Source organism: Biomphalaria glabrata, chromosome 18 (assembly GCF_947242115.1).
Source record: "Biomphalaria glabrata chromosome 18, xgBioGlab47.1, whole genome shotgun sequence".
Taxonomy (NCBI): domain Eukaryota; kingdom Metazoa; phylum Mollusca; class Gastropoda; family Planorbidae; genus Biomphalaria; species Biomphalaria glabrata.
The window spans coordinates 8,524,388-8,668,566 of record NC_074728.1 but is presented as its reverse complement, the minus strand read 5'-3'; the positions used below and the strand labels follow the sequence as shown (position 1 = coordinate 8,668,566).

At 35.4% G+C, this 144,179-nt stretch overlaps 4 protein-coding genes across 7 annotated transcripts in view; 1 reads left to right on the top strand and 3 right to left on the bottom strand.

Moving 5' to 3' along the window:
* Nucleotides 1–72,064, top strand: part of LOC106077982 (potassium voltage-gated channel subfamily H member 6-like) — a 383,405-nt gene extending 311,341 nt beyond the window's left edge. The window contains exons 10-21 of the mRNA XM_056016650.1: nucleotides 785–1,019; nucleotides 31,487–31,689; nucleotides 32,695–32,891; nucleotides 46,081–46,280; nucleotides 51,750–51,849; nucleotides 53,745–53,897; nucleotides 62,183–62,379; nucleotides 64,018–64,129; nucleotides 65,146–65,241; nucleotides 66,110–66,199; nucleotides 69,919–70,162; nucleotides 70,376–72,064. Of these exons, the coding sequence (XP_055872625.1) occupies nucleotides 785–1,019; nucleotides 31,487–31,689; nucleotides 32,695–32,891; nucleotides 46,081–46,280; nucleotides 51,750–51,849; nucleotides 53,745–53,897; nucleotides 62,183–62,379; nucleotides 64,018–64,129; nucleotides 65,146–65,241; nucleotides 66,110–66,199; nucleotides 69,919–70,162; nucleotides 70,376–70,559 (2,011 nt within the window). The 3' untranslated portion in view covers nucleotides 70,560–72,064. The remainder of the gene's footprint in view (nucleotides 1–784; nucleotides 1,020–31,486; nucleotides 31,690–32,694; nucleotides 32,892–46,080; nucleotides 46,281–51,749; nucleotides 51,850–53,744; nucleotides 53,898–62,182; nucleotides 62,380–64,017; nucleotides 64,130–65,145; nucleotides 65,242–66,109; nucleotides 66,200–69,918; nucleotides 70,163–70,375) is intronic.
* Nucleotides 72,065–79,976: 7,912 nt separating this feature from the next.
* Nucleotides 79,977–86,425, bottom strand: LOC106077995 (AP-3 complex subunit sigma-1-like). 3 transcript variants are annotated; one of them, XM_056017436.1, is made up of 7 exons: nucleotides 86,176–86,425; nucleotides 84,974–85,065; nucleotides 84,532–84,643; nucleotides 84,274–84,345; nucleotides 83,723–83,830; nucleotides 82,088–82,263; nucleotides 79,977–80,901 (listed from the first exon to the last, which is right to left on the bottom strand). In XM_056017436.1, exons 1-6 carry the CDS (start codon nucleotides 86,242–86,244, stop codon nucleotides 82,120–82,122), a joined length of 597 nt encoding a protein of 198 aa, XP_055873411.1. In that variant the 5' UTR covers nucleotides 86,245–86,425; the 3' UTR covers nucleotides 79,977–80,901; nucleotides 82,088–82,119. The 3 variants fall into 3 exon arrangements, with proteins under 3 accessions (XP_055873411.1, XP_013094171.2, XP_013094172.1); XM_013238717.2 differs by having other exon boundaries at nucleotides 82,093–82,263; XM_013238718.2 differs by lacking the exon at nucleotides 82,088–82,263 and having other exon boundaries at nucleotides 86,176–86,421.
* A 1,025-nt stretch (nucleotides 86,426–87,450) lies between these two features.
* Nucleotides 87,451–115,866, bottom strand: LOC106077989 (cytoplasmic aconitate hydratase-like). 2 transcript variants are annotated; one of them, XM_013238704.2, is made up of 23 exons: nucleotides 115,792–115,866; nucleotides 111,541–111,597; nucleotides 107,243–107,335; nucleotides 106,004–106,172; nucleotides 105,333–105,470; nucleotides 101,113–101,388; nucleotides 99,983–100,052; nucleotides 99,679–99,862; nucleotides 99,035–99,174; nucleotides 98,215–98,386; nucleotides 97,685–97,785; nucleotides 96,748–96,876; nucleotides 96,352–96,499; nucleotides 95,234–95,369; nucleotides 94,762–94,846; nucleotides 94,222–94,378; nucleotides 92,257–92,381; nucleotides 92,026–92,130; nucleotides 90,874–91,016; nucleotides 90,293–90,440; nucleotides 89,690–89,812; nucleotides 89,271–89,456; nucleotides 87,451–88,840 (listed from the first exon to the last, which is right to left on the bottom strand). In XM_013238704.2, the coding sequence occupies exons 2-23, from the start codon at nucleotides 111,554–111,556 to the stop codon at nucleotides 88,730–88,732; spliced, it is 2,955 nt and encodes a 984-aa protein (XP_013094158.2). In that variant the 5' UTR covers nucleotides 111,557–111,597; nucleotides 115,792–115,866; the 3' UTR covers nucleotides 87,451–88,729. The 2 variants fall into 2 exon arrangements, with proteins under 2 accessions (XP_013094158.2, XP_013094160.2); XM_013238706.2 differs by lacking the exon at nucleotides 101,113–101,388 and having other exon boundaries at nucleotides 115,792–115,863.
* A 13,733-nt stretch (nucleotides 115,867–129,599) lies between these two features.
* Nucleotides 129,600–143,772, bottom strand: LOC106051305 (ras-related protein Rab-8A-like). The gene is made up of 7 exons (XM_013206462.2): nucleotides 143,551–143,772; nucleotides 139,010–139,070; nucleotides 138,823–138,883; nucleotides 138,598–138,675; nucleotides 138,039–138,128; nucleotides 137,141–137,257; nucleotides 129,600–135,448 (listed from the first exon to the last, which is right to left on the bottom strand). The coding sequence occupies exons 1-7, from the start codon at nucleotides 143,672–143,674 to the stop codon at nucleotides 135,347–135,349; spliced, it is 633 nt and encodes a 210-aa protein (XP_013061916.1). The 5' UTR covers nucleotides 143,675–143,772; the 3' UTR covers nucleotides 129,600–135,346.
* Between the last annotated feature and the right edge of the window lie 407 nt (nucleotides 143,773–144,179).

The window sequence follows — 144,179 nt, the reverse complement described above, 5'->3', positions numbered from 1 at the left end:
CCGAACTACAATGAATGCTGGTTGCCCTTGCTTGAGACAGAACTACAATGAATACTGGTTGCCCTTGCTTGAGACCGAACTACAAGGAATGCTGGTTGCCCTTGCTTGAGACAGAACTATAATGAATGCTGGTTGCCCTTGCTTGAGACCGAACTACAAGGAATGCTGGTTGCCCTTGCTTGAGACAGAACTACAAGGAATGCTGGTTGCCCTTGCTTGAGACCGAACTACAAGGAATGCTGGTTGCCCTTGCTTGAGACAGAACTACAAGGAATGCTGGTTGCCCTTGCTTGAGACAGAACTACAAGGAATGCTGGTTGCCCTTGCTTGAGACAGAACTACAAGGGATGCTGGTTGCCCTTGCTTGAGACCGAACTACAAGGAATGCTGGTTGCCCTTGCTTGAGACAGAACTATAATGAATGCTGGTTGCCCTTGCTTGAGACAGAACTACAAGGAATGTTGGTTGCCCTTGCTTGAGACCGAACTACAAGGAATGCTGGTTGCCCTTGCTTGAGACAGAACTATAATGAATGCTGGTTGCCCTTGCTTGAGACAGAACTATAATGAATGCTGGTTGCCCTTGCTTGAGACAGAACTATAATGATTGCTGGTTGCCCTTGCTTGAGACATTACTATAATGAATGCTGGTTGCCCTTGATTGAGACAGAACTATAATGAATGATGGTAGCAATTTGACGTTTAGCGCGAAACGGACTTAATAATTATTTATATAAGAGTAAAGATTTTTTTTTCTAATTTCTAATGTATATTTTACGTTTCAGGAACACCAACGCCGACACCATACGCATTGACCCGCTTGTCATCGTGGACCTGATGGTGGACCTGATGTTCATCGCAGACATTCTCATCAACTTCCGCACCACCTACGTAGAGAACGGGGAGGTGGTCAGCGACCAGCAGAAGATCGCCATCAACTACGTTAAAGGCTGGTTTGTCATTGACGCCATCGCAGCCATCCCATTTGATCTGCTCCTCTTCGGCTCAGGCACGAGTGATGTAAGTAGCTCACTGATCTTTCTTTTTGGTGTCAGAAATTATCTGCGAGGAAAAACTTAGGCATTCTGATTTTACTACGTAGCCTCGCTGTGCATCGGTAGTAGGGCGTATGTTTTTAGAGGAAGGGGGTTAAAAGAAGAATTCCTTGTTTATAATTACCTTCACACTTTTTGTTACAAAAAAGTAACAACTCCCTCACCCATCTTTTTTTTTTGTTTCGTTTAACTAAATTATTCCGTTTTTTTAAACAGACTGCTTATTTTATATTTCCTTTTTTTTTGTTTCCATATTATTATTTTCTACATTCGCCATAAGTATTAGTAAATCTGGTCATATTAATGAGTGTTTAAGATATTTTAAAGAGAAAGACAGAAAAGAGAGAGATACGGAGAAATACAGAGAGAAAGAGAGAGAATGATAGAAATAAATACAGTGAGGTACAAAGAGTGTTTAATGAGTGTTTAAGATATTTTAAAGAGAAAGACAGAAAAGAGAGAGATACGGAGAAATACAGAGAGAAAGAGAGAGAATGATAGAAATAAATACAGTGAGGTACAAAGAGTGTTTAATGAGTGTTTAAGATATTTTAAAGAGAAAGACAGAAAAGAGAGAGATACGGAGAAATACAGAGAGAAAGAGAGAGAATGATAGAAATAAATACAGTGAGGTACAAAGATACAAGAAAGGGAGAGAAAAAGACAGAGAGAGAGAGAGAGAGAGAGACGGGGACGTAATAAGGGGACTAAATCCATATATATCCACATCTTTCATTAAGTAGCATTTATTGATCCGAGAATTGGATATGAGAGGAAAAAAAAAACATGTTCAAACTTTTTCTATACAGACAGATAAACAGATAGGCTGACAGACAGACAGAAAGACAGAGTGAGTTGATATATGCTTTGTGAAGAAAAATTTTACCTGACCTTAACTCTACCAACTAAAGGTCACGTGACATCTAACATCTTTAATCTGTGACATATAATTAGATTTATAATGAGAGCATCTGCTGACATCTGTTTCATTAGAAAATGGTAATACAGTCATCTACAGTCATCTGATTGCAGGGTTCTGTTTCCCTATATTTTTTCCCTACCAACTTTCATATGATACTATTATTAGATAAATGCGCTTCGATTTTAATAAATTAGCATTCTGATCCAGTGGATCAATGTTCGTAGATTTCTCTTCCAATCAGACATTTCCTATGTTATTATATTATTAGCATTCGATCTAAACTCCCTATTCGTTTTTATCTCCCCTTAAAAAAAACGTAACTATTTATGACGTCATATCGTTGAGGTCTGTTTATTGGCTGTTTCATACCACAAGCATATTTCAGTCTTCTGACCTGATCGTCTGATCAATGGTTTTATTCTTGTCGCAGCTGTCAACCCAAAAGCACTGAGCCAAGCGAAGCATTTTTTTTTAGTTTAAGGAGCGATACTTGTATTAAAATTAAAAACTTAGAAATTAAAAACAAATATCTTTAATTGAAGAAGTTGAACTAAAACTGAAATGATCAGGAGTCTTTGTTGGGTTAATTACAAAGCTTATATTAACTCACTTTTTCAGGCTGTCTGGTCAAAAGCTTGTACACGTTATTTCTCCCACATCCAAATTTTTGATTAAGCTGAAACTTTGCACTATTATTTCTTTTACCTGACAACATAAGAATCAATTTTTAAAACTTAACCAACTAATTAATTAACTATTGGTAATTAATTATTAGTTTTGTATCTCGAACAAGGGAAAGACATTGTACTTGACTAAAGTGGTGCTATAAGCTAAGTTAGTCCCCTTTGTAGGTCGCCGCTCTAAATTGAAACAAACAACATATAAATATACAATCTTCTCTTGTCATAAGTATCTCACTAGCAGAGTGGTTAGCATGTAGGCCCACGGAGCGTTAGTTACGAGTTCAAAATTTGGTCGTTCCCGCTTTTTAAAAATGCTTTTTAAATCCAATTACGATAAAAAAAACATCCAGATATCCCTATTTTTCTCTCCCCCCCCCCCCCCCAAATTTTTCCAACTGGTCCAGACAAGTGATAGGATCATAGCGTATTGAGAAAGCTAAAAGCATGAAATAACGCTAAACAAAGTGATGGCCTCCTTCATCTCCCTAATCAAATGTAAAACACTTTTTCCCGTGACTGTGGAGCTCTATTTTGGAGAGACATTCCCGTCCACATATATCGCAGGTTAAGGTGGCTTTCGCTTTGGTGGGTAGAGGAGACAGACATTTTTCGTTTGTCACTCTTTTCTCTCAGAGCTGAGGCTCATGTTTTCTCGCTGTCTATAGCTTTCTTGGTCACCATTCCTCTCTGCGGTCTAGTACCAGGGGCGGACTGGATGTCCAAATCGGCCCAGGCATTTTTCTATACAGTACAGTACATAAATTGTATAGCATATCCAATTATAGGCCTATCGGTTCTCAGAATCATCATGTAATTATTTATAATGTATCGATAACTGTATGCATGGTCTATATCTTTATAAGAAATATAGGCCTTATGTTGCTTGTTAATAGATATGTTTATAGGCCCTAAAAGGATGAAGCCTACTAATAGCACTGTCTACGGATGTAGTCTATTACATTATTTTTGATAATGTGTTAGATTAAATTAGTATTACACTATAGTCTGTAAAAGATGTTTTTAATATGAAGGTCATATGACGCTTATATATGTGTGAGAATATTATAAAACCTTTAACAATTTTATACGTGCCATAGTGGCATTCATGAGGCTTTTAGGCCTATTTGAGTGCCGGCCCACCGGGCATTTGCCCAAAAGCCCATATAGCCAGTCCGCCCCTGTCTAGGACTATGTCTTCCCAATGCCATCCCCCGTTGTCCAGCGGGAAGCTTTGGTTAGAATGTCATCATCTTCTAATCTGAAGAGACACCCGAAACACGTAAAACAAACAAAAATGAAAGGCGTATTCTTTGGTAGAGGAGGAGGGAAGAGCTCTGGTAGTTAACGGCAGTGCCACTCTTTGGCCAGATATCTAGATCTAGCTACACCTTACTAAACAGTTCTAAAATGGTAGACAAGACGTTCTCCCACAAGTGAAATCAAATGAGAAGAAACAATTCTCCAATATTGTCAGATCCCGCAAGTGAAATCAAACGAGAAGAAACTTTCTAAGATATTCGATCTCCCTCAAGTGAAATCAAATGAGAAGAAACACTATTCTGCAATATTCGGACTCCCACAAGTGAAATCAAAGAACAAGAAACATTTGTCTAACATATGTGATACTCCGCAACTGAAATCAAAAGAGACGAACAAAATTCTCTAACATATTCGATATTCCACAACGACAGCTACAAAAATTTCATTACCGAGGCCTACATCACGTGACGTGAGTACTTAATGCCCTGTCCCACCGCTTGGGGAGGTCGACGTGACATGTCAATAGGACATGCCACGCGCTAACTATCTGTAAGCTCGTCAACACGCCTCACTCGATAAGTCAACGCAATCCAATAGTTCTATCACCCCCTGGTGGGTTACGTATACTTAAGAAGCAAGGGAGGCGTCGTAATAACGAACAGCGATATCCCAATTACAAAATTGGCGCATGAATAAGAAAAAAGTGCAGATGACACAACCTCACGTGACCTCAAGATTTAAATCTACTCGCTGTTTGAGACTTTGTAAGCCTACACGTAATCACGTGATCACCTGATGTAGAAACCATCTTACAAATTGTTATCAAAAGCCTTACAAATGTGGACATCTATCAACGCGTGACACTTAAGTCCAGCGAATCTCAACCTGTGAACCAAATGCATCTCAGATTTCAGAAAGCTGGAAATTCTTGTGTCCCTGACTCTTCTAGCGGGGAAGGAGACACAAGTTTAGTTGAAAGTTGTTGTGTTTTTTTACAAAACTTATATCAACTTACTATCTGTCTGTCTGATAAAATAATTATACACACATTCTCGGATCAAGTTGAAATTTTGCACACATATTCATTGGCATAGACAAGACATGAGCAATGAAAAAAAAAACAATTAGTCAATAAACTAACGGTAATTAATTATCTTGTTTGATACCGACAAGGAAAATAATCTTTCAGTATTCGGGAGTACCACATATATATAGGGATCAAGATGAAATTTTAAACAATTATTTATTGTAACTTTCAAAAAACAACAACATGATTCAAACATAAAATTAACCAATAAGTCAATTAATTTTTTTGGCAATTAACTATTTTATTAGATATCAAATAATGGAAATAACTTCTAAATTATTAAGAGATATAGATGAGAGTGCGGATTTCTTCCCCTTAGATTATCTTTGTTTTCTTTTATGATTTTTTTTTATGTAAGAAGAATCAATATTTGAAATCCTAAGCATGAGTTGTCCAGTGATGCTTTAAGTTGAGACTTGGGCCAGTTGTGTAATCAAATACACTGACCGCAAACAATACTCCAAGGTGTATTCAAAAAAGGGTCAAGAGTCAGAGTAGTTAGAAAGCATTAAACGTCAATCATCTTAACACCGCTATTGTCTCACTTAAGTGTAGTATTAAGCATATCCGCGTGAGTATTGTTTTACGAGACAAGAATATCTCAAATGATTCAAATAAACCAAACCAAAAACATAACGCGCAAGCCTATGTATATCTCCAACAATTTAAGTCATATTTAAACATGTACGAAGCCATATCAGTCATGTAATTAAATTTGCAATAGATCTAGAGTCTAACAATAAAAAAGAATTTATAAAAATAAAAAAGGGGGATCGACTTAAATTCTTACTCTTGGGCTAAAGCCTTCTCAGGTTTCTCAAGCTAACACTCTGTAAGTGAATAGTTATCTATTGTTTCCATAGTCTTGTCCTATTTTATGTTTAGTTTTCACTAAGACTCAAACGTCTACCCATAAAGGGGAATAATTCAGCTTATATCAACAATTCAGTCAAGTACAATTTCTTTCCTTTGTTCGAGAATCCAAGCAAAATAATTAATTATCAATATTTTATGAACTAATCGGTTAACTTTAATTTTTTTATTGATTCCTTTGACGTCAGGTGAAAGCAAGAGTTAAGTTGTGTAAAGTTTCAGCTTGATCCGAGATTGGGTGTGAAAGAAATAAGCGTAGACAGACTGACAAACAGACAGAGTGAGTTGATATAAGCTTTGTAAAAAAATGTGTGTTTTTATTTACAAATGCTCACTAAGCAATAAGCTACTGAACTAGAATACTAGAAAATATGCTATTGATTTCTTTGGCTTCATTTAAAATAAATAAATAAATAAATAAAATGAAACCACTTTCTTCCTAGTGAAATAGAGGCTCTGCATAATTGATGAGAAACTTCCAAGCGATGTCTCAATAGAACGCGTCTCTCTTTACCGCTTGCTCCGCTCGTTCCTCTAACTGCCTTCACGCACGCGCGCACACACATACATACACGCGCACTCAATTAATTAACGTTTGAGCAGTCAGTGCTATGCAAGGCCTTAAGCAATTATGGATTAACTTTGGGGCTGCAAGGTAGGACTCTACCAGGCCGAGTCTACGATTGCTAATCATGGATCTTTTTTTTTTTTTTTACGCGTTTCAAAGTTCTAACAAATCAGTTGTAATTCGAATGAGATCACTATGTCTGTGTGTGTTTGTATGTGTGTTTAACTGAATGTATGTGTATGTGAGAGCTAGTGTGTGCTAGCGTTGATTCCTTTCACAGCTGCTCCTCATCACGTGACATCAAGGTCAGACCGAACATAAAGGAAGCAATATTGAGATTGATCGGTGCACACTTTCTATACAAGCAATATATACAAAGACGTTTAAAAAAAAAAAAAAGAAAGCTTATACATGGGAATGAACTGCATATTTACAACAATCTCTCTCAAAACTGTAAAATTTATATCCCTTTTCTACATCAAACAAAATTAATTAACTATCTTAAATTAATTATTTAATATGTTAATTTTTTGTTTGATTCATATTTTGTTAATGGCAATGAATAATTGTGCAAAAGTTTCAACTTGACCCAAGAATAGGAAGTCGGAGAAATAACATGTACAAAATGTGTACCAGACAGACAGGAGAGGGTTGATATAAGCTTTGTAAAAACCATCTCTTCTACCCTAACCATATCCCTATCCCTAAAAATAAAAAGGCGTGGACACATAGATTGACCTAAAGTTTCTGAATTTCTTACTGTGAAACCATTTTTTAAATCGCACAAGTAATAACAATGGGTATCAAGTGGTACAGATAACATTGTAGTTATTTAGCTACATAGATGGTCATAGATCTAGCCACTGAAAAGAAATGTACATTGTATATATTACAAAAGTTCTTGAAGAAAAGACAATAGCACTGAACACGTATCTTTGTAATAAGTACTACTAGCCATGCTGATTAGAGACTTAAGCTCTACCAAGTCTAAGCACTAATGGCACGTTGGAAGAAATAGAGCTTGGTAGAATTCGTCCTAGCATATGGAATAAGAAATGTCACTTTATGCATTTTCCAAGTGTACATTCTCCAAGGGTGTACATGTCTTCATTGTATCAAGTTTATTCTGTGCAAGGAAGACATTATCTCTATTACAGAGTGATGTACATTCCTCTGTGTACATGCTGTGTACATGGCTTTGTGTACATGGACTTGTGTACATGGACCTGTGTACATGGACCTGTGTACATGGTTCTGTGTGCATGGACCTGTGTGCATGGACCTGTGTACATGGCTCTGTGTACATGGCTCTGTGTACATGGCCTTTTTTTGTTTTCAGAGGTAAACGAAATCAGACTGTATTTGTTGTTTTGACACGTTTCGGGTATTCCCTCAGTAATGAAGATCATTTAGACTATTTTAGACCAAGCCCAAATCTATTTTAGGGCTGCAGGGTATGGGTTCAAACCATCGTGTCGCTATTGTGAAGCGCATGCCTCACGACCAGGCAGCAAACCGGAAGGTGTACAAATAGCTTTTGATGAGCCAATTTGTTTTTTAATAAATAGTAAGAGGTGAACACGTGGGAGGAGTGGTTTACATACTATTTCTACTTTTAGTCTTTATTACACCCAATTTTTTTTTTAAAGTGTTAGATTATAGAGTATTGAAGATGAACATGTGCTATGAATAGAGATGAAAGATGCTGATCAAATGGCTATAACTAAACATGCCTTCTATTCAGTATCACAAGTATTTGAACTATTTTAGTACAGTCCAATAAAAAAAAATACAACATGCATTTTAATTATTCTCAAAAAAGGATCAATATTGCGTGCTAGATTGACCTCGTCAAGGAGTAAAAAAAAAAGGACGCGGTCACGGATGACCTAGTTCTGTAAGTTGTACTACGAAGGGTAGATAATCCATATATATTTGTTTTAGAAGCAGTGCAAGCAGGGGACAACTCTCTTGCTTTTCCTTGCCTTTATTGATATCTTTATATCGATATCCTTATCAAAACTATAGTTGTTGATGTCGATGTCAATGTATTCAATAGGGTAACACCATCAATCAATTATGTGTTTGACTCTTGAAATTCTTTCACCGGAGGCCTATAGAAACGGATTATGAGGAGGCATTACTTTGAGGCTGAGAGGCGTTGCCAGTCCAAATTTCAATTGTGAAAGTACACGGCGATGCACATATTAATTTTTTGTCGTAAATGTTTCGCCATCTGCGTGGAGATCTAGCTCAATGTAACCCAAACTTTCCTGGCTTGGGGACTAGCTTAGGTCGCATCACTGCTAAAAAGAATACTTAAAAAACACCAAGGCTTTTTTTTTAATAAGCATATTTTTTCGATGGTCCGGATATAGACAGAGGGCCGTAGATTGGGAAACACTGATCAAGTTGAATCTCGGCTTTATTTATTTTTCTTTAATATAAGGATGGCTTGCGTTCATTTAACACCTGGCAGGTTCCTGGCGAAAACTTTCATCCCTGAATTATAGTTGTGCCCTACTTCTTTGTACAACGTTCTTTCATTAATCGACAGGGGGGCGGTGGCTAATTGGCAAAGTGGCTTCTGAACTGAGGGATCTCGGTTTCGAAACTCGGCGAAGACTGAAAGTTTTAATTTAGGGATTGTTAGGGCGCCCAACTCTAATGAAACTTCAGTTGGAAAAAGTAAAAAGGCTGGTCGCTGAGTTTGCCACAAGACACCCTCGTTAACCGTAAGCCATATAAACAGATGACCTTTACATCATCAGCACTATAGATCACAACGGATGTTGGCTCTAGATCTAAGTCTAATTCTCAAGCCAAATTTACATTTTTTTTTATTTTTTACTTTGAAAAATGACAACGGTCAAACTACAGATTTACCCATGTGGCCAACGAGCCAGTAATTCTTTTCTCGGCGATATACATCAACTGTTACATTTTTTTGAAAAATCGTTAGAGCCGTTTTTTAGATCAGCATTCATTCAGGTTCCAGGTTTGTGGTTCCTGGTTCCAGGTTCCTTGAAGTTCTGACCGGAAGAGAGGTATTGTAACAAATGAAATGTAAATTCTTCTTCTACAATGTATTCAAATAAAGTGTTAAACTAATACAACTTTTCAAGTCACTGGACAGAAAGGAAAACAAATATCTTGATTTACAATGTTTTTTTTTTTGTTTAAGTTTTGTTTTGTGCCGCTGGTTCAACTCTGCAGTCACTTTAACTCTTTCTCTCCTAACTGACGATACCAGCGTTGATTCCACCAGAATGTGGTAAACAATTACGGAGAGAGAGAGTTAAGAAACATTTTGGTAGTTTCGATGTACAATATAGGCAAGTGCGTTGAAAGTGAAAGCTTCCTGAAATATTCCAGGTAGAGACAAAGGACATGTGAAATCACTGATACGGGAAAGTCCGAAATTGATTTCCGTTGCATGACACTTCGCTGTTTTAAATTTCTTATATTTAGTTTTGTTCTGTTTGTTTGATTTGTTTGTTTTTTTTATTTATTTTTTTTGTTTTTTTATTTATTTTAATTTATTGATTTTTTTGTTTCTGTTTTATTCTTCATTCAGCTCCATATTGAGGTACGTGTTATATAACAATGTCATGTTTTTATTGTCAAAACCTTTTTTACGACATGAAATCCAAAAATAAACAATAAACTAAGTTAAGAGTTTATTTCATTGGCTAAATTGTACCACTCTAACATCACCCTATTAGTTGATGATAATAATATTCTTCAACTATCTCTCTCGCATTAGCGGAAATTTGTTAATTTTGAAGAGGATTTTTTATGTTAAAGGCATAAACACAAAAGTAATCGTACTAATGTTTTTTTTTTTGGAAAATATTATATATACATTGAATTCGTAGTTGAGATTCTTGATCTGAGTATATCCATTCAGTTCGTTGTTCGTTTAAATCTTGTGACATTACCATAAAAGATGTAGACTAGACCTTAATCATTTACGAACTATTGATTTTGTTTTAAAATGAACATTTTATTGATCTTTTTGTTTATAATACATTTTCATTTGACGTTCGACATTATGAAACATGCAGGAATATAAGGTTTGTGGACTATCCTTGTGAAAGTGGTCGCTTCAGTAGCCTTTAATATTTCTACCAGATGTTTTTGCACAGGTCCATTATAGCCATGTTGATCATAACAGTAGCGATAATATATACACATAGTTGCGTATAAACTGCATATACCCCTAGATTGCACTAATTACGCTTTCTGAGCCTTGTGAACCCCAAACCCACATATAATTGTATTCGGTGTGAGGTGATCCCAGCTGTGAGGTGATCCCAGCTGTGAGGCGCCATGTTATGACCGATGTTGTAGCACTGAAGCACAAGTTCGTACCGTCTTAACTGGCAGCAACGCTATGGCTTAACATCGGAGCTGGCCAGTTTTTTGTTGTTGTTGTTGTTTTCTGTTTCTGCTCATCACGTGCCCTTGTGGCCTTGTCCAGATTATATGTACACCTCATACCACCCTCACACTCACACACACACTACACATACACCACACACATCACACACACCACACACACACCACACACAAACACATCACACACACCACTCACGCACACCACACTCACCCACACACACCACACTCACGCACACACACCACGCACACACTACACACACACACAACACACACCACACTCACGCACACACACTAGTATCCAGTGTTGTCTTCATCTCGTGTCATCACACGTCGTCTCAAGCCATCACCGTTGTTTTGTTGTAGTGACCATCACAGCGTTAAACATCAGTGGTTCTTGCAATGACGTCCAGCAGTGTCCTTGGTTGGTTCATACCCATAACATACACAGTATTGTCCATGCCTGTTTTGTTTTGTCCACCACGTCTCTACGAAGAAATATGTATTATCTGTATCTATTGTATTCTCAAACATTGAGATGGTGTACCCCTAGCTTGCTCCTACAACGTTGTTTGTATACAGTATCTACAGCGATGTTCGGTGTACTCGTGTCCATCGCATTAACATACAATATAGTCCAGTGACTGTGGTCAGCTCACATCCACGTCTACTTCGTCTCCAAGGTATAACCACCAATACCCTGTGTTATTATGCTTGTATACGTATCCATATAGAAATGACAATGTTTCTTGTAAGTTCATCAATGTACTGTTCAGTAGAATTCTACCTGAGGGAAATTACTTTGGTCTCATCACACAGCATTGCCCATTATAAATGGATCTTTCAATAATGGTGTCTGGAAATTTAGGCACTGGAAATTTAGGCACCGGTAATTTAGGCACCCGGAAATTTAAGCACTCGGTAATTTAAGCACCCAAAATTTAGGTTCAGGTAAATTGGTCACTTTTTGACAAGGCGGAAAATTAGGCACCGCGAAATTAGGCACTCATTAATAATTATTTTGAACATAATTTTAAAAATGTTAAGTTATATTTTATCCTAAGGCTGTAGCTATTGGTGGCTTTATCAAAAATAACAACTTTAACCATTTCCAACCATTTTCATGATACAAAAGAAAAGCTGACAAAATGGAAAAAATGGCAATCAGGACAGTGGGGGGGGGGGGGGGGTAATGGCTCTGGATTAAGAGTCAATATATAATATAGACATCCCTGGATTCAGGGCAGGGATGGTAAAAATGATTTCACCTCCGATTTGTCTAAATAATTAGTTACTAATATAAATGCTTTAAATTAATTGTTAATTTTTTTTTCTTAGATTTTTCAATAATAGCCGAACCGAAAGCTTCAACATTTTCTATCCAGATATATAAATATCCATTTTTAAGGTCCATACACGTTTATACAGCACTGTCCAATAGAATTATTTCCATTCTAGTTTCCCTAATTCGATGTCTGATACTTTGGGGCCATCACACTCTCCGTACAGCATTGGTCCATCATCACTGGATCTTTCAACAATACTCACACCTAAATGTCCAATATTTTGTGTCAAGATTGACTATGCCCTTGGAGTTGAGTCTTTCTCTGTGCTCTCTAGACTAGTCTATCCATTCTTGTCTATCTCTCTTGTTAAACAGCATACCCCTATATACATATCTCCATATAAGATAAGAGAAGATAATTGTATTGCTCCAAACAAATCGAAATTCAGTTTGACTACAATTGTCCACCTCAGCATTAGAACTAAAATATAAATGATATAAGTGCAAACACGAACATATATACACAATTAACACACGCAACTATCTTTTGGGTATAATACTATACTTCATGCAAACTTCTATATTTCCTATCTTTCTTATGTTCAATATCCAAGACAAAGTCCAGCTTAACACCAGTATATAGTAGGATCTTATAAGTATGCATAATTTTCATTCATGTTGGTTAAAATTAAGTTATATTTACATACTCTATATCTCGTGATTGTATTTTTGAGTATTCCTTGACCTTGCCAAATGTTTGTTTCGCAATATTGTATACTTAATAATTACTTCGCATTATTCCTCTAATGCTGGAGAGTTACAAAGAAAAGATAGACTCCCAGAGAGATATAAACAGCTTATTCATGAAATACATAACTCTACAGAAAAAAATTTGGAGCATCAACTAAAGCGTAAAATATTATATAGATAAATATATATAAATATATAAATACAAGTATATAATTATATAAACAAAAAGTATATAAATATATAAATACAAGTATATAAATATATTAACACTAGTATATAAATATATAAGTACAAGTATATAAATATATAAATACAAGTCTATCATGGGCGTAGCCGGGGGAAGGGGGGTTCTTGGGGTTCAAACCCCCCCCCCGAAATGAAATCCTGCGGGGGGGGGACGGAATTAAGTGACTGATTTTTGCTTTCATTTTGTTTATTTTAGGTGAGATTTTAATAATAAATCATCACTTACCACAGCACAGCCGAGGCAGTTTTGAGTTAAAAACCCTCTACCAGGGGGTTTTGAGTTTAAATCCCCCTACCAGGGGGTTTTGAGATTTAAAAAAACCCTATCAAGGAGTTTTGAGATACAAATCCCTCTACCAGGGGGCTTTGAGTTTAAAAACCACCTACAGAGGGTTTTGAATTTTAAACCCCCTACCAGAGGTTTTTACAGTTAAATCCCCCTCTTCTATTTAACAAAACAAAAAAAATGCAAACAACAATCCCCAAATTCCAACAACACAGTTGAGGAAGATTTTGATTTTAAACCCCCCTCCAAAATTTACGATAAACCCCATCTTCAATATAAAAAAAGCAAATTACACACTCAAAATTCTATGAGCGTAGCCAAAGGAGTTTTGAGTTTAAATCCCCCTCCTCCAGATGGCTTTTTCTTTAAAGTTTAAAACCCTCCAGATGGTTTTGAGTTTAAAATTCCCATACAGAGCGTTTAGAGTTGAAAACCTCTCTCTTCAATATTATTTTAAAGCAAACTACAATCACCAAATTCTAAGATTGTAGCTAAATGGGGTTTTTAAATTAAAAACAAAACAAAAAAACTCCAGAGATTTCTTAGTTTAAAACCGCTCAACAGATGATTTGACGAAAAAACTTTCCTTTTCGATATAAAATCTAAAGCGAAATACAGGCATGTAATTCCAAGAGCGTAGTCAAGAAAGGTTACAAATTTCTACCAGTGGTTTGGGCTCCATTAATAAAGTGTGAATAGTCTTCTGCCGAAATTGAAAATCATTAAATGTGTCTCAACAAAGATGGCTAAGACAGATTTTAGGAGTCAGTCATAGAGTTCGGGTCTAAATCAAAGAAAGCATAAGCCGAACTGGGAGTCGAATCCTTAGTAAGGTTGTGACAGAGCGTCGCATGAGGTTTTGCGGGACATGTTCTCCGACAAAATGAATTACGCAAAATAAGAGTTGCGGAAACAGCTTGCCGGAAAATGCGCCGAACGGCGCGAGAGGGTCTAAGTCAGTAAGAATAGCACATTAGGTTTTTGAAATAAAACTTTTTAATAGCAAGATAATGCACTGTAGATACCTCAGAATATGCATTTTGTTGGCTTTCAATACCAGAAATAGTGCTCGGCGGCGGGGCTCCCCCAGACCCCCTTGCTAGTAAGGGCGGGGAGTCTACAATAAACAATAAACGTCTTCCGAAAGGGTCAGAATGTAATAAAGATTAATTATGTACACACACACACATATATTTTTTTTTCCGCGGGAATCCCCCCCCCCCAAAACCCTCCCCGAAAAAAAATCCTGGCTACGCCCATGAAGTCTATAAATATATAAATACAAGTATATAAATATATTAACATAAGTATATAAATATATTAACATAAGTATATAAATATATGAATATAAGTCTATAAATACATAAATACAATTATACAAATATATAAACACAAGTATATAAATATAAAAATACAAAAAGTGAGTGAAATAATATTTTGTTCTTCTGTCTTTCAACCCAAACGCAACACGTAAAACATGTCCCTATTCAAACAATCAATAGTTGTATCTAAAGCAATGACGTAATTTAATCTCTCTCTCTCTCTCTCTCTCTCTATCTATCTATCTATCAATCTGTCTCTCTCTCACACACATACACACAAAATGCAAAAGATGTAACGTTGCCTAGCCTCCATCAGATGTAGGTATGGGCACGTCCGCGCGCCGTTGCGACAGTCTCCTCCGAAATTGAACGTCTGCTTCCAATAATTATTTAGATTACTGTCAAACTGTCTGTGACGGCGATGGATAGATAAAAATGGCTGTGGGCTATTTTTAGAATTGTGCGTCCTAGGTTTTAAATTCAAAATCGTGACAGACTGTTTTAAACGAAGCAAAAATGAATAAATAGAATTCCCGTTCTGGTAAGAAATAGTTAAGGCCCAACAACAGTTTAGTATGACAGATTCATACCGGTTGAGTTATCTTTCATTAAAATTTTTAAAAAGCTAATTTTATCAAAGGAGTTTACGATTTCAGGGGAAAACACTTAATCGTCAGTTGATGTTTCTGCGTGCTTTGTAATACTTGTGTATTTAAAAAGAAAGACAGTCGTGACAATATATCTCCTTCTTTGTGATTGTCTTAAGAGTTGAGTCAGAAGACTGTAAGAACTAGGAACATGGAAGTCTCCCTTCCGCAATCTGTCTGAACTACTATTTTGTCCGGGAGGGATTCAACTCCAATAATACCAATGGCTCGTATCCCAAGACGCTAGGGTGAGAGGCGAAGCCGAAGGCAGAGATTATTTGTAGAATCCCCAATAATTTTTTCTCTGTACCTCATCTGCCGTGCCGGTGACGCCATAAGATGGCCCTTGAGGAGCGGTGTGTAGATAGTGACATGGTTGTGGTTTGTGCAACGGTCTTGGTTTTTAAACATTCCCTTTGGGTTCTGTTTAGCTTCCCTATTGGCATAACCGCCTCATCTAATGACAACTTCCAACCGGGGGGGGGAGGGGGGAGGGGCAACGTTGGGGCTGAAAAGCATTGCCTAAGAAAGAAAGCATACAGAAAACTTAACTAAGAGGCTTTCCTGACAGTAGCAGAGATCTAGCCTGAAACAATCAAACACATTCAACGTGTTGTCATCCTACAATCAACGCGTCGACGGTTTTGTCTGGGGAAAAGAATTTGACACGAGCAATAGAAAAAAAAAGAACACTTTTTAAAAAACAAAGCTTATCTAAGGGAAAAAAACGCGAATTAAAGCAATTGACCAGAAAATTACATTGTTTATCTTCTTTTCTGCTAAATAAAACAAAATTAATTAATTTATACTATACTATTTATACATATTAAACCGGCTAAAACCGATAGCAGACAACATCATATCAGAAGAACAAGCTGGTTTTAGACAAGGTCGCAGCACAACAGAGCAAATCCTAAACCTCAGAATACTCTGTGAGAAATATCTCCAACACCAAGAGAATCTTTTCCATGTCTTTATTGATTTCAAGAAAGCTTTCGATCGAGTATGGCATGGAGCACTCTGGGCGACAATGGAAAAGTACAACAATAATAAAAACATAATCAAAGTTATCCAGAACCTCTACAAGGAGGCCGCCAGTGCGGTGTACTTCAACAATAATATTGGGGACTGGTTCAAAACCACAGTTGGAGTAAGACAAGGCTGCCTACTGTCACCAACACTCTTCAATATCTTCCTTGAAAGGATAATGGAAGATGCCCTCGAGGGCTATGAAGGTACTGTTAGCATTGGAGGAAGAAGAATTACTAACTTGCGCTTCGCAGATGACATTGACGGCCTAGCAGGGACAGAAGAAGAACTAGCTGACCTGGTGATGCGCATTGACAAGACTTCCGCAGCATATGGCATGCAAATAAATGCCGAAAAAACTCAAATTATGACCAATAGCCATCAGGGCTTTAAAAGAGGCATCAGTATTGGAGGTGAAAAGCTAACTAGTGTTAACAGCTTCAAATACCTCGGAGCTATTGTCTCAGATGAGGGAACAAAACCCGAATTATTGGCCCGAATAGCACAGTCCACAGCAGCCCTTTCAAAACTTAAAATAATATGGAAAGATAAGGGCTTAGCCCTCGGCACCAAAATTAGACTGATGCGCTCTCTGGTCATGGCCACATTTTTATATGCTTGTGAGTCGTGGACGTTGAATGCAGAGCTTGAGAGGAGGATCCTAGCAATGGAATTGAGATGCTACAGAAGGATCCTAGGCATCACATTCAAAGACCGCATCACAAACCAAGAAATCAGAGACAGGGTTACTGTAGCAATCGGAGCTCATGACGACCTGCTTACTATTGTGAAAAAACGAAAGCTTAAAACCTTTGGCCACATTACGAGATCTACGGGGCTCGCAAAGACCTTTCTTCAGGGAACAGTGCCAGGGAAAAGAAGAAGAGGCAGACAGAAAAAGCGATGGGAGGACAACATTAAAGAATGGACAGGCCTGCCATTGAGAGAGGTTCTGAACAAGGCAAAAAAAAGGGAGGAATGGAGAAAGACGGTCGACAAATCTTGCCTGGTGCCCCAACGGTCCAACAGACTAAGGGATAGGTAAAGGTAAAATGATTAAGTAATGGTTAACTAATAGATTATTTTTTTTATTGATTCGAGTATTGCCATCGGCTATGAATAATTCTGCAAATGTTTAACTTGATCCGAGAATGGGAAGTGGGAGAAAAAAAGTGTCAAAACGTAATAAGGGGATTAAATTTATATATACATCCAAATCTCTCATTAAGTAGCATTTATCCCCCTTACTTCGATATAAAACAGAATAATTAGTCACCAACAATTAATTACCTAATTGGTTAATATTTTTATACCGATTCATGTCTTGCCAGGTTCAATAGAGCAAAATGTAACTTGATCCGTGAATGGCAAATGGGAGAAAAGACATGTTCAAACTTTTTACCAGACAGACAGACAGACAGATTGAGTTGGTATAAGCTTTGTAAAATTATTTTACAAGTATTAGACGGTTGACTTATACTGTACAAATACCTTTGTTTATGAACCCTGGACCATCGAGAGTGTGTAATTAGATTCCAGTGCGCAAAGTCCAGGGTTCATAAACAAAGATATTATGTAATTAATTGTTGGTTCCTCAAGGGACCGTTACACTAATGGCGAGTTCTGCACGGTTATCTTGGTACAACATAGGAAAATGGCGGAGGTTCCCGGTGTACTCGGCCTTCGGCCTTGCATTCTAGTCCATGCTGCCGGAGTGCCAAATATATCGGAAATAGCAATGTTTTACATAGGCATTGACTTGGACATCTTCCAGGCAGAACGGTTTGTTCAAGCAGGCTTACACGCTTAGAGCTTGAAGAGCCTTCGGCTCATCTCTTTTGACAATCACACGGTTTCGAAACCTTCTACAGCTGCCTACAAATTTGACAACTTTTTAACTAAAAAGTCTGAACGAACAGACTAGTTACATAAAAGTATGAAATATATGCTAATTTGTCGTCACCTATTATGAACAGTAGAAATCCACATTTATCTTCTCAGTGACCTATAGCTTCTTAATGGCACAGCGGGACGTATACTCTCCATAATGTCATCTACAGTGGAAAAGTAATCGCTGTACTATGAAACATGGATAATTAAGGCTTTTTTGATTCTATACTGAGGAGTTCTGAGTACAACATTTGATATGAACAGAAGTAAATTAAAGAACAACACAATTAGAACTATTAAAGAATAAACAGATGGACTTTTATGAAGAAAAAAAATAACATTCAAAGTCTGCAACGATAGTTCTTAATTATCATTATTGCTTTATTCTATTACTATTTAAAACTATCAATTATAAATGATTTAGTGGCTTTTGCATAAAGCATCTTTGTGTTAGCTACAGAATATCCTAGTCAACAGTAGGGAAGTTCTCATGTAAACCTTCATTAGCGTTCATTTGCTATTCCGAAAGAGACGGTCGGACAGGTTACAGAGGTTGACATACTTTGTATTTTAATCTTTATTATTATTTTTTTTAAGCTACCGTTGAAAAAAAAAGGCGCAAAAGACAAGATAATATAATCTTTCCGGTTATTCCCCTTATAATGGTATGTGTCAGTATTATCAGATGTTGCAAAAAAAAAAAAGATTAACTTGTATTCACTTAAAATACTGCAATGTTTTCTGTCTGCAATAAATTGCCATTTTACTTCACTAGTGAATCTATTCACATTTCTCATATAGATTGAGTATCATAGGATTACTTCATTAGTGCGTTTAAATATCATAGAATTACTTTGCTAGTGAATATTCACTATTCTCCCAGCAATTAAAATATCTTAGGATTGCTTTCACTTGTGCGTTGAAATATCATAGGATTATTTTTCTAGTGAATATTCACTATTCTCACAGCGTTTAAATATCTTAGGATTACTTTCACTAGTTCGGATTACTTTAACAGTGAATGTTCGCGTAGCGTTTTAATATCAAATGATTACTTCACTAGTGAACCTATTGACTAACTTCTTATTGGTACTTAGACATGTCATATCATGTGTAGAGCGTTTCTTTGTTATCCTTTTCTAATGCGGTAGTAAAGGAATGAACGATGACATTCGTGTCAAGGAAGCTTTCTTTATTACATTTGTCCACGATGTCTTCAAAAGGGCTAAGCGGATTGCACAGTTAGCTGTGACAGTGTCCCCCAGTGTGGGTATGTGTGTGTACCACTCGTTGGCTTAAGAGACTCGAGTGTGCTGTCACTGTGGTCATTGTCAGTGCCTCTGTCAGTGTCACCTTCCCTGATCCAGACATGGACGGCTCTGTGTCAACAACGGAGACAAATTAGGGAAATAAATGGAAAGCGTATGTCAGTTTGTCAACATTGAGCCTCATGTTCCGTGGAGCTCCTTACGGCTCTCTCTTTTGTTTATCCCCTTGTGTCATGTCAGTGCTGTCAGCTCAGTGAATTTTATGACATATCAGGCGAAGGGTTGGGGTGGAGGGGGGCATGTATCTCTGGCTTAAATAGGTTCTTGATAGCTAGAACACTGGCTTTATTATGACGCTAGGGTCAACTCTTTCACGGGTCTTACATGACCCACATTCGTATGTTGGCATCACCGCTAACTTTATCGAGCTCAGTTTCGAGTGCCAGCTGCGACTTTCAATTCTCAAACTTCTAACCATTAGTATTAAAAAATAAGTTCATTTCGGTCATGACACCGCCGTTAACCGTTGGTGACCACTACAATAAAAAAAACAAACAGCTGAGATTTGTATCTTTTTCTTCATGGCCAGGTCTTGAAATCAACCGAAAACATTCATATTGTGACTAAAACTGGTGCAGTCAATACCTATGTCTGTATAGTGCCTTTGTGGTTCACATCTTTGCTTTATGTTTCATAGCGATGCTCAATCTTTATCGTACGTATATCTTCCCACCACAACTACGGATGTTGTGTAACCACATATTTCTCTACACACATAAACTAATTGTCTGAGAACGCATCCACACAGATACGTGCCCGTTTGTGTTGTGAAATGTAGAATAGTATTCATCTAGGTCCTAAGCGATTTCTTTTCCTTAAATCCATTGTTAAAGTTGTATCAAATAACTGATTAGATGTACAATACACAAATCTATTAATTTGTTTATTATATTTTTTTCTACTTATATGCATTTAAGGAATCATTTAAAACTTCCAAATATACGACAAAGTACAAAATAATTGGTAGCTTTGTTTTGATCGATTTATATGTACTCTTTTTTTTTATTTGCTTCCATCTCTCCAAGAAACGTTACGTAAGTATGACTTCGGGTTGGGTTTTTGTGTGTTTTCTGATCGTAAACATAGAATGTATGTTAGAACTCTTGTGTCGAGATAGTCTCTGTATTGGAAGCTCCTTTGTTCAGTTTATAGATTTTTATAGATCATGGATTGTACTAAAATGGGTTGTGTTCTAGGGCACTTCTAATGGGCATACTATCGTACCTTTAAATGTTTATTGCGTGGCACTTCTTGTGAGACTCTTTTCGAATGTGAGATGTGTAACACAGTGTTACATAGCGCTTAGATGCCTGAACGAGAGAACTCGAGTTTGAATTCCAATGTAGATTATGATTTTTTTTTTCTTTTAAATTGGAGACTTGACCTGAGTTGTGTTAGCTGAGCGCCTAAAGGCAACACTAAAACCTTCTCCGACATACCCCCTTCCCGACATGTCCAAGAGTTTGACCCAGAGCGCACAGCATGCTATCTGAGCATCGAAACTGCATTTTACTATGTTGATAGTAAAACATAATTTAAGCCTACAATAAAGAGGCACTTGTTCAAAGCCTACTAACAATTCAGAAATCATTTATAACGTGAGGTCCTTCTAATGAATTTACTAGTTAATTGTTATCTTAGGTTTCTATGAAATAAATTAACTGAATCTGTTTAAATCTTCATTCTTGTTCAGTGATTTTAATGCTATTTTACGCTGATATATAAACATATTTAAGAGATATAACTTCATAATATATAACGTTAACTGAAATCTTTTCGTTGGCCGACTACCATGTAAATCTGAACAGAATTTGTTTGTGAACGCATTGAGGTTTTGTATTCCGAGTCTAGTACTAGCCAATCAGACCCGTCAGAATAACGGGCTAAATTTTTTTTTAAATTATAAAGTTTAAATAAAACTAAGGTATGTTTGGTTTCAATATATTTACTGTTTGTAATGTTGTTTGTAACTGTAAAGCTGTTTGTCATTTCTGTAAGATTGTGTTGTTGTTGTTTTGGGTCATTATGAAAATTTTGCAGAACACAAAGAAAAATAATTTCTGTCACTTTTGGCCACACTCCTTTGCACCGGAATTAATAGTTTTATTTGATATCTACACATATGTCTTGCAATGTTTACACATTAAATTTATAGTTTCCCCTGGAAGTGATTCCATCACTAGTTGAAACAAATGTTTCATGTATCTTGGAGCTTTATGTTATTTTAAGCTGAAAGTTCTTGTCTTTTGTGGTCAATTACTGTTTTGATTTTGTATAAATGCAAATAATAATAATAATAACAGTTCCAGTGGCGTCGCTTGGGTTGGTGCTAATTAAACTGTGAGGTTAGCTTATAGTGTCACCCGCCTCCATTATCACTTCCCAAAATATTTCTTGCGATTAAGAAAAAATGTCCTACTTAGGTAAATAAATAGGTGTCATCCAGTGAGGTCTGCATCCCTCAAAACCTCCAAATGGCGGCACGGCTAAATTCCACGATCTTCAATTAGTACAAGACATAAGACATTCACATTTGTTAAGGCTCCTATTTATCTCTAAAGATGATAAAACAAAATAGTGCATCAGCTAACCTCGATTTATTCCCACAAAATTAAAACAAAATGGCTCCCTAAAAGGTCTTTTTATTTTGCAGACGATCAGATGCTCATTAGAACCATAGTGAAACTTAACAAAGCATAAGATAGAAATATTAAAAACTATTCTCACTGTCATCTTGCCATTTTCAAAATTCATTCTATTTGTTGTTGTTTCGTTCATTTACCTTTTCAAAGAGGTCATCATCTTTCATTGTTAGTGTTTAGAACACATTGGCACTATCTAGTCATTTTGTTTTCTCAGCCGTGCGTTGCATTCAGTAAATTTAGACCCTCAAAAAAATATATATAAAGAAACTTATCTCTTCGATTCGTTCTGTGTAAATATTTATTTCACATAATTATTTAAGGGAAGTAAATCAATAACATATTCCTACAAGATGGTAGTGACATGAGTAATGAGATGAGAATACACATTTAAATGAGCCTGGAGAGTCAGGAAGTACCGGTACATGAGATTAGGTTAAAAATATATTATAACTGGTAAATGAGATTAGGTTAAAAATATATTATTACTGGTAAATGAGATTAGGTTAAAAATATATTATTACTGGTAAATGAGATTAGGTTAAAAATATATTATTACTGGTAAATGAGATTAGGTTAAAAATATATTATTACTGGTAAATGAGATTAGGTTAAAAATATATTATTACTGGTAAATGAGATTAGGTTAAAAATATATTATTACTGGTAAATGAGATTAGGTTAAAAATATATTATTACTGGTAAACAACGCACGTCTTGCTACCTTAGGCTTTTACGAAATACAATTCTGCTAGAGGAAAAAAAAAAACTAAACCATTCTGTTTTCTCATCGGGATTCGAACTCAAGCGTTGAAAGTTAGCCGAGTGGTTTGTGACTCTCAGCCACATGCTTCAATTCGGTCCTATTAATCTAACGGTTAAAAAAAAAAAAGGTCTCGAGCAGTGCTGGGGGATTTCCTCGCTTTCCTGCCAGATCCCTAGCTGCTACGGTAGGCCTCTCTTAATTTATAATAACAAGGCTTTTAAATTTTTTGAATTCAGGGTTATCCTATATATATCAATATGTGTTGTTGTTTTTTAATCCTAATATTACATGGTATTTTTTAAAAACGTACTTATAACGGTATTTTAAAATGTATAGCACAAACACTTTAAAACAATGTCAGAGAAGAATTTTGTCCTTTCAAATAACGACGTAACATTCGCTTGTCTTATAGTGGAGTTAAATCCATGAGTCTTCTTGGCATGGCACATTTTTACCAGCGCATATTTCCAACGCTGGCCTATATACTGGGTATCTTTAGTCAGTGAGTCAGTTATTCTCGAAAAGAAACCATTAGAATGGAATCACTGCTTAATGAAACACGACTAATCGAATATCATAGATGGCGGAAGTCTGGTCACGGTGAATAAGAGAAAGAGAATGTAAATAAAAATTCTGAATTCTTGTCAGATTTCTTTCGTCTAGTCTTTCTCAGAGCACTGACCTGTAAAATGAAGATATTTTTTTTTCTCTTCTGACTCATTTCTGAAAGTAAATTTTAAATTATTTTTACTTCTGAACTCTCTCAGTACTACGCTAGCAAAAGATTTTAAAACGATTCTCTTTGAGCCGGTCGCTGAGGCGTACGGAGATAGGATTCAAATGCGATTCAGTGACTATTGATGTTCGGATTTGTTGGGTTGTGGCTCCAGACAGCTAGTCCAACTAAACTTTTGTTGGTTTATAGCTACATACAATTAGTCCAAATAGGCTTTTGTTGATATGTAGCTTCAGACCAGCTAATCAAACTAAACTTTTGTTGGGTTATAGCTCCAGACCAGCGAGTCCTAATACACTTTTGTTGTTTGTAGCTTCAGACCAGCTAGTCCAACTAAACTTTTGTTGGGTTATAGCTTCAGACCAGCTAGTCCAACTAAACTTTTGTTGGGTTATAGCTTCAGACCAGCTAGTCCGATTAAACTTTTGTTGGTTTATAGCTTCAGACCAGCTAGTCCAACTTAACTTCATTGTTCATGTATGTAGAAATACTTATGTAATAATAAGACCTTGATCAGCTTAAACAAACTGCGACTCACTTTAAAAACTGCAAACACAGACCTGTCTCTTAGTCTCTGGCCGTTCTCTGACCTAATGGTCTAACTTGTTCTTACATCAGTAACTATTCAGCCAATCTTTAAAAAAAAAAAAACACACACACACACACACACGCACAAGCAAGCGCGGAATAGTCTTCTGTTAGTGGTTTACGTGTTTCGGTTGTTCCTATAGAACTGAAGATATACTACAGGACGGCGAGCAGTGTTCGAACCCCGGACGATCGAGACAACGGTCCAGAGCGCTGACCAAGCCACCAGGCAGTCGGAGAAGTAGTAACAACAGAAAGACCCAATGAAATAGAACTCTCATTCGATTTAAACCCACTGCGTCTGTTCTCTCGGAGTCTCGGAAGTGCTTTTCATAGTTTTTATTTGTTGTTGTTAATTAAGTTTCTCATTCTTGTCGCACTGAACTTGGCAATCAAAGTTTGTGTCCAAGTTTCCGAGAATTAACGCCTGCGAAATTGCAAATGAAAATCGATAGAATTGTGAAAGAAATTTCAATGAATTGTGTGTGTTTGTGTGCTTTTTGGATAGATAGGTTTCTATAGCGACTAAGATGTTCACGTATTTGGGAAACGTGGTCGAGAGGTTAAGTGCGCTTGAACTTGGCTTGTCTTGGCTACCTTGAAGGGGGCTCGAGGTTCGACACCCGACTCGGGCAGAGTTGCGTTTACTGAGCGCCTAAAGGCAGCAAGGAAAACCAACTCCTAGATACTCCTTCCCCCACATCAAATGTCCCGTTTGATTTCATCTACATATCGAAGGTGGGGACGACCGACTTTTCTTGAGCCACAAATGAGATTGGACCAAAGCGCTCTGAGTATGAAGCATGAAAGTAGCGCTATATAAAAGCTATAATAATAATAGTTAGGGTTAAAGGCTACATTTAAGGTTTGGATTACTCTGAAAATAACACTGTAGTTTTTATACTTTGAAATTATACACTGTTGTTGGCCTCCATCAGTCGTAACAATTTAAGTTCATCTCGTAGAACACTTTTTCATGTGACTGTGTGCAGCCCTATTTTGGAGAGAGACATTCACGTCCGCATATATCGCAGTTAAGGTTGCTTTCGCTTTTGTGGTAGAGGAGACAGCCATTTTTCGTTTGGCGCGCTTTTCTTCCAGAGCAGACGTCAATGCTTTTTCGCTGTGCAAAGCTTTCTTTGGTCACCATCTCTCTCCACATTGCACGGTTTAGGGCTTTGTCTTTCCAGTAGTCAACATTCAACATTCACCGCTTTTCTGCCCCAGACTTGTTGAAACCACAGATTCTCCACCTGTATGGTGGCATGTTTGCATGTATGCACTAAGCAAAACAAGCAGGGTTTCTGTCCAGAGCTTAGAGCCTCTCAAGCCCTCACTCAGATGGAGTTTGATGATGATTATGACTGCTTTGAGGTCCCGTTTGATTTCATCTACATATCGAAGGTGGGGACGACCGATTTTTCTTGAGCCAGTCTCGAGTTGTCCATAACGATGACTGTCTGGATACGATTGTCCTCCGTCCGGCGGACATGACCAAGCCAGCGCACATGGCGTTGTCTGAGGATTTTAGTCTGTATACTTTGAAATTATACATTATATATCTAATTATAACCTATTGTATATTATAATTAGTAGGGGTATATCAATAGGGATTTAGCAATAACGTTAATCAGAGTAGTCTGCTCTTATATTTAAATTGTTAATATCCGATTTCATTTAATAAGCAATATAATAAAAAACTAAGAAACTAAAAAGACAGGGGCGTCTTGCAGGGAGTATTGGGTGATGTAATGAAACCTAAAGAAAAACAAAAGAAAATGATTTTGTTTTTTTTTTAACCATTTTTTTTTTCTAAAAAAAAGTCTTTGTACTACAAGGGATTGAGCTTAAAAATTTGATTAAATTACTAAAAAGTACATAAGAATCATTGTATCTAGGGTCTATATGATTTTACAAATAAATAGATTATCAATACATCTGTACACAGGTTAACCAAAGACACCATTTATGGCAATCCCCCATACAAAGCTATCTTGTACATCTTTGTGTTTAAAGGAAAGCTCCCCTTTCAGATCTTGCGATCTATAGGGCAGATGATATGAAGGTCATCTGTGTCTGAGGCCGACTGTTAACGAGGATGTCATGTGGCCAGCACAACGACCAACTGCCTTTACTTTTCCCCAACTAATGTCAGGTACCCATTATAGCTGGTTGGACTCAGAGGCGCCCAAAGATCCCGAAGTTCAAAAACCCAGTCTTCACCGGGATTCGAACCCGGGACCTCGGTTCGGAAGACAAACGCTTTACCGCTCAGCCAACGCGCCTCCGTTTTTGTGTTTTTTTAGGAAGTTTATTATGCATATTCATGTCAAACCAAACAATTTTAAGAACACTCAATCCAATTAAGTTTTAAAAAAAAAAAATAGGTTTCAAACCAAAGATCATATAAAATTTGATTCTGCAGTTCTAAAAAGTGCAAAAACATCATTTCTAACTTTAAAAAAAAAAGAGCTTTCTTGTTACTCTGCACACCGGATACACCAAACAGCTAGCTATTTATAGTTATAACCCTAACCATAGATGAAAATCTCTAATAGATCTCCAAAGTTCTAAAAGAGAAACAATTTTCGAACTTCCTTTGGACTCTAGCGAAACAAAACAAAGAGAACAAAAAATGTCGTTTAACTAAAAGGAAGTGGCACTAGCATTTTGCTCTTTCCATCACGGCCAGTTTCTATCGACATAACACTTCACCTTACGTCTGGTTGAAGTCTTTTCTTCTGTCTTTCTTTCTTTTTTTTTTCTTCCTATTCTTGTCTTCCATTTTATTTTTCTCTTTCTTTAGGCAATGTGACAAATCGATTTACTTTCAACATTCTAACCTGATAGTATAGCTACATGTCATTTGGTTTCAAGGACTTACAAAAAAATTAATTCTTTGATTGAAAAAACAAAAAAAGATTGGTCTTTAAAAAAAATAAAAAATATACAGAGTTGTCGGTATTGATGGACAAAGGGAAGTAACCTGCGGCGAAGAAAATGGATGATTGACAGTGTTGGTAGGACCTTTGTTGAATACTGGACTCTAATACTGTAGTCTTGAGTGATGTAGCCTGGTCACGTGACAAGACCATGTGATTTGGATAAAAAAAAATTGAGAGAGATGTTTGTCAATTAAGTGCAGGACACGAGTTAGGTCCTGGTAATTATATGCTCTCGTTTCACTTTCTATCTAGTTTATCATTGTTAATGTAACACTATCAGGGTCGTGTTTACCTATAGAGAACACGACCTAGTACCCAGGGCACCTAAGAAATAATATTTAGGACTGCTAATTATATCGAGACGTTTAAAGAGCACCAGAACCCCCCATATCTCAAAAAGCTTAGGGCCTTTTCAAGTCTAAATACGGTCCTTAACAATGTAGAAATAAAGCATGACTTGAGCTAAAATGTTGAAGTCTTCTTGAAGACATTTAGTTGTAAGTGTCTTTGTCTTATCTCCGGGGCAGTGTGCGTTTATAAGTCTCAGTTCTGTAAGTTCCGGTTTTCCTTAGGTTAAGTCATTATTTACACAGAAAATGCAAACAAACGAAACCGACTTTAAAACTATGATGTGGAGTCTGAAAACACTAAAGTAATGATCGTGAATTATAATTCCAAATAACAATCTATAGGGCAGATGATGTTCAGATCATCTGCTTCTGTGGACTACGGTTAACGGGGGTGTCATGTGGCAAGCACAACGACCAACCACCTTTACTTTTCCCTAAATAATGTCAGGTACCCATCAGAGCTGGGTGGACTCAGAGGCGCCCAAAGATCCCGAAATTTAAAAAATCCAAGTCCTCACCAGGATTCGATCCTGAGACCCCCGATTTGAAAGCCAAGCGCTCTACCGCCCAGCCACCGCGCCCGTATGGCGGATAGTTATAATCCAGTTAAGCACAATAGTCTATTCTTTGCTCATATTTTGATGTTTGATATCCTGTTTACTTTATTAATATATGAAATAAAATACTAAAGAACAAGTAAACGATATGGCGATATATAGCGGCGATGTAATGGAACCTGAAGAAAAGCATAGGAAAAATGAGAAGATGAAGAAGAGATGTGTGCATAACAAAGGTCCAAACTAAACATCATCAAGATCATTGTTGCCACCTAAAGATTACAAAATTTTTTGGTGCGACAAGAGGAAGCACTTGGACATTTTATTCTTCCGTAATAGAAAGTGTACCTGAAATTTTAGATCCAAAATGCATAGCTTACCGACACTTCCGTTTTACTGCACATAGTATACACCAAAAACACCAGTCGTCAAAACCATCCCATCTAGAATTTTTTTTTCTTTACGCTTTGACCTGAGTCTCTGTGTATAGCAGTAAACATGAAAGAACCCAAGACCTGGACACAGTGGCTTTTTGCTTTTTGATGCTCGCGCTAACTCATCCCGAAGTGTGAGTCGTCCTGGAGCTGGTCATGCGTGCACCGGCCAGGATGCGAGTGATGGATGAGAGAAATGTCTCAGACAAGTAATTGGGCTCTTCTGTAGTCCATCAGTGGACAGACAACTCGCTCCCCCCTCCCCCTCTTATCACTCAATGTGTTAGTCTGACGTCGTAAATCAGGCAGGAGTTAACACCCTTGATTTTTAACATCAAAGTAAGACACCGGAAAAAAAAAAAGATTTTTTTTTTATGGAAAGCCGTTTGGATCACTTTTTTTCGTTGACAGATTTATTGACTAAGCACACTGTTACGAATTATCTGACCATGTGAACTGTTCTTTATATAAAAGCTTTTATAACATAGCAAGTTAAATAGATTTATTATACTGTTGTAATTTATTGTTATATTGGCCTCCTTCAGTCATAAGACGACTTTGGCTCATTTCGTGCAAGATTAGATGACAGCCTGTTTACATTAGTTATTTAGTTATAGTCGTAACGTTGTCGACCCCACGCAGTCCCCCACCTCTCTTTTTTTTACAGTTGTTGGGTCCTAAGGAATGACAATAGCCCTCTAAAGTTTAGGGTCAGCAGCGTCGAAGGATCTGATGAGTGTAACTTGTGACAGATTACACAACGAAATCCTCCACGTTTTTCCGGTAAGCAGCTGTTTTCAGGAGGATATCAAAAGACAGGCCTGTTCATTCCTTCACGTTGTCCAGCCGACTTTTCTTCGGACGACCCTTTCTTCTTGCTCCCTCCCTCCACTGCGTACATTGATGATGACTTCTGAAAGTATGTCGTCTCTAACAATATGACCCAACCAGCTCAGCTTTCGTCTCATCACAGTATTCAGATTCTCATTTTTTTTTTGTTACCACCCCAAGTGTTGACTTGTGAAAGTACGAACTCATTTGTTTTCTTGTTCTGGTATCTGCTTCCAGTTTTGAAGTAATATCTTGTGCATGGTCTGCACTTCCTCCAATGGAGATCAAGATCATCTGCAAGCCTGAGACAGGAAATAGGCCTCACCCCACTCCCCCGGTTTATGGTCAAGCTATGAGAAAATCCTTCTAGAGTTTCCATCTTGATACGCTCCAAAAATTTGTTAAAAAGTGAAAGTTGTTGAAGATTGTTTTAAGAATGAAAAACACTTTTAACACTTTGTTATGGCTGTGTTTTTGTAACAAAACAGCTGCTTGAAGAGAACGGGACTGATGTGGGTTGACATTCGTGAGATGATCCATAGTCGCTTTGCAACTGAAGGAGGCAGTATACACCTCGTGGCGCCCTGGAAATAAACTTAACTATCCTTCTACCAGCATACCCATTTCATTGGCTTAGCGCCCACTCCCTTAGGCGCCACTGTACAAGGGACACTATTCTCTTCGCCACTAGATATTAAATTCACATAATATAGATCCCATCTTCTACAAATAATGTCGAACAAAGATTTCTTCTCTTGCTATGTTTAATCACAGATTAAAAAGCATTATTGAAATAGCTTCAACTGACGTCATTCAACTTGGAAGTTTAAAAAAAAAGAGGTTATGACAGGCTTTAAAAAAAAAGATAGCTATAACAAAATGTCAGATCACAAATTGAATTGAAACTTGCCCTAAGCACAAGATGAAAGATATTTTCCAGGCTGTAATTTCTAATTTCTCGTGGAATGTGGAAATGCTTGAAATGCTACAAGTCCTAGAGACAACACAGATGTTCGCTGAAAGAATAGAGTTCAATGTTTGTTTAGTTTCATTTATTTATTTTTAAAGTTGGCACTTAAGAACTTTTTTTTTTAAATCTCAAGACGCCATTTTTTTTTATTCCTTGGTAAGCGAGATATATTAGCCTAATGGCTGCTTTACTGTCACATTGTTTTCGTTTGGTTTACAACAGACTAATGTTTCTTCAGAAATGAAGATGATGGATTTAGGTCCCAACCAAATGTCCCCATAAATTATTGGTAATGATGATGGACAGGGTTTGAACCCGAGACCATCTTGAAGATCGGCTGAAGTGCATACCACACAATCTGGAAAAAGGCCACTCTATATCCATGGTGTGTTATTTTCTGAGCTAAGGGAGAACAATAGCCGCATTAGAATACTACTAACTTAGTTTTCTGTACTTCCGTCAGAATAGTGTTGTTTTCTTGAATGGGGTAAGGGGTTTGATATAGGATTAGGATTAGTGGTGCAAGCGGTCCAGTATGTTATTAAGGTATGTACTTAGAACAACGAGGCAGCCTTCGTTGTGTACTCTGGATATAGTTGGGTTTCTTTTTTTTCCTAAGTATTGTTATAGTTTGTTAAATGAGTTGTTTTTTTGTTTGAAACTTGTTAACGTTCAATTATACAAATTATTGTCTTATTCATCTATGTATTTATCTATGTACGTGTACCTCTAAGAAATGTGAAGACATATAATAGTGTAAATGTTTTCCACTATATCAATATTATGTGTTGTGTTCCCTTATTACACCCATCAATTATAAATATGTATATATTTATCCACGCCTTTTTGTGATTCGTGACCACGCCTCTAACGCCTTTGACCACACCTTTAATGCCATCGACCACACCTCTTTAGTCAATGACCACACCCATAGTGTCAGTTACCACGACTACATTGTCAGTAACCACGCCTATTTAAAAAACATTTTTTTAATGCCTTTATTTATTTATTTTTTTTTTACTTTTATTTTATTTTCCAGACCATGACAGTCACGGGTGTTTTGAAGACAGCACGTTTGCTCCGCCTACTGCGTGTGATTCGGCGAATTGAAGCATTCGCCGAATACGGTTCGGCTGTGCTGCTGCTCCTCATGGTCACCTTCACCTTGATTGGTCATTGGTTGGCGTGCATATTTTATGCCATAGCAACCATGGAACGCCCTCAATTGCACGCTCCGATCAGGTAAGAACGACTATGTTTCCAGTAAGTGAAGGTTGGTGTGGTCGGAAAGGCAGGACGTCGTAATTGAGTCGAAGTTGTGTCTAAGACTCCTGGGACGCTTGGGAACTCGCCTCCATTGGCCTGTCTGAACAGCTGTTTTTTTTTGTCCGGGAAATGATTCAAACAGATATAAATGAGTTACATCCCTTTAACCTATGGATCGTATCCCAAGGCGCTCAGGTCAAACACATTGAAGAGACTCCTCAGAATTTCTGCTCTGTACCACATCAACCGTACTTGCCTTAAAACGGCCAATCGAGAAACGGTTGCAATGGACTCGTTCCTTAGGCACCCAAAAGGGAGTTCTGTTTTGCTTCCACCCAGGCGCCAATTTGAGTTGGGGTAAGGCAGGACTTGACTGGCCCGAGGTTATCAGATCGATATATCTTACAGAACAGACATGCTAGAAGAAAACTATTTGGACTGATATGATATACAAAATAAATAAATAAAATCGAAATCAAACCGGGATAATCCCATCGTTAGAAGTTATTACTGGTGTAGGCAAATAATTAATATGCCCTTTTAACCAACTCACACGTGTAACAGTACTGGTGACAGATGAAAAACTATCTTGGAATCGCCATATTGATGAAATTATTTAAAAAATCAAGCAAAATATTTGTGGTTATTAAAATAAATTTTTACAAATCAAACAAAATCATAAAACTAAAATGTTATATAACCTTGGCTAGGCCAATAATAGAATATGTATCCTCTGTCTTAAACCCCTCAACTCAAGAAAACATTAAGAAACTGGAACAAACACAAAATAAAGGAGTGAGATTCATAACAAACGAATAGTCACATTTCAGGCGTATAGTTTATTGATAAAGTTAGTTGCAGTCACAATGAGTTGAAGCTGCTCCATGACGTTGCTGTTGTGGTCAGATGGTCAAAGAAAAAACAACAACACGTAAACCATTAGTACGCACCCCTCACCAATCTCTTGTCTTATGTTTTCAGTTGGCTGGACACGCTGGCTAACCAGACCGAGATGTATTTCTACCCCAACGACTCCATGTCCGGCCCGCCCATCAAGTCCAAGTACATCACGGCCCTGTATTTCACCTTCACCAGTTTGACCAGCATCGGTTTTGGGAACATCGCTCCGAACACCAACATGGAGAAGATCTTCTCTATATTCGCCATGATGCTCGGGTGTAAGTATCAACCTGCTTGACCGGAACTTGACAAACTCAAAACGAGGCACATCGTGCATTTGCCATTTGTAATTGACTATTTGGAACTTCTAGCTGGAAATTATGATTCTTTCAGCAATATTTGTTAATATTTGTTTTCCTCAAACTTGGTTTGTGTACGAAATCGCCTCGTTTTGTGAATTTATAAAGTAAAGAAGACGCGTGAATGAAGTTAATCGTATTTGATGTTTTCTAGGTAAGAACAAATTAATAAACTTGATTGTTTTAATTTTAACATTAATAATTACACTGTTAATGCTATTTGATGGTATTAAAAGGAGCTGTTGTTTTTGTTTGTTAATGTGTTATGCTATTGTAGTTTTTGTTTGTTATTGTTTTGTGAAACTGTTTTATAGTTAGGTTGTTTTTTTTTTTTTTTTTGTTTTTTAAGGTACTGCTGTTTTTGTTTGTTATTGTTTTATGGTACTTTTGATTTTGTTTGGTCCTGTGATGTTGTTTGGTGCTTCTGGTTTCGTTCTGAACATGTTGTATGGTACTTTTGTGTTTGGTACTCTTGAAGTTGTATCATAGTGTCTTATGGTTGCCCTGCTAGCTGGTTCTTCCGAGTCTGATTTCTGGGATTCATGCCCTGGTTGAGACATTGGTTTCCTCATATTTTCCATTTTCTGAGATTTAAATATGATTTTTTAGTTCTGTCTTTATATTAGTAAAACGTACTCATAGTGAAATATATAAAATCCTAAAAATTGCATTTATCAGTGTAAGATGTTTTATTTTATTGCCTTTTCCTACTTGATTCACTTCATAATTAATAGCCTCCCTTTACTGAATGTGAACCATAAAACCCCAATTCCTATCTCTATAAATAGAAACTATTTTATCAGCAGAACTCTCTTTTACTTTGGGTGCAGCCTTTCGTCTCTGTCGCTTCAGCTTCATAATGTTGAATCCACAGAGCATCAACTCAGCAAGCTCGCCACATTAAATCATGGTCCACCATCTCTGCACTAAAGTTGCCAATTGAACACTTCCCATTTAGAGAGCTCTATTTAGCTAGCCAAAGCAAAGCTTCGCAAACAATTGCGTCCGCTATGATTTCATTGCTCGAGCTTTTCAAAAGAACTATGAGGGGGGGGTGCAGGATCATATTTATGTGAAATGGAAATGAGGTGCACAGACAACGCCCATAAATTACAGACATTCGCTTCCGGTCAGAGGGTTAAAAAAAAAAGAGTAAAAATAGATAAATAAAAGGCACAGAAATCTAGAAGATCTCTCTTTCTCTCTCTCTCTCTCTATCTCTCTCTCTCTCTCTCTGTCTCTTTCACACACACACACACACGCACGCGCGCACACACACACACAGCAGAAGCCAAAATTTGTCTTAGTTTTAATCGATTGAGAAAATGTCTTGGACCAGTCTTCATGATCTGTACAGAACCTAACGTTCGGTCCCCGTGATCTATACAGGACCTGGCGTTCGGTCGGTTCCTCTGTAATTTCCCCTGACGGCCATTTTGTCTGCGGCTGACTTCCTAGGGATAATTTGGTCTATGGACATCAAACATATTGCGGTTGAACATGGCGATTAACTGACCTGTTACGTGGGAGGGAACCGGAGATTGGGGGGAGGGGAGTGTGAGGTGGAGGGTGATGATGGTCAAAGTAAATATCGGGGCTGAGATTTGTAGATTTACAAAAACAAAATAACGTTGGTAGGATGTGATTGGTTTGGACTTGTTAAAAAAGATGTAGGAACGATACAAAATAGTTTATCTAAACTTGATCAGCAATGCATTTTATATTAAAAACATCTTTAAAATACAAAAAAAAAAAACTATTTTTGAAACATCCTTTTACTTAAACTCGAGATGGGGTGGTCGAGTTGAAACCTCATCTTCCAAAGTCTTGGGTTTGTGACTCTTTTTTTTCCACGCGTTCATTGAGCTTAGCCAACTTCTCTATTATCTCCCCCATTTTCCATTCTCAGACCGAGTTGAAACTTTTTCACTATTTGTCATTGTCCCTAATGAAAAATAAATCAAACGAAAAACTAAACAATTAATTATTTAGTGGTAATTAATTAATTTTGTTTCATATAAAGAGCGGAAATAAATCTATCAGTATTAATATACATGGATGTAAATGTACAGTTCTTTCCCTTTTATAAGCTTTGTTTGTTTTTTTTTTAACCTTTTTCGTTTTATATTTTGATTATTTTTACATGTATTTATTTATTTATTTCAAGTATTACATTGCCAGAAAATACAAAATAGACAAGCAAAATAGAATAAATCCTTTAAGAAAAAAACAAAGCTTATCTAAAGGTGAAGAACTCCGCCCTTAAAACTATATCCTTCGATAATGTACAAGTTATTTCCCTTATTCGATATTAAACAAAATAATTAATTACCAATAATTAATTGACTAATTGGTTGTTGTTTTTTTATTGATTCATGTCTTGTCTATTCCGTCGGCCAATGAATAATTGTGATCCTAGAATGGGTGTGGGAGAAATAATGTGTACACACTTTTTATAGACAGACAGACAGACAGACAGAGTGAGTTGAAATAGGCTTTATTGGTTTTTAAATTTTCTGTTAAATAGGGTATGCACTGGCTGAAAGGTCCAAAAGCTTTATTATTATAAACTAGCCGACCCGCGGCGTAGCATACGCCACAATTTAGTGACGGGTGAACACCTTCTTGAAAGACACAGTTGTCCAAATGGGGTGGGTTTGGGCAAACGACTGCGTGCGCATGCCTGGAAAGCGGGGAAGGGGCGGCTGCGGGCGGGAGGAGGGTTAGAGAGTGCGTGAGTGGTATCCCGCATGGTTGGGCGACGTAGAGAATTATATATACAAAGATGTTTATTCTGCATCTTAAATATAGGAACATCGTTACGTTGACGAATTAAGCTGTTTTCAAAAAGTCTTGTCATCAATTCCTCAAGATTACAAACAGAACATGTGAAATGCGGGGACAATAATTTTTTGTATTCTATATTTAACAAATTAGTTCATTATTAAAGATGTTTAACAATAGCTTCAGGGCAGTAAAGATACCTTTATTTATTATGATGATATACCTTTTTTTCATGTACAATATTTGGGATGTAAAATAACCATAAAACGATAATTTAAAAAGAAAATATACAGCATCTATGTAAATTTTGGAACGTGAACAATTCAATGAAAGTCTACAACTGATTGTTGTTTTTCTTTAATTGAATTATATAGTGATATATGAAAGTATAAATTAAAAATTACAAAACAGAGAACTGTTCTAGTAAATCTGACTCCAATCTTGTAATTAATTACCATACTTGAATCCTATTTTAGCTTTTCTGGTATCATTGAAAACAAGGTTACAGAACAAGGGAATACAACATATGTTGTATTATTATTTTTATTATTGACTTATTTCCTCCCGTTTCCACATATTGTTTCAAATTGGATACACTAATGAAATACTATAACATATTGCAAGATAAAGACTACGTCTAGTGAAAGGATCAGCTATTAGTGCCGGTCTTAGGCATAAGGCCTCCGACTGGTTTGGGGGGGGGGGGGGAGGAGCTCGCACAGGACAGAAAAAAAAAAAATTTTACAGAAGAAATAGCTAAATTCGTCATCAATTTTTATTTTTTAGTAAATTGCGTAATTTGCCTAGTATTTTTCGCTGTCTATTTTTATTTTTCATTTGGGGCCACCTAATTCACTTCGCCTAGGGCCTCCAAATATATAAGCCCGGCCTTGCAGCTAAGAAAAAAAACGTTGGCCTATTAATTCTTTCTCCAGTTGAAATATCCGCATTTCAAAAGATGTTTTGTGTATACTATTGAGTATTTATACCAATTTGTATGTAACTATTATTCTTCATTTGTGGAAGAGTGGGGTTGTTTTTTTACGACTAAATAAATAAAAAAAATAAAGTTCCCCTTTCAGACCTTGTGGTCTATAGGGCAGATGATGTAAAGGTCATCTGTTTCTGTGGCCTACGGTTAACTAGGGTGTCATGTGGCCAGCACAACGACCAACCGCCTTTACTTTCCCTAACTAATGTCAGGGACCCATTAGAGCTGGGTGGACTCAGAGGCGCCCAAAGATCCCGAAATTAAAAATCCCAGTCTTCACCAGGATTCGAACCCCGGTCCCCGGTTCGGAAACCAAGCGCTTTACCGCTCAGCCACAATAATCAATATTAAATAATATTTGGAACTAATGTAGACATATGACAATTGAACACATCAGCTCAATACTGTAGTCAATGATTTTTAAACTTGGTCATTGGTTTGTAGCTTCAAACAGCCAGCACAGCTGATGAAGGCGTATTACATTCTTATGCAGAGCTTTAAAAAAAAAAAATCTAATAAGCAATTGAAAAAAAGAATACTTTAAAAAAAAAAAAAAAAAAAGCTATCTAAGGGAAAGAACCGCTAATTAGTGCCATTTATCTGAAAATTACAGGGTTTAGCTCCCTTCCTGTTATATAAAACAACAAAAAATAATTAATTTGTATTAAAAGATTAACTAATTGGTTCATTTTTGGATTGATTCGTGTATTGTAATCGGCTATGAGCAATTATGCAGAATATTAGCTTGATCCGAGAATGGGAAGTGGGAAAAAAAAAACATCTTAGAACGTAGAAAAGGGGATTAAATCCAAATATATATAAACATCTCTCATTAAGTAGGATTTATTCTCCTTATTTTGATGTCAAACAAAATAATTAATCACCAACAATTAATTAACTAATTGGTTTATTTTTTAATGATTCATGTCTTGTCAGGTTCAATGAATAACTATGCAATATTTTAATCCTAGAATGGGTAAAGGGAGACAAAAATGTTCAAACTTTTTACCAGACAGACAAACACACAGACATTATGGGGTGATAAAATCTTTGTAAAAACAAGCTTCTTTTATAACATATTTGAATATATTTTTAACTAAAGCTTTACAATTAGAAAAACCAAACCTAATGAAATACTAAGAAGGACACGAAGATAGAGGCAGCTTTCTTATTCCATATGCTAGAACAAATTTGTTCAAGTGCTCCTTCTTTGTTAGTGCCATTAGAGAATGGAATGGGTTGCCTGAAAAAAAAAAAACAGGAAAACCAACGACTTAGCAGAGTTTAAGTCATTGATTAACATTCATGACTAGATTGACTCAAATACGTAGGAATTAATTATCTTCTTTTTTTATAATATATAAGATAATATCCACGGATTCAACTTGAAAGTGGACGTAGGTAGCAATATAAGTTAAATGAACATTTAAACAAGGGATATAACTCACGAAAAATACACGTCTTCTCTGTCTTACTGCTCTTGGTAGTCTTTCCTTTCGATCTACTTTCACACCCGTCTTAATTACGACAAACAACCTCGAGGTTTCATCGGAAACCCTTCAGCGTACACAACCAGAAACATCCGCTCTCCTTTCCTCATGATTACATTAGAAACGTGTGCATACTCTTCATAACAACTGTTAACTGCTTTTACCTATCCCATAGTCTGTTGGACCGTTGGGGCACCATGCAAGATTTGGCAACCGTCTTTCTCCGTTCCACTCTGTCTTTTGCCTTAGTTAGAACCTCTTTCAATGGCAGGCCCGTCCATTCTTTTATGTAGTCCTCATTTTAACTAAAAACTTGTTTCTATGTCAAGAGAGTTAAAATATGCAACTTTTAATATTCCTATATCTTCACATATCAAGTCTTCCTTTAAAGATTATCAAGGTTGTATAAGATAAAGTTTTTTGCAAGCTCGTCAACCTACAAGCGTTATCAATGTATCTTTCTATCTCTAGAAGCACCATAGATTATACTTCCTGATCGAAGATTGCTCCAACATTTTCAGTAGTTTAAAAAAAGGGAGAAAATCCAAGGAAGCGAACAGGATGTATCCCTGATCTGGTTTGGGTGTCAGTGGGGCGGGCAGCATTTTTATCTGTTGACCAATCTTGGCGTTTCCAGACTTCGGGAAAACCCGAAATGAGACAGGGTCAGGGGATGAATCGGGGTCAAATATTTACTCTTTTGACTCCGGGTTGGAAGAGCTCTCCCCTTAAAGTAAGAAAAGAGAGATTGCACGCGCTTCAGCGGGAGCCAATATTTGCTGGGACTCATATTTTTTTTTTTGTAGACTGACCGTCTCCTTGGGGCCGGACACGACGGGTCAGTCAATTAGTTGATCCTGAGAATAAAAGGGGGTTGTTGGTCGTTGGGGGCCGGAGAACGAAGCGGATGATGCGTGATGTAGGCAGAACTAAGTTTAAGTGACACAAACAATGTTCTTATTGTTATTGGTGGTTGATTAGTTTGGAATGTCTTCCATTAGTGAAGACAGAAGTATGCATCTGTCGAGACCAAGAACAGTGTTGCCCTGAACACATAAATCTGCAAAAACGTCCGCCGCTTTACAAAGTCATAGATTAATTATTTGTTTGAATATCTGTGCAGGACTCACACCATCCTTCATCTCACAAACGACCTTGGCTTACACATGCCTCTTCTTTCTACTCATTGTAACGCGCTTTGGTTAGTTCTTGCTATAGACAAATAGCTCGATGTACTAAGGGAAGATTCTCCAATGCTGGTCCTTAAAACGTACAAGTATTATACAATAGACTCGACGAAGGAGTATAGAATTAGTATTTATATACAGCCAACAATAGGTTACACATATAATATTGAATACATAATCTTCAATAACTAAAAGTACTAAATGTACCCAAATTAAATACTACAGGGCGCTTAGACTAGATTCAATTAACATAGGCCATCAGTGCCACAACATAGTATTACCCCTAATAGCCAGTTTACACAATGCGGAAATAATATCTCTTAATACAACAGACAACAATCAACAACACCCTACTCAGACCAGGTCATCTCTCCAACTGCTAGACTGACCACAGGAAGCCTTATTGTCCCCCACCCCCTTTTGAAAACCCGGTGCTAAAACACTTCACCATTCACAACTAGTAAAATAAACAAACACTCACACAATCTCACATCTTACACACCCCCGCTCTTGACACTCATCACTCAAGCCATACATCCCAAACATGACTTATCATCCAACATATGACTCTTCATTCCACACATGATTATGACTTATGATTCCACACATGACTTTATCTCATATCCAAAAAATAATTATTCTTCCCAAACATGACTCATCAACCCACATATGACTTTATCCCATACGTGGCTCTTTCTTCATCCCACACATGATTCTTTATCTCATTTATGAATCATTATGACACTTCAATTAACACTACTTTTCACAAATGCATAACTTTTTAACCCTCACAGGACACTTCAGCCCACACAGGACACTTCAGCCCACACACGACTCCTCGCCACTGCGTAGGTCTGATATGTCCCTGTGATTCACTTCATGAAAGAAGATTCACGTGTGAAGTTTCGTATTTAGGAATGGTCATAGAACTTTGTTTAAAATTATAAATGCTAATCAGATTAAAGGACCTTTCTCATTTCTCTTGCTAGGACAAGCACATACAAAACCTATTTCTTTGCAAGCGTCATTCTAGTATAGGACTTAACACACAGAAAATTTTACCATTATCATTTACAACCCACTTCCGAATTTTTTTGTTTAGAGCTATGTATAATAATTCTGTAACAAAACAAAGCAAAAACATGCCTATTGAACAAAATGTATCACTTACAAATGAGCTTTTTTTTTAAAGTATTATTTTTCGAATATTATTTTTCGACCGCGATCCTGAAAGTCTTAATCTAAATATGTGGGGTATCTTATCTTTCAAGGAACAAATCGATTATATGTAGAAAGGGCCTATAAATTCATATTAGAATATTTTTCTAGTAAAACATTATTCAAAAGGTCCTTTTTGAATAGGATGAATATTGAGCTGAAGCTGTCAGGAGAGTGCGTTTCTGCAGTGAAGAATGCAATAAAACGCTTTTGGCGTAGGGGCTTTACCCCGGACCCCACTGGGAAAGCTTTCAGAGCTCCCCCAGGCCCCCTAGCTGTCAAGAGACATTTTTACATTTGTTTTCGAATAATTTTTTTTTCGGCGGCGATCCTCAAAGCCTTATTCTAAACATCTTATCTTTTCAAGGAACAAATCGGTTGTATTAGCTATGTAGAAAGGCCCTGTAAATTCAAATTAGAATATTTTTCAAGAAATACATTTTCAAAAAGTCCTTTTTGAATAGGATGAATAATGAGCTGTAGATGTAAGGAGAATGCGTTTCTGCTGTAAAGAATGCAAGAAAACTCTTACAGCGCTCCCCCAGACCTCCTAGCTGTCAAGAGACAGGGCTTAACATGACTGGATTTTTTTTCGCCAAAGGTTAAGAAACACTGTGTTTTTATTTTAATTCTATTTGTATATATATACTTTACGCGTTTATGCTTAGGGTTAGGGTTTACTGGGCATTAGGGTTAGGGTTTGGAAAAAAATCGCACCCCCTCCAAAGTTCTGGATCCGCTAGTGGCTCGGACATATAACATGAGATATGAGCTTTACTAATAAAAGGAATTACACATAAGAATATCCTATGTCATCATTAAAAAAAAAGAATGAAAGTAGTGTCATTTTGTTGAGATCGATCAATGGCCTACTAAAGTGGGCCAGACTGATGGCTGAAGAGCATTAAGGCCGCCAACAAAACACATTCCAGCACAAATAAACATTTCCCCGAGACGAAATCTTCCCAGGAATCAATGAACCGGAAATGACGCTAACCATGAAAAGCCGCTCGTTTCCCGCCTTGGCCAGACGTGGCCTGAAGTAGACTCCGTTTTATCTTGATGAGCTATCGTCTGCTGGGTAGCCACTCAACTCTAAACTCGATGTTACGTGTGTGATGAAGTAATGCTGCTTTCTTCGACCTGTTGCTGCTACCTCGTTGAAAGAAAAGGGTACCACAAAAAAAAAAGTATTAAGCCCATGGCCGGATTTACCTATAGACAAAACAAGATGTAGTGTAGGGCCCACTAGAAATATTCAGCACTGGCATAATATCTGGACTTATAAAAGAACCCCAAAAATGGTCTAATATCTCAAATGGCGTAGAGACTTTTCAAGTCTAAATAAGGCACAGAGCCACTAAACTCGCAGCTTACATGTGAGAATGTCCTCAAATCATCTGAATCTCTGACTCAGTTAGTTCCACTACATATTTGATGTTATAACCCATTGGTAATGAAAAAAACAATTTAAAAAAAAAAACGAATACATTTAGTAGGAATAACTGATAACATTCGTCTACACAAGTCTGAACGACGTAATACGCAACATAATGATAATAGCTCTTTTGCCAAGGGGATTAACTGCCCGTTGTTACTAAATACGAACGAGACAGCGGTGGTGGTGGTGTTGTTTCAACTGGGCTGTTTTCCTCTAAATGTCGAAACATACACACATTTTGTATTTGCTATTGACTTCAGGAGTAGACACAAATATCTAAGTGATAGAATGATTTATTTTTACACTAAGTTCCATAACTCGATGAATATAGTTTTTTTTAGACTGAATGATCTAAAAACTATTTGTTCTTTTAAAGAAGAGACTTGTACAATCCATATCATGGTCTTTAAAATAATGGGAGCGCGGTATTTGTGGTTAAGCTATTGACTCACATACTTAGAATCCTGGGTTCGAATCTTGGTGAAGACTGGGATCTTGTATTTCTGGTTCTTTAGCACTCCCCTGAGTCCACCCAGCTCTAATGGGTACCTTTAGTTAGGAAAAGCAACGACGTTTGGTCATTGTGCTGGCCACATACTACCTGCTCGTAAACCGTTGACCAAAGAAACGTAACGACATTACTCTTACTTATCATAAATCAAAACTAGTATCCCTGATAATTATATATAATGTACACTTGCAACAATCTCTTTCACCCTCTATGAATACAATAATTTTTCTACTGTGTGGTTCGTTAAATGTTTCGGATATTTCTTCAGAGTTGTAGATAATCTACTTCCTAGTCGAAACCTCCCCAGAACGATGCGGGAAATGACAGCGGGAGGATAATGAACTGGGGACCATCAAGACGACCTAGCGACAGTCCAGCTAACATACCACACGACCAGGCAGCCATTGTCGGCACTTCTTCTACGAATGAAACTTTGCTACCTCCAGTAGAACTTAACCTCGAAGTTTTCTTGGCGCTTGTATTAGGACATAACCCTATCATTCTTCAAGACTCACTGTTTCTGCTGGATCTAGATCTTGATCAATACTCTAGTACGCTAGCAAGTTGTCTTTATGACTTCAGTACCACGGGGGTGACTTTTATGTTTCCCGAGAATCAAAGCAAAACAACGACAAAAAGAAATCTTGGAATGGGATGACCACTCGGACTTTAGTGGTCAAAGTTTGGTTTGTATACGTTGATGACCGAGTCGCTAATGGATGAAGAACAATAACTTTGTGGCAGTAACAATTTTATGCTCTCCGTACCAGAGTAGCCACTAGAAAGCCCGTATGTTTATGTTACACCAGTGGTCGTGGTCAGCGGAATGTCCAAAATCGAATTTCAAATATATAGTAGTTTGCAGTGTGTAGGTTTGTGTTTATATGTGTCTGTCTGGAAGGAGGCAATTAAGGCGTTTATGGGGGGAATGGGGGGTTTCGTCGTTTACTCTTATTTATGGATAATTGTTGCGCCAAATAAAAATCCATTATCGGATTCGGTACAAACGTATGTCACAGTAGTCATTGATGGAACAGATTTAAATTGGGATAAAACATTGAACTGTCAGCTTGGTTCAGTGACAGACCACTCCACTCACTCAATGTTTGATAGGTTTTGGTAAGTAACAGTACTTCAATCATTCGCATGTCATCGTGGGAAACAGCACCGGATTTAGAATTGATGAGACCCTAAGCTATCCGAGGTATGGGGCCCTTTAGTAGTCTAGATAATTATATGATTTTTTGGATCTCTAGACCGTTTAACTAATATACATTTATGAAGAATTTAGAAAGGGAAATAACTTAGAATGTCATTTTTATTTATAAGAAATTAACTCGGTCAAATTTAGGGGCCTACCTAATAAGTGGGGTCCCTAAGCTATAGAGTGTGTATAATCTAAGCCCTGTACTGGTGGGAAGAGAGACAAGTGGGGCTTACATCTGTGAAGTTAACTTTATGAGACTTCAGTAAATGGTTGTGTCTAATATGAATGCTAGTAGATGTGGTCGCTCCAGATAATTAACTTAAGTACGGAGAACATGAAGCTCTCTTGGACTACAAGTTAAAAATATAAAGAAGAGCTCTTTTGTAATGAAAGATAGGTTTTGGAAATGAAAAAAAATTAACTTTTCTATATTGGCAAAGCAAGCGTATTTTATTTTTAGTTCGGATATTAGGATTAGGTTTAGTGTTGGGATTACGGTTTTAGTTAGGATTAGGGTTAGAGGTCGTTTTAAGGTTAGGTTCTGTGGTAGTATCTTAATAATCGTTACTTATAGGTCTGTGCTATATTGTCTCGATTACTTTAAGGTAACAAATTATACATTCCTATGATATCAAATTGACAGCACCTGACTATATGTATATGTATGTACATTTTAGCTTTAGATTTCAGGGCCGGTCTTAGGGCTCTGCAACCAATGCGGCCGCAGTGGGCCCCGCACTTTCTTAGGCCCCGCGCTAACTCTAGTTGTAAATTATTAAATAAAACCATTTTAACTTATAACAGGGTTTCCGCTGTCTCCTGATTTTCCTGGAGCTCCTGGAACTCTCATGAAATTGCAAAGTATACGAAAAAAAAAAAGTCATGAAAATCTCCTGACATTATTAAAATATCCTGAAAACTCAAAAAATGTTCTGAAAAATACACAAAATTGTAATTCAATATGGGAAATGCCAATCCTACTCGCGATTAAAAAAAAAAAAGGCATTGTCAGCTTTCATTTAATTAAAATAATAGAGCGAATTTTAACCAAAAAAGTACGTTCCAAAAATAAATTTACTGTAATAGTCAATGGCAGTTAAATCTATTTCGATCTTTTAAAAAAAATCAAAAGATATATTTTGCTAGTTGATAGTAAAATGTGTTTGTAAAATGTTTTACATAATTCGGATGTTCCTTCAGAGTTGAAGATAGTTTACTTCCTAGTCCAAACCTCCCGCAGGACGACGGGGGATGGGAGCGAGCAGGGTTTGAACCCTCGACCGTCGATAAATCCGAACGACAGTCCAGCGCGCAAACCGCACGACCAGGCAGCCATCCTGGTAGTAAATCTCAAAGGCAGATCTGAATGTTTATCGGATTTATGTTGGAAATCTACCTTCTATTGTAGATGGCTCGTAAAGTTAATTTAAATTAATAAAATACAAAGACGAATTTTTTTCTAACAAAAATCTTAATTTTCATATTATCCCATTCCAGACTAGACCCTGCGCAATCCGTTTCGCATAGGGCCCCGCAATCTGTAGGACCGGCCCTGTTAGAATTAGTTTAGGAAAGGATGCATAAAATTATATGTTCACATAATGTACCTAGCTAGAACATTTGCATTTGGATCAGAAACATTTTAAAACCTTTTTGTACTTTGTAGATGATGAAAGACATTTTTAGAGAATTAATAAGAGCAAATTCATTCAATCGTCAAACAAAACGTGTACGTATTAGTCCTGGCGTACAACCTATGGCCCGCGAGCTTTATTCTGCTCGTGACCTGGTGCTACAGAGGCGCGGTGGCTGAGCGTTTAAGCACTTCCAGACCGAGGTCCCGGGTTCGAATCCCGTTAAAGACTGGAATTTTTAATTTCGGGATCTTTGGCTGCCTCTGAGTCCACCCATCTCTAATGTGTATTTGACATTAGTAGGAGAAAGTAAAACAGGTGACAATTACATCATTTGCCCTGTAGATCGCGAGGTCTGAAAGGGGACTATTTCTTTTTACCTGGTGCTATACGGTCCGTTGAAACATTTGCTGAGGTAACATAATGAAAAAGCAAAGAATCGATTCCGTTATTCTCTAGCCTTTTTTTTTTTCATAATTATTTTTATTTTATTTTATTTTATTTTATTTTATATTACTTCAACGTGGCCTTCGACCCAAGGGACCAGGTTAAAAAAACATTGGACACTTGTGACTTAGAGCAAAGACCTCGTGTTTCAAGGACTAGGCATTTCTACATATTTTTTTTTTGTGTGTTTCTCTACAGCCCTTCTGAGTGCCGCCATCTTTGGTAACGTCTCGTCCATCATGCTGCGCGTGTACCAGGGCTCCGACGAGTACCACGAGAAGGTCCAGAGTGTCAAGGAGTTCGTCAACTTCCACCACATCCCCAAGACGCTGGCCAGCAGGCTCCAGGAGTCCTTTCAGCATACCTGGTCTTACACCAACGGCATTGATATGAACAATGTGAGTACAAGAGGATAACTTTTGTTTTTATTGAGCCAACCTTTCCCCCCCCCCACCACCCCTCCTACCCCTACTTGTTGAGATGGACCGCTGCGTTCATGTTCCTTCGTTGAAAATACGTGTTTTGCAAAGGGTGATAATAAAATGAATAACTAATGTTTTTTTTATGTATAGAGGGGCGGTGTGTACAGGGCATTCGGAAGCATCATTAACTAATTTAGTAATTAATAATTAATTAATTAATAATTTGGTGTTTAGAAAAATTCCAGGTGACGCCCCAACCAAGGCAAAGCTTCTCAACCTAAACGTGATTCCCGGCTGGGAAGGCTAATTGGCCAATAGGAAATTATAACAGAAACTCTGTTTGTGTGCCATCGGAAAGGAGTTCATTGCATCTGCGGGGATGGAAGAGAACTCCAACAGTCTGTCATAAAATCGAAGGGCCGTTTCCAAGGCGTACGCCTTTCGGCAGTTAGTAAAGAGAATGGTTGGTGGGTCTCCGTGAAGTACTAGGCCATCAGTCTCTAGCCCTGGACAAAAAAATGGGAAACTTTTTCAGATAAAGATAGAGGCACACTTCTTATTCCATAAGCTAGAACAAATTCGTACAAGTGCTCCTTCTTCCTTAGTGCCATTAGAGAATGGAATGGGTTGCCTGAATCAGCCAGGAAAACCAACGACTTAGCAGAGTTTAAGTCATTGATTAACAAGCATGACTAGATTGACGCATGAAATGCGAAGAACGTAATTATCTTCTTTTTGGAAGTAACGTCTGTAAAATATAAGATAAGACCAAAAAAAAAATTATTTCCCCCGTTTCAGGACCTTGCAAAGTATAGAGCAGATATGTCAGGTACCAATTAGAGCTAGGTGTCCTAAAGATCCCAAAATTTTAAATCCCAGTCTTCGCCAGGATTCGAACCCGGAACCCCGCCTCGAAAGCCAAGTGCATTACCACTCAGCGATCTCACCTCCTCCGACAGAAATACTTCTTTTATTTTAGACCGGTGTTCTAATGGCTTAGAGGTAGTCTCAACTCTGTGAGAATAGCACTCAAAGTTCACAAAGCTTTCTTTAATTCCCCATGTCAATGTCTCCGATCATACTTGGTGAGATGGAGGCTTGTAGATGTTTTCAAAATTTCTACAAGTAAAATCTAGAATTGAATTCTAACTTAAACTTACCAAAAAATTTTTATATTGTTAACAAGTTGTTATTAAATGAGCGCCTTTCAAAAAAATAGATGTATCTGTATTTCGATACCTCAATTATTTCACGATTCAATCGAATAAAATTTTAAAACAATAAGTATTCTTGTAATTCAATTGTAAACCTCATTTCTTTAATGTCTTCCTTACTTCCTTACATCCCCATCCCCTTTACAGATCCTCCCCGACGTCTTCCCTTATATCAAGGGCCCCCAGTGTACTTGCTTGTTTTAAAAAAAAACAACATTGATTTAAAACTAAATCTCTTTTGATGCGTTGGGTGTAATTTGAAAATGCATGTGAATTACGGTAAAACTGTTTTGACCCTAATGTTACGGCCTCTGTCTCCCCCCCCCACCCCCCACCCTGGCAACTTTATTGTCATGATGTCCCTCCTTTAAAGTCACTAATGACGTCATCTAAATGCACTGACATATATACCCCGCGGGCGCGGAACTGTTTTTCCTCCTTTACAATTATCATCGCCATCTTACGTTCCCGTCATGCTCAATGACCGGAAGTCCTGTCTCCCCAATGAGTCTATCGCGCGCCCTTCCCCCAACGCTCCCCTCTCCCCCTCCTTTTTCTCAGCCCTCACCAGGACGCCATGAATAGAAACGAACTATTTTGTGTTTCCTCGCACGCTCGTATTTCTCCGCTGCTTAGCGGAGTAATTTCCGCTCTACAGAGTAGAAAATTAAGTCGGTTCTTTCCATGGGATGACCCCAAGTTCTTCTCTCCAGCTGTGCCTCCCCGTCTATTCCGACCATGAAAATAAGTAAAGAGGGAAAAAAATAGGGTTGCATTATAACTGGCATCTGATGAGTTTTTTCGGTGACAAGGCCGGCTTAAGCTAACTTTGTGCCTCAAACATATGTTAAGGTAATGAATGTGTGTTAAGGTCACAGAAATCTCAGAGCAAAAAAACAACAACAAAAAAAAAACTGCCCCATATAGAATATGGTCACTTAAGCCTAAATTGGTTGACTCAGTTTTCATCTGCATAGTTATCTAGAATGTAAATAAGAAAAACAAAGAAAAATACTTTTTAAAAAAATAAAAGCTTATCTTAAACGTAGTTGTATCCATTAGTTTGGATCTTGATATGTCATTCAATTTGTAATAGATCTAGACCAGCAACAACAAATCTGTGCGATTAGAAATAGTTTTACCAATTGTTTTTTTTTGTTGTTGTTGTTTAGCGCTATTTCACGCTTTAGGCTTTCTCAATAAGTTATGATCCTATCACTTCTCTGGACCAATTAGAAAGTAGTGGAGAAGAAAGAGGGAATGTCTGGGTGATCGCTTTTTAAAATGCATGTATTAAAAAAAAGTGAATGATCTGTATTGGACCATGTGAGTTCAAGCCTCCTCAGCTCCTTTTAGGCCAGTACATTATGCCATAGAAGCGCTTATGATAATAGAAGGTTTTATAGTTATCTATTGTTAGTTACAAACTTAAAAGAGCCGACCTACAAAGTACAAATGGGGATAATTATATCACATTATCAATCAAGTGCTATATCTTTCCCTTGTTCGTGATGACAAACAAAGTAATAATTTACCAGTAGGTAATTGACTAATTTGTTAATTTTTTTGTTGATTCCTGTTTAGTCAAGTAAAATAAATATTTGTGCAAAATTTCATCTTGATCCGAGGTTGGGTGTGCACAAACTTTTTACCCGACAGACAGACATAGTCAGTTGATAAAAGCTTTGTAAAAATGAGATAGATAGATAGATAGGTAGATAGATAGATAGATAGATAGATAGATAGATAGATAGATAGATAGATAGATAGATAGATAGATAGATAGATAGATAGATAGATAGATAGATAGATAGATAGATACCTTTTGGGCTTATTGAGATACTTAGGGGGCGTAGTGGTCAAGTGGTAAATAGCTTTGCCTGGAATTTAGAACTTTGGAATCTTTAGGATGTTCTTGATTGAGTTCATCAAACCTAATGTTAAATAATTTTAGCTCTTAAATATTCAAATCTTACATCCCATAATTGTAACATAAATTCTCTTCATATCTAAAACTTGTGAAGATTGCTGGTGAAGCCTATTAGCGTCATTTTCCAACAACAAAAAATCATTCGTTTCATGCAATCGCCCTCTAAAAAAAAAAACGCGCGAACACGGTCAGAAGATAAATGATCGTTGACTCGACCTTTCAAGTTTAAAAATAAACCTTACTTGCCAACTGCAAATACATCTTACTTTGAGTTTCAGTGGCTGTGACATAACAGATTCTTAGTTCAATCGTTTTAACTGAACGTAACAACTTTTTTTTTTTTTTTTGCTTCTTTTCTTTCGCTAAAGTTCATGATAGGCTGACATAACCGATAGACTTAATTTGTGGTGAATCGATTATAGCTGGGAGAAATCAATCTCAAGTGTACATAGTACATACCCGCTCAGCTGATCTAGGAATGGGATCGATGGTATCTCTGGATATCGACTGACAGATAAATAAAGCAAATGAAACAAAAAAAAATACTTGGGTCTAAGTCTTTAAACGTGGTGTAGTTTGGGTTTCTTCTCAGATCCAATTAGCTTTTGAGGTTTTTTCTGGGATATCGAGTTTGAGGATATTGAGATTGTATTGGGATAATGAGATTATATTTGGGATCTTGAGGATATTGACATTATTTTTGGGATCCGGAGTATGTATGGAGATATTGAGATTATATTTGGGGATCCTGAGTGTGTATGGAGATATTGCGATTATATTTGGCATTGAGGATATTGAGATTATGTTTGTGATCTTGAGAGTGTATTGTGAAATTGAGATTGCGTTTGAAATCTAGAGATCATGATGGGATAATGAGATTATATTATGTTGAATGTTGATGGCACTGAGGATTTGTTTTCGTAAATATAAGAAAACTGAAAACATTGATATGTAAATATGTGAACTTTGTTAACAACACAGTGCCATAGTCTTTCGTGCTTTTATTAAAGTGAACATCATGGAAGTGTGCCAACTGATAATACTGATAAATTATAAAACCTTAATAGAGATAAAGCCATCTTTAATCCTTTTTAATTTGTGTAACTACATGTGTGTAAAAATGTAGAAGTCGTTATTGTACTAAGATTCTTGTTCTGTGTGCTACGACGTTATGTTTGACTTGATACGAGACGTTATGTTTGACTTGATACGAGACGTTATGGTTTACTTGATATGAGACGTTATGGTTTGACTTGATATGAGACGTTATGGTTTGACCTGATACGAGACGTTATGGTTTGACTTGATATGAGACGTTATGGTTTGACTTGATATGAGACGTTATGGTTTGACTTGATACGAGACGGTATGGTTTGACTTGATATGAGACGTTATGGTTTGACTTGATACGAGACGTTATGGTTTGACTTGATATGAGACGTTATGGTTTGACTTGATACGAGACGTTATGGTTTGACTTGATACGAGACGTTATGGTTTGACTTGATACGAGACGTTATGGTTTGACTTGATATGAGACGTTATGGTTTGACTTGATATGAGACGTTATGGTTTGACTTGATATGAGACGGTATGGTTTGACTTGATATGAGACGGTATGTTTTGACTTGATATGAGACGTTATGGTTTGACTTGATATGAGACGTTATGGTTTGACTTGATACGAGACGTTATGGTTTGACTTGATATGAGACGTTATGGTTTGACTTGATATGAGACGTTATGGTTTGACTTGATACGAGACGGTATGGTTTGACTTGATACGAGACGTTATGGTTTGACTTGATATGAGACGTTATGGTTTGACTTGATACGAGACGGTATGGTTTGACTTGATACGAGACGTTATGGTTTGACTTGATATGAGACGTTATGGTTTGACTTGATATGAGACGATATGTTTTGACTTGATACGAGACGTTATGGTTTGACTTGATACGAGACGGTATGGTTTGACTTGATACGAGACGGTATGGTTTGACTTGATACGAGACGGTATGGTTTGACTTGATACAAGACGGTATGGTTTGACTTGATACGAGACGTTATGGTTTGACTTGATACTTAACACTCAATTTTTTATTTTATAAAGAATATGTTTAACCTTATACCATAAAGAGTAGAGATAAAAAGATAACTATGATCTCAAACTAATCCAGATATAGTCTCAAGTTGTATGAATAGATGATGTTTCACTAGATTCTTATAGAACGAGTTTCCATGCCTTAAGTTTTTGTTTTTATTCTGCTTATTTCATACCACCTTTGTGTATTTCATCAGGTTCTCAAAGGTTTTCCAGAATGTCTACAGGCTGACATTTGTCTCCATCTCAATAGAAATTTGTTACAGAATTGTAACGCGTTCAAAGGAGCAAGTCCAGGTAAATGACTGTTAGGCAAAACTCAAAAAAAAAATTGTTTTCTCTTAATCACCACCACAACTAACACCCAACGAACAAGGCCCGCCCCCTGCCATCTAAGTGCCATGACAGAGCGGCTTGCACCCTATCGCTCCAAGTATTTATTTATTTATTTCTGCCCTTGCTGGTATTTTATCCTAGATAGTCCATCATTCGTGTCGTACATCAGACAGGCAGGTCTACAAACATGCTTCAGGTGTTGTCATAAGTAGTTCTAGAAATAGTTGATAAGAAGAGATGTTGGAGGAGGGGGGGCACAAAAACAAATGTGCCACGCTCTCTATGACAACAGCCCAACGCTTACGTCACATTTGGAAAACTTGAGCTGATGACGTCCTTAGTTTCAAAAACGAATTCTGGCGTGGCATACAAATGTTTTCTGAAAAAAAAAAAAAACTCTCTTATAGTGTGTGTGTGTTTGCAAACATGGTAACTCTCGTGCGGGTGTGGGTGTGTTTTTGCAAACACGGAAACTCTCGTGTGCGTGTGTGTTTACAAACATGGAAACTACCGGCATGTCATGAGTTCAAATAATAATATAATTATAGTAACAGGAGAGAACATCAATGCTTTGGTATCATATCTTTTAAAATGAAATCGATACTAGTACAAGATTCGCTCGGGTGATCCTGTAGTGGGAATGGGATCGTGTCAATGATATTTGTATTCGTCAACAGTATCGATCCGCATTTCTTGACACCATCAATTTGTGCTGTTTCTTTTTATGATTGTTATTTTGTATCTTTATCTTGTTTGTTGTTGTTTTTGTTGAGTGTTGATGAATGGATGCCATTCACGTAATATATTGCAACCTGTCATTGAGCGTCTGTTTGTTGCAAGTTGCAAGCCCTTTGGGAGGGGGGGGGGATGTTGACGTGAGATTCTTCTTATTTACCATCATTAAGTAATTTGTTTTCCTAATATTTTGAATCCTTGTTATGTCTCTGCCCGACTTGCACAAACGACCTTACTTCTGACACCAAATTGAGCACTGTTGTTTTTTCTTTGTCATGGCAACCATTTGTTGTTTTTTTTATTTATTTATTTGTTCTTTTTCTTATTTATATGAGTTGTTGTTTTCAATGGCGCCAATTAACAGTTATTTGTACAAATACTTGAGCTTTCAACGAAACAAAATAAAAAGTTTTGGAAAAGCTTCTAACCTAGAATTGGATGGAAATTGTATAATGTGAGCCTAAGTTCAGAACGAGGCTGGGATGTCCTTCCGCAGCCTCAACAGTTTAACCCACAGAAAGTAAATTTTTTATTAGATATGCAATAATGCTTCACAAACATAGCTATGTCCCAATTTCCATTCACAAAATGGCAGCATAAAAAATGCAGCAGTTATTTTTAGTGCATAAAGCGAATGTGTTACTTTATACTCTGTAAGTATTTTTTTCCTTTAAACGCGCGTAGTTATTGTGTTTATTGCAAAGCTTATATCAACTCTGTCTGGTACACATTCTGGACACGCTATTTCTCCCACTTCCCATTCTCGGATCAAGCAGAGACTGTGCGCAATTTATTCACTGTTCCTGACTAAACATGAATCAATTTTAAAAAATTAACCATTCAGTTAATTAAATAGTGGTAATTTTTCAGATTCGTTTGATAGAGAAAAAATCTAATCTTATATTATTGAGAGATTTGCTATAAATAGGGAGTTCTTTTCCCTAGATGATCTCTTTTGGGAGGGGTATATTTTTCATATACTTTGCTTGTTTGTGTGCGTGTGTGTGTGTGCGCTATTCCTCTCCATGTTTTGGCCTTGTTTTGTAAACGAGTCTTACGTAAAACTCATTATAAACTTGTTTGTTTAGTTAACAGCTGTGTCTTATTTCTCCGTCTCTAAGGATGCCTTCGAGTATTATCGACTAAGTTTAAGTCTACGCACGCTCCACCTGGCGATACACTGGTCCATCCAGGTGACATCCTGACAGCTCTCTACTTCATCGCCAGAGGTTCTATAGAGATTCTCAAAGATGATACAGTCATGGCGATATTAGGTACGTTTTAATGAAACAAACTCACTGCTCTCTCTCTATCTCTCTCTCACTCTCTCTATCTCTATAAGTCTTGTTATCTCTCTTTCTCCCTTTGGTCTATCCTCTCACTCTCTCTCTCTCTCTTACTCCCTCTCTCACACTCTCACTCGCACTCTCTCTCTCTCTGTCTCTATAACTCTTGTTATCTCTCTTTCTCCCTTTTGTATCTCCTCTCACTCACTCACTCACTCACTCACTCGCTCTCTCTCTCTCTCTCACTCTCTCTCTCTCTCTATCTCTATAACTCTTGTTATCTCTCTTTCTCCCTTTTGTATCTCCTCTCTCTCACTCACTCACTCACTCTCTCTCTCTCTCTCTCTCTCTCTCTCTCTCTCTCTCTCACTCTCTCTCTCTCTCTCTCTATCTCTATAATTCTTGTTATCTCTCTCTCTCCCTTTTGTCTCTCCTTTCATTTGTTTTCTTTATTATTCTTGTTGTTTCTTCTGGTGGCTTTCCACCCCCCCCCCCCAAAGTTGTTTTTTTTTTGGTATGGACTTTGTGTTTGTGTTTCTATGGTGACGGTGTGAAAAGGCTAGCTATGCAGTGTAAATGATGCAAGATAAGCGGCATTGTCGTCAGCTGTCTTGGATAGGACAGACGACTACAGATTGCCAGAGTGAGAAGACGTGTTTTTGTAATGAGCTAGATTTCGTTCAGAATACCATTTTATAGTATTACTTAGGTCTAATACATCAGACTACATGTATTTCATTTCATCTGTATTGTAATAAATGTTCTATTTAATATTGTTCACCAAGAAGTGATTCAAGTTATTTCAAATTTTACAAGTTAAAATCTAATACGTCTACAGTGGTTTAGTTGTCTGCCAGCAGTTAGGTGCTATAAGTCAATGACCGTCAATAAAATTTCTAATATATCTATATATCTTTAATCTATATATATATATATGTGTATATATCTATATCTATCTATTTATCTATCTATCTATCTCTCTTTCTCTCTCTCTCCCTCTCTCTCTCTGTATATATATATATATATATATATATATATATATATATATATATATATATATATATATATATATATATATATATATATACGTGTGTATGTATGCATTTTCTATGTATTTATGTAGTGTGTATTTTTGTGTGTCTGTGTTTTTGTATGTTTGTGTATGTGTGTGTGTTTATAAATTTATTTATGTGTGTGTGTGTGTGTTTGGTGTGTTTTCCCCCATCCAATTTCACTCTAGTCAAGGGAAGTAACCAATGCAAGGCAAACTTTTAAAAAGGGGGGAGGAAACTCTCCTGTCCGGCTGAAAAGGGCCAGAAAATAACTACGGAGACGTGGCCGATAGCCACTTGACCTTTTAACTGACTGTTGAAAGTGAGCGTCTAAAGAGGAAAGCGCCCCCAGGACATTGCTAGTGAGGAGAATATTTTATCCGATACTAGTCTGGAGTAGACCTCTCCCTCTTTCCTCTTAGCTTTTCCTCGACTCGGTGTTTCATTTGATTCAGGGGCGGGGCGCCAAGGGTTCGTAGGAGAAGTCCTTAGGCAAGCTACGTGCCCGTGTATGTATTGGTGTTTTATAAATACATAAATTCTTACAACTCATCCGTCATCCTGATGTAATACCGATTTGCTTGTTTGTTTCTTTGTTTTGATCTTCTTGTTTTTTTAGTTTGTTTGTTAGGTATTTATTTTTGCATTTTTTTTAAGGACAAACAAATATAATTTTGCTTTAGACAGTGAAATACTTTTTATAGATTCTTGTCTTACTTTATAAGTTACAGACGTTACTTCGAAAAAGAAAATAAGTTACGTCCTAAGCATTTCACGTGTCAATTTAGTCATGCATGTTAATTAATGACTTTAGCTCTGGTAAGTCGTTGATTTTCCTGTCTGATTCAGGCAACGCATTCCATTCTCTAATAGCGCTACGGAAGGAGGAGCACTTGTACAAATTTGTTCTAACCATAGACTTAGACATATATAAATATAGACTGGCCGAAGGAAGTAACTTCATGTAACTTGAAAACATGTATATCTATTGTATTCGGATTTCCGAATTATAAAAAGTTGCATGATCTTCATTCTTAGAGATTAAACAAAACACTAGTGAATACTTATATAGGTTATGGCTGAAATAGATATGAATACTTAACTTTTATACTGCTCATAAATGCTGTATAATAAAGTACACAAAATTGCAAGTCACAAATTTTCGTTTCATAAAACTCTTTAATCGGCCAGTCTATATTTATTTATGACTATGGTTCTAACGTATGGAATAAGAAATGTGCATCTATATTTGTGTCTTTATGAACATTTCATTAGGTTTTGTTTTTCTATTTGTAAATAAATTTTGGTTCAATGTTTTATGTATTAGGCTATAGCTACTGTACTTTTTATTCTTCTGTCCCGAAGTTTAGTGATTTTACTAATGGTGCTACTCTAATCAAATTTGAATATAGTTTAAGACCTCCAATAAAACAGGGGCCCCATTTTTTTTTATTATTAACAATGATTTTTTAAAATTTGTTATTTCACTATATATATACTTAATTGTATATATTAACTATAGGCTATAATTCCATACCAGTTTAACCCTTTAGAGTCAAGATACTTACAAATCAACTTTAGCAATGACATAATGTTTTCAGGGCCCTATATTTCAAATAACTTTGGGCCTTTTCAAGTCTAAATTCGGCCCCGCCTGCTTTACCTGTTTATGCTGGAAACAAGAACAAAAACTGGCGGATTTCAACTCCCATCATTTCCAGGTCATTGACACTGCTCTTCTTCCCACTTTCGTAGCGTCCTTGAACTTCGGCTCGCTAACATAACGAGGTCAACAGCAAAACAATTTTTAACACAACTATTGACAGACTAACAGTCACGTGATGTTCAAGAAAAATATTTGAGAGCAAACTGTTTCGTTTTGTTTTGTTTTTTACACTATTTTAAAATTTGCGATTTCCTAATTTAGGTAAGAAAACTGAAAGTGAAGCATAAAATCTTTCGCTAATCAACGGTGATTTTTTAACAAAACAAAACATTAAATTTAATATCCATTTTTATGAAAGGCAATCCAATATTTCGTTTCGTTGCAAGATAAGGTCTTCCACGCCAACGAAATTCACAATTTTAAAATGCTAGCAAAGTTGCTCGTCTTGTAGCGCACTACTAGGTTTGGATAGTTGAAAAGTTCGCCTTTCAGACCTTGCGACTTATGATGTAAAGGTCATCTGTTTCTGCTGCCCACCGTTAACTATGAGGTCATATGAACAGCACTACGACCAACCGCCTTTACTTTTCCCCAACTAATGTTAGGTACCCCCTTCGGGATGGGCTGACTCAGAGACGCCCAAATAATCCGAAATTTAAAAATCCCAGTCTTCGACATGATTCAAACCCAGAAAACCCTGTGTTCGGAAGCCAAGCGCTTTACCTCCTCTGCCACCGCGAATCCTGTTTTTGAACGTATACAGTAAAAAAAAAGGAATGATTTTAGCATTGAGTGTAATTGTATAATGACATATCTAGATAGTCCATATACTCTATTATTTTTATTTTTGCGAGTGTTTTACGAGTGTCTCGTAAGATGAATAGTAAAAAAAAAGACATTTTGTGATTGGTTCCTCTTTGGTGTCCGTACGACTAAAAGTAATATCCGTCTAGTGTGATAGCATCCGTTTTGTCAAGTAGACCAGAAAGTCTAGTTTTAATTGGAATTACTGTTTCCCCATTTAACCTTTTACTACGTATTACCTCCCTCCTCCAAAAATTAGAAGCGAGAATTCATTGTTTAAATCTTGCTTATAATATTTTTAGATTGGGTGACTTCTATTTGATATATATCTCTGGCTTTAGCTTTATATCAATCATTGGCTGCAGCATCATATCAATCACTTGCTCCCGCTTAATATAAATCACTGGCTCCACCTACACACGGTGTCTCCAACTTCATATCAACCACTGACTCCTGCTTCCAATGCGAACACATTGTCTGTATTTGTAATTCATGTATCTAACTTACTTTGACCAAAAAAAAATGGATTAGGCTCCAGTGACGTAGCTAGGAATTAGCCATCATTTGGGAGCGGGGGAATGGGCTTGACCTCTTTGGGAGCCCTTGTATTTTGCGTAATATTTAATATTTAATGTAAAAAAACACTCATTTTGGGGCCCCCTCGAGTGGGGCTCCGGGGGAATTTCAAAGTCTCCGCCTCCCTCCCCCACCCTAGCTACGCCTCTGTTAGGCTGTGATTTAAAATGCAAGATGCATCTAATTGAGGACAATAAGAAATTTGCCAAATGACGTAACTGTTTGACATTGAAGAAAACAAAACGGAGCATGAGATTTTTCCAACTATTTTAAGACATTCTAAAGAGCACATTACTGACGAGCACCTTAAAAAGACGCAATCAAAAACATCTCGGAAAGAAAATGTACAACTTCTGTTGCTCCCAGGAAAATGTTTTCTGGATGAAACGAGTTAATGTGCTGGCTCCGCGGCTCTGCTGAAACTTTGCATCAGTGTGAAATGGAACGTGAAATTAAAAGAATATGGCTTAATCAGGCAGTGTCCAACTTTATTTTTTTTTTAAATTGGCTGTTTCTGGGCTTCATGTGGAATGGGCAAAATGGCGGTTACAGCTGAGATTGGAGTTATGTAGCTTATTTTAGCAGACGAGAGAGTGAAGAGTGGATGATTATGATTATAATGGATAAGTGCAATTAGAACAACGATATTCCTTATACATTAATTTGACCAAAAGTATCCACTATAGAATCAATCAAAGGGCATTAATGATTCTGTGACATTTTTGTTTCTTATCTTATCTTATATAATACAGACGTTACTTCAAAACAGAAGATGATTACGTCCTACGCGTCATGCATTTAGTCATGCATATTAACCAATGACCTATATTCTGCCAAGTCACTGGTTTTCCTGGCTAGCTCAGGCAACCCATTCCATGCTCTAATAGCACTAGGAAAGAAGGAATATTTGTACAAATTTGTCCTAGCATATGGGACGAGGAATGTGCCTTTATCTTTGTGTCTTTCTGAATATTTTATTAAATTTTGTATTTGAAGATTATGGTTCAGTGTTTTATGTATAATTGCTGCTTTACTTTTAAGTCTTCTATCCTGAAGGCTTTTTTAAATTCAGTGATTTTAATAAAGGTGTTACTCTAGTCAAATGTGAATATTCGTTTGTTATGAATCTCACTGCTCTATTTTGTGTCTGTTCCAGTTTCTTAATGTTTTCTTGAGTTCCAGTTTCCCATGTATCGGAAGTTCCTTCAGAATTGAAGATTATTCTATCCTAGCCCAAACATAGTTGGATCCGGAGAAGGGAATGGTTTGAACCGAGACCATCAATACGACTGTCCAGAGTGCATACCACACGATGTACCTTATAATAAGCAAAATCAAAGTTCCCCATTCAGACCATGCAGTCTATAGGTCAGATGATGAATAGGTTATCTGTAGCCCACGGTTAACGAGAATGTCATGGTACCAGCACAACGACCAATCGCCTTTACTTTTGTTTGTAAAATGTTTTACATATTTCGGATGTTCCTTCAGAGTTGAAGATAATTACTTCCTAGTCCAAACCTCCCTCAGGACGACGGGGGATGGTAGCGGGCAGGGTTTGAACCCGGGACCATCGATAAATCTGAACGACAGTCCAGCGTGCAAACCGCACGATCAGGCAGCTATCCTTTAACCAACTAATGTCAGGTACCCATTAAAGTTGGGTGGACTCAGAGGTGCCCTAAAAATCCCGAAATTAAAAATCCCAGTCTTCACCAGGATTCAAACCCAAGCGCTTTGTCACTTAGCCACCTCGCCTCCTATGTACCATATGGTTGACTTTTATTCCTCACACAAACCACTAGGACTTGAACCAAACTCTTCGAACAGCGATCTTGAAATAGTCAGACCTGCAAAATAAATTCTTAAATTGTATATGGTAAGTCTTTATTGTTCATTCAAAATGATATTGAGTTAACTTTCTAAATCAACGAAAATAATAAAACTTTTGGGTCCCTAAGAAATGTGAAGATTCCAATCAATATGAAAAATAATCTTTTAACTTATTAGCTAACGGGCATCGCTACAGACACAGTTAAGCTTTCAAAATATTATTTAACACCATTTTTAAACAAATTAATTCATTAATTATTGTGAAATTAACACCAGTCCCTTGATACGACCTGGGGATTGATTACACCTCTCAAAAGCAGGTTAAAACATTCGCTACCAAAAGCAGGTTTTAAATTGTACATTCAAAAGTAGGTTAAAACATTATCTAAATAAGATTGAAACATTATCAAAAATAGGTTAAAACATTATTATTATTATGTTAGAAATGAACGAGTAGTCATTCTCTGGCGCTGCCAGGGTCGAGTTTCGCTAAAGAGAAACAAAATTCATCGTAGTCCCTTTAACAGTTTCCACTGAGGAATTTTCTGGTGATGTGGCAGGTCTGCAGCAGTACCGCCCTCTGACAGGCAACGAAGATGTTCCTAGGAATGTTAAGGGCCTTGAAGGTGTCTGTGGGGTCAGTTGTTATTATCCCCTCGGTTGATATAACAATGGGGTATATTGTTATTTTGGACAATTTCCATAGACGCTTAATCTCCAAGCCTAGGTTCCCATATTTTCTTTGTTTTTCTATCTCAGTTTTTCTTAAATTATGAGACAGTGGTACGGCGATATCGATAATGGTAGCGGTTTTTTCTTTTTTATCGATGAACAGCAGATCCGGGCGATTGAAATCTACCGTTTTGTCGGTCAGAATAGGCCCATCCCAGTACAGCAGATGTTCAGTAGACTCGAGAACCTCTTGTGGAGAGTATTTATAATAAGGAGGAGTGTCCTTACCGATCAGATTGTTATTATTATTATTATTATTAAATTACCAAAGAGGGCAACACAAATTACGATTTCTAAGAAAATTGACCTTTTTTACTGTTGGCGCTGGCAATGTTTTACCTTGCTCACATCTGCACTAAGGCCTATTTTAAGTTTCAATATCGCTGCCAGGTATGGTAATCTAAACATTAAAACAAGCAAAAAAATAAATAATAAAAATCCTCACTTGCAACTATATCACTCAAGAATGTAGAAGTTATTGCCTTTTTTCGATATCAAAACAAAATAATTAATTACTAGTAATTATTGACTAATTGGTTATTTTTTTAATTGATTCATGTTTTGTTATGTACAATAAATAAAACGTTTCAACTTGATTCGCGAATGGGTGTGGGAAAAATAACGTCTACAAATATTTCAGGGGACAAAACCCGACACATTTAGTCATATCTGTGAAAACTAACGGATTAGTTTTCCTCGTTGGTATCAAACAAAATAATCAATAACCAATAATTAAATGACTTATATGTTGTTTTTTATTTATTCTTGTAACGTCTACGCTAATGAAAAATTGTTTAAAGCTTCAATTTGATCCGTGAATGGGTGTGGGAGAAACTACGCAATCAGACTTTTTACCAGACAGACAAAGTGAGTTGAAATAAGTTTTTCCATAGAAAATCTTAAAGCCTGCTAGTAAAGTTATTGGTAGCAAACAAACTCAGTTCGGACAGCTGTTCGAGAGAAACATTCGTAAGAAGGTAAAACGATTTTTAAAATAGTAAATAAAATACACCTTCTGGGTCAGGGCTGTGAGATGTTACCAATCACAAAAACAGACACTGGTAATTGAATAGAATTGTTCGATCTGATGTCAACATTTCCCATGTTACGTTTGAGGGAAACTAGTGTGAATGTATATTTGTTTCTAGAGTTATAATGTATTTTTAATGCACACATTGTAAGACAAATTTCCTCATTGATAATAAAGATTACTATTATTATGTTAGAAACGAACGAGTAGTCATTCTCTGGCGCTGCCAGGGTCGAGTTCCGTTAAAGAGAAATAAAACTCATTGTAGTCCTTTTATTAGTTTCTACTGAGGAATTTTCTGATGATGTGGCAGGTCTGCAGCAGTAACGCCCTCTGACAGGCAACGACAATGTTCCTATGGGCCTTGAAGGTACCTGTGAGATCAGGTGTTATTCTCCCCTCGGTTAATATAACAATAAGGTATATTGTTATTTTAGATAACAAACGCTTAATCTCCAAGCCTAGTTTTCCATATTTTTCTTTGTTTTTCTATTTCATTTCTTTTTAAATTATGAGACAGTGGTACGGCGATGTTAGTATTATTATTATTATCATTATTATTATTATTATTACTCGTCAGGTAAGGACGACATTTTCGGCGAGGACATCAAAGAGAACAACTCACTCCAAGGTCAGTCCATGTACTGTGTCCGGGCCCTGTCGTACTGTGACATCAACAAGATCGACCTCCTCGACCTCAGGGAGATACTGCACACGTACCCGGAGTTTGAGGACTCGTTTCTCTCCAAATTTCAAGTGACCTTTAACCTCAGGAAGGTAAACATCGGGGCATTGTTTTGTAGTTTTTGTAGTTTCAGGGACGGGAAAGAAGTTTTTATTAACCATGACACTCATAATCATGAACATCACCTCAGAGCTCGCAAAAACCTTCCGAGGAACAATACCAGGAAAAAGAAGAAGAGGCAGACAGAAAAGTGATTGGAAGACAACATGAGAAAATAGACAGGCCTGTCATTGAATGAAATTCAACCCAATGCAAAAGATGGAGAGGAAAGGAGAAAAACGATTGATAGATCTTGTATGGTGCCCCATCGGTTCAACAGACTAAGGGATAGGTGAATGTGAGGATGATACTAAAACAGACTCAATGTATTAGCTTTAGTTACCTCAATAGAGAGAGCCTAGAGAGTGTCGTAAAAAGTCCACTAGAATGTCTATTAAATGCATAATAGAGTGCACTAAACAGTGCCTTGATGCTAGCAAGTACTTTTGAGCCTACAAAATGCACAAGAGGTAGCACTAGATAGGGCTTATAGACTGCAATAGAGATTACTTTAAAATTTAGCCTGAGAAAGACAGGAAAGTGCATTAGAGAGTGTCTATGCAATGCACAAGAGAGTTCCTAGAAAGCAAGTACTTTTGAGCCTACAAAATGCACAAGAGGTAGCACTTAATAGGGCTTATAGACTGTAATAGAGATTACTTTAAAATTTAGCCTGAGAAAGACAGGAAAGTGCATTAGAGAGTGTCTATGCTGTGCACAAGAGAGTTCCTAGAAAGTGTGCATGAGAGTGCCAGAAACTGCACATGATAGTGCCTAGAAAGTCCATTAAAGAATGCTTAGGGCACTAGACACTACTTTGAAATTGCACTTTAGAGTGTCCATAAAATGCACTAGAAAGTGTGATTGGGTAATTGCCAAAAATTCTACAAAGTTATATCTAGAGTTAGCTGATAAGACATAATACCCATTGTAATGTTTGTTATCGGGGACTCACCGAGCATGACACAAAGGTTGCGTCTGTAGTAAAGTTATATATATATATATATAATATATATATGTATATATATATATATATCAACTGTGTTTGACAAAGCTATGGCTACAGCATTTATTATACAAGCGTAATGCCAGTGCATTAAGTTTCAAATGTCATTTGTATTGCTTCATATGTCATATGTGGGAATAACCCTCGATGTCTATTTCGTTACCCATTCATTTCGACTCGATCCCGACCAGGATGTCACGCTGACTTTTTTTTTTCAGTTTCTTACACACGGTGGCATTTTGCCGAGTTCCTTCATCTAGCCGTGTACACAAGATGAACTCGATTCTGCAGAGTTGATTTTCACTGCAATAACGTGAGTTTATATGCGTAAACATCAAAGGCTCACGCAAGTGCGTAAAAACATACAATTATTATCGATCTTTCTCGGCTCATGTCTGATTAGCAAAACGTCTTCTGTAAAATCGTAAGCACTTTATTAAACTTCCACTGTTAAAACGTAAATATTATTTTCTAGTAATAGTGGAGTTTGATTTTGCCTTTCCCCTTAATGCCCTAATCACGTGCTTAGCATACGGAAAGATCACTTCAGAGCTGCACTCTTTTATTTTGAAGGCTTAGTTTCTGTTCTATGTGATGTGCACTTGTAAACGTGTCTATTTTTCAGGGAACTCTCTTGCAAATAAGGGCTAAAATGAAGATGGACGATGAGACGCTGAGGTTCATCCGACAGCGAAGACCGAGGCTTCAGTGCAAGAGGCGTACGTTTGACAGTGAGAGTAAGTAGGTCATGCTTGTGGACAGTAAAAGTAAATAGGTCGTACGTTTGTCAGTGAAAGTAGGTCATGCATCTGACAGCTAAGGCAGTTCGTAATTTTGACTGTGAGAAAAAGTAGATCGTACGTAAGTACGTTTGACAGGGAGAAAACAAGTAGGTCGTACGTTTGACATGGAGAAAATGTAGGTCGTACGTTTGACAGGAAGAAAAAAAGTAGGTCGTAAGTTTGACAAGGAGAAAAAGTAGGTCGTACGTTTGACATGGAGAAAAAGAAAGTTGTAAGTAGCCAATGATAAAATATGGGGCAAGTCATCTTAAAACCAATGATGAATTAGCACAAGTTCTCTAGAGTTTCCCAATTAAACATTTTTTTAGAGAGACTGTTACCTAATTTTCAAAATCAACTTTCAATGGCTAAACCTAGGGCATTAGTGTCTCACTTCATTGGCTAGAAAACTATGCAATATAATTGGTATAGGGGAAAAAAATAAAAATAAATGCAGAAGAAAAATGCTAAGTGTGTAAAAAAAAGAGTGAGAGAGTTAGAGAGAGTCAGAGAAAGATAGGGTCAGAGAGAGAATCAGAGTCAGAGAGAGTTATAGTAAGAGACAGAGAAAGACGGAGTCGGAATTAAAGAAAGAGACTCAGAGAGAGCCAGAATCAAGAGAGTCGGAGAAAGAAAGTGTCAGAAGCAGAAAAATAGAGAGTCAGAGAAAGAGTCAGAGACAGACAAATTGAAAGTCAGTGAGAAGAGAGGCACAAAATGCGAAAATTCGACAAAGATGGGGGGGGGGCATAGAAGGGCACAGAAGAGGTTCAAATGAACATTGAGCTCGCGGAAGAGGCAGAGAAAGACATAGGCTGAAAGATATGGGTAGGTGTATGTTAACAAAAAAAAGTTTTGAGCTTTTCTTGGGGATCAAAGATTTAAAAATTTAAAAAAAAAAACATTTATGCTGACCATTATTGGTCAGACTTAGTTTTTCATTTATCACGTGACTTCCTCCCCATCTTCAGGCAGTCGGACGTCGGCAACGAGAAGACGTATGGGAAGTGTCCAGGCGGGTTCAGAGGTCAGGAGGCCATCCCGAGATGCTCTGGATCTGCTGTCAGGTAAATTCCCATTTTAAACCATTTACTACATAACAAAGAACATAAAGCAAAAATACACCTTGGATTCGAACTATGTAAAGTCATTCTGTTGTCATGCTCATTATCATTGGTGTGTTTTTATATTTATTGTTTTTTGTATGTTAATTTCACAAATTCCATTTGAAAATAGTGTCCCTAGCACCCAGACGTTTTCGGCCTAACACTAAAAGACGAGTTCGCTAGAAACAAAACACCACAGGAAAACAAAATGAAGCTTGCCAGATAGATTTGTACAAATATCGTGAAACATTGGTTAAATTAATTGAGATAACACGTACTAAAAAGTCAAGGTCAATGCCTCATTACTGATGGACACTGGGATGGATTAATGAAGTGAGCAGAACCAGGTCTTCCACATGGGAGGGAGCATAAGGAATGAGCTAGATAGGTTATAAACAGTTTGTTAGTAACGCCCCCATGCCCTTTATATAGAGCAGATGATGTAAAGGCCATTTGTTTCTGTGCCCAGCGGTCAACGAGTGTGTCATGTGGGCTACACAACGACCAAACGCCTTTACTTTCACTAGCTGTCCGCTACCCATTAGAGTTGGTTGAACTCAGAGGCTTCCTAAAAAATCCTAAATTTCAAATCCCAGTATTCACTGTGATTTGTAAATAGGTTGCAGATATGTTGTAAATGGGTTGTCAATAGGTTGTGGATATGTTGTGGATAAGTTATAAATTGGTTGTCCACAGGTTATAAAAAGGTCATCAATAGGTTGTAAATAGGGTGTGGATAGGTTTTAAAAAGGGTGTAGATAGGTTGTAAATAGGTTGTAGATTGTGAATGTGTGTCGTAATACTCTTGCATCCATATTTACTTCTACAGACAATGACGAGCCCAGAGTCGGGATTGTGGAGCTGAGTGTTGAGAGGACCGCGGAGGACGACAGTCTTCTCAAGACATCAGACAAAGAAGGTAAGCGCAGATCCATCTAGTGACATCTAGTCTCTCCATTCGTGATCGAAGGTGCCGCTCCATTACCTTCCCGAAAAAACCCGGTTGAAATTTCACCATTTTTCGAGGCGATGCGGCCAGTGATACCCCCCTAAGTAAAAAAAAAAAGTTCCCCTATCAGATCTTGTGGTCTATGGGGCAGATGATGAAAAGGTCATCTATTTCTGTGGCTTACGGTTAACGTGTGCGTCATGTGGCCAGCACAACGACCAACCGCCTTTACTTTTTCCCAACTAATGTCAGGTACCCTTTAGAGCTGAGTGGACTCAGAGGCGCCCAAAGATCCCGAAATTAAAAATCTCAGTCTTCACCAAGATTCGAATCCCGGTCCACGGTTTGCAAGCCTAGCGCTTTACCGCTCAGCCAGCCCGTCCCCTGATACGCCCTTGGTTTGAGTACCACTGATATACATATAATTATTCATCCAACTTTCGTCCCGGATTAGCAACTCGTTCTCTCCTAGTTAAGTCATGACATGAGTTCAATGATCTTGACGTTCAAATATTTAACTTCATTTCGGCTATTTTTTCCGACCTGAATTTTTAAATTTTAATTTGACGTATCACATTCTCAGAGACTGAGAGGAAGAAAGAGATAATCTTGTAGTTTGCAGTTCACGCGCTGTTAAGACCGTCCTGTGTGCTAGCCTGAGCGGTATACGCAATAATTAGACCAATTTAGCCTGTTCTGTGTATTTAGCATTCAGTTCGATAACTTCATGGAAGTCTACGTCACGGGAGAGCTATTTTTAACTTCGCTTGTTGAAACGGAGAGAGGGACTAGGCTACGAAAAAAAAACACAAATATGGAAGGAGAAAATATGGAGAAAGAGAAAAGAGAGCAGTAGATTAAGGAAGTTGCATCAATAAACCAAGATGGAACGAATAGAGAACAAGAAAATATAAAAAGAAAATATTTTTAAACAAAAATAAAAGGTCATATTAAGCGTGCTTGTATCAATTAGTTTGGATCAGTCGTGTAATTAAGTTTGTAATAGATCTAGACTTACAACATAAAAGCGTTCTAAAAATGTTTAAAAGGGGAAACGACCTGAAATCGAGCTCATGGCTGAAGCTTTTTAAGGCTTCTTAAGCCAACATGGTAGCCACTCTGTTGGTGGAGTGCTTACGAACATGGAAGATTGTAGAATTATCTATTGTTTCTATAGTCTCGTCCTAATTTTCAGGTTGGTGTTCACTAAGACTAAGACTATAAAGGAGACTAATTCAGCTTATACCACCTCTTCAATCAATTACAATTTCTTTCCCTTGTTCCAGATACCAAACAAAATTACTTTTTGCCAATAGTTAATTAACTAATTTGTTAATTTTGTATTGTTTTATGTGTTGTCAGGTAAAAGAAATGATTGTGCAAAATTTCAGCTTGATCCGAGATAGGGTGGGGGAGAAATAACGTGTACAAACTTTTTACCAAACAGACAGAGTGATTTGATATAAGCTTTTTAAAAAGAGAAAGAAATGGTAAGTATGACAGAGCAACGAAAACGCAGAAGGAAGAGTACAAAAACATATTTTTGTTTTGTTTTACATGTTTTGGATTTGACGATTATTAGGCCTACATCCTAGTCCAAACCTCCCCCAGGACGCTGGTATATGACTAAAAGCAGTGGTTTGAAGTTCAGTTTGAACCCGGGACCACCGAGACGATAGTCCAGAGCGCATACCCCACGACCAGGCAGCTGTATAAAAAAAAAGGCCTCTAGAAAGAGAAAGCAAACAGGAAAGAAAGAAAAAGAAAATGTGTATAACATAGAAATGCTTTGAAAGAAACAACACTGATAATTTTAAAAATCCCGTAAAGAAAGAAGTTTAAACCGGGTAAAAAAAAGAAGTGAAGCCTCTTAAAGAAGTGAAGAAAAGAGAGATGATTGAAACAAAGAAAAAAAAATAAAATAAAGTTCTCTACAAAGAAATCAAATAGAGAACTACACGTTAGCCTGGCCTCAAGAGAAATTATTCAATTAAAGTTCAGTGTTCATCTTGTGACGTCATCTATTGATTCACTTCTGCAAGTCTCTGCGTTGTAGTTATGTCCCTTGTCACGGAGATATCTTGATCGCACAGTAACATCACATGTATTGCTCTACAAGTAAATCTACCTCGACGTTGTAGTTTGTTGGAGTTGTGGGGAAAGGTGTGGTAGATTACTATTTGCTACATAGGTCAGAGCTCCATTTCCCACCCCTCCCCCACGTGGGCACTAGCATATGTCCTCGAGGTCCGTTTTTGTAAGAAAAGGAATTAAATGCGTTAAAATAAATTGTTCTTTCTCAAGTGAATCAGACTCGTATGGGTTGCTGGTTATGTCAAAACGATGAGTTTAAAAAGCGGGACTTTAAAAAAAAAAAGACATTGATTTTTCAAAGAAAGATGAGATCTCTGTAACGTAAACCACAAGACCAGACATTGATTGCACTCAAGGCTGTACTTAAACAAGAGGAAGCCCTGGATAGGATATTTATTGTGGCCCATACCATTTACAAAATATATGTACTTAAAATGCACCTAATTAAATCTTATAAGTATATCCACAAGATTGCCATATTTACGAAGAAATAGAGTACATGTATATTAAATATAATTACCTTACTTTCCCCTACTGTCTGAAAGTTTAAGTACATTTCAGTTACAGCATTCTGAATATGATGGTTGCAAAATAGTAATTACTGTGTATTTATATTTTTAATTTCCTTCCAAGGTTTAAACAGTGTAGGGATTTTAGTCTATGGAATAGTGTTTAATTGATAACATAAATAAAGGTGAGAATCCTTTTTGCGATCAGACGAACACTATTAAACTTAATTTGTATAAAAAACAATCATTGATACAAGGTTAGAAGAACTCTATGATTTGCATATGCTACGCCAATAATAACATTTATCTCTTCGTTTTAAATAGCGACACATAGACTTAGCCTATATATTATTCTAGACTGGAAACCGGAAATAAATTCTTATCTGCGATAGATCGATTCACAGACCTATACATATATAGATTTTTATGTACGCAAACTCTTTTTTTTTCAGGCTCTAAGGGGAGTCCCCGCCCCCCAAATCAATCTTTTCTGTCATAGAAAATTAAAGATCTTTAGTTTTCAAAGTTTTTCGGATTTTCACGCAAATATATGAAACAAAAAAAAGCTATTTTCTGTTTGTTTCCATTGAGATAATGTTTCAAAAATCCTAGATGGAAATAATTCATGTTGATTTAAATCATCTTATTTACGTTTAAATAGATTGATAACCTAGATCTTTCTAGATTATGTATCTAAAAATTGCAAAATAATAATTATGAGACGAGAGTACTCTTATTTTTGATGTTCAATTACTAGATCTAGATCTAAAAATGAAATTATATGTTTCATATGTTAGGGTTGAAAAAAAACAACAACTCTTCTTTTAACTACTTTACAAAACAACGCCTTGATCCAACTTTCTAATAAAAATTTACATTTTTTGTAACGTTTGGATATCCCGGTGTCCAGTCTGGAGTACTATATATAGCCTATATAAGTCTATGTAGCGACATTTCAACATCTTAAAATAGGTCAACAAATCTTACGTATCAAATGTTCCATGTTTTGTTATTATTTGTATTCTAATTTAATACTATGAGTGAAATATTTTTGTTTCCAAAATTCCGTTTTTGTCTCTTTACCAGCAGTCAAAGATCTAAGCGAGGTAACCGGGAAAATACCGCCTGCTAAAACTAACTTCCAAGCAATGAGTTCAGCTTCTTACTTGACCAAATCTTCAGCTGGTGCAAGCGGGAGCCAGCCCAGGAAGCAACCGGCCATGACCGCCGCTCAGATTATAGACAAACCCCCCTCGCTGTCGTCTCCGCAGGGGCCCAGTAGTATGCAGTCCTACCATGACATCGACAACAAACTAGTGACTCTACACGAGTAAGTATTGCTAAGTAGTCTGTGTTCAACTATGATTCCAGGGCTTCTCAACTTTTGGTAGCCACTCCCCTTCCAGGTATCCCCCTTTTGATTCGAGAATGAGTGTGGGAGAAATAACGTGTACACACCTTTTACCAGACAGACAGACAGACAGATAAACAGAGTTGATATAAACTTTGCAATAAAGTGATTTTGTTGTTGAATTTTTTTCAGGAGAATGCAAAACTTTGAAAGCGAACTCTGTACAACAGTGGATGCAATTCTGAATATACTTGGCCACAAACCTCGGATGACCAAAGACGCTCTAGACCAAATCGCCCCTGTCTCACCTGTTCGCAAAGGTCAAAGATCGTTTCGATCCCGGAGTTCAAAGTTGAAGTGCTCTTCAGAGTTTTGATGTTGGCTATTTTATTATTCGTTACTATCAAACAGAGGAGGGGGGAAAAGACAATTATTTGTAATCTAGAAATATAAAGCCAATTGGTCTCTCAAACGGCTGGTTATTTATCTTTCGCAATAACAAACTGTTCTCCTGTATACATTGTGTGGTTTTATCAACCAAATCTTATAACAATCAGTATCATGCCCTATTTATTACAAGTCATACAAATTGTATTATTTTTAGAATGTTATTGTATTATTTTTAGAATGTATTCTTAAGCGACGAATAGAATGTTATATTGTTATGATATTATAAGACGCTCTGCTAAATCTATTTATAATATGATGTTTTATATTGTGATGTTATATGAGCATATTCACTAAGGATGTTATTCATGTAATTCAAGTTTACAAACCATCTCTTTGGTAACTGTAGATGTTTTATACGCTATACTTTCAAATAATGTTGCTTAGTTAATTTCGTTGTTTTGGTTTTATTTGGCATTATTATTTAAATAGTTATTTTCAATCTTTGCGTTGGCATAAATCTGCTACAACATCAGTTGCAAATAGCTCTTTTTTTTTTCATTTTAAAACACCAATTACATTAAATTTCAGCTAGTTTGACAAAGATAATAACAACTCACTCTGTCTGCCTGGTAAAAAGTTTGAATACATTATTTCTCCCACACCCATTCTCGGATCAAGTTGAAACTTTGCACAATTATTTATCAGCGAAGACATTACACGAATCAATGAAAAAAGATCAATCAATTAATTACTGGTAATTAATTAATTTGTTTGATACCGACAAGGAAAATTAATTCTTCAGTATTCAGAGATATGGCTAAATATGTGGAGTTCTTTCCCTTAGATAAGCTGTTCATTTTCAAAAGTATTTTTCTATTTTGCTTGTTCTCGCTCTTGCTAGTGAATGTTAGCCCCGACGTATTGTTGAGGTTCTCTACAGGGCTCTTACAAGGATTGCTGTAAGAATGGATGTCTGGTCAGAAAGTATCGTCATATGAAATCGTAGTGACATAGCTGAGGTGCGAGATCTCGTAGGTGTACGACTGGAAATACATGCGGTGTAAGAAAGAGTCTTGTTGTTTTCTTAGTAATAATAAATTTAAATTAGATTTAAATTTGGTTGCGCTGTAATTAAATAAAAAGAGAGTTCAATTGACAAGCAAATGTTAATATGTTTAAGTCAGGAGAAAAACCATGCGCTAAAAACAAACGAACTTAATTATAACTTTTGAGGGTAAAAAGCAGCACAGCTAGTGCTCCGGGTTCTCAGCGCAAAACACAGTAAAGCGATATAAGCGCCAATAACGAGGTCCTCATTAAGACCGCATTCATGAATCCAACATTCCATAGTTCTGTTCGTTGGCTGTTAAACTTACAGGCATCTGTTTCTTCAGTACCGCAATGGTAATGAACTGATGACTAGATAACATTTCATGTATGTTAGAACAGAAGCATGTTTCAGTATATTTATTTACACACACACACATATATATATATATATATATATATATATATATATATATATATATATATATATATATATATATATATATATATCATATTCGTTGTTTTTGGTTTATTTATTTATTCACTTACTAGGATAAAGTTACAAGATTTTAAAACTTTTTCTGTAGGGAATAAGTTACATTCCGGGACTCTGAATGTATAATCTGTCTATTGTAACCCATTTTAAGTGGCTGTAATCTTAACCAAACCCATGGTCTGTAGCGATTGAGAGTTTGCAGGCTGGAGTCGCAAGTCCCATGCCCGATCAATCTTCTTTATCATCCGGACTTGGCACCGGCCATGGCGGAGTTTTATGTTGTATTGGTAGGCTTTTGTTTGATTTATTTATCATTAAATTTAAAACCGTTAAGATTCGCAATACATTTGTTGTTGCTATTATATTTGTGTACATATTATCATGAGGAATGGTAAACATTCTTATCTTAGCTTTGTAAATAATTGCATTTGTTCAAACAAGCACAAGATGTTGTTATTGATGCATTGACATGTAAACTATGGTTGACTGTTAAAAAATGGTTGGCTTACAACCAATGGTTGACTTGTTAACGCTGTTTGACTAAATATTTTCTTCATTGCTGGTAGGAACCAAATATTCTTTGCTTCTTAGTGCCGTGCCATAGTTGCTCGTGTTGCGTTCTTGACTTGTAGAGTTTTTTTTAACAATGCTACGAATTGTATTCCAATCCACTATAAATTGATTTACGTAAATAACTTTACCAAATGAAATGTTGTGTTGTACCCAGTGATTGTAGGCCTATATATGTCAGTGACATGTGATCAAATGATGCATTATATCCTATTTAATGTTCATGTTTATTGTATGTTTGGCTCTGAAATAAGTGTCCATGTTTGCACATAACTTTGATAACATTAAAACAAAGTGTTGCTGTTAAATCTACTGTGAGAGGTGATCATTCATTCATTCCAACAAAACAAAAAACGATCCTTCAAGATACAGTTACAGTTATTACAGTTGCGGGTTATTTTCATTCACCCTAGTCTTTTCTGGACACGCCTGACGCCAGAAGCACAGTTTTCCCTTTATTAGGCCTACAAAGTAGGCTACCACGAATGCGATGGACTGACGATGTAGAGGCGTATCTACAACAGCTTGGGTTCGGGCGGGAAGACGATAGCCTTAGGGAGAGATAGGAATGGAGGGATGTGTTGAGACGGACCGGAGCCCTCCACGCCACTGGGATGGATCACAGTAGATTATTTCCCTTTTTTTTTTTTGGCTCCTGTATTGCTCTGTGACATATTTACCTACAGTCAGCCTCATGCAGGATCATCTTGTTGATACCACACGGTCATGCCTGCGTGGCGAGAAACGTTGGCTGATTTCTCTGTCATGACAACGCTTGCCCGATGAAATTATGGTGATTTTTTTTTTTTTTTTTTTGGGGGGGTCGTCCTCCCGGCACTTTCTTTATGAGTAAATGACGTTAGATGGGTAAAGTAAAGGCGGTTGGTCGTTGTACTGGTCACATGACACCCTGCTCGTTAACCGTTGGCCAAAGAAACAGATGACCTTAACCTCATCTGCCCTTTAGATCGCAAGGTCTGAAAGGGGAACTTGACTTTTATAATATATCTAACGACTAACGTACATTGATTAAAACCTGTAGTATAACCAGAAATCATCAAACCAGGCCTATTAGCCTTTTCAGTGCTGGAAACTATTACATTTTTGACAAATCACCACCATACATCGTCTGCTATTTCTATCGTCATTAATATGATTCCTGTTATTTCTAGTATCACTGCTCAATAGACCTGTTATAACATAGATCAATGAATAGGATCTTTTATAACTTCTGCCAGGGCCGGCCTTACGAATTACGGGGCCCAATTGAATGGATGCTTGCGAGGCCCCTCTTCTAATTTTTTTAAAAATGTTCAATAACAACTATTACTATTAATTAAATCATTATACCAACATTTGTTATACAACATGCATAAGTAACAACTCAATTTCAATAGGCGCCATTGGTTTAATTAAATTTCCGGGGCCACCTGCCACAAGCGGGGTTTAATTGAAGCAATTGTTCAAATCAGCCTAAGGCCGGCCCTGACTTCTGCATTTCACTATTTCTGTTTAGAGAGTAATTTGGGTTAGCTGTGTGCGTGAGGTCTAATCTATCAGGTTGTAAATGTTGATAGAATCCAGAGCTTTGAATACATAGCAATCTTTTACATTCAGCAATCTAACATACTGATATGACTTTGCCATGCGCACCACCATCTAGGCTAGTGCAGAGATGCGCACTTCTAGTAACCAAACTAGAACAGGATGTTGACATGTTGAGACTAACGATTTCCGCCCAAGTAGAGAGCCAATATGGAGAAGCTATGCTCAAGGCAGATGCCCCTTTGTGTTTGTCATGTCTCTATGTAAATAAACGTCTATGTCCTCGTTGAGTTGCCTCACTTAAGTTATTACAATACATAACAGTATTGCCACTAGTCTGTACGAATTAGTGTTCCGTAACAATATACATTGTATTCTATCAGAAGTGTTTTGTGAATAATCTTCTTCTTCTTCTTCGTTCTCATGTTTATGTTGGAGCTTTCAGATGACTAAACCAATATATGGGATGAACTGCGCATGGGTTTCCAAATCAGGGAGCTCTCCATATAGTTTTCTTTCTGTTAGGGTGTTTTGGGGCCAGTGTCGTGTACGGGCTTCTTGGTAAAGAGAGCAGTTTTGAACGACGTGGTCAGCATTCTCTGGTGACACTCCACATGGTCAGATATATAAGAGGAATCAGAGTTTTCCAAGCTTTGGAGGGTTGTTTTCGCATCGGTTAGAAAGACAATCTGACTGTGTGGGGTACTTGGATTATTTGCTAGCATGGTAGCAGCTAGTTCTAGTGCTTCTAGTGAATAATGAAATACTGAATAGTTTCAGAAGTAATTTTCCAGTACCGTTACCTCCATCTAATGTATCATTTCTGAGTCAGTTGACAGTGCTCTAGCCAATGGATCCAAATCTATATGGAACCATAGAGTGAAATCCTTCCCCAGTCCTGGTAGCATTTTGTTTAGATTGCCTTAATTTCAATGTATTTCCTACCTTGAAATAATTTTTTTTTTGGGGGGGGGGGGGGTTTACACGTTTAATATATTTAATTATGGAACTTTCCATTATTTCCATACCACTGTCACATATGACGTAATCATCTGCCCTTTAGAAGTAACGTCTGTAATATTAAAGGTAAGATAGCTTCTGCATAATGTGGTTGTTGAATAAATGTTTGCATTATTCTCTAAGCACACCGCATGGTAGTAAAAAGTGTCGCGTTTTTAACTTTTATTTTTGGGCGGAAGTGAGATCGTTCTACGTACCGGAAATTACTTTTTTTCCCTACAGTATGTTCTGTACTTTAGACGATTGGAAGTTGGAAGAGTAGGTTCAAGTTAGAAGGAATAACTTTCATTCATTTTTTCATCTTTTTCTTTTTTCTTGTTACCAAACACGTGACCTGGGCACAATATTGGAAGCAATAAGTGATTTGTAAGATGTTTAGATAGAACCGCAATAAGCAAGTTCGATTTTTTTTTTTTTTTGTAAATAAAAAAAGCAATAGAAATTTGTGTCTTTGACTAATTATTTCTTTAACTCTTCGGATCCACATAACGATTGTTTAGTGTTTGTGATAATATTTCTCTGTTATGTTGTCGAGGACCAGTTTCGGCCCAATTAATTATTTTATAAATTGTTTGTAAATGTGGATGTACAGTTATGCGTTAATTAATTGTTAAGATCAGTACAATGTATTCTATAAATTAATGTCAATACACTGTTGTGTATAAAAAGATATTAATACCAGTGTATTTGTTGACGTGATAGTCAATTATTATATTGCGTGATAACTCAATATTGCGCTGATATTGTACTGTTCTAAACCTGTATCCATGTTATAATACATTTATTGTCACGGCACAGTGCCAACAGTGGAATCCGGTTAATTTGAAAGGGTAGGTGATAGTAGGGTGGCTTCGAATGATCTGGATGCCAATGTGCATTGTTCGCGATGATTATAATTATGTTCGCCTTGCGCGGATGTTCATTCTAATTGCATTAAGATCTTTCTAACTAGTAGTAGCCTAAGTTAGAGTTTGATTAAAATGCTGTTTTGAAGTTCGTCTATTTAAAGTTATGTATACTTGATAATGTTTTCTTCTCACCAAACGTTTGTTGAGCTGCATGTCTCGAATTGTATGTTTGACGAATGTTTTCTGTAAGGTAACTTTCACTTTTCTTTGGATATAGCAAAACACAGATTACTATAACTCTAAACCAGATCACCACACGAAACTCGGTAACAAGTGAGTTGATAAGGCTGAATATGATTTCAACAAATCTAATGCACCAAAGAAAAGCGATCTGTCATCTGTCATCGCTGTTGATACAAAAATACACGCAAGTCCAATTACTGCCTAATAACATTAGACATTATAGCAGGGGTGGGCAAAATACTACCCGCCGGAGTGTTTTATGCGGCCCGCTGACACCTGCAATTATTAGATGTGCCCATTGATTATATCTATATAACAAGCAAAATACGATAAAATGCTTTAATAAAAAAGCTTATATTAAGAGTAGTTGTATCAATTAGTTTGGATCAGTAATGTAATTAAATTTTTATAATAGATCTAGACTAAGTCTGTGCGATTAGAAATTTTTTTACCAATTGTTTTTGTTTAGCGCAATTTCATGCTTTTAGCTTTCAATACGCTATGGCCCTATCAGAAGAAATGGGGTATCTGGGTGGTCGCTTTTTAAATGTAGGCCTATTAATAAAAAAAAAAGTGAGCGACCTGAACTCGAGGACTAAGGCCTCCTCAAGCCAATATGATAACCACTTTTTCAGGGACCTACTCATGAAAATAGGTTTTATAGTTATTTACAAACTTTTCTGCCTACAAACAATAAAGAGAAATAATTCAAATTATACAACCTTATTTGTCAAGTAAAGTTTCTTTCCCTTGTTCGAGATACCTGACAAAATCTAGCTCATAACACATTACCATTGCTAGTAGATGTTTGATATATGTTAAATGCTGCTAAAACAAATTAGCAACGCAGATGGGTAAAACAACTAACCCCAATGGCGAAAGCTTGGCCCAATGTTTACTAGACTTAAACCCAGATCTTGTAACCAGAAGTCTGTATTAGCATTTTGCAAGACGTTTCATTGGAAGACATGAGATGATGTGACAAACAAACTTTGGAGATGTGTTGAGGAAGAAATAGAATATTTGCGTATCAATCAATTACAAAGCAATGTAGCCTATAACTTGTTACTTTCTGATATTCATCACATTTGTAAACTATTTTTTAACTATAAAGTTGACAATATAAGATATACATAATTACAGAGAATGTAACGGGAGGAGCATACGTGTAATACGGTAAAATAAAAAAGAATCATAATGACTCTATTGATTCTGTTGTTAGATCTTTACTTGCATCCTGCCATTTGTAACAAATAAGGTTTTAAAGTATTCTGGAATTTAGAGCAAGCGGATGCTGTGTGAAACATTTTAACTCTCTTCAAATAACCCTTTCAAATATTAGCTTAGCAAAACCGTTTTTTTTTTTTTGTTTGTTTCAAAATACACATTTTGGCTTTAAGCATCTAAAACCACTTCCTGACACCAAATAAAATGTTACCCCATCAAAAGCTAAGACATTCTATTGAAATCAATTGTATATAATTATTTCCCCAGTGTGTTATTGTGTTCAAATAAAGTGATGTCTTACTGCGTTCAAATAGATGTTTTATTGTGTTAGAAATTATGCTTTACTGTGTGTTACTGTTTGAAGTGCTGTTTTCTGTGTTCAAAGTGATTTTTGACTGTGCGTTTCTGTGTTTGAAGTGATATTTTACTGTGAGCTGCTATTTTAGTAGTGATATTTTAGTGTTAGAAGTGTTACTGTGAGCTAGAAACTAGACCAACCGATGCCACATCATGTTGCTGTAAATATCTGATCTATTTGATTTTCTGATCAACTTATCACGATACTTTCATCTGTGTGTGTAGGACATTATGAAACTGAATAATTCTGTTCTGAGTATTTCCAGTCAATAAAATGGACGAATAAAAGAGAATTTGAAAAAAAAAAAGATATTTTATTGTGTTCTCTGTTTTTCAGTAATGTTAATTTTGTCCTATATAATATTTATTTATATTGCTCCTTCAGTTTGAGGCTTAACTCTTTCTCCTCTATTTGACGATGCCAACGTTGATTTGACTTCCATTAAACTAAATTGGTTTTAGGATTTATAAACTTTAAGTTGTGTTGTGTAAAAAGAGCATGCATTCTCCAATAATTCAATACCAACTACAACATTTTCTGATAACAAACAAAAAAGTTATTGAAGTTTAATCATAACAGGATGGTGACATACAAATGAGCAAAACGAATGGTACTATCGGAACTAGAAAAATGTATTACGGAGAGAAAGAGTTAAGAAGAACAGGCAGAAGAGAAAGCGAGGGAAAGACAAAAGAATGTACGGGCTTGTCATTGACAGAGATTTTATCCAAGGCAAAAGACAGAAAGGAATGGAGAAAGACGCTCAACAGATCATATGTAGTTCCCCAAAGGTTCAAGTGACTAAGGGATAGGTGAAGGTGAATTCTTATGAACGCGAAGACGTGGCTAAGGTCTGATTGCCTCTTTGAAAAGCCGGTTGCATTCAAGCCCCAGGTAGATTAATTTCATTACAGTATTGTCTGCTATGGCTCAACTTTTCTTTGCTGATAGCTGTTCTCTTTGTCTCGTAGCTTGAAATACTGGCTCTAAAAGGCTCTAGTGATCATGGGCTAGGTATTTCCCAATCATGGGTGTTGATTCTGCATTTCTCGGGGGAGTTCTTGAGTCTTTATATCTCGTGTTGACATTTCCTTTAAAAAATGTCTAATCTTATAAATAACAGACCTTCCTTCAAAAGCTAGATAGTCAACTAATTACCATATCTCAGTATGGACTAAATGAAGACTAGTCAACTAATTACCATACTTTAGTATGAACTAAATTTCAGTTTGGTTGGTGTAAACAAAAGAAAACAAAATTGACATATCACCACCACCACCCCCTCCAACTTTTGAAATGAATGCCCAGCAATGAAAGTCACTGCAGTACACGTTTCTGTCTTGGCTAGTGCCTAATTGTTTCTATTAGCTTTTTATTTCATCTACAAGGCACAGCAGTGTAGATACATCATTTTCATCTTAGCCTAAAGTAGAGAAATGATTGATGGATGCTTGGCATCAAGGTTCAACACTCAAGACAGTATGAATGCCTAACACTGATGTGTTAACATTTGAATGAAAAATAGAATGTGGCTATTTCCTCTATACCTTTAAGATTCTTATTAATGAGATAACTGCTAGAACAGAGTATGATTTCAGTGACATTGTATGTTGAAATAAAAAGGAAATGGGAGACGATTCTTTAGAACAAGGTGGTCACCCATGATACTTAAATGAGGGAAGGTTTTTTAGGACAAGGTGGTCACACATGATACTTAAATGGGGGAAGGTTTTTTAGGACAAGGTGGTCACACATGATACTTAAATGGGATTCTTTAGGACAAGGTGGTCACCCATGATACTTAAATGAGGGAAGGTTTTTTAGGACAAGGTGGTCACCCATGATACTTAAATGGGAGAAGGTTCTTTAGGACAAGGTGGTCACACATGATACTTAAATGTCAGAAAGATATGGGAATGTATGTGACTTATGACCTAGCCAGCAAGAAGTGATTAATCACTTAACCTATTACCTTGTTCTGGAAATAAAGTTATCCGGCCCAAGGTTGATGACAATCTTATAACACATACAACACAAAAAGTAAACACATTTTTTACCTTAAAAAAATCTAATTTAATATTATCTTTCACCAAACAATTTCCATACAAAAAAAAAATAAAAGTAATTACAATAATTGTTGATGCAGTCACTCAGAAATGCATACTATCACATACTTTTAAATGCTAGCACCTCCCCGAGTGCTAATACTAGTGCACAGTCCCAAACTACAGAGGGTACAAGTCAATCCCCTAGACTTGCCCAATGCATTCATTCTAACAACTTTCTCACATCAGCAGATATCTCACGCAAATTGACCATCATAAAAGAAAATAATTCTGAAAATCTCTTTTTAGAAATATCTATGCAAAAACAAATGAAATGAAAAATAAAATGAACTTAAAAATGTATTAATGAACAACATGTCATTATGAAAGATGAACGTCTGTTTAGCTATGCAACCAATGAAAGATGAGACGGCATAAATATTTTCAATGTAATGTTGAAGTCATAACTATACACGATACAGAATCATCAGTAAACAGAAATTCACTTTTTTTTTACTACTCATACAAAAAAAAAAAAAAAAAACAGCATCACAATAACTAACAGTTTATTGGGACTCTTATTGTGCTCATAGAAATGCATTCCAACAAAATAATCACCCAAAGTAAGGGGGGTGGGGTACATCATTTCTTGAGCATGTGTTAGAATGGTGACCTACATTATTAACTTTACTATACAAACAAATTCTTTACATACATCAACTCAATGTTTTAGACACGATGACAAGGTGGAACAGATGTTCACAATTTCTTTATCTTTAAATTGATCTATTAAATAAACAAAGACAGTGCTAAAATTTCAAATTTCCAAGACTTGGTAGATCAGGTAACTTGATGTCTTTGATTTTCTGAGGAATGTTCATCTCTTTCACAGCCGAAACAGCTCGGGCAGGAGCAGCAGAAATGCCAGCCTGTAAAATGGACAAAATAAAAAAATGTCAATAAAACAGAAATCTCTATTTAAACATTGTTAACACTTTTTTTATATGTCAAAAAGGCAAAGCATGGAATTAGCTTTTTTTTTCATGCTGAAACTGTTGTAGCATTCTTACTGAACCTTTGATAAATAAGATAAAATATTTATCTACATTCTTTTCTAGAAAATTCTGTGCATTATGACAATACAGAGAGTAAATTTTTTTTTTAAAGTTTTTTTTAACAGTACCATAGTTTTTAATCATGAATTTTCTAGTTCAAAAAAGGTTTAGTAATAAAAGATGTAAAATAAAAATGACTTCAAGAAAAAAAACAACATTAGTCATAATTTTTTAAATATGTTTCAATGTCATGATAACATCAAATTATTATTAAAACCAAAAATAAATAGACTCATATCTACTGACTACTCTGTAATTATATAGAAACTATTTAGTATTGACATTTGATATAATATAGGTTGGGATGAAATGCATAACTAGCAGAAGTAGGTAATGAATGGTAATGTGCAGAAGTACCATGCAGCCAGAATGAAAAAGGTCAGGGGTCAATAAAAGGAATGATAAAAAGAAGTGTTAAGGTCCTGGTCCTGGTTGGACAAAAATAGAAGACCCAATTGTATTGCACCATGTTATTAGTTTTAAAGCCAAAATTATTTGAGACAGAATAAAAGAAGATGTTAGATTTTCAATCACTTATTCCAGGTGGATAACATAGCGAGATATTACTTTGAAATGTTCTTTTTAAAAAAAGATGTGGGTTTTTTGTTTTTAAATTAAATTCTTGGGAAATATAATTTGATCAGTTTTAAATAGGAATCTTCATAATTTGATGTGTTAGAAATAAAGCCATGTGTGAACTTATAAAATTATTTTTAAAATTTTCCTAACTACACTGCAACAGATTAGAGAGGAATGCTGCCTTTTGTACTAATTTCCCTGTATTTAAAGCTTCAATACAAGTTCAATATAATAAAAGCCAATCTCCTTGATAAGGGAGCATTCACTGCTCCAAGTGTGGCCTCCAATTATTGGGCCCAAGGGTTCTCGCTCTATTATCCCCCCTCATGCACAGATTCTAGAAATGCGAGCACAGCGAAGCTTTAAAAGAGTAAAGGAGATGTTGAGCAGGGTGTGAATGAAATGAAAACAATAAACGGACCTTGCCTAACTTTGTGTGTGTTTTTTTTTGCTTTACAGCCGTACCCCCTTTGGCAGAAAGATAGATGAGTGACTCTCATGACCCTGAATGCTATCCAGCTCTGGGTCATTAGTCTTTCCATAAATGCCAGCATTCCCCCCTACTCTGTGCAGGACTCCAAACAGATTTTCTCTGGACTAAATAAGTTTAAATGTCAGCATCAAAGTCATTGTCAACTAAACAGAAGAATACATTTTTTTTTTTGTATCAGAATCTAGTTAACAGTTACAAATGTTGATAGCCAAATAATAGACATCTCTGAATGATATATTAGCTTTACAAAGTGAAACTACTTTATGAAAAATGTTTCAATTTACTTTCAAGATGTAAGTAAAACATGTTAACTAAACATAAATTAGCTAATACACAAGCTAATAAACATAAAACATTTTTTGTTTACTAAACTGAATTCTACAATTCAAAAAAAAATTTTTCATTTTAATAACTTTAATTATAGATTCCGAAAGGCTTAAAAATTATTAATTGATTCAGCGCCAGAAAGCTCTTAAAGTATGCTGATTAAAACAGTAAAGTATGCGCACACAAAATTTAACAACATGAAAACAACAATTTTTTTGTATAAATTACCTTATTTAGTGTCACACAAAAATTTTACTACAAGAGTAAAGTGCGAAGTTCGAGCGCATTAAGCCCGCTGGCAGCAATTTTCAAGTTTGGATTTTTATAGCACTGTAAAGGTCTGACCTATGAAAAAACTGATGGTATCTCTGAATTCCTCATCCTTTTTTCTATAAAAATAGATTGGATTTAATGTATCACTAGGCTTAGTTAAAATTAAATAGGAAGTCAAAGAGGTGTAGGGTAAGTATCGCCAAGCGTACTTTTTCTCGAGTGGATTTTTCCTCAGTTAGTAAGCTCGCTCTGGTTGATGGAAGGTTCGAACAGATCAAAGAAAATATATCTAAAAACATGTTTTAATATTTAATTTTCACTATAAAGTCATTTTCTTTTTACTCCAGCGCAAGAACACCATCCATTGCACCATTTCCCACCCTCCACAACTTCAAATAGTCTCTTTAAGCTGATGAGCAATCAGACTTAAAAATAGCCTTAAGCCCATTACCCATTTCCTTCACTACCGGGTAGTAAAAAAGAATAATTCCACACCTCCTGAGTTTGACCTCACCATGAACTTAGCCTTTATAAGGAAACGGAAATAGTATGTGTCGGAAGTAAAGAAAAAAGGTGCATTCGCAGTAGCAATATAGTAGTAATTTGGTAAACATTCAAATAAAAAAGTTTTAGCAATAAAAAGTGAACTGTTGGAACCTCTTGACAAATCGGGGCTGCTCAAACTTCGCACTTTACTCTATATTGTTTTCTTAGATAGTTGTGCATCGCACAACAAGGTATGAACTTTGGATGCGTTTCATTCAATGCCATTAATTAACAATCAAGTTAAAAAAAAAAAGGAAAGAGGCTAATAGGATTCTTATGCTTTCAACACAATATCAAAAGATAATAGGTCATTAAAGTATGCAAGAGGGAGATCTATCTGCGACAGAAATATAAATATCTTTACTATTTAACAAGGAAACTTAGAGTGTATTGCTTGTTTGCTACTGTACGACATACCTCCTGCTTCTCAAGCTTGTTCTGTTCCTCTATCCTTGTGATGATCTCTGTCATGTTTGTCTCAAGGACCATGCCCCCCATTACTAGTTCAGACAGGATGTAGTGAACCTGAAAAGTCATGACAGGGTTATGCATTTGATTACTTTGGCTTTAAATCATTCTCTAGTTCTGTTGTTTTTTTTTCTAGTTCAGGAAAGTTAAGAAAATTATAATAATAAGTTTGCAGCATAACTATTCATAATAATCTACATTATATACAGACACTATAGTGGTACGAACAATACTATATTCTATTTTTATGAATGAAAATGAAATATACTAGGTATATTTTGTCAACCAGTTGGTTTTCAATGACTCCTGCCCCTCCTCTCCCTCCAAAAAAAAAAAATATATAAAAATGGAATGTCCGTAACCTCTCTTTGACAGCTCTGGGGAGAGGAATCTGGGGTTGCGTTGACAGTATATAGCACAATTCCTGCATGTGTAACCGAAAGATCAAGTCACTGGTTGAGAAATGCTAAGATAAGTAATACTTTTTTCCCTCAACTAACCTTGTCAACATGGAATATCAGATCCAGCTCACAGACATTTTCAAAACATTTATCTAAGGTCTCCACAAAAACCTGAAGATAAGATATGGAAAATTCATGATTTAACTTAAAAAAAAACAGATCAGAAATTACTAATTATTTTAGAAATTGAAAGCTAGAAAAAAAGCCTTGAGGGAGCTTGACAGCTTTTTTTTTTCCATCGTAAACATTTTGAAATTGTTAAATATTATTCTGAAACAAAGAATCAAACAGACAAACCTGGATAAGATCTAATATTCCTAACTCACTCTCAGATGAGTCAACACAAAAGACAAAATACAAAGTGGCATAATGTCGATAGATTAGTTTATAGTCTGACCCACCAATAAGTCTGAAAAAAAAAAGGAAAATTAAAATTATTGAATTATTTGGGTCAATCAAAGGAGTAAATATTTTAGTCAGTTTTAAGATTTGTTATGGAAATGCAGTAGACTTTCTTAGTATTTTTTTTTTATTATTTTTTACTTCAATAGATAATTTCAGCTACAATAATAGAGGTTTATATATCACATCATTAAAGCTACTCTGACTTAACAACATGTCATTTAGTCAAATCTGACAAGACAACTCATTTAGTCAAATTAAGTGCTAATCTGACTTGGCATCTCATTAAGTGCTAATCTGATTTGACAACATCTTATTTAGTCAAAGTCTGACTTACGTTCCTCCCTCAAGGAAATTGCAGACACTGTCATCTCTCTTGGATACAAGATGGAATGTTTCTCTTATAATCTGATGCTGAAGATCTTCAGGCTAAAATAAATGTCAGACAGAATTTGATTATATGGCAAGACTTTATAAAAAACAAACAAACTTTTTAAGTGAAGGTTGGATATTATATGAACATAAGATGAATAGATTGCATGTGTATATCTTTATTAATGCTTTTAATTTATAGCTGACAATAGTTAATTAATATAGTATTAAAATATTTATTAAAGAAAAATTTAAGTCATAAATCATTTTAAGACATTAGACATCTAGTAGACGAGATCTTGGTCATATTTAGATTTATCCCATGGATAGCTATTCATAAATTACTACTACTCATACTATATATCAGGACATAATCATGTATTTCTGGTGAAAATTACATGCAAATAACTCAAATAGTAAATAAGTTACAGCATTTTTAATGTGAAATTTTCCTTTTTCGGTCACAATTTTTAAAAAATAATATATATAGGCAAAATTTTCGCCACTAAAATTGTTATAACTTTTGTTCTAATCAATTTAGAAACATAAATGAGGTATCAATAAACTCGGTTCCAAAAGCTCTAACTAACTATATTAGTTTCATTACAATATATTGAGTCTGAAATTTTTATCAAAGTACATAGAGTGAATTTGAAATTAAATGAATGAACAGTAATTTTATTTCTAAATCTAATCTTCTCAGCTCATGTGTAACTTGACTTTTGATATAGGGAAGCTGTGACTGTTCATGTACAGCCAAATCCCTTCTTTTTTTTTCTGTCAGCATCTGTTCTTAGTCTTTTAGCAGTATATATTAAAAGTGTAGAGGCCAGTCCATTCTTTGATGTTGTCTAGTCAGCTTTTCTTTAGATATTTTAAAGACTTTTTCTTCTGACTCAATAAATGAGGACTTACTCCTTTAAATTTAAAGTTTTTAAACATTCAAATGACAAATGATAAAGTTAAAGTAAGTGTTAAAGCCAAAGATTTTTGTCACCCAGGTTTTGTAAAACTAGTTTAGATAGTTGCTGCGTTATAATAATCTAAAAGGAACACATTTAGACTATACTTATCTAGATCTAGAATCTATATAAATGATTTCAAAGTTTAAACGAAATGCTAAGTCAGAAAGTGAAGTAAGTGGGCGTTTTCCTAAGTTGTACTTACATAAAATTGATAGAACTTGCTCAGTCGAGGTTTGCCATGATTATTAAAAACTAAAATTGCTTTGATCATGGTCAAGTTTTATGGAAAAAAAAACTATCCTTATTATTGTAATTATCTTGATAAATAATGCTTAGTCATTAATGCGATCATTAATTTCCTAAATTTATTACTAGATCTACGATCAGTAGATGTTTTATTTCAATTACTTTATGTTGTGGCATTCGCCATTACACTTCCGGTTTTTATTTTGTGATGAAAAAAAATGAGTAGCAGTTTTAATTCGATTCGATGAATCGTTTTATTATTAAATTGCGCAGAAAGGAGGGAGAGGACAAAATTGTAAAAAATTAATGCAATGATATGAATTTGATTTCATAATAGAATGTCTCTAATCATAACAAAAATAAATATACAATCAACAGCTTTTTGTCAACTTTCTTTTCTGAAGGGTAGGCCAATCACTAAGTAGCAACATTGTCTTCCGTAGATGGAAGGTTGCAACTTTTTTTTTTGGTAGTTTGTATTTAAGAAGTGTTGATGAGGACAAGATGTAGGGTCAATGTGGAATTATGGAAAGCTTATAGAACTGACATATCCCTGACAGAAAGATCGATATTCGCTAGTATTTAAGTGAAACTAGCTATCGGGGTTTTGGTTGGTCACTGTTCACAGTCGTTAGTTTTTATTCGAAGTGGATTATTTAGGAGTACTTATTCATAGTTGGATTATTGTTCATCTGTATTTTCACTGTTTTGTTTCAGCTATAATAGAAAGAAACGAAGCTGCATCTGTCAAGAGAAATAAAAAGAAAGCTGCCCAGTCAGCTAGCCCTAGGACAGATGCATATACATGCACGAACTGTGGCAAACTCTGCCGCTCCAGAATTGGCTTGATCAGTCACTCCAGATTCTGTCTCAAGACGAACCAAAGCCAGTGACTCATCTGGGCGCATCCATCATCTTCCGTGACAGAAGGAGCCATAGAATATTCTATTCAAGTTCTATTCATTGTACAATTGATTTTTAATTTTGGATTACTCATTTATTTTTTTTTATTATGTAAGTGTAATGTTAATGTGATTACGATGATGTCTACTGTGACACCTAGATTAAAACATATTGTTTACAGCATTTACTAGTTTTAAATGAGAATTACTACTACAAGTGATATTGTAGGCACGGTGGCCGAGTGATAAAGTACTGTTGTGGACCTATGCTCCACTTTGAATTAGAAGGACAGCTTACATAACATTAATGACAGAACAAAAGTTAGACATTTTCTTTACACAGTTCTTTTATTATTTCATGCATTTGAAATACAATCAAAAGTAGAACATTCTATCCATTTCATAACATAGGAATCATATCTAGCATGTCATAACATTGTTTAAAACATTCCACATTGGTTTCTATAATTTAAAAAAAAAAAAACAAATAAAATAAAACTAAAAATATAACATAAAATAATTATTTAAAATCGTGGAGGACTTAACATACATTAAATACATAAATTGTTATGCAATTAAACTTTCTGATTATCAAAGTCTTACATATTCAATAGTCCTCTTACAGCAGACTAACATGCTCATATTAATCAATTGTTGTTTTTTTCAGCATCTTTGTAAATTATGAAATTTCCCTACAGTATATACAATTTACAAAAGAATCTGACAGTTAAAACAGCTCAAGTGAATTTTATTTTGACTGCAGTGACAAGCCTAAAGAATAGACATCATAAACAAAGAGAGAAGTGAAAGGGAAAAAAAATAAATTGCATCAGAAAGAAAAATAACAAGAAAGAAAAATAACAGACTTAAATGGACAAAGAGGAAGAGAAACAATTTCCATCCGTAGGATATCATAGCATAAGAGTTTATTTTGCTTTAATCTTATCTGTTTCTACCTGTTCAGTCTCCGTACATTGCTTATTATTTAAAAATTTGCAGAAGAAACTTTTTAACAAAACATATGTTTTCTTCTTTTCTTGCTTCCCTGCTACCTTGTCCATTAGTTACCTCTTTTTTTTTTAATCTACAATTTATGGAACAGAAAAACAACGAAACAAAGTGAACTAACATATATCTGATCACAAAAAAAGAAAGAGAATATAATGCCACATTTAGAGAGAAAAGAATGATAGAGAAAAGGGAAAAAGACTTCAAACTACATTTATAACACTTTGATTTGAGTTGTGGAGGTAAAACATTGTTTTCAATACAAAGCTTGAATTCTTATCCTGTTTGTAGGGGCATTATAAAAATTTAAAGTATTCCTTATATGACATAACATTACATAAAAACAATAAATGTTATAAATGTATATATATATACGTGTGTGTGTGTGTTTATATATATATATATATATATATATATATAAATATAATTTCGTTAATACAATTATTTTGATGTCAAAAGTTAAATTGGATGCTGCAAATGCCTTTTCTTTGGATCTAAGTAAAGTTTTTAAATGACAGTTTATTGGAACATGTAAGTACATATTAGAACATTTTCCAAAATATCATGTGAATGCTGAATAGCTCCTATACTAACGTGCCACTACAGCATTTTGCGAATCATGTAGTTTAATATGCCTCCGTTACGGAAGTAGGTCAGATCCACTTCTGTGTCAAACCGAAGTTTCGCCTGGAAAGATTTTCCATTATCCAGCTGGAAAATTAAAAAAGAAACATCTTAATTTCAATAAATTTGACTCTTGAAAATTAATTAATGGCGTTATTTCCCCAACATGCATGACTTAATAAAATAAAAAATAAATAAATTATGGCTTTTATATAGAGCTACTTTTATGCTTAAAGCATGCTCAGAGCGCTTTGGTTCAATCTCAGTTGTGGACCAGTGGGGGGAGGAGGTATCTAGGAGAAGGTTTTTCCGTGCTGCCTTTAGGCCCCCTTCATAGGTAGCCAAGCCAAGCTAAGTTCAAGCGCACTTAGCCTCTCGACCACGCTTCCCACTAGATTGGCACATGGATACAAGTAGGACTTCCATCCATTTGCCAACTTGTGTCAGGGAAAGATCCAAGCACATGTAAATTATTAGAATTAAAAGAAGATATTTAAATAAAACAAATATAGCTCACCTCAACTGTAATTATCTGGCCAGGTTGAAGGTCACTGGACAACTTAATGGTGAATTTTTCTTTCCCAGTTATACCCAGACTGTCAGCATTTTGCCCTTCCAGGTACTGAAGAGGCACAATACCCATGCCGACCAGGTTGCTGCGATGAATGCGTTCGTAGCTCTCAGCTATGACAACTCTGACACCCTGGTCAATGAAATAATGACTCAAATGAAAGTTCGTTGTTTTAAACCCTCTTTCTCACATATATTCACATTAAAGTTAACTTCTGATTGTGAATAAGCTTTAACAAAATTTAATTTCACAAAAACTGCTTTAAGCTAAAAAGCAGGGTTGAAATTAGTGAGTTGCTTTTTTTTTTCATTTAATGCCATAAAGTAATTACCAAAAGCCTAAAAAAATACTCAAAGACAACTCACAAGTATCCAAGGTCCTTTGGCTGCCCAATCTCTAGAAGAACCTGATCCATACTCTTTCCCGGCCAGAATCACAAGGGGGCAGTTACTCTGTTTGTACAGCTGTGCAGCATCAAATATGTCCATCTGGAAAACAAAAACAGAGAATTCACATTAATATAAATTTAACTTAAGTCAAGTTTAAAAACCCAACATAAAAAGCTATTGTACACATTTTTGCTCTAATTTTTTTTTTTTTTGAATGCACAATTGTAAAACTTATTTCCTTATTTAAATATTATTATTATTATTAAGAAAAAGATGAATTATTAATATAGCCTTTAAAATAATGTTTACTGACATAAGTATTTAGTATATAGCAGTGTGCATTTTTAAATGTTACAAAATCAGTCTAGCTTTCATCAGTAACCAGCAATAATTAATAACCACATACACATAAAAAGATTTTATCTATTCAAAAGAAATGGTCACAAAAAAAATTAAATGAGTTTTATAGAGCTAAAAAAAAATATTTATACAATATTTAATTTATCTTTAAAAAAAAAATTCATATTATAATATTTTCAAACCAAGACGTCTAATCTTTTCTCAAGCTTTGTTCCTCACCTCTTCGCCAGTTGGGTGGTACAAAGTACGAGGGCCAGGCTTGGACAGAAATTTATTGACTAGACGAATGTTAGCAAAAGTTCCACGAGCCATAATTTCATCATGACCTCTGCGGGACCCGTAAGAGTTGAATTCGCGGGGTACAAGTCTGAAAACAAACAACTCTGTCAATTAGCGCATATAGATAATAACCATATATTTTTATAGTTTTAATAAATGCAAAAAATTTAAGTTCTCAATTTGTATAACACTGCAGTTAAAGAACATAATTTTAAAATAAAAAAACGTTAATTCTATTTGATTACTTAGCACACACAAATATTTAAAAAAAATAGAGTAATAATCATTTTTTTGGGATTGTCACTATAAAAATAAAATTAATAAGTGTATAAAAAGATTTATTTGCAAGCTATTATGTGTTAAGACAACCTGGAGAAATGATTGAATTTCATACTCAGAATTGATAGAAGTGGGGCATCCCATTGTCAGGGCATTCAACAAGGCACTGAGTCAAAAACAGTTTAGCAATGTCCAAATAAAAACAAGTATACTTGAATAATCTCATACTAGCTTAGCCTTACCCTCTGGAGGCCAGATATTTAGCAGCAGGACTGTTTCTAGCAATACTTCCAGCAGGAGATATATGGTCAGTGGTTATAGAGTCGCCAAAGTTCAGCAGGACTGCAGCATTGACTATTGGTTTCACTTCAGGCACTTCTTTCTCCTGGACACAAAAGAAGTAATAAGATGTGACTACATAAGCTAAATAGACAGAGAATTGCAACAGTGTCTAGACAAAAATGTCAACTAAAAGAAGTAAATAAGATGTGACTACATAAACTAAATAGAGAATTGCATTAGTGTCTAGACAAAAATGTTAACTAAAAGAAGTAACTGTAGAACTGTGAAGCCATCAGTGCAATATTTATTTATACCAGTACTTTTATAGTAGAAAGTTCTATACCTAAGAAGTCAGCGGGATTTATTCAGTTTCAGGTCTTATATGAACTGAATGATGTGGTAAGTACCAAATTATACAATAGCTATCTTAATAAACTGGGTGCGATGTGGCTGAGTGGTTCGTCTTCTGAACCTAGTGTTCTGGTTTCGAATCTTGGTCAAACTGGGATTTTGAGTTTTGGGATTTTTATGGCGCCTCTGAATCCACCCAACTCTGAAGGGTTCCTGACTTTAGTTGGGCAAAGTAAAGTATGTTGGTCATTGTGCTGGCCACATGACACCCTGCTCGTAAACCATCGGCCATAGAAACAGACAACCTTAACATCATCTGCCCCATAGATTGCAAGGTCTGAAAGGGAAATTTCATTTTTATACATGACCTTAAAAGTATGATATTTCTTTACTACTGTGTTGGCTTAAAGCCAGCCTTTAAACATTTAGGGGGTATAAACTGAAAAAAAAAGGTTCCTATAATAATGAACATCTCTCTAAGTGTAAATGTCTCAAAAACATCACATATGACATCCAAAACTCTGTGACTTATAAATAACTTTTCTTTTATCCACACAGCAATGTGTTAATGTTATTTTTTTTATCTTTTGTTTTCATTTGTATTAAATTTTAAACTATGAAATTTTTTATAATTCAACCATTCTTAACAATACAAAAAATGTTTATCATTTAAGGTCCAGTGCTCTTGATTCCAAGCATAAAAGAAATAAAAGATATCTCATTTAAAAAAAAAAACAGTATTCAAATGTTTGGTATCTTACCATTGTATCAAAGAAGGGTGGAGATTTAATGTAGGTAGATTTCTCGTCCCAAGGGTACAGGCTACTGTCTGGGGCTTCCAGAGAATTCCATCTTGTGGTACCTTGCTGAAATATTTCATAAAGAGATTCACAAGTTAAGATACATCTTTTAATCATTACATAAACAAATATAATATAGCCATCTAAAAGTCAATATAGCCATCTAAAAGTCAATCTAATTTAGGAACTCACCGTAATTCTGGAATACACATCTTGGAACATGGATGGAACAACAAACTCCTTTTCCACTGCTTGGATTTCTTCTCTCGAGGGCCAAATGTCTCGGAGGAAAATTGGCTTTCCATCGGAACCAGTTCCTGAAGTATTAAACATCGATTTTTAATTTTTTTGAAAACTATAACTGTTCATGCCAAGTTATTCAGCACAGCAGCATAAAGCATTACACAGTGATGGGAACAGAGTTTTAAAAAAATTTTTTGTTTGCTGCACATAAACCTCCTCCTAGATGATACCCCCTTTTTTCTTCTTCCAACAGAGACTGGACCATAGTCCACTGAGCATATTACAACTTAAAAATATGCACTAATTAAAAGCATTTATAAAAAAAAACTTAATCAGAATTGATTGAAAGCTAATGATAATTAGTTTTATAATTTTAAGAGCATCTAGTAATTAAAGCATCTAATTAATTAAATATGGGGGACAGTGCATTGTTAACAGAATGACTGATCTCTTAAATCTCTGTTGGCGAACTTCAAAAGTCCCAGAGGACTGGCAAAAGGGAGTGATTGTAAAGCTTCCAAAAAAGGGCAACTTGGCAGACTGCAACAACTGGAGGGGCATTACTCTCCTCTCTGTCCCAGGCAAAGTTTTCAGCACTGTTTTGTTGAGACGGCTTCAACAGTCTGTAGATGAAAGGCTCAGAGAAGAACAAGCAGGTTTCCGATGAGGCAGATCATGTACAGAGCAGATTTTCGTTTTACGAAATATCATAGAACAAAGTCTTGAGTACCAACAACGGCTAACGATCAGTTTCGTGGACTTCAAAAAAGCGTTTGATAGTGTCCACCGAGAATCACTATGGAAAATAGTTAGAGAATATGGTATCCCAGAAAAATTCGACAGATCCTACGACACCTTTACAGTCAGTCTAGTTGCTGCATTAAAACAGAAGAGGGAACAACAGAGTTTTTTACAATCGAGACAGGTGTGAGACAGGGGTGCATCTTATCTTCCTTCCTTTTCCTCCTAGCCATCGACTACATAATGAGGAGAGCAATGAACCAGACTGCCTTTGGTATTCCATGGCATGAACAACTCCGATTGACGGACTTGGACTTTTCTGATGATGTTGCACTACTCGGGGCTACAAATAAATGCATTCAAGAAATGACGGAGAGCCTAGACAGAGAGGCACCCAAAATTGGCCTCCGCATAAACTTGGATAAGACTAAAATTATGCGAGTGGGATATAAGGCAAATGGTGCCCCCGTCAGACTTGGCTAGTCAAAGCTTGAAGAGCTGGACAAGTTCACGTACCTTGGCAGCATCATAACAAATGATGGAGATGCTTACCATGATGTAGCGTGCAGAATAGGAAAGGCAGGGAGCATTTTCCAAAGGCTACAGCCTATTTGGACTAGCCAAGCCATTGGACTCGAGACAAAAATACACCTTCTCAACACAATCGTCATTCCAACTGCTACATATGCATGTGAGACGTGGAAGTCATCTGTCAAAATTGAGAAAAGACTAAATGTGGCTCAACAGAGATGGCTGAGACGGATTTTGGGAGTCAGTTACACAGACCGGATCTCAAACAAGGAAATCCTATGCCGAACTGGGAGTCGAACACTTAGTGTGGCTGAGCGTCGCATGAGGTTTGCGGGACACAATCTACGTCAAAATGAATTACGCACACCAAGAGTTGCGATAACATGGAAGCCAAAACGAGGAAAGCGCAAACAGGGACGTCCTCGTATTACCTGGCGACACACCTACATGGAGGACCTCAGAACAGTGGACACCAGGTGGGAGGAGGCTTCAGACATTGCCAGTGACAGATCATTATGGAGACAGCTTGCCGCCCAATGCGCCGAACGGCGCGGGAGGACCTAAGTCTAAGTCTAATAATTAAAAGTGTGTCAAAAAGTTTGTAAACATGGTACATTGTTAAAATGTTACAACTCTACATACCTAAAGGATCTTTCTCAAAGTCTACATCCACAGTCCCAGCCAGAGCGTAAGCTATAACTAGAGGAGGAGAAGCCAGATAATTGGCCCTTGTCAGGGGGTGGATGCGCCCTTCAAAATTCCTATTGCCAGAAAGTATACCACAAACAACTAGGTCCCCCTGAAAAAAGTGTATAATTAGGTCAATAATTAATAAAGATGGATGAACTCAGTAAGATAAACAAAACTTGAAAATGACAAATTAGATCTATGAGCAATAAACATTGGTAATAATCTATCAAACATGATGCTGAAGCACAGCACTGAGGCCATGTAACATTGTTATTGAAGTTGAAGTACTTTCTAGAAGCAACTGATAAAATCATGGTGAATGAAAGAAAAAAAGCCTTTAAAATTTATTTTAATATTATGTTCTGTTTAGGGAGACATTTGAATCAAAACATAATAGATGTAGGCTATAATAGTTCTTGATCACCTAAAAAAGATCTAGTTGACTTGTGACACTTGTATAAGCTAACTATACAATTATATATAGATACTAACCTTCTCTATGGCCTCAGAGACTTCATCAGGAAGAGGGCCGCTGTTGCCAATACAAGTCATGCAGCCATAACCCACAATGTTAAACCTACAAATGAAAACAAAATAAATGAGATACAAATAACTGAACCTGTTACATCTTTAGGAACAAATTTACTCTGATTCTAATTCAACTAAAATGACAATCAGGAACAGAACATCATATGAAAAAAAAATTCCATATAGCCCAGATGGATATTATATCTCTTTTTTTTTTTCTTTCCATAAGATCCATTGCTGCAATTAAATTAAAAGCTCCTGAATTAGATAAACTAACATGTACAATTAATAAAACTTAAAAAATAATTAAATGCATGAGCATGTCCCATGATTGATAGCACAAGTCAATGTTCAAGAAATCTAAATAATAGCAGGAGAAACAGAAGTTAATGAATAACCCAAAGCCAAGTCTCCGAATGGGTTAAGTAAAACATACCCTAGTTGTTCCAAGTACGTTGTCACTCCGCTCTCTCTGAGATAATATGTAACAACTCCACTGCCAGGTGAAAGAGACGTCTTGATGTATGGCGCCACCTTAAGACCAGCCTCAACAGCATTCTTAGCAAGAAGACCTGTTCAAAGACGCAATAACAATTACACTACTAACAATTTCATTTTTGGACCATACATCATTTTTAGACCATACTTTTATTTATTTTTTTTGTCTATAATGCCAGTGCCAATGTTAATAGCATGCTAGATTTATTTTCTACTACCCATGAGAAAGAAGAACATTAGAAGGTGTTGTAGTATTTTTGAATTCCCATGTAGCGTGTGTCTATAAGCACTATGGGTAATGAGGGGAACAGACTTTGCAATAATTTTAGGTAATTTTTCACACCCACATTTCTGAATCAGCCAATTGCAGGGACTCAAATAAAAAGTTGCTGAATTTTTTTTAAATTATATAGAATTAATTATATTTAATATTTTCTTTAAATATTGTTACACAATAATTACACTGCATGAGCTTTACTGCACTCATACACACAAAATGCATGCAAGGCACTATTGTTTGTACTTTTAGATGAGAGGACTTAGACAGCTTTGTGCAGCTTTAAATCTGGTCCAGGCAGTCTTAGCCTTCTATAATAGATACTTGCTTTACTGGTATTCTAACAACTTGTCTCTCTCAAACAACTATTAATGAGTTTGAAAATCAAAACATGCTTGAGTTTTTTGAAAGGCTTCAAAAGTATGTTTGGTTTCACTGGTCGTTAAACTGTAAATGAAAAAGAACTTCCTTGGGTTCACTAAAAATGCTTAAAAAGCAACTGTGAGACAGCTGTTGAATCTCTTCTGAGTTTTTAAGCAACAACATCCAGATGAGGAGCAATGCTTTTGAGGGAGAGAATGCTCAATAATAAAACTGCATATGAAGCTTCCTTGTGTGACTCACTTTCATGCAGATCTACAAGTCAAAACCCTAAGTTTCTACATTTATAGCCTATCAACACTTACTATGTTATGGAATGCCTATTGCACACTTGCACCTAGTTTCTAAGACCAAAGAAAAAGAGGGAAATGCACAGTAAAAATAGAACAAGACCTAACCTGCTCCCAACATGACACTAGGATTGCTGGTGTTAGTACAGCTGGTGATGGCAGCAATGACCACACTGCCATGGGTCAAGGTGTACTCTTGGTTCTCAAAGACAAACGGGACAGTAGTGTTAAGTTTCTCAGGTGGAATAGCTAATCCCTGGAAAAGCAAACATAAACTTAATTTATGTAGTTCTAAGGCTTAGGTGAAGATACAATTTTATATTCTAGATAATGAAACCTATCACATTTTAGTTACAAAACCAGTAATCATCATCAAAGGCAAACCTATTTTGAATAATGTTCTTAATAAGTTTACAATAACTCACTTCCTGACAAGGTTTCACATTTAGAAACAAAGAACTCTCCATCTCATTCCACACCCATATTAAAAAAAAAACAACTTACCTTGAAACCTATTTTGTTTGTAAGACACTTATTAAAATCGTCTTTCATTTCTGACACAGCGACCTTGTCATGTGGGCGTTTGGGACCAGAGCAGCATGGGACAACAGTGGACAGGTCAAGATGGACCACCTGAAAGAAACCACAAATATTATTACATTATGAAAATGTACAACTTCAGGAAAAATAGAACTATATTTCTGGTGCCCCTTTAAACTGATTCATAGGTAAAGGTTATTCCCCAAGATACTGAAGCAAGTCAATAAGTGCTAGGTTGAATATTTATTTAACACACAATCAGAATAATAACAGTCGGTCCAAGTACAATAGTATGAATGAAACAATGTTAAAATCACTGTAGATAATTACATTTGAAATACAAAACTTAATGACTTTTTATAATATTTCTTTTCCTTTTTTTTTTGAGGGGGTGGGGGGCAGGGCAGTGGCTGAGTGGTAAAGCTCTTGGCTTCTGAAACTGGAGGCCTGTGTTCAAATCTTTATTGAAGACAAGGATCTTGAATTTGTGATTTTTAGAGAACCCCTGAGTCCACCCAACTATAATGGGTACATGACTTTAGTTGAAGGCGGTTGGTCATTGCACTGGTCACACAACACCCTGATCGTTAACTGTTGGCCAAAGAAAGAAATGACCTATAAATCGCAAGGTCTGAAAGGGGAAACTTTACTTTACTTTTTATAATAACTTTATATCTATTTTAAACCACGATTTAAGCCAATTCGAATTTGGCATGTTTCATTCCTTTTTTATTCTTTCCAATTTTATTTATTCATTTATTCTAAATTCATTACACATTTCTAGTAAAGTTTTTTTTGTCTTCTTGCATTACTTCAGAAATCTCTAAATGGTTTCCCAAATTAAATTTTCTCATTAAAATTTTATAATTGTTTTGCAATCATTTACAATTAAAAAACTCACTTCAGAGTAGTGGGGGTCCCCAGCTTCATTCAGATAATCTCTAAACAGGCTGTTAGCTTTCAAGTATTCTTTAATAATGGAAATTTTCTTTTCATCACGGCCTGGAAGAAACGAAGATAAAATCTTCTACTGATAAAAACAAAATACAATTGGACAATTTATGAGATTCTAGTTTTTATTTTCGGAAAATGAAAGTCAAATTATTTATTTAAATAGCTCTTGAAAAGCACATATTTTATGTTATAGCTTGCTTAATGCCCACTGGTCCAATCTGTTTTGCAGACATCTGAGGAGAGGGGTTAGAAGGTTTCCAAATTACCTTTAGGGCACAGCAAACACTACTCAGCTTGAGTCAAATCCAACTTAAAATTCCTGGTCTACATAGGGATTCAAAGTCGTGCTTGATTTAATTCAGCATATACAAACGGTTAACAAGTGTTAGCATTTATGACTCATGTCTAAAAGGGGATTAAATATATAAATTTATATAAATATATATCTAATATACTATAAATCTATAAAGCCCTTACCAGTCTGTCTCAAATACTCTATGGTTTTTTCATCTATAGGAAAGAAGCCAGTGGTAGCCCCATACTCAGGGCACATATTGGAAATGGTGGCCCTGTCAGCAATGGATAGGTTGGCCACTCCAGGCCCAAAGAACTCAACAAACTTGCCAACAACACCTACTTGTCGTAGATGCTACAAATACAGAGAAAAAAGTTAATGTCTAAACGTAGATTAAAAAAATAAAAGGAAAAAAAGAACATTGTACTCTTCATCTAATTGAAGGAATGACCACTGAAAGACAGTTGAAACGTAGTTTGATGCAGATGCTACAAATACAGAGGAAAAAAAATATAATGTCTAAATGCAGATTTAATAAAGAAAAAAAGAACATTGTACTCTTCATCTAATTGAAGGAATGACCACTGACAGTTTAAACATTTTTTAGAATGATTGTTTCATATCATTCATATGAGAAATTTACAGAATCTAATAGAAGATTTTTCTTTTCAATCATGTTTTAGATTCAACACAAGTGTCATTGTTTCAAAGAATCTCGTTCAACTTATATTTTCAAGAAGCGAACTGTATTTAGCATTTTCATCAGCTAATTTGTCATCATTATTTTTTTTAGGAGTTCAATACAGAATATTAACTAAAATTGTGACTCTTTAGTGGACCAATAATTAAGCCCTACTCCTAGATGCCACTGAAAAACTTTCAGATCCTTTATAAATTCAAGTAGTTTGTGGCAACAGCATTACATGTAATCAGTTGCTGAAGACAGAGTGAAGCCCATGTAAGATCTATATTTAAACAATACAAATGATAGCTGCCCAATACCTTGGTGATGGTCAGCACAACATCTGTGGAAGTGACTAGAGGATGAAGTGATCCAGTGATTTTGTAGCCCACAACCTGTGGAAGCACCATGGACAATGCCTGGCCGAGCATGACAGCTTCAGCTTCAATACCACCAACACCTAGAGTTGCACACAAAAATTTAAAAAAAAAAAAAAATTAAACCTCTGAATGCACATATAACTGGGACACAACTTTAGATGTCAGAAAGACATTAATGTTGTAAAGAGTAGTACTTAATAGCTCAAAATGTCGTAAGTATTGACATGGTTTTGACTAGGCTCAGAGCAACACAGGTTAGTAGATGCAATAGAGAGATACTACTATGGACAGAGCATAGAGAAAACAAAAAAAGAAAAACAATATAACATTTGAACACACATGTCTCAGGGACACAATTTTAAATGTCAGAATGACATTATATTGTAAAAGGTTTCTATTTAAAACTATTTAAAAATGTTATCTGATCATAACAGTCTGAAGCAGGGTGCTTCAGGCTCACATATAAGCCAACAATTCTTAGTCATGTTTATTCTAAGCAATTTAAACTCAAATAAAAAGATGGATTATGTGGTCTCTAGTTAATGCAATGGTTCAACCAAGACTGCATAAAGCTCAGAACTTACCCCAGCCTAGAACACCTAGGCCATTAATCATAGTGGTATGTGAATCAGTGCCGACCAAGCTGTCAGGGTACAAAAGCCCATTGTCCACAAAGACGACTCGAGCCAGATACTCCAAGTTGACTTGATGGACAATGCCACACCCAGGTGGGACAATCAGCATGTTTTTCAATGCCTGGGCACCCCACTGGAGACACAAAGAGACAAAATAAATATATTTAACTCATATTTAAACAAAAAGGTTATTGTGTGTGTAGTAGGGGGGGGGGTTGGTAGATTATCGAATAAAAATCAATGAAACACTCACCTTACAGAACTGAAACCTCTCTTTGTTTCTCTCAAACTCTAGCTCCTGGTTTTGTTGTAAAGCATCGGCACTGTAAAATAAAAACTTAACATGATATACATTGCATAAATAAGCTTGCAAAAATCATAATTCTAAAAAAAAATCAATAAAAAGCTAGCATCTATGTAACAAACACCTTCAACAAAAATTATACTTTTGTATTGTTAATTTTAAAAATGTAAAAAAAAAAAATATTTTTTTTCGAAGCTGTGTTTTATTTAACCCCTAAATAATATATGCTGCTAGCATAAAGGAAGAGATCGGAAAGATAAAGCTTTGGAAAAAATATTGGTACAGTTTAAGCGCTGTTGCCAGTTTTGAAATTCACACAACGAGGATGAATAAACAGAAAAAGTTTGAAGGACTTCTTTGATTATGTTTTAGTCAAGGAATTAGAGTGCAAAGTTTTAATATAACATTATAGTTCATGCATTTATTCCAACAAAATGCATTCTTAGTCAAAGCCACTACACAACACATTCTGGAAGAGTAAATTTTTTTTTTTCAGGAATTTGAAAAAAAATATATAATGGAGATCTCATTCATTAAAAAACAAAAGATTTTTGCTGCAGCCTAATTAATTAACTAGATTTGTATAGAAATAGAGATAATGATGGCCCGCAGGTTGATGTGAAAGAGAACAAAAGCAGAATAATATTTCATGTTTAATATAAAAAAAATTATTCAATGTTTTGAGAAATAACTTTAAAATATATTAAGCAGATAAATAACAAGGAACCATACTAGTTTCCCTTTTTCCTTTTCCAGAAATTTCTACAAAGACACGTTTGATATATTATCTAATTATATGGCTTTTACTTATGTATTCAACAAAATTAAGTTAAGTGGATTTCGTTAAATTTTAGACATATTTCATTCAACAAATGTTCCTGACTACAAAATGATTCTGTTGGCCATCATTGGAAATAATTTGGAGAGCTAGAAAACTGTTAGGGGGGGAAAATAAAGAGAAACAACATAGGGAGAAAAGTAACGATAGGAAGTTAGTGATTAGTTTCAAGTGGCCATGCTAAAAAACGGATGGGTTTTAAACACTAAAAAGACAAGAAAATAGAAAAAAAGAAACGAACCCCTTGGTTTGCTGGGCGTGAAATGGACAAGTGGTGTGTATGACAGGGAATTGGCCGTGTGAGCATGTGTAACATGAGGACGGCATAGATGAGGCTAAAGACGATGTTGATGAAGACAGTGATGAGAGGGGAAGAGTGCCTTTGCTGCTGCATGTGGTTGCTGGTGTCCTGGCTGCCCTCTGCGGGCCCTGTGGAGCAGCATCCCCGGCCGTCACATGCATGTTGCCGCCACCAGGGTTCGGGGTTTGACACAGATTTGATTGTAGGGAAGGTGTACTGTGGAAGGAGGCAAAGATGCAAAAAACTAGATAGTGAGGAATAAACATAGTTTATTGGTTGCCATAAAATTATCTCTTTATTTGTTTCTCCCAAGCCTAACAATCACTACTTTGTTTCAATTCTTTATAATTCTTCCTTTTTTTAAGTGTTTTTTTTTTAGCTAATATCCATATTTTACATTTTAGTACAGGTTTTATCATGATTAAATCTCCTTTTAAACAATCAATAATTATTTATTTAGAAAAAAATGAATTCCAAAATATTAAAGAAACACTGAAAATTACATTTTTTATGTCAATTTCTTAATTTCTGTAAGAACCAAAAAAAAAAAAAATACACCCAACTACCAAACTCTTCACTAACAAAGCTTTCATAATTTTGATGTCATGAATAAAAAGGTGCAAAACAGGGCCACAACAGCCATGCTAAAGACAATGTAATTGTTTCAGTATCAACACAAAATTAAGTAGAAAATGGAATACTTTATAACTGTATCAGCATGTCAATGTCAAAACTAAGAAACTGTTTCTGAGTCATTAAAAGAACTATGTAAAAGTCTTCAGTTTTAAGGCTAACTAACATTGGTTTATATTTTGAATAGTAAAATGCCTCAAGCTGACAATGTTAAAAACATAGGAAAGGAACAAAAAAAAAAAGATTCCTTGGAAGAAAATTATTCCTAAAAATGCTTACTGAATATTCAAAGAACATAATGAAGTTTAGTGAGCGCATGGCTTTGTTAATTGTTTATCTAGACTAAGTATTGACATGCACATGACTAGGCTTTAAAGCAGTACTAGTATTAGTTACACAACAGCTGCATTACATACCCACTATTAGGGACTGGTGTATAGGGGAAAAAAAACAACCATTACTAAATACAGATTATCCTTAAAAAAAGGAGTATTGTAGCATATATCAAAACTAGACAGTTATATAAAGCAGGACAACTGACACATCATGTCATGAAAGCCAAATGTGAATGACAAAGAAAACATTTATTTCTAGATAAAAAAAAAATATGTTTGTGCTCATAAATGTCAGTAAACAGGGCATTCACCAGCCATTAACAGTATCAATTACATTGTTTCTACAAGGATTGTTTTTTGTTTTCATTTCGCATTATTGATCTAACTGTGTGCCCCTGACATTACTAACACCTGCTGACTTAGAAGAAAATGTAACGGAATTCTCAACTTACACTAAAATAAGAAACCATTATTGTTTTTCATCAAGTAATGACATTTCTTTTTCTCTTGTAGATAATGATTGGAGGCAACCTTCCTTAATCTAACAACAAAAAATAGTTTAATAAAAAAAAGGGGGGGGGTGCGGTCGCACCGGCTGAAACCATTTTGGGGATGACAACCAAGTTGAAAAAATTATATCTTGGCAAAAGCAGACACATTGGGGGGGTTGTTACAGTGGCCTTTTTAATTCTAACAACATAAAGTGCCTAATGTCAGTGGTAAAATATAACAACATAAAACCATTATAAGATACACTGTCAACTAGCCTCTTTAAAAATGTGGTACCATATGTTGGTTGCAGCTGATTAACTATTCAGTTTGCTCTATAGCATTGTGGAGGAGAGAGAGAAAAAAAATCAAGCCACAATGTTGTAATAAAGCTTCTAATGCCAAGGCTATATAATTTGTCTGACACCCCCCACACACACACCTTTTTTTTTAGAACCCTTTCTTCACTAAAAACAATAGCTCAAGGCAAAAGGAGGTAGGAAGTTCTGAGGGGAAGAAAAGCATTGCTAAAGGGAGCAAGAGACACCAAGATGTACCAGGTCATTAAGGATAGACAGACTAATTCAAGTGTTAGGGGAGAAACTAGTCTGAAACGAAGCGGGGAGGCAAGCTAAAAATGTTCAATAATTAAATGTTTTAAGTTAATGCTCCATACTTGTCATGTAACCACAATATCAGTAACAGACTGCTATGAAGTTTGTTGCTATTGAAATTATCATAGGGTTTAAATGTGGGTTTAACAGAATAAATAAAATTCCCCATTTCAAAAATGATTAAACCTTTTGTCTGATTAATATTAACCAGCTGGTGATTCATGCATACACACCACCAAAAAAAAACATGCAATAGTTAAGGAGCAAAAAATGGACGATTTTAGAGTTTAGGCTAGTGTTTCCCAAACTGTTTCATTTACGGAACACTTCACACATTCTGAGTAATTAGCGGAACACTTTGCTATTTTTTTGAGAAATTAATTCATGTGATGGCCTACTAGTTAATTATTCCAGTAATTCATGGAAAACCTATTTAGGCCTCTGTGCCTTGGAACACAATTTGGGAAACACTAGTTTAGGCCACTAATAGAAGCAAAAAAAAATACGAGAAAAAAGGAATACTTTTTAAATTATTTCAACTTTAAATGCAAGACCCAAATACTTGGGCTATAAATTGAAAGATTTTAAAAACGTAATGAAAATCCAGTCTGCCAAATCAAGATTCAAACTCACTCAACTATCCAAGCAAGAGATTATTGATTGATCAACATATGATACTTTTAAAGACAGTAGAGTCAAGACAAAAGATTTCCACTTCAGAGACAGTAGAGTCTAGGCAAAATGTTACACTTCAGAGACAGTAGAGTCTAGGCATAATGTGCACTTCAGAGAGAGTAGAGTCTAGTCATAATGTGCACTTCAGAGACAGTAGAGTCTAGGCATAATGTGCACTTCAGAGACAGTAGAGTCTAGGCATAATTTGCACTATTCAGTTGGAGCACCTCTTCTTTGCAGAAAAAAAAAATGTCTGATACAACTTAATAAACAAATGTAACTATAACTGAAGTTTCCTCAAAGAGTATTCAGGGTCATCAAAACAAAGGCAAAACATGTTTTTGCACTTATCTTCATGTGTAATAACATTAGCTTAGATAAAGTCATGTATATAGAGTCCATGACCAAGATTATTCTAGAGTGTACCTTACATATAGAACAGGAAAATTGGAAGAGAAGCAGGTTGGATCAAATGAAGAAATGAACTGGCCTGAAACGTACAGATTGCATTCCAAAAAGTCCACAGATAGAAAGAAAATCAGAAAGAAAAAAACAATGTCAATTCTGAAATTGAGGAAGTTTCCAGGTCCACCTAGAATATTTTGAAGATAGAAGTATAACCATACAAACATGTCTTACCTCAAACCCAATGACTTGTTTACAAAATTACTTTAAAAAAAAAAAACATTGGCAAGCTAGAAAAACAGGAGTGTGCTGTTAATAAGGAAGTAAAAAAAAAAAAAAAGAGTGCTACATAGAGAGCTAATGGTAATAAGGTATACAGTGCAGAGTACAAGCAAGAAAGTTAAGGTTAGACTGGTAAACATTTTGGTATGAAAGCTTTGTAGAATTATTATTTCAAGAAACAAAACTGTTTCACCACTGCATATTTACTTAAAGTATTTATGTTGTTTTTTTACTGTTTAAGAACAACTATTCAATCACATGAAAAAATGTACTCCATATTTAGAAAACAACTATTGAATGATAAAAAGCACCATTATATGGTAAAGGTTTTAACACATGACAAAAGCACTACTGCACTCAAGATCCTGTATTAATTTTTTTTTCTGAACTACTAGACAGAAAAACATTGGAAAGCCAATTAAGTCAGTAGAATTTTATTCATAAAACAAATCCCAAAAAGGAGCACTTTATTAGCCTATCTAGCAATATTTTGAGCACTTTGTCATGTGGTAGTATCCTCTTCTATATAACAGTACTTTGTCATGTAATAATACTTGTATTATGTGGTATTACTTATCATTAAATACTCCAAAAGTTTTTAAAAAATGATAAGGAGTCCATTTTAGCAACAAATAAGCACCACTAGGGTACAGCAATTTAAAATGCTGTCCACTGTTTTTTTTTTAGCTCACATCAAAATGCTGACAAAATGAAAGACTAGAAGTACCTGCGTGAGACATCCACTTGCACAGAGTGATCAATCACCAGGTCAGTTTGACATACAGGATTGATCTTCTCTGGATCACCGCCGAGTCTTTTCACAGCATCTCTCATACTGGCAAAGTCTACCACTGTGGGCACACCCCTAAAACATGGAACAATGATAATTCAGAGGGCATACCCTATAACATGGCAAAGTCTACCACTGTGGGCACACCCCTAAAACATTGAACAATGATAAGTCAGTGTGTATACCCTTAAAACAAAAGAAGACAAACAAATCTATCACAGACAAAAACTTGAAATAAATCAGTATTTCTCAACATTTTTTTATTTCCTCATGTGTATCAGTGGAATACACTTAGCATATCTACAAGTGCTCAACCTCTCCTCTGTCATCATACACAAAATCATTGAACAAGGCCCACACTCCCTTTCGGACCAATCTACTAAAACAAGGATGAATCCCAAACAATCAACACTCTCAAAATTTCCACTTTTTAAATGTCCTATATAGCAAAAATTGTAACAAAACAAATATTTAAAATGTATTTACTGATTTTTTATATTTACTGAAATGTTTATGACCCTAAAGTCTTAACAATTTCTGTCCAGCCCTTGAAATTTAAACTCTCATAAAACTTGTAGCAAAGAAATGAAAAAAAAAAAAAAACTTACGTGAAATCCTGCAAAATTACTCTTGCGGGACGAAATGGAATTTCCCCCTCCTCTTTCTGAAGCTCTTTCCATTTTAACACCTTTGTAACATCTCCAGGTAGAATATGAAAATTATCACAGTTACGAATGGCTGATTCTAGAAGTATACGGACTGAATAGGGAAGTTGGTCTGAAACAAAGAAGCATTAAGTTTGATTAGATCATACAAAACAGACAATGTAAAGGGCTTAAAAGCACTATTTAGTAATATAAATCTAATACACGAATATGACACCTAATTTGCATATCTCTAATAAGTTCCTAAAAGCGCTTTTTTTTTTAAACTGTGATATAAATATGCTCATAGCATTGGGAGTTTCAGAAAGAAGACAGAAAAAGGCATCATAAAAATTAGAAGTGGAAAACAATTAAATATCTATCTTATGAAGAAATTTTAGTAGGTGGATAATAATATAGACCTAAGGGAAGAGGGGGCATAAGTAAATGGATAGAATGTGATGACTATGATTAACTAAGAAAAAGTATAAAGGGTTATAAGAAGTAAGTATAAAAAGGAATGTCATAATGGTGTACAATGAAATGTTTCATAGAGGCACATCTTTTAAAGGTTATTATGAGTGCTAATGGGGGAAGGGTCATTATTTAAGTAATCTTTGGGCAAATGGTTATTATTACTAAAGTCATCTTGGAGGGAAAAGGTTATTATTAAAGTGATGTTAGAGGAAAAGGGTCAATACTAAAATGAGAATAGAGGTTATATTGATGTTTTGAAAATTCTGAATTGTTTCAATTTCATTGTTGAGAGATTGTGTTGTATGGTAAATAAACTAGGACAAAACTAAAACTGTTCATCAAATGCATGCCTAGCTTGTTTATCACTTAGGTAAAAGTATCAAACTAGAGTGACATTATCAGAGTCAGGTTTTAATAGGTCAAATATTTCTATGACAATAGGCCCTGCAAAATGAAATTAAAAGAAAGGACAGCAAATGGGTCTCACTGTTGGCTTATCTTCAACATGACCTTTGAAATTAAGGCCAAAGTTCACAATCATGACACTAAAGGCATACTTCTACTTTTCTCCTTTTTTTTTGTCAAACATTTTGAGAGCACTTTAACCTGTGATCCTTATAAGTACAATGTAGAACAAAAGTGTTTCACAAAGCCTTTTATCACAGAGAATGTTACTATTATCTTATAATAAATTAAAATATTACCACAATTTAAAACAATTTTTACCTATTATGTCTTTTCCTAGTTGGGCTGTATTGAAGAATTTATAAGTTTCATCTCCAATGGTAACCTCCTTTAAAAGTGATTTGAAGGGATGATCTATATTTAAAATAAATAAAACCAAAGATTGAGAAAAAAAAAGAGTTTTGAGCATGTTAGGTTTGTTTTCAAAGTAAATGATAGTCACTATTAAATAAAGCAAATACTAAGCAGTGTTTTCTTCTAATCTATATTAGGAACAAGTAAAATATTTTTTTAAAATCTTTTTTTTTATTATAAATGAGTGATCAATTATCTTGAATCAATCATAATTAATTTTGTACAGATCCAGAATAACAATAATAAATTTGTGTGGTTGGAAATATTTTTATAAATTGTTTTTATTTAGTGCAACTTGTAGTTTTAAGTGTGCAATGGTTCAATCATTTTTATTGACAATTTGGGGTATCTGGGAGAAGGTTTCTGTCCTGTTTTTTCAAAAGCATTTTTTTTAGTTTCTCAAGTCTTAATTCAAATTCAAGCTCCCAAGCCACCATAATGGAAGCCAATGAGCTATTCAAGTACTTATAAAAATAGAAGCTTTTATAGTCCATTGTTAGTTTAAAACATGTTATTGACTGACCTAATTGTCTACACAGGGTTTAGTTGTTTTTTTATTTCTATATAAAACAAAACTAGTTAATTTCAACTAATTGATTGATTGATTTATGTGTTGTCATTGACAATGAATAATTGTGCAAAGTTTCAACTTGATCTGAAAATAGGAAGGAGAAAAAATAGCATGTAAAAGCGTCCAGCCAGAAAGACAGTGAGTTGATAAAAGCTTTGTAAAAATATTTAACTATTGTAGTTTTTTACATTTTAACTTGTGTTTCTTTGACTGTTTGCTCTTTCAGTTTCTTTTGTTTTTCTAATGGGTTATGATTATGACCAAATAGGCCTTTCAGCATAGCTGGACATAACCCCAATTCTCAAGTTGTTAACAGACATATTAAACAAATAAGTTAAGCACACAAAAAAAACACTAACATTACATTACAATCAATATCCAAACAAATAGGCCAAGAATGTTCCTGTATCAAAGCTATAAATTTGTCCACACCAACATCATTATCACAATATGAGTCACCAATTAGAGCTTTCATCATCCTTTATATTAAACGAATGGTAATCAAATCTTTTCATCAACAGCATGAAAACAAACTGTATAATTATAAATATATTTTTTTTGTTGGCTGCATTATTAATATTAGTTTAATCATATCATTTTTTATCTTTTTTTTTTTAATCTAACTAAAAACATCAGACTTTAAAATCATGAAACAATCTGATGACACATCTCTCTGAAATAATAAAAATTAATATGTGTACAAATAAAAAGGATGCCAAGTAAGATTCACACAAATGGACACATTTTTTAACCAAAATATCAATCATCTATTCAGAATCCCAAGAAAAAAAAAGGTAAATGTTTCAAAAAATTACATTTAATACACACCTTGTTAAATAGGGTCACAGATGAAGTGATACCTTTATAAGCTTTTTTTTTTTTCTTTTGTGATTGTAGTTTATCTCAAATGTCTTACAAATGTTTAAAATACTAAGCATCAGCACTACAATATTGCTAAATCTTATCAATCAAACTATAATCATACCACCACAAAATAGATTAATTCTTACACTTAGTTAAAATTGATTATAAATATTAGTTAAATTTGATTATTCTGTAAATACTTGTTATTTTACTTATTCTAATTTTGGAGTTCACCATATCATTTAAATATTCACTTATGTGTTTGTCATCCCATTCAAGAGACAAGTTTTTACAAGACAACTTTTGACATGGTTCTACATGTCATCCTGTTCATTATTAACATTTTCAACTTGTCATTAAAATGTAAATGAACACTAGTCCTATTACAGCTTTCATACAGCTTAGTAGGCAGGTTAAGTCCAAAACAGAGAGGAGATGAATATGTGTTTTAGAATTATATATATATATATATATGATATATATATATATATATATATATATATATATATATATATATATATATATATATATATATATATATGCATCATCTGTTTGGGAACCCTCAACTCAAGAAAACAAAGAAACTAGAACAGACACACTAAATAGAGCCACAAGATTTATATCAAACCATTTTTCGCATTTGACCTAAGTAACACCATTAGTAAAATCACTACATTTAGAGACACTGCAAGACAGAAGACTAAAAAGTAAAGCAGCGACAATACTTCAAACAAAGACACAAAGATAAAGGCACATTTATTATTTTATATATTAGGACAAATTTGTACAAATTGTCAAGTGCTCCTACTTCACTGGTACCATTGAAGCATGGAATGGGTGGCCTGAATCAGCCAGGAAAACTAATGACTTGGCAGAATGTAAGACTCAAATTAATTAACATGCACAAACAGATTAACCCATGGATATGCATAAGATGTTATTACTTTCTCTTTCGAAGGAATGTCTGTAATTTATGAGTTTATATGTCAAAAATCGAATGACTAGGAATCCTTAAAAGGCCTCTTATCTAGCCCTTAAAGAAGATATTTTACTTCAGATCTAAATTTTAGTTATTTCATTTCAGTAATATCAGTAATAATTAATATTTATAAACTGGGCATTTTACTTATACATAATAGGTATTAGGCCCATAACAGACTGGCTGCCTAGTCATATGGTATTAGCTCTGGACTGTCGATGGTCCCAGCTTTGATCCCTGCCCTCCACCATCCCAAGCAGTCCTTTGGGACATTTAAGTTTGGCTGTAATTTAAATCGTTAAATCAATTCTGAAAGTACATCCAAAACATTGGTTGTTTTATTTTCGATAAGTCTAGATCTAAATCTAGATTAAGATGATATTATTTATGAATGTTATATAGGCATCCTTCAGTTGCAAAGCGACTAGATGGATCATCTTATTTCTGTCTGGGCTTTAGCTATGGTTGACTGATGTCTCTCACACAGCAGTTTCCCAGTCTACTGTAATCGTAACTGTGACTGCAAGACTCTAGACTTAGACTAATAATAATATCCCTCTATTCAATGTCACTACTAATTAGTATTAGTCATTATACTAGATCTTAGGTCTACTAGACAGTTTGATGTATGTACTTTGTCTAGACTATAGACAGAAAGTTCAGAGACAGTTTAGACTGTTAGTAACTGAGTATATTATTAGGTCTAGATCTAGACATGTATGCTATATCTATAATGTACAGATAATAGCATAAGTCAAGTATAGATCTACATCTACATTTAATTATTTAATCTAGATCTAGATCTACTGATCTGTGTATAGACTCTAACTCAGTGACTGTGTAACTTAGACTTAGTGTATAACCATGCACATTCACTCATCACTGTGACACTCTCATGAATCTGTGAGTCTGTCTCTACTAGATTTAACTACTCTCTAGTCTAGTCTAGACTATTTATATGGATGGCTGCCTGGTTTGCGGGCTGGTCTGTTGTTTAGATTTATCTATGGTCCTGGGTTTAAACCCTGCCCACTCCCATCCCCGTCGTCCTGTGGGAGGTTTGGACTAGGAAGTAAACTATCAACTCTGAAGGAACATCCTAAACATGTAAAACATTTTACAAACAAACATTTTAGATCTAATCAAGATCTGTTTAGTCTAAGTCTAGACTCTAGACAGATGTGTTACAATCTATCACCACACTCTCATGACTGTGACGTCTTCGCCGAGTCTCTAGTCACTAGTCTTACTAGACTAAGTAACTTTTTAGTAAGTCTAGACTCCCCCCATTTTTAATAAAAAATAATAAATGTTAATAATGACAATGATAATCTTGGCCTTGGGTGGGAAGTTTTACCCTAGCCTAGTGGGCACTAGTCATGTCACTAGGTGAGTACATCTAGCCAGTATAGACTACTATAGACTGAGACTCTAACTCTAGTCTAGTTCGTAAGTACGCTATCCCCTAGATCTAGACCTCTATACTCAAATTATACTGCTATATGTAGATGATCTAATAGTTATACGGTAATTATCTAATAAATATAAATCTAATAGACTTGGACTTGGTTACTTAGTTTAGTTAGCAGAAGTTGGCAGAACAGTTAGAACTTATCCCTATCCTTTAGTAGTATAGTCACTATAGATCTAGATCTAGATCACAGGTAGTATATCAAAATATCCATTTTAAATCCCCTTTAAAAGTAATTAAAAAGATATTTTTTTATAAGAAACACAAACAGATCTAGATTTAGATTATTGAGTAAAACAATGAGAATTTTTGGACTTTACCAGTTTCAGTCTCCATCTTGACCTGTTTAATGTCACGTGATCCTTATTGTGTGAAGGCTAAAAGAAAGAAAAAAAATGGGGTCAAAGGACTAGACTAGATCTAAGCAGGGCATTTCGACCCTCTTACCATTTGCGTGTCCTCAAATGAACTCAAAATTTCAGCACGTTTAGAGTATAGATCTAATCTAGATCTATTTGTCACTCGATGAAGACCTAATTATCTAGCTTGATACAGAGTCAACATAAAAGTTTCAATAGAGCTATTTGACAAGATAAGATTGCTCATAATGACTAACAGAGATTTCTAATCATTTCTTAATTATAGTTATAGGCCTACTAATAGAAGAGCATCAATAAGAAGGGCTATTAATTATCATTTGATCATGGGTAAGACAATAAAATCACACAAAAATACAAAATCTTTTCAACAACCCACGTTATTCTGTCACATTTAATATAGGCTATATATTTATTCTTCGTATGAAATTAATTAGTATAATAATGGCAATGTCTTCGATTGCGAAGGTTAAAATTATTTAAGGATGCCGAGTGCATGCAGTGTTTCACATGACTACGTGAAGTAAGCATATTTTTCCACATCTGGTAGCCTACTTTCTAATTGTCATAAAAGTTGAGTCTATGACTCTTAGAACTCTAGACCTATGAAAGATTGCCTCCATCTGCCGGTCTGAATAGGAAACTTCGATCTGTCTGGGAAAGATCCAACCAGATGTAAAGTGTTGCATCCCTATTACCGATTGCTCATATCCCAATGCGCTCGGATTAGAAGCGAGGCCAATTACCGAGTACCTCAGGGAAACTCCCCATATTCGTTCTGTACCACATCAGCCGTACAGGTGTCTGCCATAAAAACGTTCATTTGAGGAACGGTGTGTGGATAGGACATGTTTGTTGTGGCTTTCTTCAATCCCCGCCAGTGTGATGGATTCGGTCCTTAGGAACCTCACCGGGGGGGGGGTGCAAGTTGTCACCTATGGCTCAAAGTCGAAGCTTCAAATTTCTAGTAACAGAGAATATCAAAGAAAATAAATTGTACCCCCCCCCCCTCGCACCCCCCCCATAGGCCTACTTATGCGATATGAACACTGTAAATATGCCTACTTGTTTCATGAAATATAGCCTACAACGTTACAAAGAAAGTTTGTGTGAAAACACAAACTCAAAAACCGCCCCATATATATATATATATATATATATATATATATATATATATATATATATATAAATATATATATATATTAGGGGTGCACCGGATAGTCCCTCCGGCTCCGGCTTCTGCCGAATATCCGGCATTTTTTACTATCCGGTGCTATTCGGCTCCGGTCGGATATCACTACTGGATAGTAAACCGGATAGTAAAAAGTACATAATTTAATATGCATAAAGTGGACCTCGTTCCATTACTGTCTGTTATAGAATGTATTAATGTTTATATGAAAACAAAATAATGTGCTTTAAAATAGAGCCATTATGAATATGCACCAAACATCGTTTATTATAAAGACAAGGCGTGTTAATAACTTAATATAAATAGAGATGAAACTTTACATCATAAATGCGCTTTCCATACAGAGCAACAATGGCTGGCACTTTTTTCAATTTGTCTTGACCTTTGAGTAAGTTAGTTAACATGTTAAAATGCTACATTCCTTGACTACGTCACGCTGACCAGACGTCTGTCTAGCTGTGCGGGTATATCTCCAGAGGTAGAGATGAACAACTCCCACCCCCTTTTATTTGTTTAGTCCATCACATTGAGTTTTTTATGGGCGGGTAACCACAAGTTAAATACGATGGACGTAGGTTTAATGTCAGCGTATTGACACTCTCTAGTGGCGACACCTTTCGAGGGAACTGAGTTTGTTTACTTAGTAGTTAATCTTTATTGGGGGGGGGGGCTGGACTACAAGAGCCACACCTCTAAGGTAACCAGGTAGATTTCTAGATGAACAACTCCCTCCCCTTTTATTTGTTTAGCCCATCACATTGAGTTCATTGATTGACAGGTGACCCCAAGTCAGATACGATGGACGTAAGCACTCTCTAGAGGTCACACGAGGGAACTAGGTTTGTTATTGGGGGGGGGGGTAGACTAGACTTTACATTATAAATTCGTATTACATACGAAGCAGCGATGTCTGGCACATTTTAAAAGCTTGTCTTGACCTTTGAGTGGACTTGTAAACACGTAATATTCCTTAACTACGTCACACTGATAATCTGTCTAGATGTGTGGGTATATCTCCAGATGTAGAGATGAGCAACCCCCACCTCCTTTTGTTTGTTTAGTCCATAACATTGAGTTCACAGATAGGCAACTGACCACATTAAGCCAGATGTCAACGTGTTGACACTGTCTAGAGGTCACATCTTATGAGGGAACTGAGTTTGTTTACTTGGAGTAGAATTTTCTAAAATATAACTCATCTTTAATATAACAAACAACTAATGAATTCATCTGAAACCTAGTTCTTGTCATGTAGATTCATTTTCTTTTTGCTGTACTTTAATGCTTTAACTTTTAAAGGATGTGTATATGTTTATTATATTAAATTAGCATTATGTATTCTTTTGTAAATAAATAAATAAATATTACTGTTGAATTACTTTTTCTAATGTGTTAACTTTAAATCTTACTCTTGTGTTATGCGTGTTTTGATTGAATCACAATATTCTTAATAATAATTTAAGAGTGTTAAGTAACTCCTCGTTATTACTGAAATTACTGAAGTATTTACGTAGCCACTATCTGTATTAGGTACAAACCAGAAGCGGTTTGTGGCCTTTAAAACACGAGCCTAATGACAAGTTGATGGTGTCATATACATGAACACAAACATCCACCCACTATACAACTTAGACTGTACTTAAGAGAGATTAACACTATAAAACCAAGATTGAACTTTACCTTTACCTTAGTTACATATAAGTTTATATATTCTGCATGAGTTATCCCACATTCTACCTTACAATTAGCGGCCTCATACATACGCACACACCATCTCATGTTACAAAGATTAGTTTATGATAAGCATATCTGTAAAAAAAAAATGCTCAATCAGTGATAGAGTTTAAAGTAAGAAAGTAAATAACAAAATAATATGAATATAGGTATGTTATATAGAAGATTTGCAAAAACTTCAGTAAAACGAGCTGTTTGAGTCATGTAGGTATCCGGCTCCGGCTCCGGCCGAATATCTAATTTTACTATCCGGTTATATCCGGCTCCGGCCGGATATTAAAAAGTACTATCCGGTGCACCCCTAATATATATATTGTTAGACACCTTATTTATAGTTTAGTTATTTAGCGACGCACCATAGAAGACGCATATTGAACGGGACTAGTGACGTTTGGGATATGTTGGGTTAGAGACCGGAAAATCAGTTAGCGATAGAATACTCCAGGGTAACGACGTGTTTAGTGACAGAGACTTCTACTGTGGCCTTTTATCAGAATAAATCCATATGAACTTGTTCATCAGAGTTGACTACATCTCTTCACTCGTTAAAAACAGATGTTGTTTTATTCTATATGTATTGTTGTTCAACTACACGGAATACACCCGAACAATTACACCCAAACGCTTGCAGAGTAATTGGTTGACTTCAAGACAGCCTGAATAAGCAACATCACAATATATATATATATATATATATATATATATATATATATATATATATATATATATATATATATATATATATATATATATATATATATATATATATGATCTTTTTGGCCGTTTTCTTTACAGTACGTCCAATCTTTTTTTGGCCGGTGGGGGAGATAAAAAAAAATCCCTCCCAACACCCGCCCCCCTCCCCCACTACCGAAAACAAAAAATTATGGCTATGCCCATGTAAGTAATAATATTTTTTAACAAAATCTAACTCACTACGCTAACACAACCTTTCAGTCTCACGTTCTGAAGGCGTCTGTTTTAACTAAGACCAATGAAGACAATGCCACTTTTCTTGCATCATTCACAACCAATCGCTAACCTCTTTCCACTGTCACCATAGAAACACACTTACTCAGTAATAGTGAGTTTCGTAAAAAAAAATGTCTATTCTTAAGCTAGTTTAAACTTTTTGAAGATGTGATTTGAAATGTGTTTGAATCCGAGAAAGATTATTGACTAATAAAGCCTAATTATAACTTGTCTGAATCAAGCATCCTTCTTTACAGTACGTCCAAGATTAAGAAGAGAAATAGATTCATGCTTACCAGAGCAAGCCCAAAACATTTCTCAGCTAAAGAAATATCTTCGCTACTGTTTATATATGTAATATATTGTATAGCTATAAGACTGTAATATAAGAATTATAATTATAGCAACGGGAAAATAGGAATGGTGTTTATGACTTTAGGTAAAAAAAAAACACAATTTCTAAGAAAATAATTGACAATGTATCCCCCCCCCCCCGGGCCAAAACCAGGTAAGCATCCAAGTTTTTGAAAAAAAAATTAAAATCTTATAAAATACTTATTTGAATCTTTGTAAACAGGATATAAATTACACCACATCGATAATAAAGACGTACTAACAAAATATAACTTTTGGTATTTCATAAGAATATTTAATACTCATAAATAAACCCTATCCCATATCTAATGGTATTTTAGAATAATTATTAGGCCTACTACTTTTAGATATAGTCTGTTTAATGGTATTTTATAATAATTCTTAGCAATTAGGCCTACTGGGTATATTTCCAATTCATGGACATCAAACAAGCCAACAAAATAATTATAATAAAAACTGAAAATGACAAAGAACAAAGTATGAAAATCTAAGAGGGATCATGATTTGGCTACTATAGAAGTTTAACTAAAACTACAGTTTGACCAATCAACCACAAGGTGGCCACACTTTGTCACCAGTGTATCTATAGTAAAGAAATGCCTTTGTACCTTAGCGAACTGATCACTCAATATGCCCATCAACCATACGCTCTATGGACTCAACAAACGCATCTAGCGGTGTCTCGTTTCTCTCTCAAAAGCTGCGGTCTGCGGGCTTTTTCAGTGCACGGACCAAACATCTTGTTTTGAAAATGTTTATAATATAAGTAGGTCTCCGAGACCTATTTTTTTTAATCGTTTGACAAATACAAAACGTTATAGACCTGTATTAGATCAATAAACAAAAAATTACATCATCATGTGCCCCTCATTGAATATATACCGGTCCCGCAGGAAAGACGAAAAACAAGCAAACGCCTCTCTCCTAGGTCTCTTGCTAGACTTTAAATTACAAAACTTTTATCCACTCACTCTGCCTGTCTGTTTGTCTGGTAAAAAGTTTGGACACGTTAGTTCTCCCACACCCAACCTCGGATCAAGCTGAAATTTTTCATAATTATCTCTTTTACTTGACAAAACAAGAATAGATAAAATAAATAACCAACTGAAGTGGTGGTACAAGTTGAATTAGTCCCCTTCATAATTCGCCGCTCTAGCTTGAAACAAACAATATATAAGTATATACCATCTTCTCTAAGCTATAAGTAGGCCTATCTCACTTCCAAAGTGGTTAGCACGTCGGCCCGAGGAGCCATGAGCCACGAGTTCGAATTCACGTTGTTACCCCCCCCCTCCCTTTTTTTATAAATGCTTTTAAAAAGCGATTACTATAAAATTCACTCAGATAGTGACCAATTCATCTCCCCAATATACGCACGTTTATGGTTAGGGTTTACTGGGTGTTACTGTTGTGGCCTGGAAAGAAAACGCCCCCCCCACTCCAAAGTTCTGGATCCGCTAGTAGCAGATAAGTTACGTTTTTTTTTCTCTATTCTAGCACTGCATAATCAACTTTTCAAAGCTCTTCAGTTTGTTGCTTTTGTGTAGCTGGTAACAATGACATGCTTTGATTTATCGTGAACATTTCCAATAGTGGCCTACAGGCCTGTATGTAAGAACATTGGGCATATTTTTTTTTTGGGGGGGGGGGGGGCTGTAACTTCCAGTACACAATGAACATTTTTGTGAACGATACAGGCTGTGAGAAAATGGATTTTCAAAAGTATTGTTTAGTTAGTTTCTTTTACCCCCGGTGGACAACGGCTTTGCCTTCATCAGATGTTGAAAAATATTCAGGTCACAAATGGGTTAACACAGTCATATGAAACACAGCACTGATCGTTAATTTTTCGGAATCGAAGACATTACCATTGAGCCCCCCTATTAAAACGTTACAGACAAATGGACAGATAAAAACAGCACAAAACTATGTTTTTGTTTTCCCAGACGAGGGCCATTTTAGTGGGAAATGTATAAAAAGATTTAGTTACGCCAGAGGCGTAACAAGGAGGGAGGGAGGGAGAGAATTTGAAAATCCCCCCGGGCCCCAACTTGTGGAGACCCCTAAATGACTGGGTTGTTTTTTTTACATTAAATATAAAAAATATTACGCGAAATGCAGGCGCCCCGAGGTCAAGTCCCCCGAGCCCTCAAATTTTAGCTAATTCCTAGCTACCCCACTGAAGAGCAAGGCGTTGAAATCGTATCTAGCAGCAAGTTCAAAAGGTCTTGCTTTGTGCTTTATTTTCAGTCACACGCGCATGCGCTTTGGGGGGGGGGGTCGCTTTGATTGCGCGTGAATATACGTTATACATTTCCGTTTCAATGTGGTACTCACCTTCGACGGAGGTCACGCTACAACACTGGTAAAGAATGCGGGCCTACGCGTAACGAAACACTTGACCCGATCAACTCATCCCGAGCCGTACGCGCGGTGGCCGGTGCAATCGCCATATGACTCCAAAGATTTGTTTGACCAACACCAGGTCTACTTCTCTTTAAAAAAAAAAAGACCAACAGCGGTCTACTTTGAGCAAGGAAACTATATCATGTATTCGAATTTACTATCGCTATTTATAGAGATTATGTCATGAAATACCTGTAAAAGTAAATATAGGCCCTTTAGTAAGAAATACGTGTAGGTAGTAGGTCTACTTAGGCCTGATTCTCTACGTACTCCCCCCCCCCTACTTTCGTCTTTTTCAAACTTCATGAGCACTATCACTATTTTGAAAAAAAAAAAACAAAACAAGGTTACAAAGACAGTTTGTGTGGAAACACAAGCTCAAAATCGGCCCCCGAAGTGGTCCACCCAGGCAGGAAAAAAGGCAGGCTTCAATATTTTCAGAAAGAACATCCGAATGAAATTATCTCAAAGACAAATGACAGATAAGAATGGGAAAAGAAGGTTGACAGATCTTGTGTAGTGCCCCTACGGTCCAGCAGATCAAAGGATAGGTGAAAGTGAATGTAAAGTTAGATGTGAACCTGGCCTAACTAGTTCCCCTTTCAGACCTTGTGGTCTATAGGGCAGATGATGTAAAGTTCATCTGTTTTTGTGGCATACGGTTAACGAGGGTGTCATGTAGCCAGCACAACGACCAACCGCCTTTACTTTTCCCCAACTAATGTCAGGTACCCATTAGAGCTGGGTGGACTCAGAGGCGCCCAAAGATTCCGAAGTTGAAAATCCCAATCTTAACCAAGATTCGAACCCGGGACCCCCTGTTCGGAAGCCAAGCGCCTCCCCTGGCCTTACTGATGTCTTATAATTGATCTAATTGTTTTGAAAAGGCTCAATCTCTTGTTATTCGAATGTTCAAGAAAAAGAATGAAAAATCGAACTAAAAAAATATTGAAAGAAAAAGCAGTTTACAAGATTACTATTCGTTTCAAATTATGTCTAACTTATAATGCATACTAAATAGATTTTTTTCTCTTTAAAAAAAATAGTAAACATTTGTTTGTATGTAAATATAGTAGTTAGGTGTGAATGTACATTTTGGTTTCTTATTGTTATAATGTTTTTTGTTTGGTGTAATGCACAAATTGTAAGACAAATTTCCTTACGGATAATAAAGATTATTATTATTATTATTAGTAGTAGTAGTAGTATAACAGAACTTAACAATACAAATATAAAAGATGAAACTTTGCACAATTATTCAATGGCGTAGACAAAACATGAATCAATTTAAAAAAAAACCTATTGGTTAATTAATTACCGGTAATTAATTATTTTGTTGATACCAATAAATAAATAAATAAATCCTTCAGTATTCACAGATATGACTAAACCATAGACATAAATAAATATAAACTGGCCGATAAGAGTTTTATGAAACGAAAATTTGTGACTTGCAATTTTGTGTACTTTATTATACAGCAGGCATGTCAAACTCATTAAGGTGTATGGGCCGCATAAAAACTTACCATGACCTGAAGGGCCGCAGCCAAAAAATCAGTTGGAAAACATAGACTGCTAGTTTTATGTAAATTGGAAACAATACAATAGAATACGCAAGAATTAGTGGAATTACCTGACCTTTAGTTAACTAAATTAGTAGCGCCTCTGTATTTATAAAAAAAAAATACTATGGTTCGGCGTTGTCCTGATACTTAACATCTTTTCTAGGATACAAGTTTATTAATGTCAGGCTGATGATTTAGATTTTAAAAAGCGATCACCCAGATACCCCGTTATTTATCCCCCATCCCTTTCCAATAGGGTTTGTTGCTGAACATAAAAATTATATATGTGTCAGACGCGAATAGCCCAATTTTCAGTAAAAGAAATTACAAAAGTCATTTCTCTATAGAAGAAGTTACGAAGGCTATATAAAATACAACCACAGACCTATATATACTACAATAAATATAGGTTTTTGATTGCTAGTTACGATTTATTTAGGTAGGTGCTGTTTTACTATTACATACCAAGTATTAGAGTTTAGAAAAACCCAGGTTTGTTTCTTGTGCAACGCTATTAGCTAACACCTCATATCATCTCTCCATTAGTATATTTAGATCTATAATCTAATTCTTATCTTATATTATCTTATATAATACAGTCTAGTCTAGATCTATATATAAAAATCGAAAAGATCTAGTAATAGTATAGATTCTATCTTGAGACTAGATTGCCGAGTCTAGCCTATGCTATGCCTATAGTCATTTTTTATTAGAAAAAAGTCTATAGATATTAATAAAGACTAAAGTTTTATAATTATTAGATTATTAGATATAGACATAAGACATAGATCTAATAATACTGTAATACGTTTACTATACTCTATATTTAATCTACTAAACTAGAGATCTATCTATAATCTAGTTAATCTAGATCTATACAATATTCATTAAAATACTTCTACTTATAATGACTTATTTAATAAGTTAGTACTTAGACTTAGATCTATTATAGTTTATTAATAGATTTACTTTTCATTGCCTAGACCTAATAATAAAATTGCGAATGATGTCTATAGTTATAATGTTTTTTGTTTGGTAATGCACAAATTGTAAGACAAATTTCCTTACGGATAATAAAGATTATTATTATTATTATTATAATGACTGATTATTTTTATTTTTTTTTATAATAATAGGCCTAATAAATCTAGGTCTAGACTCTACTTAAATCTAGTCTAAAATAATGACTGTCTAAGACTCTAGATGATTGAGAAGTTCACATAGAGGTGTTTTTAATGTCGGCTGAAAGTATATAAAGTGCTTTTTTTTTTTGTAAAAATAAAAAAGAGGCTCCGGTACTCAGTGATAGATTGCCTAACTTTCAACTAATAATAAATTAACAATTAACGTTGAATTACAAGAAAAGTAATCATTTTTCCCGACATTGAAAAAGGTGCCGGTACCCCGTACCGGTGCGTACCGTCACAAAAATATATGTATATCTCAATCTTCTTTCATTTAATTTTTTTTGCAGGGTTATTGCTACTTAATACATTGATACCGGATCGATTTAAATAGGACCTAAGTATACAATCAGGATTTCGAGCATTGGATAAATTCATTTTTTAAGTACAAAGTTTAATGAAAGAGGCAATATATTAGTTGTTTGAAGTTTGTAAAGTTTCCTAGTGCTATTAGAGCATGGAATGGGTTGCCTGAGCTAGCCAGGAAAACCAGTGACTTGGCAGAATTTAAGTCATTGGTTAATATGCATGACTAAATGCATGACGCGTAGGACGTAATCATCTTCTTTTTTGAAGTAACGTCTGTATTATATAAGATAAGATAAGATTGTAACTTCTTAAATTCAGGCTAAAAATATCGAAGCCTACATTTTTACACTCATTTCTAAACAATTAGAAGAGATGGACTGACTCATAGTGTAGCTTGTGTACATCTGCAAAAACACAAACTCAGTTAGACTTTCAAAACTATTAAAAGAAAAACTTAGTGATTATTTTTACTGTATAATTCTATTATTATTCCTTTTTTAGAATTAGGATATAAACAAAAATTTGCCATATGACTTTATCTAACAAAAAAAAATTAAACTTACGACTATTTATGCGGTTATTTATAGTTACCTTGTAATATAAAATATATTGAACTAACACGTACATTCATGTTTATAAACATAGCATTATTTAGGACCAATATTTTACAAAGGCTGCTTGGAGAAATCAGGTATACCCTTTAGGATAAAAACGACCCCTTTACTCAAGAAAAATTTAAGAAACTAGAACAGACACAAAATAAACAGTAACATTCATAACAAATTAATATTCAAAATTGATTAGAGTAACACCTTTTTAAGTAATCATTTAAAGTTTAAAATCACTACAATTTTTTCAACAATTATTTTGTGTATAAAATTGTGTATCGGAAAATGCCGGGTAGATGGAATAAGCTAGTCCTAAAAAAACAACACAGATCTTGGGTAAAATACTCATCAAATAAAGTACTGTAAATGTGTAGTTTCACGCGCTAGTTTCAGGTCTTTTCTTTTTATAGCCTCTGTCGGGTTTTATCTCAACTACCCGTACTTTTGAGCAGAATTTTTTTCTCTGCCAGGCACACTTAAAATTATAGCATAATAAAAAGAGAACTGAAAATGCAGAGATATATAAGGAAAAAAGGCACTTCCGGCCCAATTTATGATTCCACTTTTTAATCTAAGAAACGAAACGCATTAGGTCCAACATTGCCCATTCATGATCCTTGTATAGGGTTTGTTGGACTAGTCCGTTTCGTTTCTTTGATTAAAAGTATTGGGCCGGAAGTCGCTTTTTTTTCACTAAATGTTCTTGTATTTTTCAGTTCTCTTTTTAAATTAAACTGACATTATTATGCTATCATTTTAAGTGTACCTGATAGAGAAAACAATTCTGCACAAAATATTTCTAGTCTATTTATTATTGTTAGTCTATATATATTACATGGGAAAACACCCGGAGGAGATGGCATTCCTGCTGAAGTAATTCAGGCTGGAAAACATGCCCTAATCAAACCACTCCATGAACTGCTAAGCTTGTGCTGGGAACAAGGAATGGTCCCCCAGGAATTGAAAGACTCCAACATTGTTACAATTTATAAAAATAAAGGCGACCGCTCTGATTGTAACAATTACAGAGGCATCTCACTGCTTAGCATAGTCGGAAAGGCTTTTGCTAGAGTATTACTAAAGCGATTACAGATCCTGGCAGATCGTGTTTATCCAGAGTCGCAGTGTGGCTTTAGGGCAGGTAGATCTACAACAGATATGATTTTCTCTCTTCGGCAGCTACAGGAGAAGAGCAGAGAACAAAAGCAGCCCCTCTTCATAGCATTTATTGATTTGACCAAGGCCTTTGACCTTGTTAGCAGAAGCGGTCTGTTTGCTGTACTAGAGAGAATCGGCTGCCCAAATAAGTTAAGAAAACTAGTGTCAGCTTTTCACGAAAATATGCAGGGCACCGTTCAGTTTGAAAGTTTTTCCTCCAGGCCATTCTCCATTAAGAGCGGTGTCAAACAAGGCTGTGTACTGGCCCCTACACTATTTGGCATCTTCTTCTCAGTCGTACTATCCAGTGCTTTTAAATCCCTGGAAGACGGAATATACATCCATAGCAGATCCGATGGAAGGCTCTTTAACCTGGCACGTCTTAAAGCCAAAACGAAAAGGCGTCGTATCTTGATAAGGGAGCTGCTGTTTGCCGATGACGCGGCACTCGTATCTCACTCACAAGGAGGTCTACAGAAGCTAGTGAACGCCTTAGCAGCTGCTTGTCAAGAGTTTAGCCTTACTATAAGTCTCTCCAAGACCGAAATCCTGGCACAAGACGTCGCAGAAATACCTATAATACAAATTGGGAACCACACCCTTGCAGTGGTGCAGGAATTTACCTACTTGGGTTCAACAATTGTCAGTAACCTAGACTTAGACATCGAGCTGACAAAAAGAATAGGAAAAGCTACCACAGCATTGGCAAAACTCTCCAAGCGCGTCTGGGAAAATGGTAAATTGACCACAGCGACCAAAATCCTAGTCTACAACGCCTGTGTTGTGAGCACTCTCCTTTATGGCAGTGAGAGCTGGTCAACATACATGTACCAAGAGCACAGATTGAATAGTTTCCACTTGCGCTGCCTGAGACGCATAATGGGCATCTCTTTGAGGGACCATGTCTCCAATCAGGAAGTTTTAAGATTGGCCAATATGAACAGCATGTATGCTCTCCTGACACAAAGAAGATTACGCTGGCTCGGACATGTCACCCGCATGCCAGATGGCAGAATCCCGAAAGATATCTTATATGCTGAGCTTGTGGAAGGAGTCAGACCCAAGGGCCGCCCAAGACTAACATATAGAGATGTCTGCAAGCGAGACATGAGAGCCTCAGGCATCAGCGAAAGTATGTGGGAAAACATAGCCAAAGACCGGAGTGCATGGAGACAGACTGTGCGTGCTGGGACAACCCTTGCTGAGAACAAAAGAATTGAAGCGGCTTTAATCAAGAGGGATAAAAAGAAAGCTGCCCTGTCTGCTAGCCCTAAATCAGAGGCATACACATGTACGAATTGTGGCAAAGTCTGCCGTTCTAGAATTGGCTTGATTAGCCACACCAGATTCTGCCCCGTCTCAAGATTAAGCCAAAACCAGTGACTCATTTGGGCGCATCCATTGCCTTTCGAGACAAAAGGAGCCATATATATATATATATATATATATATTACAAGTTTAATTAAATGACTGATCCAAACTAATTGATACACTTAATAAAAGCTTTGTTTTTTTTAAAGGTATATTGTGTGTGTGTGTATTTTGCTTGTTTTATATTTTGCTTGTTTTCTTCCCCTTTTCTCTTTCTTTTTTTCCATCCATGTTTGGTTACATGTTTAACTGTTTAGAAAAGTGTGATTTAGGAAAGTCTTAGCGGGGAACCTCCTAGGCCTAGATCTTTCAACGAACCGACCAACCCAACAAATTATAATTCCCACGTCCTCTACTGAGTCACTTTTGGTAAATTTGAAACCTCGTAACAATGGGAAATTCGTTCCTTGTGTATAAAGTCCTAAGGGATATATGTTGTTTGTTCATCTCTTACTTTGTAGGCTAGGAATCAAGATTAGAATCTCATCAAAAACACGGTATGGGGGGTATATGCGAATCCATTTTTTATAGACTATGTGGCTAGAAGTCCTATTACAGAGTGAAGTCTGTAGAGATCTTTTATAAACGATACTATAGGCACCTGCACCTGGTTGTGGTGACAATAAACAGTTCTCCAATTAAAATCGTGACATCTAGATTTTAAAATATGTTGTTTACAGATGACGTTTTGAACGAGCATTGAAACTACAGGTGATACTGGAGGCGCGGTGGCTGAGCGGAAGATAAGGTTCGAATCCTGGTGAAAACTGGGATTTTTATAATTTCAGGATTATTTGGGCGCCTCTGAGTCCACCCAGCTCTAATGGGTACCTGACATTAGTTGGGGAAAAGTAAAGGCGGTTGGTCGTTGTGCTAGCCACATGACACCCTCGTAAATCTCAGCCACAGAAACAAATCATCTTTACATGTCTGCCCTATAAATCACAATGTCTGGAAGGGGAACTTTTACTTTTTACCCTATTGGGTAACGTCTGATTGCTCTTATAGACAGTCCGCTCTTTTGATGTGGTGTTTTTATATATTTGGATAGTTTCTACAATATCTTGTGTGAGTGACAGTAAAGTAGTTTTAATGTGCCTTGTCTTTTGATATCTTATCTGAGCTTCTATTCCTTTTTTTTTTTAATCGGCTTCTGTGGCTGCAAAGTCCGTAAAACCGTACAAATTATTTTTAGCTTTTGGTAAACACAAAATAGCTCGAGTTGGGACTCAAACCCGAACCCCATTGACAAACTAATGCTACTTAGCCACACACCCTAAAAAATATGGATATATATACAAGTTTGACAAAAGTGGGATATTAGGCCGACAATTTAAGCTCGAATCCTCTACCTAAAACTTGTCGAAACGAAAACAAAAGAACAAGGGAAGTAATGTTGCATTGAAAAAAATGAGATAAGAAGATTACCCATCCTTGACATTAAACCGAAACCGTTGTGGTCGTTTTTATTAAAATATTTGAAATATCTCTCGGAGTACAAAAAGTAATTTGAACATTTGTATAGCTTCTGACTCATTTGGTAAAACATTTAAAATTGTGAAAAGAATAGACTAAAGATAGTCTCTTTGAAAGATTCCCACTTCCCATTCTTGGATGTAGTTGAAATTAAATGTCAGTATTTATATTGATGAAACAATTCATCAAACAATTAGTTAAGTATAGAGATCTATAAGATGGGTAACATTCAGGAAAAATAATTTGCATTTACATCAATGGGTAGCAGAAATGTGGCAAGTATTGTAAAGCAAGCAAAAAAAAAAACTAAAAAAATTGAGGTCAGAAGTCGCCATTGCATCAGTGAGAAACAACTGCCTTTAGCAAAAATGTAGTAAGCTGCAAAGAAAAAGAAAATATAAATCGACGGACAATGGTTATGCTTGTCCTGAGTTTGGCAAAATGTGTAGGTCACAGCTGGGGCTGCATATCTACGGGAATTACAGCATTCCTCATTAATCTTCGGACTCGAAGACAAGCCTTATTAGTTACCTGCAAGTTAAATCTAAGTTTATGAAATAAGTCTGTTCAATAGACTATGATTTCTGCGTGATTACTACTTTGCTCTTACGCATCCAAGATCTCCAAAATGGATAAAAGTTCTTGGCAAAGTACTTCATGGATTTCTTGATTCATAATAAAATAAATATTTATGCCAATAATAATGCTTCATTACCGGCAAGCATTAACAGTTCAGATTTATAGACATAGCCTATGTGGTTTCCAGCTTTCATTGTCAAACTCATTTCACCATTATGGCTTTGAATTGTATTGTTGTTTGCACGAATTTGTTGTACGATGTCAGATGCAGGTTTGTGTAAAACAGTTCGTAAAACGTCTTTAATGGCTGTCAAAATAAATGTTTGCCTATAGTTTGCGACTTTTCCAGAATTTGCTATACGTAGAGCTATAATAGTTTTTAAGACGCTCGTAAAACTATTCTCTTTGTGATGTTGAAGCTTTTTATTTGTTGTGTGTCTATTCTGAACTTTCAGTGTTTGTGTTTGGTTGAAATTCAAATCTTGATATATTTTATCAGCATGATGAGACCCAAAGAAAAGCCCTTATTGAAGACAGGCGCAGCAGACGGAAAGAAAACTTAAATGGACCGTTGGCAGGCAATGGCTTTGTCCGATATGCTGGAAAATATGCAGATTGCAACAGGATTAGCGTAGTCACGTGAAACACGGCACTCATCCTTAATCTCAGGAATCGAAGACATTGCCATTATTATTATCGCCTCAAATGGTCCCCCAGCTTAGTTGATGTCATTACTTTGTTGCTTAATAGACACACAGGCAATGAAAATAGGAATGAAGCCAAATTTCAAATAATCAACACTGTGCTGTCTACATTTTTTTTTTTTTTGGATTCGCCCATGTTTCACATAGTCACAATTAATATACTTAAATATATTCAAATATTAGAGTTGAAATTAAAAGGATTAACTAAGGTACAAATCATATGTGTGTATGAGTTTATTCCATTAATAGGAAATAAAATTTAAAGACTGGATTTGCTTTTATATAAGCTCCACTATCGTAGACCCCAATATACTTCTCATAAACCACCAATTTTTATTTTCACTCTCGTATACCCCTTAGAAGTCGTCATAGACCCCCTGGGGGTCTATATAGACTACTTTGGGAATCACTGATCTAGACCAGGGGTGGGCAACCTTTTTGTACTGAGGGCCGCATTGTTTAAAATTTGGGAATTGCGGGCCGCATATGTAGGCCTATATACAACTTAGAAAGATACTCTAGCCAGAGAATGCTGACCATGTCCTTCAATGATGCATACTAAATCAAGAGGCCCGAACAAGACTCGGGGCCCACAACCCTCCTATAGAACCAAAACTATTCCGAGAACTGCCTGATCTGGAAACCACTGCGCGGTTAATCTCAGATATAGGATTACTGATCTGAATCGTCCAACATGTAAAATGAGAACGAAGAAGAACAGATGTATGTGTACACAAATAGTGTGAACATTGTCAAAGTTTTTTAAGTGTGGAATTACAGCTTCAGGCACCCATAAGACTCCGGTGGAAGTACTGACTGGAACTTTTCTTTGAGTTATGTCCTCTGGAGCAGAATTAGCTTTTGCACTAAATGGTGAGCTAATGGTATTGAAAACAAGTTCTTGACATCTTAAAATTTGATTTTATAAATTGCACACTAAAGGAATCTTAATAAGTGTTGTACTTTTAATCATTTCATTAGAAATAGTTTCAGCAAAGGAAAATGACAAAACCTGTTTTCTTTTGCTTGCTTGTAGAAATGGGAAAGCCTAGTTTGAAAAGATTTAGCATGCATTATATTTTATATGCAAAACAAAACCCCATTGCAATACCAATTATGAAACACATGAAATCTGTCTTCCATCCACTTTTCATTAGAAATATTGGTAACAAAGTTGCAGTCAATGTCCTTCAAGTAAAATAACAATTTCTTCCTTGAGATTTTATATTGTTCTCATTTGCTTTGCTCATGCTAAAATAGCGGATACAATAGATTGAATATTCAAAAATCGGAACTATCTGTGGTTAACAACATCTTGTTCTACTAATTTTTATAGCAAGGATATAATGAGTAATAATGTGATGAAATTTTATGCAGCTTCCTGCAAACTTTTCTGTTTAGAGTTTATGGTTGGCATTTTTTTAAATAAAAAAACAACAACAACAACAACAGTCAAAGATCGAGCTCCATCAGTTGTTACACTTGCCATCTTGTTCCAAGCCTACCCAACATTCAACACAGTTCTTCATAGCATCAAATAAATACTGATCAGAGATTGCATTTTCTTCGTTTACTTGGAACTTTTTATAATGAGACAGTTTCAATTATTTATATAGATATTAGTTTTAATATATTTGCAATTTTATATGCATACACTGTGTGCACAACTGATTTCTTGAGGTGCCGGCGGGCCGCATAAAACATTTTGGCGGGCCATATTTTGCCCACCCCTGATCTAGACTAACAGTAATAAATATGCGATTAGAAATATTTTTAACTATTATTTTTGTTAAGCTGATTTTCATGCTTTTAGCTTTCTCAGTGCTCTATGATCCTATCACTTGTCTGGACCAGTTGGGAAAAGAAAGGGGGGAGGGGGAAGAAGGTGGTATATGTGTGAATGCTACCGTGATCGCTTTATAAATATATACACACACACACACACATGACTTGAATTTGAACTCGAGGGCTCAAGCCTCTCCAGGCCAATAAGCTAACCACTGTGCCAGCGAAGTGCTAATGAAACTAGAATGTTTTATAGTTATCTATTGTCCGTTTCAAACCTATAAACTTATATCACCATATCTATCAAGTACAATTACTTTCCCTTGTTAGATACCAAAATAATAATAATTACCAATAGTTAATTAGCTAATTGTTTAATATTTTTTTTTTACTTTGTTTTTTCATATACAAGAAATAATTATGAAAAATTTCAACTTGATCCAAGATTGGGTGTAGGAGCATTGGAAAAATAAAATGATCGCAAAAAGGAACCAACTCTAGTCTTAGAACAAGGAACAATATTCCAAATAATTACAGAAGTTAAAAAACATTAGACAAAAGAATTAATAAATAGCGAGAATGTATTTGGTGTGGTATGTACATTTTATTATTAATACGATAGTTGATGATAGATCCATTCTTTCTCAGTAAAAATGTCAGTGAATTAAGAATCAACAATTAATCAATCACAGTCAGATCTCTCCATTACCCCAGGACTCAAGCAGCCATTATAGTATCGAACCAAAGTTTCCTTTAAAAAAAAAAAACAATAATGAAAAGATCTGCAAGACAATACAAATAAACATGTCATCTGGTGTGATGAAGTACCCTGTAGCAAGGTACATTTGTCCATATTGTGGACTGTAGAGAGTAGGAAATACAATCAGACGAATACAGGTCTATTAATATAGAAATACTTTTAAAATTTGTTCCAACCATTATTTGAAAAAATTGTTTCCTTATAAATTTGCATACAATTATATGTAAAAGAACACAATAACAACATGCTAGAATGTAATGTTTAGATATAAATTTATATATTGATTTGAACTCTTATACTAAGTAAAACAAAACAAAAATAAATAAAGGAAGCAATAAAACACCAGAAATTATTTCCCTTTTTTTTTTTTTATACATTTCATCTTGTATTAAAAAGGTGGAGAACACTTTGCATAAAGGCACAGAGAGAACTAAACTAATAAAACAAGGAAAAGTTAGGCTGCTACGTTTAATTGCACGAAAACATAAAAAGATATTATTGACTCTTACAATTCATTTCAACGAAGCCTGAATTTTGTCCACACTGTAGTACATGAAATATTGATGTATGAATCAGGGCCGGCCTTAGATAATTGGAGGCCCCAAACGAAATAGAACAAAACAAATAAATAAACAGCAAAAGATTAAAATGACACAGTTTACTAAAAACTTAGTGTACTTCAACAATGACATTGGGCACAAGTTTTGCTATTTCTTCCAAAAAGAAATTGTTATGAGTCTTGTGTGAGGCCACCACCAATCAGATGCCCCAGACGGCTGCCTAGTTGGCCTTTGTTTAAGGCAGGCCCAGTGTGAACATTTTCATTCAACTCCATTAGGAATCAGATATTGCTTCTTATCTTTGTGCAAGTCATTTTGACAGGATACTTCTTATTAATTATTGGCAATACATTTAAGGGAAGCTTTCTACTGCACCATGATGTCTGGGGATACTAAAATCTGGTATTCATTGCAAGATCAAGCTGGGTAGGAGAAACTCCCATTTCACATACTAAACTGCTGATAGTTTGCACCATCAAGAAATGCAAGAAGCTATCCAGAACTGTCTATTGTGTAATTTGGAGACAGTCCTTAATAATGGAGTGACAACCCAGGTCTCAGTTAACAATGTAGAACTTAAATCCACAAGGGTACATGAGAGAATCCTTTTTTTTTTTTACAGAGATGACAAAACAATAAGGTAAAAAAAAAAAATCAGATTCATAGAAAAAGTTTGTACAAGGAAGGGGTACAAATTGCTAGGACATATAGCACCCACTCTAATAATATCTGATGAATTCCAACAATACAGTTGGCTCAAGTCCCACACTGCTCTAACAGGAGTTGGCTGAAGACATTTGATCCATTTCCAAAAACATTGGAATAAACTGTTATAAGGCTTAAAAGATTGTTTTTATCCTATTTGTCCAAAGAAAAAAATCATTAGTAAAGGTAAATTGGAAAAATAAAAAAAAAGTGAAAAAGTAATTTCAAGTCCTAAGATTTCCACCTGAAGAAAACATGAAACAAGGAAACTTGAGACACAGGCAAGATGGGAGCTGAACTGCTACATAGTCTACACTAACCTTCATACACAATTTACCACAGTGAAACCAGCTCACGCCAGTCTAAAGAGCATACTTCAGAATCTCCCAATGATACAAATAGTCACTTCCCATCACCTTAAATTTAATTTACAAAAGCCACTAACAAACTACAGTTAATTAAAAAAGTTGTGCAAATAGGTTTTATTTTTTATTTTTGTTTTTAAAAAAAATGCAATCAAAGTGTGTAAAGATGTTGAATATTTTTTTTTTACAGAAGTAATAATTCAAATAATAGAAATAGTAAATAATGTCAACAGATTTGTTTTTTTTTTTTTTTTCAGGATTTACATCATTGTTACACAGAAAGAAAACCAAACAAAAACACAAAAATAAACCATCTGTAATGAGACGATGTATCTATTTACACTAAAGACATTCAAAAATAAATCTTTTTGTTATTGGTGGAAGAAACTACTGAGTTGAAGAAACTGGTTTTCATTTAATAAAAATACTCATTAATATTTTTTCCCCTCCATTTCTAATCCAATCAGTTCTTAGAGGATTCATTAAAAAACAAAAAATTGAAGACAAATAGACACAGTAAAACATGAACTTACTAGCACATAAATATAGATATAAAAATTGAATATAGTTGAACCAGGTAGAGAACCCACACTAAATCTGTATTATGTAATAAAGGGTTGCCCAAAAATAACAATAACAAAAATAAATAAATAAGCGTAGGTCTCACACAAGATTCAACTGATAAGATTATTTCAAAACCAGGGCAGAGCATTGGCTGATTAGAGTGTGTTTACAAGTCTTGAATAATTATTCTCTCTTCTAATTAAAATGAAATGGAATTAAAGAGTTTGATAAACAAAATTACACTGAATAAAGTAAGTAAACAAGACAGCTGTTATCCTAATGGTAGCTCAATCAAAAACATCAGTTACCAAAAACTACCAATGCATACTAATCAGCAAAAGAAGCATAGCTTGAAATAAACAGGGGTTGGCATACAACTTTTCTATTTTTCAATGGGAGATGACCTTTGACAATTTATTGTAGACAAAATGTAATGTTCAAGGATAAGCTTAAGGTATTCAATAAAAACAGGCTGTAAGAAATAACTACATTGGAGTAGCTTTCATACTTAATGTGATACTGAACATGCCATATTCGACAAGGAAGTTTCTGCCACAAATGATTGACAGGACAAGATTAAATCTGATTATCTCCAGATGAAAAAAAAAAAAAGCTCAACAGCCCTTGCTAAAGTCAAAAGGCATAAGAAATCAGTTAATCTTATACAAACCAAGTATGATTTGCAAAAAGTTGTTTTTTTTCTAACGCCTCCAAGCATTTGTACTTTTTTTTGTACCAAAGTGGAGTCAATCTTGAAAATAAAAACAAAGATAGTGTACATAAGAACACAAAATACAAACTCCACAATTGAACAAGATATTGCTTTGAAAGAGTAGATGAAGGAAAGCCACTAATGCATCTGTTTCGTCTATGTTGCTTACGAAAGCGAAAAGTACTAACAAAAAATCATGTTTCACCTGTCTTTGTCAAGCTCAAAATAGGTTGCTACTTTTGGTCTCTTTGAAAGCACGCTTTTTTTTTTTTAATTGATAAAGTTGCATAAAATTGCCAACTATTTTATTTTTGTTTATGAAATTTCAAATATTCAATTAGATATTATCTTCAAAAAGCTTGTGCATGTGTTAGCCTACAAGTTTGTGCGTAAATTTTCCCTTCAGTTCCATTAGTTATCTTCTAGAATAATGAAACAAATTAAAATAACTCAAGGTTTAAAAGGTTCAACTAAAAATTGCCTTTACATAAACCCAAACAACCCAAAACATTCTAGACAAAAAAAAAAAAAACACCCCTGAGGAAGAGAAAGAACATAACAGGCACAGCTAAACCCTTTCACATTTTATTACAGGGCAGGACAACAAACATACAGTATCACAAATTTCTCCATAAGTCACTCAGCCTTATATTAACGACTTTGTTACATAATTTACTCTTCCTTGTGGAAACGCCAAACTGTACTTTGCTTTGCAGGGTTATGAAATAAATTAAATGGGAGCATTAAATTTCTGACATTTCAAGTACCTCAAGACTGAACAGACTTTTTTTTTTCAGTGAGCTATGAATAGGGTAGTGAGTTTTTGTTATTTTGTCATATAAACATATTCTTTAATCTATAAAACTGAATACATTAAATTTCATTTTTAAGACCACTTAAAAGAAAATATACATTTAGGTTCTCCAAAATATATTAAATAAACAAAATTTCTTTTTGGTGGTTCTTTTACTTAATATTTGTAATTAATCTTTAGCAATAAATAAAATTGTCTGAATTAAGAAAGTTTACTGAGATGCCCAACAATGTTTTTACCAGCTTGTACCATTTAAAAACTTCCACTCATCCTCATAGGGAAATAATTTAAGTAATAAACACCACAGCAGACATGCCTACCCCAAAGACCCTGAATGAGGAAGACTCATGTTGATAATTTGGAATTTTGGGCCATTAAAAGTGTTAAAGTTTAGCAGCCATATTGAATTAATAATAAATTTAGTTTTCATAAGTCCGTAGATCTCTAATATCAGAGTCTAACCAGTATAATCTGTGTCCTTATTAAAATATTAGTCAAATTAGTTTAACTGGTTAGATCTAGGTACACTGTCAGGGAAAGAAATGATCAGAATGGAGCATTTGCGCATTAGCCCTTACTAGACTAATCAACTAGATGATAGATCAAGATCTAGCTAAACCATATCTACATAAATCTAGGACACACCGGGATGAGATGAAATGTAAACAATAAACACAGACCTATACATATTTTATTTGCATTCAGTATTTTCATTTTGCACTAGGAAAAAATAAACTGAGATTTTTTTTTGTCGGAATTCAAACTTGGCAGAGAAAAAAATCGCCAATGTAGAACCTAAGCGTTTTTTGAGGGATGGTTCCGCATAATGCGCAACGGTAGGCATGTCTACCACAAGTTAATAAGACTTTGCAAGATTTTGAGCTTGACATATAAGCAATCGGGAAAATAATTTCAGCACCATCAAATAGCTCTTTTAAATGCCTACTTTTACATCTGGATAATGAGCAACTTCTTGAAAGGAATTTAACTCCATTTTCTTAGATTTTACAAAATCTTTTATAAAAAAAATATCCCATTAATAAGAAATTCAAACTGCAACTTCATAAAAGTGTTTCTTATTTATCATCTTGGTCATTTAGAAAATATTGTGGAAAGGTCAACTTATAATTGCTCTCTCTCTCTCTCTTCTATAAAGAAATTTTAAATGGCAAAAATAATAATAAAATAAAATTAGTGATCAATTAGAAAAGGTAACATGCATTAAATAATAGAAGAATAATTTAAACGGAAATAGGATTAAATATAGCATGAAGCAATTTCTTTTACTTCTTTAGATCACATGGTAAAAAAAAAAATCTTTTGGGCAGCTGAACAAGAAATGTACAAAAAAAAAAGCAGGCGGGAATGCTCCAAGTAAAGTAGCACATCCATGATCTCAAAGCCCTTCAGATCAGCATTAGCCTGCATCAGTACCTAATTCAAAACTTTTTGAGTAGTATGTTTTTGTTAATGTTATGTTTCAAGGGAGGAAACTGATGCACAACAGCAGCTGCAGCATTACTGTTACTTTACTCTCAGATCTAGCTCAATATGTGAGTACAGAAAAAAAAAGCAAATAATCACTAAATAACTAAATCCAAAAATATGATGCTATAATTCATCAGTTTTTTAATGGCTGCTTAAGTCAGTCTATTTCCAAATATCACCTTTGTTCATAAATTTAATATATAAACATAATCCTTCTATAGTGAAAGTTATAAAAAATGTTTGTTGACAATAAAAAAACAATGTACATGAAACAAAGTAATCATTCTCCTGTCAAGCTTCATGATACTAAGCTATTTAAGCAAACATTCACCCGCTCAGACTAGCAAACAGAAATGGAGATACTCATAGCAATGTACAGGACTTCCAAAAAGACTTCTTTTGAGAATTCTCATTCTTTAGCTGGTAGCCTCCTCCTTGCTTGCCGCTCACCTGCCCTGACGAATCCTGTCAGTGAAGAGAACACAGAGAATGCAATCATTTGACAACTGTGGTAACAACAAGACAATCCTTGCACTAACCAGACTATTTCTATTACCAAATTTTCAAGTGTAAATTTTCATTTGTAACTTGATTGATTGTAAAAAAGATGAATACTGAATTAGTGAAACTAACAAAAATTAACTGGAAAATAATATGATAAAGAATTCCAATGCAGTTTATCTGGCAACTCCACCTAACAATGGTGAGCACCAGAATCTGGAACTGGTTTAAGATATCACTATTAATGAAAGAGACGTTCCTTCCACCCAAGAAGGAGTGAAACATAACATCATCTAGTAGGGACTAGAAGGATAGTATAAGAGTTTGGTTTGATGTCCCTGCAGCAACAGAAAAGGGATCAATGCCAGTGGATGGGCCACTACCTAGAAAAATTAGAATCATAATGTCTTCTAGTACAGAGGTTCTCAAACTTTTTTGGACCCAGGGACTTCTTTATATAGTCAAAACATACCCACAGACTCCGGATTGAAAAAACTACACTAACGCATAGTAGACCCTATTAAATTAAAAATGGAAAAAAAATGTTTTGTTGAAGAAGTGTATTACAACATTTGTTGGAAATACATTTTTTTTAACTTAATGACTTGGATAAACTTGATGAGAGTATGAGTGTGTTTATGTTCGACTCAATGTTTGTAAATAGCAGCCACAAATATGTCCGAGCAATGTCACTTTTTGGTTGCTTTAATTTGTAGGATTCAGCACTGAAACCAAATAAGAAGACGGAAAACCAGTCAAAAACTTCTGCCCATAATGCAGGATTCAAATAGGACTCTGTTTTTGAAACAAGAATTTGTGTTATACTTGTTTAAACATTTGAGAATTTGTGTTATACTTGTTTAAACATTTGAGAATTTGTGTTATACTTGTTTAAACATTTTTTTTAAAAAGGGGGATTTTGAGCTTAAGTTTAAATTTGCCTGAGCTTTTGACATTGTATGTATACCTTCTGATAAGATTAAATTAGCTGACTGAAGCTTTTCATAACATAACCACAACAGATATGGGCAATGGATGTAAAATAAATTTTTTAAAAATTCAAATGTCTTGGAAAATAAAGAATATCTCCGTATGTATTATGGAGTGTGTGTGTGTGTTGCAACATAAGTGGCATTGTCATTTGGTCATTTAGGACAGACAACTCCAGAATGTGAGACTGAAAGGTCGTGTTATTGTAGTGAGTTAGAATTTGTTAAAAATATTATTACTAAATTCTACTACGTTTATTTCATTTTTATCATAAGTTGATTTTGTCTACTTAGTATTGTTCACAAGGAAGGTATTCAAGTTATTTGAAGCTTTATTAGTTAAAGACTTATTAAGCCTTCAACAGTTTAGTTGTCTACTAGCAGTTTGGTGCTACAAGTCAATGATCAGTAACAACACCAAGCTCTATAAAATTCAACTTTCAAAAATGTCTGCTACAATTCATTCCTCTGTCCAGCTTTGTAACGCTCTTTACATACTCACACTGTGTAACTAAAAAGTATTACTGAGCAAATGACACTTTAGGCCTAGCATTATATGAATTAAATAACACACCTGAGCCAGTGTGACTAATAAAACATGTTATTCACAGCTGAGAGGAAGAACTCTTTCCTGTTAGAAAACATATAGCAAGATGAATGAACTTACAATTTTTCTGTCCATTTTGGATTTAATGTCCCTGGCAAGTGTGAAGAATGCCTCCTCTACATTAATGCTGGCTTTAGCACTGGTTTCCATAAATTTGATGCCATGCTCTATAGCAAGCTATAAACAACAACAACAAAAAAAAGATTCACATCAGTCAGCCACCATTCTGAAGAATAGTAGAGGCTTAACCCAATAGCTCCTATTTCCGGTTGAAAAAAAACCCTTTCAAAGTCCTAAGCAAGGAGGGATAACTCCGTATTAAAAAAATCCCCAAAAATATGTATTTTGAAAAAATAATCAAATAGAAGATCTAATACATATAAACAAACAAACAACTTTAAAAAATAGAACTATATGTCTAGTTTAAAAAAATATATACGTTTAATACCACTAGAATATAAAAAACTTCAAAAATACTCATTTTCCCATGTGGGGGCTTATACACTGCGGATATAGGCCTGGTAAATCTCCAAAATGATTTGTAATCACGCTTGAAACGAGACTAGAAGAAATCTTCTTTTTAAAAAGTTTGAATCAAGTATATTGAATAGGGGGTTTTAGAAACGTTCTACAACAGTTTAGGTCAAAAACGGGAAAACGTTTCCAACTGCAGAAGGAGCTAATGGGTTAAGCAGTTTCCCTACAATGATGGTATTAAATGAGATCTCCTGCCCTACTCCACCAAGTGTATTAAACCCCACCATTAATAAATAGGGGCCTACACAATAACTTATGATGAGCACCAGCTAGTCAAGAACTGATGTCATAAGGCGCTTATTGGTACGATAAATTATTTTTTTTTTTTATAAAAGGTTTAGTAATCTAATCCAGATTATCAATGCAAAATGATGAGAGCTACTAACTTAAATTTTAAAAAGTGCAGAGGAATTTTATTTACCTGCTCTCCCCTGTCTTTGGAAACTTGCCGTCTGTCTGTAAGATCACATTTATTACCCAACATCATCTTCTCTACGTCTTTGGAGGCATGCTGCCAATAAGAAACATTGTGTAAATTTTTTTTCTATTGCTTTGGCATAAATAAATAGTGAAAAAAAAAAAAGAAACTGTCCAACTAATGACAAAATATTCTATCCCAATCAGCTTAAGGGGTAATTAAAAATTCATGAAGTTTTAAGGAAAAAAAAATAATCATGAAACATAAAGCAAATACAAATTGCAACAAAATTACAAAATGAGAGATCGTTATCAGTTTATAAATACATATAGGTAATAGCTCACTAGTTAAATGGGCAGAATGTTTCTAAACAACCACATTTTTAATTACTAAATCCTTATGTTTAACACCTATCCTCATTCTAATGCCGATTTGATACTATCTAAATGTTTTGCCATATTTAGTTATATACGCTTCAACATGGACAGTACTACAGAAGGTGCAATACCACATTGACTTTTAAGATCTAAGGAATAAGATGATACAATAATCCTAAGCTTACCTCTTCGATATTTCTTATCCATGTCCTTATGTTGTCAAAACTTTTTTCATTTGTGATGTCATATACCAGCATTATGCCCTAGTTTGGACAAATACAATTTAGTGGCAAATTAAATTCAAAGTGAATTATTTTCAATAAAGCAACTGCAACAAGATCATAATTTAATAAATTATATATATCATACTAATGTGTGTAGAAAAATAAAAAAAAAAAAGAGATTAATACCATTGCTCCTCTGTAGTAGGCTGTAGTGATAGTTCTGAACCTTTCTTGACCAGCTGTGTCCCTGTCACAAAAAATGGAGGAATTAAATCTGTACCTAAATTTTAGAAGCAGCTTTAATTCCACATTATATTACGAAGTTTTTATCCCACAAAACACAAATGGACACACAATAAATTGAAAATCTCACCATATCTGTAGCTTAATTTTTTTGCCATCTAACTCTATTGTCCGAATCTTAAAGTCGATACCTTTGGACAAATAAAAGTTGCAAAAAGGTTAAAAAGGTTTATTTTTAAATAAAGAAAACTGTCAGAATTACAAAACAACAAAAATTTTTGACTACAATGTCAAAGAAAAAAAAAGTTTTTAAAAAGCACTACCATAGGATTGTGAAGTAGAAGAACATTTGTTTGTGATTTTGCTGGATGATTCTAGAAACTGGAAATGGTATTGATAGATGTCTGAGTAGATCTCACTAGATATCTAGCTTTTTTTTAATACATGCTCTGGGGGGAGGGGGGGCAGGGTTCAAGCATCCCCCTTTCCGATCAATAATAGACTCTAGATCAGATTCCTAAGTATTTATTATTTAATGATATAAATTACAAAACAATATTATTTATGATCGAGGCGCCATAATACCTTATTTTAGGGGCCTACTCGACATTTACAGTCTAGACAGCAGAGTCTAGAGATTAATTCTAGTAGCACTTAAATTAAAATATATACATTATATATATATGCATCTATATTCTATAGAAGACTCTAGATCAAGTCTAAATTATTAGCTAAAATATAATTATGTCTGGATATATTTAATAGATTAATAGATTTAGACTTAGAATCTAGATCTAATTCTAAGACAATAGTCCTCTAGACTCTAGATTCTATTCTAGATTCTAGATCTAGACTAGGCTAGATTTAATTAATCAGATTTGATAGTCCATAGATATACTATACTATACTATGGTCTATCATATAGAAGACTATAATCACTTAAAGTTAAGTCAGTATAGAAGTCAGTTATAATATTATGCTTTTTTGTGACGGTATGTACCGGTAAGACTTACCAGCAACTTTTTCAATGTGGGGAAAAAATTATTACTTATAAATATTATTTAACGTTTATTAATATATTATTTATTATTAGTAGCTAAAAGTTAGGCAATCCATCACTGAGTAAAGTGAGTACCAGCGGTTCCCGGTCATTTCATCCCCTGGTCACTTCATCCCCGGTCATTTCATCCCCTGATATTTTCATCATCTGATCATTTTTATCTAACAAATTGTAATTTAAAAAATCATGAAATGAGGAATATTTAATGTATTCATTTTTTTATTTAAATGACAAAATTGTAACACGTTAATGTTTAAAAGGAATTAAAGCAAAACTTATACAGGCGACATGATATCACAAGGATGGGTGAACTCCGCCTTTATTAGAATAAAATAAAACCTTATTTCAAGGCTAAAAATGACGCACCCATTTTCAAGAAAGAGCGATTGAAAAATAAAATAAAGTGAAACATGATCGTACTTTCACATCACCTTTGCCTTTGATGATAAGTTATCAGCGGCACGGTCATAATTATTGTAATCGCACTTCTATCGCTCAAAAGATTTCCACTACTTGCACCACACCTTGGCCTTTATTGATAAGTTATCAGCGGCACGGTCATAATTATTGTAATCGCACTTCTATCTCTCAAAAGATTTCCTCTACTTGCACCACAACTTGATCTTTGATGATAAGTTATCAGCGGCATGATCATAATTATTCTAATCGCACTTCTATCTCTCAAATGATTTTTTACTTGGCCTTCGATCCGGATAATATTATGATATTACAACCCCCACATCCAATGGAAGCGCTGTAGCTAAGTACACACCCAGATTTACAATAAGATTTCTCATTAAGAAAAGAAACTGGAAGAGGAAACTCTATAAACGTATTAGTAATAAGTCATAAAATGTCAAAAAGCATTCTACATAATCATATTTATATATAAAATATTTAACTGGGGATGAAATGACCGGGGATGAAGTGACCGGGGGATGAAGTGACCGGGGATGAAATGACCGAGGATGAAGTGACCGGGGATGAAATGACCGGTCACCGTACCAGCACCTATTTTTTTATATAGACTATATAATTATATATATATCATATTATTATTAAATGTATTATTATTAATTGTATATTATTATTATAAGTATACAGAATTATAGATATCTAGAATCGGAATGTCTCTAGATTATAATTAAATACTTTAACTTTATAGAAAAATAGATTAATTAGTAATTTACAATCTACTTTAGTTAACTTTAGTTACTTATCTAGATTAATCTAGATGTATTGTAATCATATAATCATATAAAAAATAGATCAAGATCTAGATTATACTATTAGTCCTACTAGACTAGTAGTACTAGAGACACTACTGACTAGGACTAGACTGAGTGACTAGACTAGTAACTAGAACTACAAGTCACAAGTGTAGCTAGATCTAGATAGATAGATCTAGTCTATCTATATAATAATTATAATATATTATATCTATCTAGATTCTATTTAATTCTAAGTAAGTAGTCCAGGGGTGCCACCCATGAGACCAAGTAAACCCTGAAACCCGAATTTCCAAATTTTACAAGCCCTGAAATCATAAACCCCAAACTTTACCAACCCTGAAACGTACCGCATATACAATTTAAGCACCAAAATTTTACGAAAGAAGAACAATATTAAATTACTACCTAGATCTATATCATAATATGCCCCCCATGTTTTAAATATGTAATTAGTAAGCCTATCATTATAATAAATAGAGTTTGTGTGTATTTATTGATAAAGCTTGTAATACAAGTTAAGAGGATTTAGTACAATTTTATATTAACAATGTTTGTAACACCCCCCCCCCCCAAAACACACAGTTATTTTAAATGATGTTTCTCTCTTAATATTTTTTCCCTCATTATTCATTTGAAGCAGCCTACTTTAATCAACATTGATAGAACTGATTCCATCAATGTACATGCATGGACCTGTAAATCTATTGCAACAAGATAAAATTGATTTAGTCCAGATCTACTCCAAAATGAACATTTAGATTATTTTAGATTTAGTTTCTAGATATTTAATATTTAAATGTAGACCTAGATGGCTAGAATGTGCTGGACTGCCTATACATAATTATAATTTATTTGTATAAATCTATAGACCAATCGATCTATTTTTTCTAGCCTCTAAGTCTTCAGGCGAACGCAAACTTACTAATTTAATTCTTCAATCATTGATTCTAAATCTAGTTCTGATCTAAAAATGATGTAAATATCCTAAATCTAGATCCTACTTCTATAATACTCTAGACATAGGCTAAGGCTCTATGTCTATATGGAACCTATACAAATATTAAAATATAAAACACGGAAAGAAAAAAAAAATATAATTTCTCACTCGTGAATTTTTTTTCTTTCTAATTCTATTTCTAGATCTAGGACTAGCCCGTACCGTAGCCTCTAGGTATGCGAGTAGATCTAGAGTTTAGACCATTTTAGACTATATCTATACTAAATACAAGACTTTACAGTCAGAGACAGTCTAGATTGACTCTAGATCAGATCTAGATTGATCATAGAAATAGATATACACTCTAAATCGAGCCGAATCGAGGCGCGTTCCGTAGATCTAGAAATTCTCTATAGATCTATATAGATCTAGATTAGAATGTTTACACTTTTCTGTACCGGTAAATAAAGCTTAGTGCGCATGCAAAGTGAAAGTCTCACGAATCGCGAGATATGAGACTGGTCGATTTTGTTTAAAAAATGGCGGCTCGCGAGATCGGAACTAAAACTAAAATTAACGGGGGAAAATGACCAGAAATTTCGAAAAAAATCTAAATCAACTAAAAGCCTGGATTTTAACTAAATTGTAGAAGGCAAACCCGGAGGGGGGGAAATCGGACCACCTCAAAACCCGGATTTCCGGGTTATTCCGGAAAAGTGGCACCCCTGAAGTAGTCTAATTTAGTCTAAATGAGAGTAGAGTCAAGAGACCGAGTTGGTCCGTATAGTTTAGAATTACTCTAGACAAAAAAAAAAGTCTAGATCACTCATTTTTGACAATCACAGAATTTGACATCAAATCAAAATAGACACTAAAAATCTTCAATCAATGAAGTAGTCAAGTAGTCTATAGTCTAGACTAGAGTGACTGTCACTAACTAGTAACTATCTAGATCTAGATAATGAGATATGTCTACTTACTGAGTTAAACTAGAGTCTAACTACTCTTAACGACTTAACTCTCTACTAGACTAGTTGTGTAATACTAATAGAGATAGAGTATAGCATCTATAGAGTAGAGTACTACTAGAGACTAGAGTATAAGTATAGTCAGTATAGAGTTAATAGAGTATCAGTAGCCAGTAGATAACTAAACTTTTTATTTTTACTATTTTACACTTAACTTACACTACTTACAGTAACAGTTCTAGTAAGTTACACTAGTAACTTAGACTTAGTCGACTTAGAGTCTTAGACTAAACTTAAACTAAGACTTACACTTACACTACGTCTAAGACAGTCTAAGTAAGTCTAAGTACTCTAAGCAAGTTTATTTATTATTAAGTAAGTTTAAAGTTAGACTAGATCTAGATTCTAGTCTACCGTCGAGAATCTTATTTAGATGGCTAACTTTTTAGGTTATATAAGATCTATTAGTATTACCTATTGTAGATATAAATGTAGAATTAAAGGCATCTTCTGAAAATCGAAACAGTATACATGTTTTTCCTACTGCTGAATCGCCTATTAAAAGAAGCTTGAACAGATAATCATAAGTTTTCGCCATTTTGGCTAAGCAGCGGAAATGCCCTCATTTGCATAAGATATTTTTTTCTTCATTTCTCCCTCTCTCTCTATCTCTCTCTCTCTCTCTCCCTCCCTCACTCTCTTCAGACAGTTGAGGTCACATCCGGTATTTAAAACAGGAAAAAAATTAATAAGGAAATGACATGCGATTTATTCCTGCGTGCTAGCATTGCCCACAACCTTTAAATAGCAGACAAGTCATATAGATCTAGAAGGGAGGGAAACGGACCTAGATCTACTCTGTTACTAATTTACTTCGTGGAGTCATATTGGGCGTAGCTGAACGTTTTAGATCTAATATTCTAGTGACTGTATTTAATACTATTACTGCTAAGGCTTAGCCTAAGCCATTTAATTGAGCCTGACTACATTAGTTAGGCAGGGGTGTAGCTAGGAATTCGCTATTAGTTGGGGGCCAGTGGGGGCTTGACCTTGCGTAATATTTAATGTAGAATAAAACTAATTTTGGGGCCCCCTCAAGTGGC

What these genes read in the sequence shown, in the direction of transcription:
- LOC106077995 (XM_056017436.1), bottom strand. Translation starts at nt 86,244, where the DNA reads ATGATCAAAGCAATTTTAGTTTTTAATAATCATGGCAAACCTCGACTG. An exon ending in AATTTCCTTGAGGGAGGAAC is followed by an intron (nt 84,644 to 84,973) that starts GTAAGTCAGACT and finishes TTTTTTTTTCAG; the next exon opens with ACTTATTGGTGGGTCAGACT. An exon ending in ACAAGCTTGAGAAGCAGGAG is followed by an intron (nt 82,264 to 83,722) that starts GTATGTCGTACA and finishes AAACTTATTTAG; the next exon opens with TCCAGAGAAAATCTGTTTGG.
- LOC106077989 (XM_013238704.2), bottom strand. An exon ending in ACGTACTTGGAACAACTAGG is followed by an intron (nt 94,847 to 95,233) that starts GTATGTTTTACT and finishes TTTCATTTGTAG; the next exon opens with GTTTAACATTGTGGGTTATG. An exon ending in ATGTGTATTCCAGAATTACG is followed by an intron (nt 92,131 to 92,256) that starts GTGAGTTCCTAA and finishes GAAATATTTCAG; the next exon opens with CAAGGTACCACAAGATGGAA.
- LOC106051305 (XM_013206462.2), bottom strand. Translation starts at nt 143,674, where the DNA reads ATGGCGAAAACTTATGATTATCTGTTCAAGCTTCTTTTAATAGGCGAT. An exon ending in CCTACTACAGAGGAGCAATG is followed by an intron (nt 138,676 to 138,822) that starts GTATTAATCTCT and finishes TGTCCAAACTAG; the next exon opens with GGCATAATGCTGGTATATGA. An exon ending in CCAAAATGGACAGAAAAATT is followed by an intron (nt 135,449 to 137,140) that starts GTAAGTTCATTC and finishes CTTCACTGACAG; the next exon opens with GATTCGTCAGGGCAGGTGAG.